Raw genomic sequence first — 127,187 nt, 5'->3', positions numbered from 1 at the left:
AGAATTTCCCCATTAATTTGAGCGAGGATGAAAGATTTGTGGATGAGGAAATTTAGAGTGAAGGGCTAGAAAAAAAAAGGCGATTGCAGTGGGAGTGATTCAGATGTTTTTAGACACATTTACTAGGATAATTCTGGGAAATCCCTTATCTGCCTATTGTGTTGCTAGTGTTTTAGTGAGTTAAATAGTACCTGAAAGTCGGAGGGGTGTGGCCACGGGTGTGTTGACGCCAGTGTCTCTGAGGGAGGTCACGGCAGCTGCAGCAGGACATAAGTTCCGCTGATCTCCGGTAAGAGCAGACTTATTACCACAATTTTCTCACCGAAAACTGCCGGTTGACATGTAGTCGGTATCCATGTTCGCTTGACCGCTCTGATCCATAGTAAAGCTTCACCTCCGGGAATTTTAAACAAGGAATCACCATGTGTTTGTGTGGCTAAAGGCTAAAGGCTAAATTCCCACCTCCATCTTTCTACTTTGACTATTAATTGGAACAAATTGCAAAAGATTCAGCAACACAGATGTCCAGAATACTGTTTAATTATGGGATTAAAGCAGACTACTTATAGCTTGGATCGGGCTGTAAAATAACGTCCGCTAAAACCCGAGATGTCAAACGCACGCGTCATCATACCGCGACGTTTTCAATAGGACACTTAGCGGGAAATTTAAAATTGCAATTTAGTAAACTAAAAAGGCCGTATTGGCATGTGTTGCAATGTTAATATTTCATCATTGATATATAAACTATCAGACTGCGTGGTCGCTAGTAGTGGCTTTCAGTAGGCCTTTAGTGTCTGTGTTGTGTAAAACTCAGGCAGCTGGTAGTTCAGGATGGTTTGTTGTGATCCCAGTGTGCAGACCACAGCGGGAGGCAGTGTGCAGGTAAAAAGGTATGTAATGCTTAAACCAAAAATGAACGATAGGACAAGGCAATGCAAAACAGAAGTAAAACTGAACTGGCTACAAAGTAAACAGAAACAGAATGCTGGACGACAGCAAAAACTTACGGCTTCTACAAAGTTTATTTTTTTCACGTTTTCTGCTGGTGGTGTGCCGCCGGGATTTTTTAATGAAAAAAATGTGCCTTGCCTCAAAAAAAGATTGCAAAACACTGCTATAATTGACCTGATCAAAACAGGGAATATAATCGCAGAGATGAGGTTATATATACATAATGATGAGGTTATATATACATGCGTATAGCCTACATAAACATTATATGAATATATTAGATATCTATATATCTTAGGGACCTATAGACTGAGAGTTTATTCTGTCTTGACACTTTGTATTGATATTATCTATTGAATTCTTCCCTTAAAAGCCTACTGAAAGCCACTACTACTGACCACGCAGTCTGATAGTTTATATATCAATGATAAAATATTAACATTGCAACAGAGGCCAATAAAGCCGGGTTAGTTTACTAAATTGCAATTTTAAATTTCGCGCAGAAATATCCGGCTGAAACGTCTCGGTTTGACGTCACGGATTGTCGAGGACATTTTGTTCCAGCATCCTTCCCAGCTAGTCTGTTTTCATTGCGAAATTCCACAGTATTCTGGACATCTGTGTTGCTGAATCGTTTGCAATGTTTTCAATGGACAATGGAGACATCAAAGAAGAAAGCCGTAGGTGGGAAGCGGTGTATTGCGGCCGGCTTTAGCAACACAAACACGACCGGTGTTTCCTTGTTTACATTCCCGAAAGATGACCGTCAAGCTTTACTATGGAACAGAGCAGTCAAGCGAACACGGCTGGATTGGACCACACACACAAAGTACAGTGTATTATGCAGCGATCATTTCGAAAGATTGTGTTTTGAAGAGGGTCCCTTTGCGAAGGGCAGAGATGGGCATCGCCACCACCCGTCGACTGGTGCTGAAGAAAGGTGCGGGTCCGACCTTCAGGCTGTACAGGTAGGACAGTATAATCTCGCTAAAACACTAGTGACACAATAAGCAGATAAGGGATTTTCCAGAATTATCCCACTGCCCTAGTCTTTTTTTTTCTAGTCACTTTCCTCATCCACGAATCTTTCATCCTCGCTCAAATTAATGGGGAAATGGTTGGTTTCTCGGTCCGAATCGCTCTCGCTGCTGGTGGCCATGATTGTAAACAATGTTCAGATGTGAGGAGCTCCACAACCTGTGATGTCACGCGCACATCGTCTGCTACTTCCGGTACAGGCATGGCTTTTTTATTAGCGACCAAAAGTTGCAAATTTTATCGTCTATGTTCTCTACTAAATCCTTTCAGCAAAAATATGGCAATATGGCGAAATGATCAAGTATGACACATAGAATGGACCTGCTATCCCCGTTTGAATAAGAAAATCTCATTTCAGTAGGCCTTTAAATGATCATGTTTACAGTCATTGCTTTCTATTTATCGTTTAAGTATGTCGCTTTGGATAAAAGTGTCTGCCAAATACTTCAACATAAACATACAGTGTTTCCCACAGGTCAGGCATCTATTTGTGGTGGTTAGGTCGAGCGGCGGCGGTGATGACCAAGAAGAACGCGGAGTTGGAATATAATTACAACACTTTATGTACATATTTATATAATATTTACATATTTATATAATATGTAACTACAAGCTCCATTCACAGACCCAGAGTCCCATTGCTTTTATGAGCGGTCGAGTGAGTCAAAAGACAAATATATATATAAATATATATATATATATTTTTTAATTATTATTATTATTTTTTTTATATTTGTGGCGGCCATAATTCTTTCGTGGCGGGCCGCCACAAAAAAAAGAATGTGTGGGAAACCCTGACATATATAAACACCAATCTGTTTCACTGGATTAAAAAAAAAAAAAACACTAATTCTGTTTTAGCCAACAATGTTAGTATTTGAATATTGTTACTTGAAGACGTATTCCTGGTTACAATTATATTGTTAAGGAATTATTGTCTTATACTTTGCCTAAAATGAGAATGCATCATATTTGGTGGTGGTTGGTGAATTTGGTTTTAGGTGGGGCTGAAAGTTTGTAAAGCAAACCCCTGTAGGGGAGTCATCCCCCCCAGAAGATTTCTTTGTGATTTTCACATACAAATGAAGCATTCTGACAAAAATCATGAAGACAAAATAGAATATTTCATAGTTTTGCAGAGAATTACAGTATATACAATATACACTTTTCTCAAAATATGAACAATAGTAAGATAATGTTGAATTTTACTTCTGAAAAGTAATCCACCGTTTCCTATTTTCAACAGTCCGCTTATTTGAGCAGGAAAACGCTGAACACCATCTTTGTTTTCTACCTGTCAACTGTAACTGTAGCATCTTTGTTTTCTACCTGTCAACTGTTAGTTTAGCATCTTTGTTTTCTACCTGTCAACTGTCATTTTAGCATCTTTGTTTTCTACCTGTCAACTGTAACTTTAGCATCTTTGTTTTCTACCTGTCAACTGTAACTTCAGCATCTTTGTTTCCTACCTGTCAACTGTCAGTTTAGCATCTTTGTTTTCTACCAGTCAACTGTCAGTTTTGCATCTTTGTTTTCTACCCGTCAACTGTAACTTTAGCATCTTTATTTTCTACCTGTCAACTGTAACTTTAGCATCTTTGTTTTCTACCTGTCAACTGTAACTCCAGCATCTTTGTTTTCTACCTGTCAACTGTCAGTTTAGCATCTTTGTTTTCTACCAGTCAACTGTCAGTTTTGCATCTTTGTTTTCTACCTGTCAACTGTAACTTCAGCATCTTTGTTTTCTACCTGTCAACTGTCAGTTTAGCATCTTTGTTTTCTACCCGTCAACTGTCAGTTTTGCATCTTTGTTTTCTACCCGTCAACTGTAACTTTAGCATCTTTATTTTCTACCTGTCAACTGTAACTTTAGCATCCTTGTTTTCTACCTGTCAACTGTAACTTTAGCATCTTTGTTTTCTACCTGTCAACTGTTAGTTTAGCATCTTTGTTTTCTACCTGTCAACTGTCGGTTTAGCATCTTTGTTTTCTACCTGTCAACTGTCAGTTTAGCATCTTTGTTTTCTACCTGTCAACTGTCAGTTTAGCATCTTTGTTTTCTACCTGTCAACTGTCAGTTTAGCATCTTTGTTTTCTACCTGTCAACTGTAACTTCGGCATCTTTGTTTTCTACCTGTCAACTGTAACTTCGGCATCTTTGTTTTCTACCTGTCAACTGTCAGTTTAGCATCTTTGTTTTCTACCTGTCAACTGTAACTTTAGCATCTTTTTTTTCTACCTGTCAACTGTAACTTTAGCATCTTTGTTTTCTACCTGTCAACTGTAACTTTAGCATCGTTGTTTTCTACCTGTCAACTGTCAGTTTAGCATCTTTGTTTTCTACCTGTCAACTGTAACTTTAGCATCTTTGTTTTCTACCTGTCAACTGTAACTTCAGCATCTTTGTTTTCTACCTGTCAACTTTCAGTTTAGCATCTTTGTTTTCTACCTGTCAACTGTCAGTTTAGCATCTTTGTTTTCTACCTGTCAACTGTCAGTTTAGCATCTTTGTTTTCTACCTGTCAACTTTCAGTTTAGCATCTTTGTTTTCTATCTGTCAACTGTAACTTTAGCATCGTTGTTTTCTACCTGTCAACTGTCAGTTTAGCATCTTTGTTTTCTACCTGTCAATTGTCAGTTTAGCATCTTTGTTTTCTACCTGTCTACTGTCAGTTTAGCATCTTTGTTTTCTACCTGTCAACTGTAACTTCAGCATCTTTGTTTTCTACCTGTCAATTGTCAGTTTAGCATCTTTGTTTTCTACCTGTCAACTTTCAATTTAGCATCTTTGTTTTCTACCTGCCAACTGTAACTTTAGCCTCTTTGTTTTCTACCTGTCAACTGTAACTTCAGCATCTTTGTTTTCTACCTGTCAAATTTCAGTTTAGCATCTTTGTTTTCTACCTGTCAACTGTCAGTTTAGCATCTTTGTTTTCTACCTGTCAACTGTCAGTTTAGCATCTTTGTTTTCTACCTGTCAACTTTCAGTTTATCATCTTTGTTTTCTACCTGTCAACTGTAACTTTAGCATCGTTGTTTTCTACCTGTCAACTGTCAGTTTAGCATCTTTTTTTTCTACCTGTCAATTGTCAGTTTAGCATCTTTGTTTTCTACCTGTCTACTGTCGGTTTAGCATCTTTGTTTTCTACCTGTCAACTGTAACTTCAGCATCTTTGTTTTCTACCTGTCAATTGTCAGTTTAGCATCTTTGGTTTCTACCTGTCAACTATCAGTTTAGCATCTTTGTTTTCTACCTGTCTACTGTCAGTTTAGCATCTTTGTTTTCTACCTGTCAATTGTCAGTTTAGCATCTTTGTTTTCTACCCGTCAACTGTCAGTTTTGCATCTTTGTTTTCTACCCGTCAACTGTAACTTTAGCATCTTTATTTTCTACCAGTCAACTGTAACTTTAGCATCCTTGTTTTCTACCTGTCAACTGTAACTTTAGCATCTTTGTTTTCTACCTGTCAACTGTTAGTTTAGCATCTTTGTTTTCTACCCGTCAACTGTCAGTTTTGCATCTTTGTTTTCTACCCGTCAACTGTAACTTTAGCATCTTTATTTTCTACCTGTCAACTGTAACTTTAGCATCCTTGTTTTCTACCTGTCAACTGTAACTTTAGCATCTTTGTTTTCTACCTGTCAACTGTTAGTTTAGCATCTTTGTTTTCTACCTGTCAACTGTCGGTTTAGCATCTTTGTTTTCTACCTGTCAACTGTCAGTTTAGCATCTTTGTTTTCTACCTGTCAACTGTCAGTTTAGCATCTTTGTTTTCTACCTGTCAACTGTAACTTTAGCATATTTGTTTTCTACCTGTCAACTGTAACTTCAGCATCTTTGTTTTCTACCTGTCAACTGTCAGTTTAGCATCTTTGTTTTCTACCTGTCAACTGTAACTTCAGCATCTTTGTTTTCTACCTGTCAATTGTCAGTTTAGCATCTTGTTTTCTACCTGTCAACTATCAGTTTAGCATCTTTGTTTTCTACCTGTCTACTGTCAGTTTAGCATCTTTGTTTTCTACCTTTCAACTGTAACTTCAGCATCTTTGTTTTCTACCTGTCAATTGTCAGTTTAGCATCTTTGTTTTCTACCTGTCAACTGTCAGTTTTGCATCTTTGTTTTCTACCCGTCAACTGTAACTTTAGCATTTTTATTTTCTACCAGTCAACTGTAACTTTAGCATCCTTGTTTTCTACCTGTCAACTGTAACTTTAGCATCTTTGTTTTGTACCTGTCAACTGTCGGTTTAGCATCTTTGTTTTCTACCTGTCAACTGTCAGTTTAGCATCTTTGTTTTCTACCTGTCAACTGTCGGTTTAGCATCTTTGTTTTCTACCTGTCAACTGTCAGTTTAGCATCTTTGTTTTCTACCTGTCAATTGTCAGTTTAGCATCTTTGTTTTCTACCTGTCTACTGTCAGTTTAGCATCTTTGTTTTCTACCTGTCAACTGTAACTTCAGCATCTTTGTTTTCTACCTGTCAATTGTCAGTTTAGCATCTTTGTTTTCTACCTGTCAACTATCAGTTTAGCATCTTTGTTTTCTACCTGTCTACTGTCAGTTTAGCATCTTTGTTTTCTACCTTTCAACTATCAGTTTAGCATCTTTGTTTTCTACCTGTCTACTGTCAGTTTAGCATCTTTGTTTTCTACCCGTCAACTGTCAGTTTTGCATCTTTGTTTTCTACCCGTCAACTGTAACTTTAGCATCTTTATTTTCTACCAGTCAACTGTAACTTTAGCATCCTTGTTTTCTACCTGTCAACTGTAACTTTAGCATCTTTGTTTTCTACCTGTCAACTGTCAGTTTAGCATCTTTGTTTTCTACCTGTCAACTGTAACTTTAGCATCTTTGTTTTCTACCTGTCAACTGTAACTTTAGCATCTTTGTTTTCTACCTGTCAACTGTAACTTCAGCATCTTTGTTTTCTACCTGTCAACTATTAGTTTAGCATCTTTGTTTTCTACCTGTCAACTGTCGGTTTAGCATCTTTGTTTTCTACCAGTCAACTGTCAGTTTAGCATCTTTGTTTTCTACCTGTCAACTGTAACTTTAGCATATTTGTTTTCTACCTGTCAACTGTAACTTCAGCATCTTTGTTTTCTACCTGTCAACTGTCAGTTTAGCATCTTTGTTTTCTACCTGTCAACTGTAACTTTAGCATCTTTGTTTTCTACCTGTCAACTGTAACTTTAGCATCGTTGTTTTCTACCTGTCAACTGTCAGTTTAGCATCTTTGTTTTCTACCTGTCAACTGTCAGTTTAGCATCTTTGTTTTCTACCTGTCAACTGTAACTTTAGCATCTTTTGTTTTCTACCTGTCAACTGTAACTTCAGCATCTTTGTTTTCTACCTGTCAACTTTCAGTTTAGCATCTTTGTTTTCTACCTGTCAACTGTCAGTTTAGCATCTTTGTTTTCTACCTGTCAACTTTCAGTTTAGCATCTTTGTTTTCTACCTGTCAACTGTAACTTTAGCATCGTTGTTTTCTACATGTCAATTGACAGGTAGAAAACAAAGATGCTAAACTGTCAATTTAGCATCTTTGTTTTCTACCTGTCTACTGTCAGTTTAGCATCTTTGTTTTCTACCTGTCAACTGTAACTTCAGCATCTTTGTTTTCTACCTGTCAATTGTCAGTTTAGCATCTTTGTTTTCTACCTGTCAACTTTCAGTTTAGCATCTTTGTTTTCTACCTGTCAACTGTAACTTCAGCATCTTTGTTTTCTACCTGTCGACTGTTAGTTTAGCATCTTTGTTTCCTACCTGTCAACTTTCAGTTTAGCATCTTTGTTTTCTAGCTGTCAACTGTCAGTTTAGCATATTTATTTTCTACCTGTCAACTGTAACTTTAGCATCATTGTTTTCTACCTTTCAACTGTCAGTTTAGCATCTGTTTTCTACCTGTCAACTGTAATTTCAGCATCCTTGTTTTCTGCCTGTCAACTGTCAGTTTAGCATCTTTGTTTTCTACCTGTCAAGTGTAACTTTAGCATCTTTATTTTCTACCTGTCAACTGTAACTTTAGCATCTTTATTTTCTACCTGTCAACTGTCGGTTTAGCATCTTTGTTTTCTACCAGTCAACTGTCAGTTTAGCATCTTTGTTTTCTACCTATCAACTGTCAGTTTAGCATCTTTGATTTCTACCTGTCAACTGTAGCTTTAGCATCTTTGTTTTCTACCTGTCAACTTTCAGTTTAGCATCTTTGTTTTCTACCTGTCAACTGTCAGTTTAGGCTGCTCCTCATCACCACTTCAAGATGGCGGCCCAATTCCTGGCGTAGCTGCAGCCAATGCTGCGTCTGCTTCTAAGATGTGTATGGGTGTCACAGCCATGTTGGGTGGGACATTGTGGGAGGAGTCAGGCATGAACGAGCATGGTTGATAAAGTAGTTTTACTCTGCGGTACAGAAATATTTGGTGACGTCAGAGGGCTTTGGTCCTTCTAAAGTCAACATCAAAGTGATAGAATTGAGGTCCAGGTAGTAGAAAAGAAGAATGATGTAGACACATCTTTGGACATGAGATGTTTGTTAGTAGCCAATTAGAAAAGTACATCATCATCTACATCACCACTGCGACCACCCAATGATTTTCTAGACAAAGCTAAAGATGGCAATTTCCTCCTTGAGGGTCTACTCGGCGGCGTCACCGTAGATGTCCTTCTTCCCGCGCTCCATCTCGGCAAAGTTAAAGTCTGAGCCCGTCATCCTGCGGTAGATGTCCTTGATGTCGTCACAGGTGGTCTCAAAGTGGGTGGTGGCGTCATAGGAACGGGAGATGAAGACCTACGCCAAGACAAAAACTAGCTTTCATAAATGCTCTTCAACATTCTCTATTTTAAACACCAACTTTAATCATCTCATCAATATACATCATTCAATGTTATATACACACATATACATACATATATATATATACATACATATATATACATACATATATATACATACATATATATATATATATATACATATATATATATATATACACACATACATATATATATACATATATATATATATATACACACATACATATATATATACATATATATATACACACACATAGATATATATATACATATATATATACACACACATAGATATATATATACATATATATATACACACACATATATATATATATATATATATACACACACATATATATATATATATATATATATACACACACATATATATATATATACACACACATATATATATATATACACACACACACACACACACACACACACACACACACACACACACACACACACACACACACACACACACACACACACACACACACACACACACACACACACACACACACACACACACACACACACACACACACACACACACACACACACACACACACACACACACACACACACACGTATATACTGGGGGTGTAACGGTACACAAAAATGTCGGTTCGGTACGTACCTTGGTTTAGAGGTCACGGTTCGGTTCCTTTTCGGTACAGTAAGAATACATCAAAATATAAATTTTTGGGTTATTTATCTACCAAATTTGTAAACAATGGCTTGATCCTTTTAACATTGGGAACACTATATTATTTCTGTCCACGTTAATCAGCATTAAACTGCCTGAAGTGGTTGCTCAGATTAAATAAAATGACAAAACTTTTCTTTCTTCTACATATAAAAAGTGCAACATTAAACAGTTTCAAGTCAACTCATCATGCTTAATTTATTACAGCATTTGGGAAGCCTGTAGTTGATTTTTATTATGTAAATGTTATATTTGTATCAACAGGTGATAGCAGGGACCCTGCCATTCAAAACTAATGATTAATGTAACTATAGCTGAAAAAATAGTACAATAGCAATAGGAGAGACTATTCATCCCTGAACACCATGACAGAAACTCATCATGTCCTTTTTTGCTGCTTCAACAGCTCAATCAACACAGAAAAAGGTAAAGTGAAATAACAGACGGACAGGGCTTTGCTGTCGTAACACACACACATAGGCGCTCTGAATACGCACTGCTGATTGGCTGTTACCGCTTTGCGTGCAACCAATCAGATGGTTGTGTGGGTGGGACAATGCAGGGTGCTGTGTAGGAGACACGGGGAGAACGGAGCGGAGCAGCTTGTTAAGACTTTAGGACTAGGCGGCTACTTCATATGTTCGTGTGGAAACTCGTTTGGTACACCACTGAACTGGACCGAAACCCCCGTACCGAAACAGTTCAATACAAATACATGTACCGTTACACCCTTAGTATGTAAATATATACACAAATATGTGAATATGTATATACATACATATAAATATGTATATACATATACAAATAAATATATATACACATATACAAATAAATATATATACACATAGATATAAATACATACATACAAATATATACACATATGATATATATATATACATACACAAAAGATATATTTTTACACGCGCACACGCACACGCACACGCACACGCACACGCACACGCACACACACACACACACACACACACACACACACACACACACACACACACACACACACAGATTGAAGTCCAAATTCCAATCAGGGATCACGATCATATAATGGCCCAGCCCTACAGCGTAGGCCTAGGTTTACTACAACGTCTTTATGATCCAGGACATGACAGAGAGCATTGTGCATCATGCTTTTATGACTGTACCTGGCTTTCCTCGCCCGTGTCCGAAGGGACAAACTGGTCGCTGACGCTGACAAACTTCTGATCGATGGGTTCCAGAAGGTCCAGGGCTGGCTTGATCTCTTTCTCGGGGTCGTTGGTCTCCACTGTGGTGCTGGCGATGGCGATGTATTTGCCCTCAGCTGCCACGTTGTGAGCGAAGGAGATCATACACACGTAGATGTCTGCAAAGAAGGAGGCGCATGTGCATCAATACAAGCGTCCATCACTGGAGCACATGCCCACATCAAGCACCCACCGTGCTTCCTGTTGACCTGGTTCTGGGGGATGATGATCTGGCAAGAGTTGACATCACTGGTGTTGCGGATGGGGTGACTCAGGATGCAAATGGCCCGGATCACCTTGCCAGCATTGATGACGCGATCCATGAAGTAGCTGGGGTCACAGATCAGTTGCTTACATCTGGCCATCTAAACACAAGTGAGTGAGGGTTATTTCAAAGACAAGCATGTTCATCACAAGACTGTAGCTCTCTTTCACCACTTGCTACTTCAACAACAAGTATTATTAGCTGCCTCTTGCAAGCACTGGCTACTATTCAATAGGCACAGAAAAGAAGGACATCCACTTCTTCTGAACAAGCTCATGTGGCTCTTCTGCCTCCTGGTTGTGGCTCACTTAGACATCCCTGACCCACTTCTACACCTCCATGCTTGTGCAACTTTTCATCTGTATGGTGGTGTGGAATGATGTCCGGTTATTACACCATTGTTTGAAAAGTCTGGGAAGGTGTAATACTTGATTTTAGGGGCTGGGCGATATATCGATACACGCAATATATCGCGGGTTTGTCTCTGTGCGATATAGAAAATGACTATATCGTAATATTCGAGTATACGTTCTCACGCAGTTGCTTTTAGCTGCGGGCATTACACTAAAGCAGGGGTAGGGAACCTATGGCTCGCGAGCCAGATGTGGCTCTTTTGATGACTGCATTCGGCTCTCGGATAAATCTGAGCTGACATTGCTTAACACGATAAGTACTGAATAATTCCACTTGTAATCACAGTGTTAAAAATAACTATCAAAATATAAAACATTCTCATGCATTTTTATGTTCAAGAAATTGCATTAATGGTAAGAAGTAATTTATTTATTATTGGTTAGTGTGGGTTTTGCCCTCCTGGGGGTTCTTAAGACCACCAAGCACCAACATGAGAGCCTGTTTCAGGGTTACAATATTGTTTTATTATTCAATAAGTCTCTCAGTTGCTTTCAAACAATTGTATTTTTCTCTTTCGTTCTCGCTCACGCTCTGGCTCCAGCCCCAATCCCGTCTCTCCTCCTGGCTGCTGCTTATAACATTGTGACAGATGATTAGATAACAAGGCCCAGGTGGGCCATCTATGCACCTGTCGCTGATTTCGAGGCCGGTCCTGGCAACAACCTGCTTCGCTGCAGGCCTACAGGCCACGCCTCCTCCACAGTTAACTTCAGAATAAAAATGTTATTAAAAAGAATAAGAGACTTATTATACTCTACAAATGTTGGTCTTACTTAAAAATGCACGAGTTTAGTTGTGTTTAGTGTTAAAAAAAATATTACATGGCTCTTACGGAAATACATTTTAAAATATTTGGCTTCTTGGCTCTCTCAGCCAAAATAGTTAGTTCCCGACCCCTGCACTAAAGGCTCGTTCTACTCTTTCCTGTCTCTCCTTCTCACAGACAAGCAGGCGCACCAACTTACACACGTCACATACGTATACGCCCTTGCCCAGCATAGAGGTAGCAGACTGGGTAACGTTAGCTGTGAGGCTAACGTAGCCGTACGAGTGTTAATACGAGAGAAAGAAGGTGCGAACCTGGTAACAAATGAAGGAAGACTTAATTCCAAATAAAAACAGCAGGGGGTCCATCGTCTGGCGGTGGTTCGGCTTCAAGTGGGATTATGTCGAACAGACAACCGTAATTTGTCAAGTGTGGGGCAAAAGCGTTGCTATAAAAAGTAGCATTACTGCTAATATGTAGCATCATTTGAAAAGTCACTCGCTGGAGAATGAAGAGAATTTCATAACCGCCACCAAATAGTGAAGGACGAATACTATTTGATGTCCTATTATGCAGCTCATTTTTATTTGACACTTAAAATGTCTCTGACAATCTTGCACTTTCTGTTTTGGAAATGACATGAATGTTTGTGCCACTGCTTAATAACTTTAATAAATACACTTTTGGTCAATTGACTTAGTTGTGGTTTCCCTCTCTGCATGAAAGTGTAAAAGTAGCATATATGAATGCAGTATGAAGAAGAATGTTTTAATGTAGACACTGAATCATCATACTGCTGTGATTATATGCATCAAGTGTTCATTCAAGGCCAAGGCAAAATATCGTAATATATATTGTATATCCCGATATGGCCTAAAAATATCGAGATATTAAAAAAATGCCATATCGCCCAGCCCTACTTAAATCACACCACAAATCTTGTTTTGATTGCATAGTTGGATGTGTTGCTCTTATCTGCTTGTAATGATAACATCCAGGCCCTTTGTGTACTCTCATAGTTTGCCATTTTCTTTGACCACTTTCTTTACCTTCTGTTCAAAAGTCACGTGACTGAATACAACTTATGTATTCATATATTGTAAATTTGAAAGAAAATATTACAGGTACAACAAGTGTTTAGTGTGAAATTGACCTGTTTTTTGAGAGCCAATCTACTTTTTATTATAAACCTCCTTTGCAGGTAACCTAAAGGGGAACTGAATTTTTTTTCAACATTTATTTTGTTTATCATGTACGATCCCCATGTAAGACAAGAACATGTTTTTCTTTTTTTATGCTTTCTACTTTGTAAGTAAACACTGGCAAAAGTCAGCTAACAATGCAGATCATGGGAGCACACTATTGGCCAACACCACTCCATTTACATGTCAGTGAAACTAATACACCCCCAAATGCTTTGAAATGAGCCAAACATTTAAACATGACATATTATTATGAAGGTGGGAGTCCTCGACAAGGCAGGGAGCTCGCCTGAAAAGGTGCAGCAGGTGCTCCATGGAGGTGAATGAAAAGTGGGGATTTGAAGGGAGCGATTTAGTGTTTGAGGAGGTAAACAAGATTTTAAAGGGGAACATTATCACCAAACCTATGCAAGCGTCAATATATACCTTGATGTTGCAGAAAAAAGACCATGTATTTTTTTTAACCGATTTCCGAACTCTAAATGGGTGAATTTTGGCAAATTAAACGCCTTTCTGTTTATCGGTTGTTTAGCGATGACGTCAGAACGTGACGTCACCGAGGTAACACACCCGCCATTTTCATTTTCACATTACAAACACCGGGTCTCAGCTCTGTTATTTTCGACTATTTTTTGGAACCTTGGAGACATCATGCTTCATCGGTGTGTTGTCGGAGGGTGTGACAACACTAACAGGGAGAGATTCAAGTTGCACCACTGGCAAGAAATCTACCGCCAGACCCCCATTGAATGTGCCAGAGTGTCTCCACATTTTACCGGCGATGCTAAGACAGACATGACACAGAGATGTATGGATAACCTGCAGATGCATTTGCAACAATTAAGTAAACTAAATCACAAAGGTGAGTTTTGTTGATGTTGTTGACTTATGTGCTAATCAGACATATTTGGTCACGGCATGACTGCCAGCTAATCGATGTTAACATGCTACGCTAATCGATGCTAACATGCTATTTACGCTAGCTGTATGTACATTTGAAACTAGATACCCACATTTAATGCGAAATAAACACTTACCAATCGACGGATTTAAGTTGCTCCAGTGTCACAAGATGCGAAAGTCCTGATCGTTTGGTCCGCACATTTTACCGGCGATGCTAACAAGGCAGCCATGCTATGGGCCACTTCATTAGGTACACCCATGCTATGTCCGAATAGCGTCAACATCTATTCGCTCAATAGCTTCAATTTCTTCTTCAATTTCGTTTTCGGTATCTGCCTCCATACTCTGACCATCTGTTTCAATACATGCGTAATCTGTTGAATCGCTTAAGCCGCTGAAATCCGAGTCTGAATCCGAGCTAATGTCGCTATATCTTGCTGTGGTAACCGCCATGTTGTTTGTATTGGCAGCCCTGTATGACGTCACAGGGAAATGGACGGTGGATTTACGGATAGCGAAAGTCAGGCACTTTAAAGCTTTTTTTAGGGATATTCCGGGAGGTGTAAAATTTTGAAAAAAACGTTGAAAAATAAAACAAGCCACTGGGAACTGATTTTTATTGTTTTTAACCATTTTGAAATTGTGACAATGTTCCCCTTTAAAGGAAAAACGTTCCTTCTCATCACGATGACAGCATTTTAGTCACATTACGTCAATTCCACACCAAACTAGTAGTGTTTAATATTAATTTGTGGTTTTATTGGGCAAGTCCATGCAATGAAAGGGTGCTCCACGACTTACCTCCCCTTGGGACTTGACTCCCACCACCTTGCCATTCTCCATCACTATCTCCTCTATGGGCTTGTTTAACATGTATGTCCCACCGTAGATGGCGCTCAGCCTGGAATACCAAAAAAACTGGTCATACACCAATGTACGTTACAGTCGGGCTTGGATGGGATAGATCAGATCATGGAATGTAATAGTTTATTAGATTTTCCGCATAACTCAAATACTACCACACTAAAATGTGTGCTACAGTATATAGGTATTAGGGCTGTGAATCTTTGGGTGTCCCACGATTCGATTCAATATCGATTCTTGGGGTCGGGATTCGATTATATATCGATTTTATTGATTCAACCTGATTCTCGATTCAAAAACAATATTTTTCCGAATCAAAACGATTCTGTATTCATTCAATGCATAGGATTTCAGCAGGATCTACCCCAGTCTGCTGACATGCTAGCAGAGTAGTATTTTTTTTCAAAAAGCTTTTATAATTGTAAAGGACAATGTTTTATCAATTGATTGCAATAATGTAAATATGTTTTAACTATTAAACAAACCAAAAATATGACTTATTATATCTTTGTGAAAACATTGGACACAGTGTGTTGTCAAGCTTATGTGATGCGATGCAAGTGTAAGCCACTGTGACACTATTGTTCTTTTTTTTTAATTTTTATAAATGTCTAATGATAATGTCAATGAGGGATTTTTAATCACTGCTGTGCTGAAATTATAACTAATATTCATAATGTTGTTGATAATATTCATTTTTGTTTCACTACTATTGATATGTTCTGTGAGGTGTTTGTGTCTCCTCTCAATTGCTCTGTTTATTGCAGTTCCGAGTATTGCTGGGTCAGGTTTGGTTTTGGAATTGGATTGCATTGTTATGGTATTGCTTTGTATTGGTTTGTTGGATTGATAAAAAAAAAAATATATAAAAAAAATCGATTTAAAAAAAAAAAAAAAGACAATCGATTCTGAATCGCACAACGTGAGAATCGCGATTCACATTCGAATCGATTTTTTCCGACACCCCTAATAGGTATGTTTCATCAGCAGATTTGGCCTCTGATTCAGATTTTGTGTCACGATTCCATTCTTTGACAATATTTCTACAGATTATGGAACTGAAAATGTTTTTTTTACAACTAAAGTAACCCAATAACCCCCCCACCCCTAGAATGGTTGCCCACTTCTGAGGTCCTCTCCAAGGTTTCTCATAGTCAGCATTGTCACTGGCGTCCCACTGGATGTGAATTCTCCCTGCCCGCTGGGTGTGAGTTTTCCTTGCCGTTTTGTGGGTTCTTCCGAGGATGTCGTAGTCGTAATGGTTTGTACAGTCCTTTGAGACATTTGTGATTTAGGGCTATATAAATAAACATTGATTGATTGATTGAATAAGAGTATATTCCTTAAATTTAGAATTTGCATGTATTGCTGGAAATAGGGCGTATTGAATGCATGTATGCATACACACATTATATATATATATATATATATATATACACATATACACATATATATATATACACACACACACACATATATATATATATATATATATATATATATAAATAAATCAAATGTTTTATCAAACACTTTTATTGATATCGATCATGTGTCTGTTGTGATATATATTGATATCGTAATGTGGACATAAAGAAATTTTTCCATCAAACATCACATTTAAGTTCATTATAATACTGTGGTCTATTACTTGTCACCAAGGATAATCAACCAAAATGTTTGGGGGCCACAGTTTCAGAAAACTAAGGACAATGTCTTATTTTGTATATTGTATAGAAGCAGCATGCTCTACAGTAAACTTCTTTTGTTGTTGTCTTTTTTGTCCATTTTTGAAAAGGAGAATTGTGTTCTTTTCATTTAGAATCCGGATGAATACGAATCGTGATACCGACGTTTCTGTGCACCCCTAGTCGATGATTGAGGTTGTAGAAACCTACCTGGCAAACCCTTGTGGAAGTTCTCCCAAGCCATACAGCGGGTAGAGGTATGGGCTCTTGCCATATCTGGCCAGCGACTCGCTGTAAAGCTTAATCCTCTGTATTGTTTGGATGCAGGACATGTCCAAGTAACTGAGCAGAGAGAGAGACTTGTACATTACCAGCACCAAGGAGGACTCATTCAAACAAGGACTACTGACTCATCTGTGCGGTAGAGAGCCAGGGAGTGGCCAATGAAGTCCACGACATCGTTGCTCAGGTTAAACTTTTTAAAGACTTCCCTCATCTTCGTCTGGCTATCAAAACCCTCCATGGTCTTGGGGTCGTTTTCGTCAAAGTTGGCAACGAAGACGAGGAAGTTTTTGAAGCGTCGTTTCTCGAACAGCCCCATCAGACCTCAAGAAAGTGAAGGAGAGTTTAGACACAAGCAAATAAACCGTGCTGCTATTTGCTTTCTCCTTTCTCCAGGTACTTACTGGACGCCAGAGCCTCCGTCTCTGTGGAGGGGACTTTGTAGATTTTGCCTGCCTTGTACACATAGCTGCCCTCAATGACTTTGAAATCCAGATAACGGGTCACCTGGGTGATCAGCAGCATTCGGACCAGTTGGCCTGAGAAAAGACGGCCAATTGATGGTAAATAAGCAGTGGGCAGCAGTTGTTCCCCTAGCAACCACAAAAGCGGTGATGTGAACATGAAAGACACAAACTCCTCCTGTCGCTGAACGCCATTTTTATAACTTGATGGGGCCCCTGGGATCCCATTTGGAAAATTTGTAGCACTTCAAGAAGGACAAGAAAATTCACATTTTTATTCCACTATGGCACAAACATGCATAGTGCACAGCCGCTGAGAGCGATGACACACATGAATGCATTTCAAGTATGCACATGGCAACTTCCTGTCTATTTATCGCCACATAAATTGACTTATAGGACTAATAGTGAGAAGTGCGGTTCCAGAGAAGCCAGGTCTTTAGTGGTGTCTCTTAAAAGTGGTCAGCATAGTGGCCAAACACTGGAGTGCTACTTGCAGTGTGCTTCCAAGGACGTGTCCTCTCAAGACGCAAAGTTAAATCATGAAATGCAACCTTACCCCAGCAAAAACAATGCATATTTATCCAGGAGAGCCCTGATAGCAATTTCCCTGACCCAGCCACACACAAAGAAGTTCTACACTAGGGCTGGGCGATATGACTAAAAAAATTATCACGATACAAGTGTTTCGTATCAGTCGATATCGATAATTATCGATAAAAAAAACAACAAAAAACTATTCTAAATAAAGACCAGGAGAAAAAAGGCTGAATTTAAATACTTTTGTTTTAAATATAACCTTTAGAACAAGGTCAGCATTAGGAGAAACAGTCAAATAAATGAAAATACTGGTCGATGTGCAAATATTGACATTAAATAAATGCTTACCCAGACTTCTCAACTATGCTGAGCGGTAGCATGTCCTTCGCTAATTGATACCCCACTGTATCCCTTATTTCTTTATAATGTTTTGAATTTTTGTCGTATGGCACTGCTGCCGAGTGCCTCTCGATGGTGGTCTGTTGTTGCCGCTTCGGTGCTGTTCCATTTGCACCGGCTGATGTTGTGGCTGTTTGCTGCTGTACTCCAGCGGGTGAGAGCGGCTCAGGTGGTAAAATAACTTTGTCGTGTTCCAAGACTTGGTCGGGACTACGACCTTGCAAAGTTTGCAGACAGTATTACTGTGATTCGTATCGGACTTAAACAATCCAAAATACTGCCAAACTGGTGACGTGACGTTTCCTTTTTTATTTATAATTTCCTCTTGTGCTGCCGCACTCATATTCCCGTTTCGTTGATTTACGTGGACCCCGACTTAAACAAGTTGAAAAACTTATTCGGGTGTTACCATTTAAATAAATGATAAATGGGTTGTACTTGTATAGCGCTTTTGGTTTTTAAGTGCGGCTTATAGCGCGGAAAATAAGGTACTCAAAGCGCTTTGACACTACTTCCACATTTACCCATTCACACACACATTCACACACTGATGGAAGGAGCTGCCATGCAAGGCGCCAACCAGCACCCATCAGGAGCAAGGGTGAAGTGTCTTGCTCAGGACACAACGGACGTGATGAGGTTGGTACTAGGTGGGAATTGAACCAGGGACGCTCGGGTTGCGCACGGCCACTCTCCCCACTGCGCCACGCCGTTCCCCGTTTAGTGGTCAATTGTACGGAATATGTACTGAACTGTGCAATCTACTTATAAAAGTATCAATTGATCGTTGCTTTTCACCCCTAACCCCTGTTAGCATTTCCCAGAATGCCTTGCGGTTCAGGCTCGGCCGTGATAGGTCGAGAGGCTAAAGCCCTTCCTTTGCCTACACCCCCCAGAATGCGGTGCGGTTCCGGCCGGCTCTGCGTTTCTTACTATTTTTTTCCAACAGAACTCAGTGAAATTATCGAACGTTCTATCGACCCCATTTTCTATTGATATTGATCACATGTCTATCGCGATATATATCGTTATTGTTTTATCGCCCAGCCCTATTCTACACCTGCAAGCGTTTCCAACTTTGCATCTGTTTTGTCAGGTAGAATGATGCCTGGAGCACACCATTGTTTGATAAGTCTGGGAACGCGACCGACAGATAATCCTTTATAGCACTCCACAAATCTTTTTTTGATATTAAGTTTAGAGATCTTTGACTTTTTTTTTTGCTCGTATCTGTTTTTAATGGAAATATTTAGGCGCCTTGCTGCAGGTCAGTCATGTCGTTTGGTTTCTTTAGCTTGCGTTGAAAAGTCACGTGACAGAATACAAGCTAAAGGACAATGGTCCACACTCCACATTGTCCAAATGCAATATCTGAAAACAAAGAGCTTGGCAAATGCTCTGATGTAAATGCAGTTTGCGTCAGGACCATAACATGTCATTATTACCACAAGGCAAATGAAACTTCTGTGATTGTCAATGCAGTGGAGGAAGGTATACCATTGGCCAATAGGAATTTTGGAACGAGGTCCACATTCCAGTCCCGACTTTTTCCCATGGACTCGGGGGGTTTGCCGGGTAGGTTAAAGCGTTTGAAGAGCTGTTAGGAGAAGGAATATGTTTAATTTGTACTGCTCTCCTAATCCTCTAATTCAATGCAAGCAACTTACATCTTCCAAAGGTGTGATGGAGGCGCTCTCACCGCCGTAATAGGAGTTGCGGTCCATGTGTAGAACCTTTTTGCCCTTCACGGACATGATTCCACATAAGATACATTCCTGTTGAAGAGGAGCACGGCAGGGTATGATTAAAGTACACATTAGTACTATACAAACACATGTGAGGTTATCCAGGGCAGTAATTTAGCAACTTTACCACAGACTTTTTGGACAGCTGAATACTTTTTTTTGGAGCAGCTAAACAAATATGGAACTGCTAACAATCAGGGGATGCTCCAAAGAAATTCATGCACATCCAAATTGTGATTTTTATTTATTGAGGTCTTAAATCAATTTAAAATATTCATGAATAGATTGAGTCCAACCCTCACTCCGCCAAGGCTGTCCTTTGTCACCAATTCTGTTCATAACTTTTATGGACAGAATTTCTAGGCGCAGTCAAGGCGTTGAGGGGTTCCGGTTTGGTGACCGCGGGATTAGGTCTCTGCTTTTTGCAGATGATGTGGTCCTGATGGCTCCATCTGACCGGGATCTTCAGCTCTCGCTGGATCGGTTCGCAGCCGAGTGTGAAGCGACCGGAATGAGAATCAGCACCTCCAAGTCCGAGTCCATGGTTCTCGCCCGGAAAAGGGTGGAATGCCATCTCCGGGTTGGGGAAGAGACCCTGCCCCAAGTGGAGGAGTTCAAATACCTAGGAGTCTTGTTCACGAGTGAGGGAAGAGTGGATCGTGAGATCGACAGGCGGATCGGTGCGGCGTCTTCAGTAATGCGGACGTTGTACCGATCCGTTGTGGTGAAGAAGGAGCTGAGCCGGAAGGCAAAGCTCTCAATTTACCGGTCGATCTACGTTCCCATCCTCACCTATGGTCATGAGCTTTGGGTCATGACCGAAAGGATAAGATCACGGGTACAAGCGGCCGAAATGAGTTTCCTCCGCCGTGTGGCGGGGCTCTCCCTTAGAGATAGGGTGAGAAGCTCTGCCATCCGGGAAGAACTCAAAGTAAAGCCGCTGCTCCTTCACATCGAGAGGAGCCAGATGAGGTGGTTCGGGCATTTGGTCAGGATGCCACCCGAACGCCTCCCTAGGGAGGTGTTTAGGGCACGTCCAACCGGTAGGAGGCCACGGGGAAGACCCAGGACACGTTGGGAAGACTGTGTCTCCCGGTTGGCCTGGGAACGCCTCGGGATCCCCCGGGAAGAGCTAGACGAAGTGGCTGGGGAGAGGGAAGTCTGGGCTTCCCTGCTTAGGTTGTTTCCCCCGCGACCCGACCTCAGATAAGCGGAAGAAGATGGATGGAAGATGGATGAATAGATTTAAAATGATATAAAAAAAAAAAGGTATATTTTTTTAACACGTTTATAATTTGTTTCAATCCAATTTTGGATTAAAAACAAAGAACTATGATTGCTATTATTATTGCTACTGTTGGTGTGTGCAGGGTTGAAAGGAGATGGGTGTGTCAAGGAAGCGTTTGAAAAGAGGAAATAATGCCCCGCTTACACCACATTATCCCTAATGCCCTATTACATGGGTGTCAAACTCTGGCCCGCGGGCCAAATTTGGCCCGCCGTGTAATTTAATTTGGCCCTTGAGGCAATATCAAATTAACATTAGAGCTGGCCCGCCGGTATTATACAGCAGTGGTGCCGCTGTAACACCGCATTCACCGCTAATACTCTTACTTGCCAACCCTCCCGATTTTCCCAGAAGACTCCCGAATTTCAGTGCCCCTCTCGAAAATACCCCGGGGGCAACCATTCTCCCGAATTTCTCCCGATTTCAACCCGGACAACAATATTGAGGACTCTGCCTTTACCGTACTCTACAACCTGTCGTCATGTCCTCTTTTCCTCCCTACAAACAGCGTACCCAGCCCAGTCACATAATATGTGCGGCTTTTACGGACAGAAATTAATGCAAGCATACCTGGTCAACACCCATACTGAAGGTGGCCGTGTAAACAACTTTAACACTGTTACAAATACGCGCCACACTGTGAACCCAAACCAAATAAGAATGACAAACACATTCGGGAGAACATTCGCAACATAAACACAACAGGACAAATACCCATAATCCCTTGCAGCACTAACTCTTCCGGGACGTTACACTATACACCCCCCCCCCCCCCCCCCTTGCTTGTTCAATATTCATTGTAAAACTTGTTTAGGTCCCATTAAAAGGTTAATTTGTTCAATTTTGGCTCGCGGCTTTGTTCAATTTTTAAATTTTGGCCCACTCTGTATTTGACACCCCTGCCCTATTAGATACAAAGCAGTGTTTGAGAAATAGTCTGAAACTCAGGATCCCTGTACAGCAAGAGCGTCTTATACGCTCCAAAAATGTATTTATAATACTTGTATTTATTTTAAGATATTGTTATTTGGTTATTTTTTAATAAACAATGTGGTGGCAGCGACAGGCCGAGTTACACTGTGCCGGGCGACGCCACCTGCCCCCCGGAGAGACACCACCTTAACTAAAAAAATTTCCAAATTTTCTGGGGGAAAACATCGAGGATGTTATGTTACTAAAGCAGCCTTCTTTCATCTGTGTAGTATCGTCAAAATACGTCTAGTCTCAAGTACCGTAACGTATTATTTTGGGGTCTCCCTATGTCTAGCATTAAAAGATTACAGTTGGTACAAAATGCGGCAGCTAGACTTTTGAGAAGAACAACAATGTTTGATCATGTTACGCCTATACTGGGATTGTGTGGAGCATGTCTGCGTTGTGCACGTACTTCAATACATCCCAGATGGAACAGTGGACGCCCACCTACGATATGTGCAAATATTTAGAGGACTGAGGCGGTTGCTGAGGAGAAAAAGGCAAAGCAAGCTCTTGCTGTACATCGCAGACATGGAGCGACTCAAGTAAAGTCTCTAAGCACCAGTACAATAACACTTGAAAAATATTTTACATTTGTTACTAGTAATTTTTGATAAAGACAAAGTCAATAAAAGAATTACAAGTCTCTAGAAACTAGAAAAAATCTCAACTAAGTACACTGTACATTAGGCAGCAACAGTTGGAAAACAGAGCAAAGATAAGTAGGAAAAAGTTCATTTTAATAGTAATTAACATGCATAATGTGTACATTGTAGGGGTGTAATGGTACACAAAAATTTCGGTTCGGTACGTACCTCGTTTTAGAGGTCACGGTTCGGTTCATTTTCGGTACAAAATATAAATTTTCTGGTTATTTGTAAACAATGGCTTTATCCTTTTAACATTGGGAACACTATAATAATTCTGCCCATGTTAATCCACATCAAACTGCCTCAAGTTGTTGCTTTGATTAAATAAAATGAAAAAAACCTTTCTTCTACATATAAAAAGTTTAACATTAAACAGTTTCCGTTGAAACTGTTTAATGTCAACTTATCATGCTTAATTTATTACAGCATTTGGGAAGCCTGTAGTTGATTTTCATTATGTAAATGTTGTATTTTTATCATTATGTGATAGCAGGGACCCTGCTATTCAAAACTAGGCTGCTACATTACTAATGATTCATGTAACTATAGCTGAAAAATAGTACAATTGCAATAGGAGAGACTATTCATCCCTAAACACAATGGAGTTCAATGAAATAACAGACAGACAGGGCTTTGCTGACCCTAAAACACGCACACGCACTCACACACACACACACACACACACACACATGAGCTAACGTTAAGCTAAAAGCTAATTAGTCTTCATCTCAAGTCTATACTGTGAGCGAGCTGAGCTGCAGTTTAAGTTTCAAGAACAGGGGTAGGGAACCTATGGCTCTAGAGCCAGATGTGGCTCTTTTGATGACTGCATCTGGCTCTCAGATAAATCTTAGCACGATAGGTAATGAATATTACTGCTGGTAATCACAGTGTTAAAATTAACCTTCAAAATATAAAACATTCTCATGCATTTTAATCCTTCCATCCTTTTCAAGAAGTTGCATTAAAGGAAAGACGTTTTTTATTTATTATTGGTTAGCTTCAGAATAACAATGGTATTATAAAGAATAAGAGACTTATTATACTCTGACAAATGTCGGTCCTACTTAAAAATGCACTTATTTAGTTGGATTCTGTGTTTACAAAATATTTTACGGCTCTCACGGAAATACATTTTTAAATATTTGGCTTTCATGGCTCTCTCCGCCAAAAAGGTTCCAGACCCCTGTTCTAGAAGGTCAACGGGCTCATAGTGATGTTTGTAATAGTTGTGACTGGGAAGTGTTTAGTATAATTTGGGTAGAGACCGCTCCTCCCCTGCTAGACGAATATCTGCTCAACGCTAAAGCATTGACTACATCGCTCTGAAGTCTGTATACGCACTGCTGATTGGCTTTGTATGTAACCAATCAGATGGCTGTGTGGGCGGGACAATGAGGCAGAGACAGAGGCAGAAAGCAGAGCAGCTTGTGAAGACTTCTGCTTCCAAACTTGATAGAATTATGCAAATTATATGATTATGTCCTGTTGACCACGCCCCGCCACAGGTATGTTGGCAATCTGGGGAACACCATGCAAACATGTCCTACTGGTTAGGCGACTCAGTGCATATTATTTCAAACTAGGGCTGGGCAATACTGATACTGCCCTATTTGTACTTTGAATGCCGCCATCTGATATTTATTGGAATATTAAAAACAAAGTTCAAAGTGCCTCACGGCTTTATGACTAGATCACCAGTGTTGAGAGCATCCACATTATTTGTGTTGTTTATTCTTTAACAAGTCTACACTTCAGTCACTACACTACAGTCCACAGGTGTAGTTCAATATTTGACAAGCTATCGTGACTTCTTGCTAACAGGTGACATTAGTGCAGTCATCCAAACCATTGATTCACTCCGTCATTTTAAGAGCAGGTTTGAACACGCCAGCAGCTCCTCTGTGCCTGTCAGGCCGATGTAACGTCAAAATATGTTTAATATCTCTCAAAATATACCTGTATTAACTATAAAAGCGGTACGTCGGCCAGCCTTACTTAAAGCCACAGCTTCAACATCATAGGTCAGGGTGACACGCAGTCATTCTACCAGTTCTTTTTATCTGGAATTAGGGCTGGGCGATATATCGCGGGTTTGTCTCTGTGCGATATAGAAAATGACTATATCGTAATATTCGAGTATACATTCTCACGCAGTTGCTTTTAGCTGCGGGCATTACACTTCAGGCTCTTCTCACTCTTTCCTGTCTATCCTTCTCACAGACAAGCAGGCGCACAAACTTACACACGTCACATCATACGTCACATACGTACACGCCCTTGCCCAGCAGAGAGGTAGCAGACTGGGCTATGTTAGCTGCTAAAGTAGCCGTACGAGTGTTAATACGAGAGAAAGAAGGTGCAGATCTGGTATAAAATGAAGGAAGACTTAATTCCAAATAAAAACAGCAGGGGGTCCATCGTCTGGCGGGGGTTCGGCTTCAGGTGGGATTATGTCGAACAGACAACCGTAATTTGTCAAGTGTGGGGCAAAAGTGTTGCTATAAAAAGTAGCAATACTGCTAATATGTAGCAGTAATGCTACATATTAGCTAGAGAATGAAGAGAATTTCATAACCGTAGTAACCTACCACATAGTGAAGGACGAATAGCATTTGATTTCCTATTATGCAGCTCATTTTTATTTGACACTTAAAATATCTCTGACAATCTTGCACTTTATGTTTTGGAAATGACTTGAATGTTTTTGCCATTGCTTAATAACTTTAATAAATACACTTTTGGTCAATTGACTTAGTTGTGATTTCCCTCTCTGCATGAAAGTTTAAAGGGGAACATTATCACCAGACCTATGTAAGCGTCAATATATACCTTGATGGTGCAGAAAAAAGACCATCTATTTTTTTAACCGATTTCCGAACTCTAAATGGGTGAATTTTGCCAAATTAAACGCCTTTCTGTTTATCGCGCTGGAAGCGATGACGTCAGAATGTGACGTCGCCGAGGTAACACACCCGCCCTTTTCATTTTCAACACATTACAAACACCGGGTCTCAGCTCTGTTATTTTCCGTTTTTTCGACTATTTTTTGGAACCTTGGAGACATCATGCCTCGACGGTGTGTTGTCGGAGGGTGTAACAACACTAACAGGGAGGGACTCAAGTTGCACCACCGGCCCGAAGATGCCAAAGTGTCTGCCGCCAGACCCCCATTGAATGCTGCCAGAGTGTCTCCACATTTTACCGGCGATGCTAAGGCAGACATGGCACAGACATGTATGGATAACCTGCAAATGCATTTGCAACGATAGTCAACGAAATCACAAAGGTGAATTTTGTTGATGTTGACTGCCAGCTAATCGATGCCAACATGCTACGCTAATCGATGCTAACATGCTATTTACCGGCGGTGCTAAAGCAGACATGGCACAGAGATGTATGGATAACCTGTAGATGCCTTTGCAACTATATTACGTTTCCTCCCACCCACATTTAATGCGAAAAAAACACTTACCAATCGACGGATTTAAGTTGCTCCAGTGTCAAAAGATGCGAAAGTCCTGATCGTTTGGTCCGCACATTTTACCGGCGATGCTAACGCAGCTATTCGGCCATTCTATGGCTATAAATAGCGTCAATAGCTATTCGCTCAATAGCTTCAGTTTCTTCTTCAATATTTTCATACTCCAACCATCTGTTTAAATACATGCATAATCTGTTGAATCGCTTAAGTCGCTGAAATCCGAGTTTGAATCCGAGCCAATGACACTATATCTTGTTGTGGTATTCCCATTGTTTGTTTACATTGGCAGCACTGTGTGACGTCACAGGGAAATGGATAGTGTCTTCGCAGAGAGCGAAAATAAGGCACTTTAAAGCTTTATTTAGGGATATTCCGAGAATGGTAAAATTTTGAAAAAAAATTCAAAAATACAACAAGCCACTGGGAACTGATTTTTATTGTTTTTAACCCTTTTGAAATTGTGATAATGTTCCCCTTTAAAAGTAGCATATATGAATGCAGTATGAAGAAGAATGTTTTAATGTATATACATATAATCATCATACTGCTGTGATTATATGCATCAAGTGTTCATTCAAGGCCAAAGCAAAATATCGTTATATATATCGTATATTGCGATATGGCCTGAAAATATTGAGGTATTAAAAAAAGGCCATATCGCCCAGCCCTAGTAGAAAGTCCACATTTTACAGCAGTGGGACAAGAGGACACATGTTTTTGTTCAAACTAAGCAAGACTGTTCTACTTTCTGAAACATGGAGATTCCCTCCCTAAGGCCATGTCAACAGGAAGCACATAAAGTCCGGAGTCACTTTTCAATTAGTAACACGTTAGGCCAATAAAGACATGTGAAATCACATGACACCACATATACCTTTGTTCAATGGCCACAAATGCTCATTCCACTTTTGTCACAGCTCCTTAACCTGAGTTGGTCACAAGGAATATGTGATGAGCCCATTTTCAAATGCTCATAAATCCTGGTTGGTAACTTATTTATTTTTGCTCCCTCCTCGGCTAATTAAAAAAGGTACAATGCCACCATTGGAAAACAACGGTAAGTTTGACTGTGTGGGTACTCCGGCTTTCTACCACCTCCAGACATGCACCAGGGGATAGCTCCCACCCCTCGCACCACCAAAAACTTGCACCTGAGGATAAGCCCCCCCCCACACTACCAAAGACATGCACCTAGGGATAGCCCTCCCACCAAGAATATGCACCTAGGGATGGACCAACCCCCCCACCAAAGACATGCACCTGGGGATAGGTTGATTCCATCCATCCATTTTCTAACGCTTATTCCCTTTTGGGGTTGCGGGGGTCGCTGGCGCCTATCTCAGCTACAATCGGGCGGAAGGCGGGGTACATCCTGTGTGAACGTTGTCTGTCTATCTGTGTTGGATAGGTTGATTGTCAACACTAAATGGTCCCTAGTGTGTGAATGTTGGCTATCTGTGTTGATGAGGTGGACACTTGTCCAGGGTGTACGCCGCCTTCCAACCAACTGCAGCTGGGATAGGCTCCAGCACCCCCCACGACCCCGAGAAGGACAAGCAGTAGAAAGCAGCAGATGCCTAGCGGGCAGCAATGTATATCCCGCCCTCTTACGTATGTAACACATGCACGCACATTAGCTTTAGATGTTGTTAACTAACAATAGCAATGTGGATAGCTAGCGTTGGCTGTCATTGAATCTATATTCTATAACAGGGGTCGGGAACCTTTTTGGCTGAGAGCCATGAAAGCCAAATATTTTAAAATGTATTTCCATGAGATCCACATAATATTTTGGTAACACTTTAGTATGGAGAACATAGTCACCGTTAATTAATTGCTTATTAACATATTGGCTCTGAATTAGTCATTATTAAGTACTTATTAAGGCCTTATTCTGCATGGCCTTATTATACAAGCAGTAAGTCATTAATTAAGAGTCTTCCCTCAATAACCTCTGAATTATTGCCTATTAGTAACCCTAACCTTTATATGTTCCAGGGGTAGGGAACCTATGGCTCTCGAGCCAGATGTGGCTTTTTTGATGACAGCATCTGGCTCTCGGATAAATCTTAGCTGACATTGCTTAACACGATAAGTAATGAGTAATCCCGCTGATAATCACAGTGTTAAAAAAAAAGTCCAACATATAAAACATTCTAATGTATTTTAATCCAGCCATCTGTTTTTCTACCGCACCTGTTCAAGATGTCGCGTTAATGCCCATCCATCCATCCATCCATTTTCTACCGCTTATTCCCTTTCGGGGTCGCGGGGGGCGCTGGCGCCTATCTCAGCTACAATCGGGCGGAAGGCAGGGTACACACTGGACAAGTCGCCACCTCATCGCAGGGCCAACACAGATAGACAGACAACATTCACATTCACACTCACACACTAGGGACCAATTTAGTGTTGCCAATCAACCTATCCCCAGGTGCATGTCTTTGGAAGTGGGAGGAAGCCGGAGTACCCGGAGGGAACCCACGCATTCACGGGGAGAACATGCAAACTCCACACAGAAAGATCCCGAGCCTGGATTTGAACCCAGGACTGTAGGAACTTTGTATTGTGAGGCAGACGCACTAACCCCTCTGCCACCGTGGTAAAAAGTATTTAGTTTATTATTGGTTAGCTTCAGAATAACAACGCTGTTTGAAAGAATAATAGACTTGTTATTAGAGATGTCCGATAAAGTAAAAAGTATTTTGTTTATTATTGGTTAGCTTCAGAATAACAACGTTGTTTGAAAGAATAATAGACTTGTTATTAGAGATGTCCGATAAAAGCTTTTTTGCCGTTATTCCGATATTGTCCAACTCTTAATTACCGATAGCGATATCAACCAATACCGATATATACAGTGGTGGAATTAACACATTATTATGCCTAATTTTGTTGTGATGCCCCGCTGGATGCATTAAACAATGTAACAAGGTTTTCCAAAATAAATCAACTCAAGTTATGGAAAAAAAAATGTCAGCATGGCACTGCCATATTTATTATTGAAGTCACAAAGTGCATTATTTTTTTTTAACATGCCTCAAAACAGCAAGTTGGAATTGTGTTACGGTGCGGATGTTCTCTAGAAATGTGTTTTTGTCATTCTTGTTTGGTGTGGGTTCACAGTGTGGCGTATATTTGTAACAATGTTAAAGTTGTGTATACGGCCACCCTCAGTGTGACCTGTATGGCTGTTGACCAAGTATGCATTGCATTCACTTGTGTGTGCATGAAAAGCCATAGATGATATGTGACCGGGCCAGCACGCAAAGGCAGTGCCTCTAAGGTTTATTGGCGCTCTGTACTTCCCTCTACGTCCGTGTAAAGTCATACATTTTACTTTTTGAAACAGATACTGATCATTTTGAAACCAATACCGATAATTTCCGATATTACATTTTAAAGCATTAATCGGCCGATAATATCGGCAGTCCAATATTATCGGACATCCCTAAATGGTTATACTCTAAAAATGTTGGTCTTACTTAAAAATGCACGCATTTAGTGGTATTCAGTGTTCAAAAAATTATGATATGGCTCTCACAGAAATTGATTTCAAAATATTTAGCTTTTTATGGCTCTCTAAACCAAAAAGGTTCCCGACCCCTGCCCTAGTGTCTAATTAAGTCTTAAGTCTTTGTTACTTAGAATGTGTTCACCATACTAAAGTGTTACCAATATTTTTTGACAATGAATACAACTAAATGTGTGCATTTTTAAGTAAGACTAACATTTTTAGAGTATAATAATGTTCTTATTCTTTTTAATAACATTGTTATTCTGAAGCTAACCAATAATAAATAAAAAAAACTTCTTACCATTAATGCGACTTCTTGGATGGATGGATTAATACGCATGAGAATGTTTTTAATTTTGAACGTTATTTTTAACATTGATTACCAGTGGAATTATTCATTACTTATCGAGTTAAGCAATGTCAGCAAAGATTTATCTGAGAGCCAGATGCAGTGATCAAAAGAGCCACGGCTGGCTCGAGAACCATAGGTTCCCTATCCCTGTTCTATAACAACAACACGACTACATAATATTCCTTGTTTGGACTCATTTTGGATGTGTGCAGGCACTCCCTGCACGTACGTATTGACGAGACCGGTTGAGTGAAAGGTAAAAAATGTTATTACATAAAAATATAGACAATTGTCAAACAAGTGTGTTCTGTTAAAGCACTAATGGTAACATAAGATATTGTTGCTTTGAAAAATGTTACTGTGAGCAAGTTGCAAACAGCACCTTTAATGCATCAAATTATTATTGTGATGTAGTAATTGTGTTATATGCTGGTATTTATTTTAGTTATACAGCCCTGCATTTTAGTTCCAACTAGGGACATAACAGTAAACGCTATAATGAAAAACTGTGGTAAAATTTCATACAGTAATACCGTTTGTATTTTTAATTACTGAAAACCCATCATTTATTCATGCATTTTAGGCAACACTGCTTACTTCCTGGAAACAGACTCTCAGCAGCACTAGCGTCGTTTGGCTTGTAACGTGGCAGAAAGCAACTACACAGACTTTGCTTTGTAAAGTTCCTCTCAGCGGAAACAAAGCCAAGCGCTTCATTTAACCTCGTTTTCCCTGGTTTCATTTCCGTGGAGTCTCAGCGTGCGTTCAAGAGCGCACTGTTCTTATTATGGTGACAGTTGTGGACAATATTGGAGACAAACGCATTTGTCCCAGGCGAATTGTTTACCGTGCAGGAGAAAAAGATAATGATGTTGCTTTTATTCTCTCAACACAACATCCTGCTGCTGTGACTGAGAGTTAACGAGGTGAGGAAACATGCAGCAGGCGTTGTGTCGTGAACATTATCACAACTTGTTTATAAAGTCTTCAGTTTGTTGACTGGGATGTTCAGTCTGCCTTTATTTAACTGCTAACTGTTTCAGTGTTCAAAAAACATCAGTACTAGCTAAAATGTTCTGTCATCTCATCCAACTGAACGCGGGCTGTGAAGATTGTGTATTAAATGTGAGAGGTATCACACCTGTTTGTTGTTAAAGAAGAATAAAGCTTGTTAATCAGACTTTATCTTCATTAGTCAAACTGCTTTGTGTTTTATATTGAGATCAAAAAGTAAACAATGTTACATTTTGTGGGTTTGTTCATTTCACATAGTTATTACTTTAAAAAACATCCATGTGACTTAGCATTTTGGTACTGATTTATTGTGCATAGTTAATTCTTATTAGGGTTGGGTGTCGTTTGAATTCGAACGATTCCGATTCTTTGTTTCGATTCTAATTCCCGACGATTCTCGATTCCGATTCTTTCTTTGAAAAAAACCAACAAACAAAAAAAAAGGCAGGGTCAAAAAAAAGTTTAGGATATCTTAAATGAGCTAGGTAACCTACAGTCTTTCTGAATGAAATAGTCTGACATTCTCCATCAATTTTAATTCTATTAACTTTTTATGAACTTTACTATACATTCCTCATAGTGCTGTTTTCAATTAGAATATAAATATCAAATCTATGAACTTGAATATAAATATTATAAATTATGAATACATTTTCACAGGGGTACACTTTCATAAAGAGAGCTTTATTTGGAAAACCTCATGAAAACACATTTACACACAAGTGTATGATGCTGCAGGTTCTTAAACATGTTGCTCCCACTGATGGGCTAACCAGGTGCAGAAAAGCAAATAAACAATAAGAAACAACTTGCAAAACCCAGTCCTGATTAGTAGCAGGTACAGTATAAAATCAGAGACAGTTCTTGTTTAGGAAAATGACCATATCCGCCTTCTCAGGCAGGATGCGTGAGCGTTCTGGACAGATAGTGTCTCCTGTCGAAGACTGGACACGCATTTATTTGTACTCCATGAACTCGGAGGTGCTTCATCATGTTCGACGTGCACCCTCCTAAGCACGAAACAGTCCTGTCGCACGTGTTACATTTCACCGATATTTAATTTTTTTTGTAAAATAAAGCCACACTTTCGACAGTCGACGCCCGCTATCCATGATCGACTGACTCGCTTGGCTACGTAGGCTCGGCTTTGCTAACACTTCCGGCGGTGGGCGCTTCTTCGTTGGTGTTCAGCGGCTTCTTCTTCTGGGTCGGTGGACTGGATATCGAAACTAAGAATCGAAATTTAAACTTTTAAACGATTCCCGGAGAATGGGAAAGTTAGTCCCGGTTCCAATCCATACTTGATACTCAATTCAATTCCTATACGACATATTTCTGCTCAAACTTTTAATGGATCTGTTCCGAAACAGCATCTACCTGTACATAACTTAATACCTCTCTATCAAAATGTTAAAATTGAGATCAGGGCACCATGCAATGAGAAAATGCTGACACGTTGATACTATTAACAAAAATACAAATATATGTCTTTAAATATATGAATAACTTTTATCTATAGCATTTTTATTATTCATTCATTCATTTTCTAATTCTTGTCCCTTTGGGGTCACAGGGGTTGCTGTAGCCTATCCCAGCTGCATTGGGGCGGAAGGCAGCGTACACCATGGACATGGCAGGGCCAACACAGATAGACAACATTCACACATTACAAATTAAATTATGGCGTCACGTTCACACCCCTAAACTCACTTACCGAAATTAACCAATTGAATAATGCTGATTAATAAAAAATAATCTTAAATATTATTGCAGCCGTAATCATGCAGCCCTGTGTATAAGACTAGATTTCATATAGGAACACAATTTTTATCTATATGGACAAAAAGTGCAATTACGTCTTATGGCCATCTGATGCCATTTTACCAAATGTTTACTTTTATTTTTACTTAACCCCAAAAGGGAATAAGCGGTAGAAAATGGATGGATGGATGGAAGGTTATTTGGTTTCTGCCATAATACTTTTTCTATAACCCTAGTGTTGTTTTCATATGCACATTCAATTTCCACTTGAGGTACAAGTACAGTGTTCTATCTACAATAATGTTTCTTCTTCAAAGAAAATCATTGTGGATGTGTTTTGGTTTTTTTGCAATAAAACTTAGTTAAAAGATTTCAGTACTTTTTTGAAAATGTTGAGCAAAATACTGAGATTATAACGATTACCGTGATAAATTTGGTCACAATAACCGGGGTAAGAAATTTCCATACAGTGACAACCGTAGTTCCTACCGGTTGTTTCCATACAGCCAACATTTAGCGAATGTTTAATGGAACGCATTTTATATTGATAACATGTTTGTCATGACACACTTTGTTATTGTTTTATTGGCGAATCTCTATATTAACGTCTTTCCCCATAAATATCAAAGATAAATATTCACATTGAACATAAACATTTAAGATACAGTATTCAAAGTAAACAAACTAAAATACAGTATTCAAAGTAAACAAACAACTAAGATAAGTATTCACAATTAATATTAAAATTTAAGATACAGTATTCAAAACAAACAATTGAGTATTCACATTGAACATTAACATTTAAGATACAGTATTGACATTAAAGACTAAGGCTGTGCTGTGTTTGCAAAGTGATGGATATAAAGTCCACAGTGTCAAGTTGAAACAGTCTTAAACAGGAAGTGAACTTGCATGATGTCACATAAACCGGAAGTTAAAGAAATGATCACCTAATGTTGTATTGGAAGACGTTTACAAATGAAAATGGAAGAAGATAATCATATTCAAAGTCACAAATAAAATAATATGGCTGTTATGAAGACAGAACAATATTTAATGTTTCCTCTACCAAGAAAGTGTCTTGTGTGTCTATTTTGGTTATTTGGAAAAGAAAATACAACTCTGTTCAAATATACATGTGTGTGCATTTTGAATAATACAGGGATGATGATAAATGTGATACATTTAGTCACAGAAACTTTATTACACATATTTATTGTTTTGGTTGTGTATATTTGAAGGTGTGTGTCCCTTAACAGAAGTAAAACCTATTTAATTCATTTTAGTTGTGATTTTTAATCAAGTGCTAAATTTTGCTAACACAGTATTTTCCATCCCATCCATTTTCTAACGCTTATTCCCTACTTGTATTAATTGTATTTAACTCAATGTCAAAGAAAGGGGAAATAAAAGTTTATAGTATTTCAAGAATGTACTTGCATTATTATTATGTATTAATATTTCATCAGTGTTCTTTTGGTCTCAACATAATAATAATATTGTTCATCTACAATAAGAATAGTTTATCTGCAATAATAATATAGTTTATCTACAATAATAATATAGTTTATCTGCAATAATAATATAGTTTATCTGCAATAATATACGTGATCTACAATAAAAATATAGCTTATCTGCAATATTAATATAGTTTATCTACAATAATATAGTTTATCTGCAATTATAATATTTTATCTGCAATAATATAGTTTATCTGCATTAATAATATCGTGTGTCTGCAATAATAATATAGTTTATCTGCAATAATAATATAGTTTATTGGCAATAATTTGTGGGTATCGTCAACACAATTTGTTGAGGCCTACTTGGAGCCTTTAAAGGTCCTTTTTGTGTTGGGGTGTGTGAATACTCATGTTCTAAACAGTGTGTTGGGGTGTGTGAATACTCATGTTCTAAACAGTGTGTTGGGGTGTGTGAATACTCCTGTTCTAAACAGTGTGTTGGGGTGTGTGAATACTCCTGTTCTAAACAGTGTGTTGGGGTGTGTAAATACTCATGTTCTAAAAAGTGTGTTGGGGTGTGTGAATATTCCTGTTCTAAACGGTGTGTTAGGGTGTGTGAATACTCCTGTTCTAAATAGTGTGCTGGGGGGGTGAATACTCATGTTCTAAACAGTGTGTTGGGGTGTGTGAATACTCATGTTCTAAAAAGTGTGTTGGGGTGTGTGAATACTCCTGTTCTAAACAGTGTGTTAGGGTGTGTGAATACTCCTGTTGTAAACAGTGTGCTGGGGGGGGGGGGTGAATACTCATGTTCTAAACAGTGTGTTGGGGTGTGTGAATATTCATGTTCTAAACAGTGCTGGGGTGTGTGAATACTCATGTTCTAAACAGTGTGTTGGGGTGTGTGAATACTCATGTTCTAAACAGTGTGTTGGGGTGTGTGAATACTCATGTTCTAAACAGTGTAAGGGGGTGTGAATACTCATGTTCTAAAAAGTGTGTTGGGGTGTGTGAATATTCCTGTTCTAAACGGTGTGTTAGGGTGTGTGAATACTCCTGTTCTAAACAGTGTGCTGGGGGGGTGAATACTCATGTTCTAAACAGTGTGTTGGGGTGTGTGAATACTCATGTTCTAAACAGTGTGTTGGGGTGTGTGAATACTCCTGTTCTAAACAGTGTGTTGGGGTGTGTGAATACTCCTGTTCTAAACAGTGTGTTAGGGTGTGTGAATACTGCTGTTCTAAACAGTGTGCTGGGGGGGTGAATACTAATGTTCTAAACAGTGTGTTAGGGTGTGTGAATATTCATGTTCTAAACAGTGTTGGGGTGTGTGAATACTCATGTTCTAAACAGTGTGTTGGGGTGTGTGAATACTCATGTTCTAAACAGTGTGTTGGGGTGTGTGAATACTCATGTTCTAAACAGTGTAAGGGGGTGTGAATACTCATGTTCTAAACAGTGTGTTGGGGGGTGTGAATACTCATGTTCTAAACAGTATATTGGTGTGTGTGAATACTCATGTTCTAAACAGTGTGTTGGGGTGTGTGAATACTCATGTTCTAAACAGTGTGTTGGGGGTGTGAATACTCATGTTCTAAACAGTGTGTTGGGGGGTGTGAATACTCATGTTCTAAACAATGTGTTGGGGGGTGCGAATAGTCATGTTCTAAACAATTTGTTGCGGTGTGTGAATACTCATGTTCTAAACAGTGTTGGGGTGTGTGAATACTCATGTTCTAAACAGGGTGTTGGGGTGTGTGAATACTCATGTTCTAAACAGTGTGCTGAGGTGTGTGAATACTCATGTTCTAAACAGCGTGTTGGGTTGTGTGAATACTCATGTTCTAAACAGTGTGTGAATACTCATGTTCTAAACAGTGTGTTGGGGGGTAAAAATATTCATGTTCTAAACAGTGTGTTGGGGTTAGAGCTGGGCGATATATCGCAGGTTTGTCTCTGTGCGATATAGAAAATGACTATATCGTAATATTGGAGTATACGTTCTCACGCAGTTGCTTTTAGCTGCGGGCATTACACTATAGCCTCTTCCCACTCCTTGTGTCTCCTTCTCACAGACAGCGAGCGCACATGCTTACATACGTCACATACATATACGGCCTCGCCCAGCAGAGAGGTAGCAGCGTGGCTAACGTTAGGTGTGATGCTAGCGGAGTGTTGCGAGGGATAATACGAGAGAAAGAAGGTGCGAATCTGGTAACAAATGAAGGAATAACTAATTCCCAAGAAAAACAGCAAGGGGTCCATCGTCTGGAGGTGGTTCGGCTTCAAGCGGGATGATATCAGATAGATAGTACTTTATTGATTCCTTCAGGAGAGTTCCTTCAGGAAAATTAAAATTCCAGCAGCAGTGTACAGAGTTGAGATCAATTAAAACAATAGACAACTTTAATTTGTCAAGTGTGGGGCACAAACGTTGCTACCAAATGTAGCATTACTGTTAATATGTAGCATCGTTTGAAAAGTCACCTGCTAATATAACTGTTTAATAAATACAGTTTTGGTAAATTTACTTAGTTGTGATTTCCTTCTCTGCATGAAAGTTTAAAATGAGCATATATTAATGCAGTATGAACAAGAATGTTTTAATGTAGACACATGGAATCATTATACTGCTGTGATTATATGCATCAAGTGTTCATTCAAGGCTAGGGCAAAATACCGAAATATATATTGTATATCGCGATATGGCCTAAAAATATCGCGATATTAAAAAAAGGCCATATCGCCCAGCCCTAATTGGGGTGTGTGAATACTCATGTTCCAAGCAGTGTGTTGGGGTGTGTGAATACTCATTTTCTAAACAGCCTTCCAACAGTGTGCAGTGAGAGAGGAAATGAGGCATGCAGTCACTTCCTGTCAGACCCACAATACATGATAAGTATATTCACTTTCCATTTGTTTCTTCTGTGAGCAGTTCCAAATCATCTTGACATGTTTATAGATACTATCTCCTGTGATCTCTCAATATGTTGCAATAAGGTAATTTGTTTTTCAGACCAATTGTCAATAACAGTCTTTGTCAAACTGAATATGTTTTCCTGTGTGAGCTTACTTTGTTCATAAAATCCAACACGTGTTCACAAACCATTTCCTGTATGCGGGTCAAGAGAATCTTAACACCATTTCCTGGTAGGATAAAATACTAATGTCAGCAGCTTCCTAAATATGGTCCATTCAAGCAAATATTGAGGAAATGTACATCCAGTGGCTGCAAACATGGTGTGCTCCTGCCCCACAGGCATCACGGGATTAGTTGTGTCATGCCTCAGCTATTACCAGTAAATCATGCTACTTAATGTTGAAACTTTGAAACAATCATTGTCTACACTTAACTGTATGATTCAAACCAAACCATCCACATTTAAGTCATTTCAGACCTGCTTTACCTAACTGTAAATTAGCTATGTGTGTACATTCAAACAAAAAAACTAATAATTTTACCAGACAGTTCACCTTTAGACAATTCCAGTGAGATAAGCATCATTTTTCCGTGATAACTATTAAAGTTGTACATTTTAAAACCGATGTATGGTCAATCTCAATAGAAAGTCAAGATTTTAGTGTGACTGCTTTTGTTTAATCCAACTTTCAATGTGTCGGAACTCTCTCAATAATCAGCCCCTTTTTTAAAAGGTTGGTGCTTGCTTATTAAAGAAGCTGCAAAAAAGTTTCATAAATAATTTGAATAAATTAATTTCTTCATGAAATTAGCCTAGAAATTTAATTAGGAAGTGAGTAAATATGACAACACATAACAGTGTGTCAATCTATCAATTTAAAACATATGTGTTAGATAAATGTATAACGTATATCTTATTCCTATCAACTTTTTATTGTTGTAGATTTTTTTTCAAGTGTAAACTTGGCAATTTTTGACATGGCTTTGTGGCTGAAGTACTTGTCCAGCCCGAAAATGTCAATATTGTGGCTACAGGAGGATGTGTGTTGTACGTCATGAGTCATCGTCATAGTGCTGACAAAAACAACACAAACCAACTCGGTAAATACTTTTATTCTCGCAAACGCTTTTAGAGGGAAACAAATTGTGACAGCAAGAGACTGATATTTTGAAGGTTATGTACAGAATAGCTGCCACAAGTCCAGGGTGTACCCCGCCTTCTGCCCGAGTGCAGCTGGGATAGGCTCCAGGACCCAAAATGAATGAAAAATGTTCTTGAAATCAACTGTAATAACATTTTGTCTGCAAATCAATTCCTTTATGTTAGAATGTCAGTTGAGTTTAGTTTTTTTAAATGAAGCAATAGCATGTTGATATTAGTACAATAATATTTCAAAAGCACTTCTTGAAGTCAGGAGGTTCAAAGTTTTTGCAACACATAACAGAATTGGAATATGTTCAAATATGTCAACTGTGATGAGGTGGTGACTTTTGCAGGGTGTACTCCGCCTTCCGCCCCAATGCAGCTGAGATAGGCTCCTGCACACCCGCAACCCCAATAGGAACAAGCGGTAGTAAATGGATGGATATCAACACATCTTTGAAGATTAAAAATAGTTCCCAAAACTATTTACATGTATGTGTCTTTATACTGTATATCAATATTTAACCATCACACTGTGCGTTATTCAACAATAAATAAATAATAAATGGGTTGTACTTGTATAGCGCTTTTCTACCTTCAAGGTAATCAAAGCGCTTTGACACTACTTCCACATTTACCCATTCACACACTGATGGAGGGAGCTGCCATGCAAGGCGCCCAATGAGTGTTTTACTGAAGCCTGGATTGAGTTACAATTACCACACTATTGGGTTTATTTTGTAAAAAAACTTCAGATATATCCCTGTTTATTTTTTCTAACAACAAAGCAATATTGCAACTCTTTTTTGTGTTGAAGCTTGTTGCACTTTTTATTTACAATTTTGCTGGGGGTTTTTTTTTGTTTCATTTGTATTTCTACGATGTCAATAAAATAAGGAGGCATGGTTGGCATTTTGGAGATGGCTAGTTTAGGCTTGGTTTGGGCCAGTGGAGCTTTCATCCTGTGTTCATCTGTGACATTATTGCTGTTGTAACTTCAACTTGACCCATACTTGCCAACCTTGAGACCTCCGATTATGAGTAGCGCACCGCACGTTGTGTAAACCATGCACACCGAGGCACCATGAATTAATTTACGTGGACCCCGACTTAAACTAGTTGAAAAACTTATTCGGGTGTTACCATTTAGTGGTCAATTGTACGGAATATGTACTGTACTGTGCAATCTACTAATAAAAGTTTCAATCAATCAAAAAAACAACACACGGCATGCTAGCAACGACTGGGCTATGATAGACTGACCACACCTTCTCTTTTCACGGGATATGTCCTCTTTGCGGAGCTGTCCAGGTGGAGTTTCTTAAATGCCTCGAATGTCCGGCATTTTAAGTTAGGGTTGTATGTATTTTCAATGTACGTTCAGGGTTAAGAAGGGGTTAAAAAAAAAAAAAGTGGTGCACACAGCGTTAACATTCGTGAGGGCGGGGCAGAGACAGAGAGAGCGAGAGAGTTATGATAAACGCGCATGCGTCGCCAGTCTCTGCTTTTTATCCTTTGATTAATCAGATTGAATTTTTTATTATCTATAGCAGGGGTTTCAAAAGTGTGCCCCGGAGGCCATTTGCGGCACAAAGCTAATGTTATAAAGGCCCACGGCACATTCAAAAAAAAACTATTAAAAATAAAAACATAAACAAAAGTGGAATCAAAATCTTAAAGGCTAAATGAAATTTAGAAAACTTGCAACGTTTACTAATAAAACAAAGCTGTTTATTTCTTTTTTTCAAACTGTCATTGTTTAAAACACAATATTGAATCAAAATCAATGTTATTATGAATTATTGACCTATCCAAGTTTCCGATTACTTCACATCAAATATTCCACTAAGAAAATGATTTTTGGTGGAAGATTGAGCACATTTGTAAATAAGTAATCAAAAAATGTATATTTAGTTTTTTTCTTACTGTACCGAAAATGAACCGAACCGTGACCTCTGAACCGATTTACATACCGAACCAAAATTTTTGTGTACCGTTACACCCCTAATATATATATATAGATATATACATATACATATAAAAATAAAAGAAATACTTGAATTTTAGTGTTCATTTATTTACACATTTACACACACGTAAATGATAAATTGGTTGTACTTGTATTGCGCTTTTCTTCCTTCAAGGTACTTAAAGCACTTTGACACTACTTCCAAAGGACGTGACGAGGTTGGTACTAGGTGGGGATTGAACCAGGGACCCTCGGGTTGCGCACGGCCACTCTGCCACTGCGTCACGCTGTCCTCAACAAAACAGTTATCTACTCATTGTTGAGTTAAGGGTTGAATTGTCCATCCTTGTTTTTCTAACCATATGCTTGTACAGTAGATGGCAGTATTGTCCTGTTTAAGAGTGTCATAGCATTGCAGTTTAAGGCAGACAAACTGGTTTACGGTAGACGAAAACGGACTGCTGTTGTTGTGTGTTGTTACCGCGCTGGGAAGACGTTAATGAAACTGCCTAACAATAAACCCACAGAAGAAACCAAGAACTCGCCTTCGATGATTCTACAGTTATAACGTCATTGGGCAGATATGCTGTTTATATTGTGGGAAAGCGGACGTGAAAACAGGCTGTCAACACGTCACTCAGGTCTGCATGGAGCTGGAGGGGGCGTGAACTCCAGCTACGACTGAATTTCGGGAGAGAATTTGTCCCGGGAGGTTTTCGGGAGAAGCGCTGAATTTCAGGAGTCTCCCGGAAAATCCGGGCGGGTTGGCAAGTATGACTGGACCTTTTACTCCAACAATACAAGTGAGCAGTTGTGTCGAATTAGAAGGTGTCCTTGTTTTACATGTTACAGCAGTTTTTGGGAAGCTGACATTTGGATTAAGTTAGGGACTATTGTAGACTTCTAATGTCATTCTTTATCTTCAAAATTAAGAGCAGTTACATTAGATTCTATTATGTAGAGAAAACAATAAATACCATTAACCAGTTTGAAAATTCCAAGAATAACCACATGGCACATCAGACGATAAAATAGTGACGTCATTGTTATTCTTTATTTTATTAATGATTAATCTACGGTTAGGATTTAATCTTGGATTAATCTTCCCCTAAGAAAGCTGCCAGTTCGCGCTTAACTCCCGCCGAGCCTAAGATTTAAGTAGCCCGAATGAGTTGAAAGGAATAAGTAAATCGCTTCTTTGAAGGAGAATGCAGAAGAAATAATAGTTATGATAGATGCTAGATACGTGCTAATGCTAACTAGGCCGCAAGCATTAGCATCAGGAGCTAACCGCGCGGGTAACAGCCTGTAAAACACTTCCACGAAGCGGAGCAGACACAATTGAAAAGGTTCTAACCGTGAGTCCGGTGCCCAGGACGATAACGTCGTATTCGTCATCCATTGTGACTCCTGTCGACTCTCCCGTCGACTCTCTGCTCCCTGACAGGAAAAGAAGAAAATGGAGATCCGCCGAGGCTGAAGTGAGAAAGGGGCGGGGCTCAGAATGGTCACATGACTCCGGGGGGCGTGGCTTGACAATCGTCAATCACTCCGGGACAGCGCTGGTACAGTGGATATTATTCTCTTTGTTTAGTTTGGTCTTTTAATTAATCACAATATTTTTACTTCAACCCTTTTTGTCATTTTAGTACATTTTGTTGTATTAAACCATGGTACTCAATATACATGTTTTCTTTTTTTTTTTTGCTGTGTTAAAGGCCTACTGAAAGCCACTACTACCGACCACGCAGTCTGATAGTTTATATATCAATGATGAAATAGTAACATTGCAACACATGCCAATACGGCCGGTTTAGTTTACTAAATTGCAATTTAAATTTTGCTGCGAAGTGTCCTGTTGAAAACGTCGCGGAATGATGACGCTTATGTTGAGGCGTGCTTGTGACGTTATTGGCTGGAGCGGACATTTTATCCCAGCACCACTCACGGCTAAAAGTCGTCCGCTTTAATCGCATAATTCCACTGTATTTTGGACATCTGTGTTGCTGAATCTTTTGCAAAATTGTTCAATTAATAATGGAGACGTCAAAGAAGAATGCTGTTGGTGGAAAGCGGTGGATTGCAGCTGCCTTTAGCAACCAAAACATAGCCTGTGTTTCTTTGTTTGTTGTGAAGCTTTAATATGGAACAGAGCGGTCAAGCGAACATGTTTCTCTACCACATGTCAACCGGCAGGTTTCGGTGAGAAAATTGTGGTAATAAGTCAGCTCTTACCGGAGACATGAGCGGAGCTTGCGTCCTCCTGCAGCTATCAAAGAGGCAGCTGCGACTTTCTTGGCTCCTCCATGGCTTCCATCAGAGACACTGGCAGTCACCACACCCCTCCGACTTTCAAGTATGACTTTATAATCTCACTAAAACAATAGTAACACAATAAGCAGATAAGGGATTTTCCAGAATTATCCTAGTAAATGTGTCTAATAACATCTGAATCGCTCCCACTACCGTCACCTTTTTAAAAAAAAAAAAAGTTTATTCTAGTACTTCACTTTAACTTTCCTCATCCACAAATCTTTCATCCTCGCTCAAATTAATGGGGAAATCGTCGCTTTCTCGGTCCGAATCGCTCTTGCTGCTGTTGGCTATGATTGTAAACAATGTGAGGATGCGAGGAGCCCTACAACCCGTGACATCACGCACACATCGCTACTACAGGCAAAGCTTTTTTATTAGCGACCAAAAATTGCGAACTTTCTCAATTCAATCCACTTTATTTATATAGCACAATTAAACAACAAGAACGTTTCCAAAGTGCTGCACAGCCATGTTAAAAACAATTTTATGCTCCACCAATGACTGAATAAAACAAAAAATAAATAAATATAAAACCAATATAAATTAAATATGATTAAAAACAATTTTAAAGGGTAAAAGCAATTAAAACAGTAAAATAGAAATCAAAATGTATAAAAAACACAGAGGACTTTATCGTCGACGTTCTCAACTAAATCCTTTCAGCAAAAATATGGCAATATGGCGAAATGATCACGTATGACACAAAGAATGGACCTGCTATCCCCGTTTAAATAAGAAAAGCTAATTTCAGTGGGCCTTTAAACCATGTTACTCCATGATATATGCCTTTCCTTTTTTCTGTATTAAACCCATCCATCCATCATCTTCCGCTTATCCGAGGTCGGGTCGCGGGGGCAGCAGCCTAAGCAGGGAAGCCCAGACTTCCCTATCTCCAGCCACTTCGTCTAGCTCTTCCCGGGGGATCCCGAGGCGTTCCCAGGCCAGCCGGGAGACATAGTCTTCCCAACGTGTCCTGGGTCTTCCCCGTGGCCTCCTACCAGCTGGACGTGCCCTAAACACATCCCTAGGGAGGCGTTCGGGTGGCATCCTGACCAGATGCCCGAACCACCTCATCTGGCTCCTCTCGATGTGGAGGAGCAGCGGCTTTACGTTGAGCTCCTCCCGGATGGCAGAGCTTCTCACCCTATCTCTAAGGGAGAGCCCCGCCACCCGGCGGAGGAAACTCATTTCGGCCGCTTGTACCCGTGATCTTATCCTTTCGGTCATGACCCAAAGCTCATGACCATAGGTGAGGATGGGAACGTAGATCGACCGGTAAATTGAGAGCTTTGCCTTCCAGCTCAGCTCCTTCTTCACCACAACGGATCGATACAACGTCCGCATTACTGAAGACCCCGCACCGATCCGCCTGTCGATCTCACGATCCACTCTTCCCCCACTCGTGAACAAGACTCCTAGGTACTTGAACTCCTCCACTTGGGGCAGGGTCTCCTCCCCAACCCGGAGATGGCACTCCACCCTTTTCCGGGCGAGAACCATGGACTCGGACTTGGAGGTGCTGATTCTCATTCCGGTCGCTTCATGTTTTTAATGTATTAAACCACTTTACTCCATTATACGTCTTTTTTTTGCTGTATTAAAGGCCTACTGAAATTAGATTTTCTTATTTAAACGGGGATAGCCGGTCCATTCTATGTGTCATACTTGATAATTTCGCGATATTGCCATATTTTTGCTGAAACGATAAAGTTTGCAATTTTTGGTCGCTAATAAAAAAGCCTTGCCTGTACCAGAAGTAGCAGACAATGTGCGAGGGACGTCACGGGTTGTAGGGCTCCTCACATCTGAACATTGTTTACAATAATGGCCAACAGCAGCTAGAGCGATTCGGACCGAGAAAGCGACGATTTCCCCATTAATTTGAGCGAGGATGAATGATTTGTGGATGAGGAAAGTGAGAGTGAAGATCTCGAAAAAAAAAGAAAAAAAAAAGACGAGGGCAGTGGGAGCGATTCAGATGTTATTAGACACATTTACTAGGATAATTCTGGAGAATCCCTTATCTTTTTATTGTGTTATTAGTGTTTTAGTGAAATTATATGGTCGTACCTGAAAGTCGGAGGTGTGTGGCCACGGGTGTGGTGACCGCCACGTTTCTCAACTGAGATTTCCCCCCCTCCCCTCCTCCACGGTGTAAGCATCCGACGGTCGGGGGCGGCAGTTGGGAGGAGGCAAGAGAGTCCACCAGCTGCAGGAGGCGAGGCATGACGCAAGCTTTCCACTCATAACTATGGTAAGAGCCGACTTAATACCACCATTTTCTCACCGAAACCTGCCGGTTGACATGTGGTAGAGAACCATGTTCGCTTGACCGCTCTGTTCCATAGTAAAGCTTCACCATCAGCTTTCGGAAACGTAAACAAGGAAACACCGGCTGTGTTTTGTGTTGCTAAAGGCGGCCGCAATACACCGCTTCCCACCTACGTCTTTCTTCTTTGACGTCTCCATTATTAATTGAACAAATTGCAAAAGATTAAGCAACACGGATGTCCAGAATACTGTGTAATTAATTATGCGATTAAAGCAGACAACTTATAGCTGGGATCGGTGCTGGATCAAAATGTCCGCTACAATCGGTGACGTCACGCGTCATCATACCGCGACAATTTCAACAGGATACTTTGCGCGAAATTTAAAATTGCAATTTAGTAAACTAAAAAGGCCGTGTTGGCATGTGTTGCAATGTTAATATTTCATCATTGATATATAAACTATCAGACTGGGTGGTCAGTAGTAGTGGCTTTCAGTAGGCCTTGAACAATTTTACTCCTTGATATATGCCTTTTTGTGCCGTATTAGACCACTTTACTCCATGATATATGTTTTTTATGTTGAATGGAGATATGTCAATGTCTATTTCTGTCACAGGTGTACCATACACTGCCAGTTATTCGACAAATCCCTAAAGGCATTCATGGTTTCAAGGCCAGAGAAACATGATTTTTATTGTGTTTTATCTGACCCTGAAGGCCTTTGGATCAAACAAAGTCATTTTTGAATAATTATTCAAACCTTCAATCATGGAGGTCAAACTCTGGCCCGCGGGCCAAATTTGGCCCGCCGTGTAATTTCACTTGGCCCTTGAGGCAATATCAAATTAACCTTAGAGCTGGCCCGCCGCTGTAACACCGCATTCACCGCTAACACTCTTACTTGCCAACCCTCTCGATTTCCCCGGGAGACTCCCGAAGTTCAGTGCCTCTCCCGAATTTCATCCCGGACAACAATATTTGGGGTGGGCTTTAAAGGCACTGCCTTTGGCGTTCTCTACAACCTGTCTTCATGTCCGCTTTTCCTCTATACAAACAGCGTGCTGGCTCAGTCACGTAATATATGCGGCTTATACACACACACAAGTGAATGCAATGCATACTTGGTCAACAGCCATACAGGTCACATTGAGGGTGGCCGTACAAATAACCTTAAGATTTGTACTGCTTGCCTGTGTATCGGCTGGGGACATCTCTACGCTGCTGATCCGCCTCCGCTTGGGATGGTTTCCTGCTGGCTCCGCTGTGAACGGGACTCTCGCAGCTGTGTTGGATCCGCTTTGGACTGGACTCTCGCGACTGTGCTGGATCCATTATGGATTGAACTTTCACAGTATCATGTTAGACCCGCTCGACATCCATTGCTTTCCTCCTCTCCAAGGTTCTCATAGTCATCATTGTCACCGACGTCCCACTGGGTGTGAGTTTTCCTTGCCCTTATGTGGGCCTACCGAGGATGTCGTAGTGGTTTGTGCAGCCCTTTGAGACACTAGTGATTCAGGGCTATATAAGTAAACATTGATTGATTGATAAACACAACAGAACAAATACCCAGAACGCCTTGCAGCACTAACTCTTCCGGGACGCTACAATATACACCCCCCGCTATCACCAAACCCCGTCCACCTCAACCCCACCGCCAAAAAGAGGCATTCAATTTTTATTTAAATTTTATTTGATATGCCATTGATATTTTCAAATCATTATTATTATTTGAAACTCGATTTTGCATGTCACTATAAAGTTATATAAGCCCTACTTGTTCAATATTCAATGCAAAACTTGTTTGGGTCCCTATTAAAAGGTTAATTTGTTCAACCTCGGCCCGCGGCTTTGTTCGGTTTGAAAATTTTGGCCCATTCTGTATTTGAGTTTGACATCGCTGCCTTAAATGACCAAAAGGTCTTCACAGGTGCTTTAAAAGTGCTGTAAGAATAAAGTTTGTTTTATTTAATGATTGAAAAGGCTGAATTAATGTAAAAAATGGAATACAAAAGGTATTTTTATTTTTTTAGGTTAGAAATTTTGGCAAAAAAAACTATATTAAAAAATTTCAATTTGTTTTTTACGCCTTTCAAACGATTTGAAAAATACGTATGGTGAACATCCACAATGCACCCAAACAGGCATCGTGCATTTAATTCTGAGCTGTGACAAACACTTGCTGACGCCTGAAATGATACAAAGTATTATTTGAATATAATCTGTATTTATAATATTATTGTAATATAATCTGTATTTGTTATTCAAACATAATCTGTATTTTTATTCAAACACAATCTGTATTTATAAAGTTATTCAAAAATAATGTGTATTTATAAAGTTATGTAAATATAATGTGTATTTATATCATTATTAAAATACAATGTGCATTTAAATTGCCAACACATTTGTTACCAGAAGCATCCATGTTGGTGTGTACATAAATTGATATTTATAGTCAACAACAAACATGATGATGTTCTACGTTACTTTTTTCCATCACCACAGTGTCAGTAAATATTTCAGTTTTGTAATACATCACAACTATATATGATCTTTGATACCTATAGCCATCCATCCATTCATCTTATTCCACTTGTCTGAGGTCTGGTCGTGGGGGCAGCAGCCTAAGCAGAAAAGCCCAGACTTTCCTCTCTCCAGCCACTTCGTCCAGCTCCTCCCAGAGGACCCCGAAGTGTTCCCAGGCCAGCCAGAAGACATAGTCTTTCCAACATGTCCTGGGTCTTCCCCATGGTCTCCTACGGGCCTGACGTGCCGGGAACACCTCCCGAGGGAGGAGTCCGGGGGATATTGAGACCAGATGCCCTAACCACCTCATCTGGATGAGCAGCTGCTTTAGTCTGATCTCTTCCTGAATGAAAGAGGTTCTCACCCTATGCCCCCCCTGACGGAGGAAACTAATTTTGGCCGCTCGTACTCGTGATCTTGTCCTTCCGGTCATAACTCAAAGATCATGACCATAGGTGAAGATGGGAATGTAGATCAACTGGTAAATGGAGAGCTTTGCCTTCCGGCTCAGCTCCTTCTCCCCCGCGACGGATCGATAGAAGGTCTACATCACTGCAGACGCCACACTGATCTGCCTGTTGATCACTCGTGAACGAGATTTCCTCCACTTGGAGAAGGATCTCCTCCCCAACCCTGAGATGGCACTCCAACCTTTTCCAGGTGAGAACCATGGACTCATGGACTTGGAGGTGCTGATTCTCATCCCAGTCGCTTCACAATCGGCTGCCAACCGAGAACATGAGAGCTGAAGATCCTGGCCAGATGAATCCATCAGGACCACATCATCTGCAAAAAGCAGAGACCTAATCCTGCAACCACCAAACCAGATTCCCTCAACACCCTGACTGCACCTAGAGATTCAGTCCATAAAAGTGAGGAACAGAATGGGTGACAAAGGCCAGCCTTGGTGGCGTCCAACCCTCACTGGAAACAGGTCCGACTTACTGCCGGCAATGCGGACCAAGCTCTGATCATGCAGGGAGCGGACCGCCACAATCAGGTGGACCGTTACCTTATACGTTCTCAGCAGTCTGCACGGGACTTCCTGAGGGACATGGTCGAATGCCTTCTCCAAATCCACAAAGCACATGTAGACTGGTTGGGGAAACTCCCATGCACCCTCAAGGATGCTGCTGAAAGCGTAGAGTTGGTCCACAGTTCCACGACCAAGACGAGAACCACACTGCTCCTCCTGAATCCAAGGTTTGACTATCCAGCATAGCCTCCTCTTCAGTACACCTGAATAAACCTCACAGATAAGGCTGAGGAGTGTGATCCCATGATAGTTAGAACACACCCTCCTGTTCCCCTTCTCAAAGAGAGAAACCACCACCCCAGTCTGCCACTCCGGAGTCACTGCCCCCGATGTCCACCCAATGCTGTAGAGTCTTGTCAACCAAGACAGCCCCACAGCACCCAAAGCCTTAATAATTCGGTGCAGATCTCAACTACCCCCGGGGCCCTGCCACCAAGGAGCTTCTTAACTAACTCGGTAACCTCAGCCCCAGAAATAGAAGACCCCACCACAGAGTCCCCAGGCACTGCTTCCTCATTGGAAGATGTGTAGATGGGATTGAGGAGATCTTTGAAGTATTTTTTCCATTGATCCACATCATCCCCAGTGGACATCAGCAGCACACCATCCTCACCATACACCATGTTGACAGTGCACTGCTTCCCCCTCCTGAGGCGTCGGTAGGTGGTCCAGAATTGCCTCGAAGCCGTTCTCAGAACTCCTCCAATGTCCGAGTTTTTGCCTCTGCAACCGCCAGGGCCGCACACCGCTTGGCCTGTCGGTACCTGTCCCCTGCTTCCGGACTCCCATGAGCCAAAAGGACACGATAGGACTCTTTCTTCAGCTTGGACTGCCTCGACAATACAGGCACAGAAAATGGTCCACTCAGACTCAGTATCCAGCGCCTCCTTTGTGACATGTTCAAAGTTGTCCCGGAGGTGGGAATTAAAACTCTCTCTGAAGGGAGACTCTGCCAGACGTTCCCAGCAAACCCTCACTATACATTTGGGCCTGCCAGGATTGTCCGCCATCCTCCCCCGCCATCGGAGCCGACTCACCACCAGGTTGAAAGAAAATATGAATATATCGGAATATTCAAATAAAAGGAGTAAATGCGTTTAATACATCCCAACTCTAAGCAGATCAAATCAGTCAAAAAGGAGCATTATGTGGGTTTTTTTGGCATGCTGTCGGGCTGTAATCCCAGATGCATCCTGGGAATCTTCCAGTCCGAGCTGCAGCAAAGTCCTGACAGCATCTGCATGCTGACCGATGGAAGCCATGTGGAGAGCTGGAGAGACAATATTGGGGAATGAACGCTTCATCATTTTCTTTGTGTGCCGTCATGCCTGACTCTTGGAATTAACATACACATTTTTTACAAAAGAAAATATTCAGTGCTGTCTCTAAATTATTCGGAGCTTTTATTTTCAGCTCTGGCTGAAGGCAACCTCCGGACTTAGTTTCTAGGAGGTCTAAAACAGAGGCAGTTGAAGTAAGGAGTGATTTATTTACCTCTAAATGTGCTACAAAATGTCGGTAGCACCACTCCCATTTTGAAGTGGTGTGCTGTTTACAATACAGCTGCTATTATTGCTGACCAAGCAGTTTGGAGCAATCACAACTTCGGTTCTGCTTAATGTCAAATACGCTCCTGAATAAATGTCACCATTCACTCCTGATGGTTCTGAGTGGATGTAATGGCAAAGATGCCAAGAGGGCGCTACCTTAGTATTTCAAGCATTATATCCCGCCCTCTTAAAACTTCTTCTATGTAATGACGTAACACGTGCACATTGGCTTTGGGTGTACATAAACTTAGTAATTGTGAAAAATATAGACAATTGTGTTCTGTCCTAGCACAAATAGCAACTCTACATAGCCAATGGTGTTCTGGGAGAACGTAACTGTGAGCCAGTTGCAAACAGCACCTCCAGGTTAAAGAAGATTGTTATACAAATGTTTTTACATTCAGAAATAAAAATAAAACATAATAAAAATCAATTGTAATGCGTATGCATCTCAGGATAGGCTCCTCCCACCTCCAAAGACATGCACCTGGGGATATGCCCCTCCCACCTCCAAAGACAACCTCCTGATAGGCTGATTGGCAACACTAAATATATACCGGTATAGCTCGGTTGGTAGAGCGGCCGTGCCAGCAACTTGAGGGTTGCAGGTTCGATTCCCGCTTCCGCCATCCTAGTCACTACCATTGTGTCCTTGGGCAAGACACTTTACCCACCTGCTCCCAGTGCCACCCACACTGGTTTAAATGTAACTTAGATATTGGGTTTCACTATGTAAAAGCGCTTTGAGTCACTAGAGAAAAGCGCTATATAAATATAATTCACTTCACTTCACTAAATGGTCCCTGGAGTGTGAATGTTGTCTGTCTGTGTTGGCTCTGCCATGAGGTGGACACTTGTCCAGGGTCTACTCCCGCCTTCCTTGTCCACGGTCTACCCCCGCCTTCCTTGTACAGGGTCTACCCCCGCCTTCCTTGTACAGGGTCTACCCCCGCCTTCCTTGTACAGGGTCTACCCCCGCCTTCCTTGTTCAAGGTCTACGCCGCCTTCCTTTCCCAGGGTCTACCCCTTTCCTTGTCCACGGTCTGCCTTGCCTTCGTCCTGAGTGCAGCTGGGATAGGCTCCAGGGCCCCCACCCTGCCCCACCCCCGACTGTAAAGGGTTAAGCGGTAGAAAATGAAGGGATGGTGATATTTGGCTTACCGGTTCTTCTCTTCTTGTCCTGAGCGTGAATATTGGCACCCAAATCCAGCAGGGTCTTTATGGTGGAAACATGGCCTTCCTGAAGTCACGTTTCCAAGTAAACACAGAGTAAACATGACAACAGAACAATAATCACATGTCAACATGTGTCAGAGTAGATATGACAACAGAACAACAATCAAAAATGCAGTACTAGTTAGTTTGCTACATGGAGATTATTGATGACTGGTGTGCTGAGTCTTACCTCCAGCTCAACTCATCAAAAACAAAAGACATGTTGGTGGACTTTATGAAGAGACCCCATGTGAACCAGCCCACCGGGATTAAAAGCCAGGCCATTGAATATGTGCACAAGTCTAAATACCTTGGCACACGAATTGATGAACAACATAAATGTGAAGCTAACTGTGATGGGGTCTGGTGTGTAAAAAGGCTCACCAACGTCTGAGAAAACTCTTTAATTTAAATCTTGATAAGACCATCATGGTCATGTTTTATAGAACCTGTCTTGTCCTTCTCCCTGGTCTAAATGTTCAGTCACTTGTCCTTCTCCCTGGTCTCATGGTTCAGTCAGTTGTCGTTCTCCCTGGTCTTATGGTTCAGTCACTTGTCTTTCTCCCTGGTCTTATGGTTCAGTCACTTGTCCTTCTCCCTGGTCTTATGGTTCAGTCACTTGTTCTTCTCCCTAGTCTCATGGTTCAGTCACGTATCCTTCTCCATGGTCTTATGGTTCAGTCACTTGTTCTTCTCCCTGGTCTCATGGTTCAGTCAACTGTCCTTCCACCTGCTCTCATGGTTCATTCAACTGTCCTGGTCCCTGGTCTCATGGTTTTGTCACATGTCTTTCTTCCTGGTCTTATGGTTCAGTCACTTGTCCTTCTCCCTGGTCTCATGGTTCAGTCACTTGTCCTTCTCCATGGTTTCATGGTTCAGTCACTTGTCCTGCTCCCTGGTCTCATGGTTCAGTCACCTGTCCTGCTCTCTGCTCTCATGGTTCAGTCACTTGTCCTTCTCCATGGTTTCATGGTTCAGTCACTTGTCCTGCTCCCTCGTCTCATGAGTCAGTCACCTGTCCTGCTCACTGGTCTCGTGGTTCTGTCACTTGCCTGGCCCCCTGTTCTCATGATTCAGTCACTTGTCCTTCTCCCAGGTCTCAAGGTTCAGTCACTTGTTCTTTTCCCTGGTCTAATGGTTCAGTCACTTGTCCTGCTCCCTGGTCTCATGATTCAGTCAACTGTCCTGCTCCCTGGTCTCATGATTCAGTCAACTGTCCTGCTCCCTGGTCTCATGGTTCAGTCACTTATCCTTCTCCCTGGTCTTATGGTTCGTCACTTGTTCTTCCCCCTGGTCTCATGGTTAAGTCAACTGTCCTGGTCCCTGGTCTCATGGTTTTGTCACTTGTCTTTCTTCCTGGTCTTATGGTTCAGTCACTTGTCCTTCTCCATGGTTTCATGGTTAAGTCACTTGTCCTGCTCCCTGGTCTCATGGTACAGTCACCTGTCCTGGTCCCTGGTCTCGTGGTTCTGTCACTTGCCTGGCTACCTGGTCTCATGATTCAGTCACTTGTCCTTCTCCCTGGTCTCAAGGTTCTGTCACCTGTCCTTCTTCCTGGTCTCATGGTTCAGTCACCTGTCCTGTTCCCTGGTCTCTTGGTTCAGTCACATGTCTTGCTCCCTGGTGTCATGGTTCAGTCACCTTTCCTGCTCCCTGGTCTCATGGTTCAGTCATTTGTCCTGCTCCCTGGTCTTATGGTTCAGTCACTTGTCCTGCTCCTTGGTCTCATGGTTCAAGTCACTTGTCCTACTCCCTGGTCTCGTGGTTCTGTCACTTGCCTGGCTCCCTGGTCTCAAGGTTCAGTCACCTGTCGTTCTCCCTGGTCCCAAGGTTCAGTCACTTGTCCTTCACCCTGGTCTCATGGTTCAGTCATGGATGACTAAACCATGAGACATAAGGACAATAATTCCCTAAGTCAAATTGTTAAAGTGTCAGATAAATTGGTGAGTCTCAGTTGTCTACAACCACCCTCTACAAGCAGCAGGTAGTGAGGATAGTAACTGATGTATCTCACTACCTACACAGTTGTCTACAAGCAGCAGGTAGTGAGAATAGTAACTACCTACACATCCATCTTCAGCTTCTCTTTCATCTGGGTGGAGGTTTTTCATCCCAAGAGACAAAACAAAAGGGTACAGATGTAGTTTTGTTCTAACTGCCATCACAGAACTAAATAAGCTGTAGTACCTAGTTTTGCCTATATTTATTTTAGTGCAATGCATTCTTCTATCGTGGTGTTTTATTCTGGCTTGTCCCAAATCTTATTTGTTTGGGATTGTATATGTGTTATCCTCTTTATGGGGAACCTTGAGTGCATGGACTATTTTGTGATGCTGGTTATGTGGCAGTCTTTGTATTGCATTTCTAAGACCTTATTTTCTCTCTTTGTTTAATGGATGTCCTGACCTTGCTGGCTGCAAAACAAGTTTACCTTAGTGTGCTAATAAAGTAACCTCACCTAACCTAAGCAGTGATGGTGGTGTTGTGGTCTTCGGTGGAGGATTTTGAGCGATCGTTTGTTCAAGCTTTCCAATGGGTGGTTTTGGGACCAACATGTTACACAATAATAAAAACGAGACATAATCATAGCATCAAAATAAATTTGAGCTGCAGACAATTCCTGATATATTTGAACATTTTATGTTGTACTGGAGACTGTGACACACCAGTTTGATACGTTTTTAAAACTGTTAAAGGATTTTGTTTAAAGCAGGGGTCTCAAACTCAATTTACCTGGGGGCCACTGGTGGCAGAAACTGGGGGAGGCTGGGCCGCAAGAAAATATTTAAAAAAAAAAAATCTAACATGCACTTTTTAATGAATTCACCTTCTTTGAATTACTTTCCCGCCCTAGCAACATTCTTGCCAACTCTCGCGATCTTTCCGGGAAACACCCGAATATCAGTGCCCCTCACGACAATCTTCCGGGTCAAACATTCTCCTGGTTTTCACCCGGACAACAATATTAAGGGCGTGCCGTGATGGCACTGCCTTTAGTGTCCTCTACTACCAGCCGTCTCGTCCGCCTTTCCACCATACAACTGGTGTGCCGCCCCAGTCACATAGTGTATGAGGCTTCTGCAGACCCACGGAAGTGACTGCAAGACATACTTGATCAACAGCCATACAGGTCACACTGAGGGTGGCCCTATAAACAACTTTATCACTGTTAGAAATATGCGACACACTGTGAACCCACACCAAACAAGATTGACAAACACATTTCGGGAGAACATCCGCACTGTAACACAACATAAACACAACAGAACAAATACCCAGAATCCAATGCAGCACAAACTCTTCCGGGCTAAAATAGGGGGCGGGGTTGGGGGGGTGTATTTAATAATAATAATAATGGATTAGATTTATATCGCGCTTTTCTATTGTTATATACTCAAAGCGCTCACAGAGAAGTGGGAACCCATCATTCATTCACACCTGGTGGTGGTAAGCTACATCAGCAGCCACAGCTGCCCTGGGGTAGACTGACGGAAGCGTGGCTGCCAGTTTGCGCCTACGGCCCCTCCGACCACCACCAATCATTCATTCATCATTCATTCACCAGTGTGAGCGGCACCGGGGGCAAAGGGTGAAGTGTCCTGCCCAAGGACACAACGGCAGCGACTTTGATGTCAATAGGTGGGAAGCGAACCTGCAACCCTCAGGTTTCTGGCACGGCCGCTCTACCCACTGCGCCATGCCGCCCCTAATTGTAGTGAAGTGAAGTGAATTATATTTATATAGCGCTTTTCTCAAGTGACTCAAAGCGCTTTACATAGTGAAACCCAATATCTAAATTACATTTAAACCAGTGTGGGTGGCACTGGGAGCAGGTGGATAAAGTGTCTTGTCCAAGGACACAACGGCAGTAACTAGGATGGCACAAGCGGGAATCGAACCTACAACCCTCAAGTTGTTGGCACGGCCACTCTACCAACCGAGCTATGCCGCCCGGACGAGTTAGGGCTGCATGGGATTCCGGGTGTTCGTTCTGTTGTGTTACGGTGCGGATGTTCTACCAAAATATATTTGTCATTTTTGTTTGGTGTTGGTTCACAGTGTGGCACATACTTGTAACAGTGTTAAAGTTGTTTATACGGGCACCCTCAGTGTGACCTGTGTGGCTGTTGATCAACTATGTCTTGCAGTCACTTACTGTGTCTACAGATGCCAAATACAACATGTGGCTGGGCTGTCCTGCTGTTTGTAGAGGCTGTAGAGGACGCTAAAGGCAGTGCCTCCACGGTACCCCCTTAATATTGTTGTTAGGGTGAAATTCTGGACAATGAATACCCATGGAGGGGTCACTGAAAATTGGAAGTCTCCAGGAAAAATCGAGGGTATACAAGTATGCCGCTGTAAAGCGCCATTCTTATAAAACTCGAGGGCCACACCAACATTAAAATTTCATATTAAGGTGCGGGCCGCAAAATAACGTGTCATAGGCTGCAATTGGCCCGTGTGTTTGAGACCCCTGGTTTAAAGGGACACCCAGGTCTAGTCTATAAAATCCGCTACACCTCCCTGATACCGCAGTACATGTCAAACTACTTCCATAACGTGAATGACCGCCATAAGCACAACACCAGGGGGAGCTCAACAAACCACGTTAAACCCAGATTCCCATCTAACAAAGGTCTTAACTCATTCTCTTTATATGCCACATCAATGTGGAATGCACTCCCAACTGGTGTAAAAGTAAGTGCATCTCTATCCTCCTTCAAAACCACTCTTAAAAAAACACCTCCAGGAAACTTCAACCCTTTACTAACACCCTCCCCCATTCACATCCCATCTCCCCGGATTGTAAATAACCAAATGTAAATAATCAAATGTATTTCTAATGTATATACTTGTTCTTATGCTATCTGAACTCACTATATTCTCTGCTGGCTGTACATATCCTACTAAGTCAAACCTACACTGTTTCAATGTCCATTTCTCTGGTGATGCGATTGTTGATGACTTAAGTACTCATATCAACCAAACCCTCCTCATCCCACCCCCCGGATTGTAAATAATGTAAATAATTCAATGTAAATACTCCAATGTTAACTTGTGAGAGGACTGTATTATGCTGATAGAATATATTTGTACCGTAAATTGAATTACGTGGACCCCGACTTAAACAAGTCGAAAAACTTATTGGGGTGTTACCATTTAATGGTCAATTGTACAGAATATGTACTGAACTGTGCAATCTACTATACAAGTTACAATCAATCAATCAATCAATCAATCAAAGGTAGCGGTATTCACTAACATTTGGTGCTATTACAAACCCCGTTTCCAAATGAGTTGGGAAATTGTGTTAGATGTAAATATAAACGGAATACAAGGATTTGTAAATCCTTTTCAACATATTTAATGTTCAAACTGATAAACATTTTTTTTTTTGCAAATAATCATCAACTTTAGAATTTGATGCCAGCAACACGTGACAAAGAAGTTAGGAAAGGTGGCAATAAATACTGATAAAGTTGAGGAATGCTCATCAAACACTTATTGGGAACATCCCACAGGTGTGCAGGCTAATTGGGAACAGGTGAGTGCCATGATTGGGTATAAAAACAGCTTCCCAAAAATGCTCAGTCTTTCTTAAGAAAGGATGGGGCGAGGTACACCCCTTTGTCCACAACTGCGTGAGCAAATAGTCAAACAGTTTAAGAACAACATTTCTCAAAGTGCAATTGTAAGAAATTTAGGGATTTCAACATCTACGGTCCATAATACCATTAAAATGTTCAGAAAATCTGGAGAAATCACTCCACGTAAGCGGCATGGCCGGAAACCAGCATTGAATGACCGTGACCTTCGATCCCTCAGACGGCACTGTATCAAAAACCGACATCTATCTCTAAAGGATATCACCACATGGGCTCAGGAACACTTCAAAAAACCACTGTCACCACATACAGTTGGTCGTTACATCGGTACATGCAAGTTAAAACTCTACTATGCAACGCGAAAGCCATTTATCAACAACATCCAGAGACGCCGCCGGCCTCTCTGGGCCTGAGATCATCTAGGATGGACTGATGCAAAGTGGAAAAGTGTTCTGTGGTCTGACGAATCCACATTTCAAATTGTTTTTGGAAATATTCGACATCGGACCAAAGGGGAAGCGAACCATCCAAACTGTTATTGACGCAAAGTTCAAAAGCCAGCATCTGTGATGGTATGGAGGTGCATTAGTGTCCAAGGCATGGGTAACTTACACATCTGTACCTTTCACCATTAATGCTGTAAGGTACAAACAAGTTTTGGAAGCACATATGCTGCCATCTAAGCGCCGTCTTTTTCATGGACGCCCCTGCTTATTTCAGCAAGATTCTGCCAAGCCACATTCAGCACGTGTTTCAACAGCGTGGCTTCATAAAAAAAGAGTGCAGATACTTTCCTGGACCACCTGCAGTCCAGACCTATCTCCCATCGAAAATGTGTGGCGCATTATGAAGCGTAAAATACGACAGGAGAGACCCCGGACTGTTGAACGACTGAAGCTCTACATAAAACAAGAATGGAAAAGAATTCCACTTTCAAAGCTTCAACAATTAGTTTCCTCAGTTCCCAAACGTTTATTGAGTGTTGTTAAAAGAAAAGGCGATGTAACACAGTGGTGAACATGACCTTTCCCAATTACTTTGGTACGTGTTGCAGCGAGGAAATTCTAAGTTAATTATTTGCAAAAAAAAAATACAGTTTATGAGTTTGAACATCAAATATCTTGACTTTGTAGTGCATTCAATTGAATATAGGTTGAAAAGGATTTGCAAATCATTAAATTCCGTTTATATTTACATCTAACACAATTTCCCAACTCATATGGAAACAGGGTTTGTACAACTATGTTTGGAAAGGATGAGGTTTTACAAGTAGATTGTCATCATCTTTATGAGACTAGAGTCATTAAGCCATCTGGCCACCTCCTCCATGGCTGCCGTGAGTTTATTGGTTTCAGCATCTTCCCCCCAAGTACAAATAGCTGTCATCTGCACACATGAACATCTCTCATGCAGTGGTTTACAGAAGAGTTTTGATATCAGGAGCAGCCATACGGACACCTTGGGTCTGACCAGATAGGACAGCCTTCATCCAGACCAAAGTATCCGTCAACATTTTAATTGTTGGTGACTTTGTAAGCAAGGTGTAGTGCCTGACATGAAAGCATCCAATGGCTTTCCGGCGATGGATGTATTGCTTTGGACTGCATGTGTCATGTAAAGATGTCCTTACGTGTGAGATCATTTTACCTTGGCGGCATAATGCAAGGCCGTCAGCTGCATTCCAGTCGCCCTCTGGTTCACGTCCACATTGAGCTCCTTTACCAGGAAGTGCAGCGCCTCCTCCTGGCCGGTGACAGCCACGTGGTGCACCGTCTGAGCTCCAAGCGTGTCAGCTGCTGTTGGAGACGCCTAACGCACAGGACAGGTTAGCAGTTGTTGGGAAGAAGCTAAATCGTGTCCATCGACCTGGTGTTTGGTCAGGAGAAGCCTGGCCACTGAGACGTGTCCGTTCCTCGCAGCGTCCATGAAAGGAGTGACTCCACAGCTGTCCTTGGCATCTGGGGTGTAGCCACATCTGGACACAACATGTTGGAATGATTGTGCCAGACAAGCCTGTTCCAAGTGCTCAGCAAATACAGTGGGGTAAAAAAGTATTTAGTCAGCCACCGATTGTGCAAGTTCTCCCACTTAAAATGACGACAGAGGTCTGTAATTTTCATCATAGTTACACTTCAACTGTGAGAGACAGAATCTGAAAAAAAAAATCCAGGAATTCACATTGTAGGAATTTTAAAGAATTTATTTGTAAATGATGGTGGAAAATAAGTATTTGGTCAACCATTCAAAGCTCTCACTGATAGAAGGAGGTTTTGGCTCAAAATCTCACGATACATGGCCCCATTCATTCTTTCCTTAACACGGATCAATCGTCCTGTCCCCTTTGCAGAAAAACAGCCCTAAAGCATGATGTTTCCACCCCCATGCTTCACGGTAGGTATGGTGTTCTTGGGATGCAACTCAGTATTCTTCTTCCTCCAAACATGACAAGTTGAGTTTATACCAAAAAGTAATATTTTGGTTTCATCTGACCAAATAACTTTCTCCCAATACTGTGAAGTGAAGTGAATTATATTTATATGGCGCTTTTCTCTAGTGACTCAAAGAGCTTTACATAGCGAAACCCAATATCTAAGTTACATTTAAACCAGTGTGGGTGGCACTGGGAGCAGGTGGGTAAAGTGTCTTGCCCAAGGACACAACGGCAGTGACTAGGATGGCGATGGTGGGAATCGAACCTGCAACCCCCAAGTTGCTGGCACGGCCACTCTACCAACCGAGCTATACCGCCCAACTCTGCTGTGTCATCCATGTATCCATTTTGGTATAAACTCAACTTGTCGTGTTTGGAGGAAGAAGAATACTGAGTTGCATCCCAAGAACACCACACCTACTGTAAAGCATGGGGGTGGAAACGCCATGCTTTAGGGCTGTTTTTCTGTTAAGGGGACAGGACGATTGATCCGTGTTAAGGAAATAATGAATGGGGCCATGTATCGTGAGATTTTGAGCCAAAACCTCCTTGCATCAGTGAGAGCTTTGAATGGTTGACCAAATACTTATTTTCCACCATAATTTACAAATACATTCTTTAAAATTCCTGGATTTTTTTCACATTCTGCCTCTCACAGTAGAAGTGTAACTATGATGAAAATTACAGACCTCAGTCATCATTTTAAGTGGGAGAACTTGCTGACTAAATGCCCCACTGTATGTTGGCCCACTTACCTCTCAAGTAAGATTTGAACAACTTCCTCACAGCCGTGCATGGCTGAGTGTGAAGAGAAACAAGATGTGTGTTAAACCAGGGGTCCTGCCTCGGATACGCCACTGAGCCTCACCGGCTGTGTGCAGCGGCGTCCTACGCGTCTTACTCTCCGTTCTCCACACATCTGGAGCGGCGGTAAGAAGATAGCTCACCACGCCGGGATCACCCTCCCTGCAGGCAATGTGGAAGGCATTCCAGCCATCTTTGTTCTTCAGGAGAGGGTCTGCTGAGTGCTGGATCAGCTCTTGGATCAAGTCGAGGTTCCTGCGAGTGCAAGCCATCATCAACGGTGTCCTTTGAAGGAACAAGGAAAGATGTCACCATTTGTCAATCTTCAACAGCATCAATGTGTGGAGAAGGCATATATTGTTGATATACTTTAACATGACATTGTATTGTGTGATCATGCTACTGGTACTTTTCAACTCTGGCCGGTATACTTCCGTCGTCTTATTATTTACAGTTGAATTCCATATTTGGTTCTGGAGCGTCCAGTGTCTACACTAACATGATGAACCACTCCTCAAAAAGCAGGTTTGATTCAGTTCCGTTCCGTGAAGAACACGGTCCCTCTTCTTATCAGCGGGTGCATTCCTCTCTGTGAGGGGTGGAGGGGGGGCTGCCTTCTCACTGTAAGAGTTGACTTCTTTTGTCTTACTTTTAGACCTCTCCTGCTGATGCTGTCATTGCGTTGTGAGAGCTGGTCTCCTAAAGCTTTAGGAAAACTTGGCTAAGTACTACTCTGTCTTACTCAACATACATGTCATCCAAAATAATTCTGTTGGGAGACGTTTTATATGTGCATGTGGTGTCTGCAATTACCTGCGCTCACCACTGCAGACTGCACCAGAGACCAAGAAAACTTAGCAGCATTCGGATTCACTTTTCTGCTTCATTGATGTTAAGTTGACACTGGATGCCAAGTAGTTTAAGAATTTGCACACCAGGTAGGGTAGTGCCAGTTTGATGAAGTCCTTGTACTTTTACTTATACTATGTACATTTACCATTCAAATCTTATGGGTGTATTTTTGCGGCATTGTTAAAATGCTTTTGTGCAACCAAGTTTTTTAGGTGAGGAAAATTCAAACTAGTGTTTATTTCACACAAATAGAGAAATATTAATGTTGATTCAAAGGATTTTGGTCCACATCTAAAAACTGCAACCAGTGATTGTTTTCTTGACGTAATCTTTTACGCAAAAGCAACTTTTCCTGTGTACAATCCATACCTGTGTTGTGTATTTGGGATCTGCATGAGTCCCAAAAAGAAAACCGTTAAAACTAAAATAATTACAATAATGAACCAGTCTTCCTTCAAAGAGCCAAAAACAATCCATCCATCCATTTACTACCACTTATTCCCTTTTGGCGTTGCGGGGGGCGCTGGCGCCCATCTCAGCTACGATCAGGCGGAAGGCGGGGTACACCCTGGACAAGTCGCCACCTCATCGCAGGGCTAACACAGATCTCCAGACAACATTCACACTCACATTCACACACTAGGGCCAATTTAGTGTTGCCAATCAACCTATCCCCAGGTGCATGTCTTTGGAAGTGGGAGGAAGCCGGAGTACCCGGAGGGAACCCACGCATTCACGGGGAGAACATGCAAACTCCACACAGAAAGATCCCGAGCCTGGGATTGAACCTAAGACTGTAGGACCTTCGTATTGTGAGGCAGACGCACTAACCCCTCTTCCACCGTGAAGCCCCCCCCCAAAAAAAATAATAATTAAAATAATAATAATAATAATAATTATAACATCCTATATGTTTCAGACTTTTTTTCTCCTCTGTAATTGGTCAATTATTGAAAAGCTGGCGCGCTGATTGGTCCTCCGTTCATCACTCATTAAACATTTTCTATCTAGTCCAAATGATTGAGATGTGAATGTAATGACAACGTATTGGCTTCTAACTCATTAAACATGTTACTAAATGATTGCGATGTGAATGTATTGAAAATTAATCTGCTCATCACTCATTAAACATGTTACTAAATGATTGCGATGTGACAACGTATTGGTTTCTCACTCATTAAACATGTTACTAAATGATTGGGGTGTGAATGGAATGAAAACATATCGGCTTCTCACTCATTAAACCATACTTGCCAACCCTCCCGGATTTTAAGGGAGACTCCCGAAATTCAGCGCCTCTCCCGAAAACCTCCCGAAATTCAGGCGGAGCTGGAGGCCATGCCCCCTCCAGCTCCATGCGGACCTGAGTGAGGACAGCCTGTTTTCACGTCCGCTTTCCCACAATATAAACAACATGTCTGCCCAATGACGGTATAACTGTAGAGTGATCGAGGCCGAGTTCTTGGTTTCTTATGTGGGTTTATTGTTAGGCAGTTTCATTAAAATTAAGTTAAAGTATCAATCAATGTCATTAATCAATGTTTATTTATATAGCCCTAAATCACAAATGTCTCAAAAGGACTGTACAAACCATTACGACTACGACAACCTCGGAAGAACCCGCAAAAGGGCAAGGAAAACTCACACCCAGAGGGCAGGGAGAATTCACATCCAGTGGGACGCCAGTGACAATGCTGACTATGAGAAACCTTGGAGAGGACCTCAGAAGTGGGCAACCCACCCCCCCTCCTCTAGGGGACCGAAAGCAATGGATGTCGAGCGGGTACCAATGATTGTCATACACACACTAGGTTCGGTGAAATTTTGTCCTCTGCATTTGACCCATCCCCATGATCACCCCCTGGGAAGTGAGGGGAGCAGTGGGCAGCAGCGGTGCCGCGCCCAGGAATCGTTTATGGTGACGTAACGTCCTCCCAGCGCGGTAACAACACAAAAAAACAGCAGTCACGTTTTAGTCTACCGTAAACCAGTTCGTCTGCTGTAAACAGCAATGTTGTGACACTCTTTAACAGGACAATACTGCCATCTACTGTACATGCACCACGACACCTGCAGGCAACTTCAACCCTTTACTAATACCCACCTCCATTCACATCCCATCTCCCCGGATTGTAAATAACCTAATGTAAATAATCGAATGTATTTCTAATGTATATACTTGTTCTTATGCTATCTGAACTCACTATGTTCTCTGCTCGCTGTACATATCCCACTAAGTAAGACCTACACTGATTCAATGTCAATTTCTCTGTTGATGCAATTGTTGATGACTGAAGTACTGATATCAACCAAACCCTCCTCACCCCACCCCCGGATTGTAAATAATTCAATGTACATACTATGATGATTAACTTGTGTGATGACTGTATTATGCTGATAGTATATATTTGTACCATGAATTGATTAACGTGGATCCCGACTTAAACAAGTTGAAAAACTAATTGGGGTGTTACCATTTAGTGGTCAATTGTACGGAATATGTACTGTACTGTGCAATCTACTAATAAAAGTTTCAATCAATCAGGATGAAAGATTCGTGTTTGAGGATATTGATAGCGACGTACTAGAAAAAAAAAATGATTGGGACGGATTCCGATGTTTTTAGAGACATTTACTAGGATAATTCTGGGAAATCCCTTATCTTTCTATTATGTTGTTAGTGTTTTAGTGAGTTAAATAGTACCTGATAGTCGGAAGGGTGTGTCCACGGGTGTCTTGACGCACAGTGTCTCAGGGGAGTCGACGGCAGCTTTATGGACGGCACAAGCTCAGCTTTTACGAGCTGAGCTTGTGCCGTGAGGGGGCGGTTTAGCTCGGTTGGTAGAGTGGCCGTGCCAGCAACTTGAGGGTTGCAGGTTCGATTCCCGCTTCACTCATCCCACTCACTGCCGTTGTGTCCTTGGGCAAGACACTTTACCCACCTGCTCCCAGTGCCACCCACACTGGTTTGAATGTTACTTAGATATTGGGTTTCAATCCAATCCACTTTATTTATATAGCACATTTACACAACAATAACATTTCCAAAGTGCTGCACAGCCATGTTAAAAACAATTGTAAAAAAATAAATAAAAATAAAAATAAATAAAATACAAATAAATATATATATATATATATATATATATATTATGCTCCACCAATGACTGAATAAAAACAAGAAATAAATAAATATAAAACCAATAAGAACAAAATAAAAACAAAAATGATTAAAAACTATTTTAAAGGGTAAAATAGTTTTGTAAAGCGCTTTGAGTCACTAGAGAAAAAGCGCTATATAAATATAATTCACTTTAGTTTTCTCCGGTAAGGACTCACTTTTTAACCACAATTTTCCCACCGAAACCTGCTGGTTGACATTTGGTAGGGATCCAAGTTTGCTTGACCGCGCTCTGATCCAAAGGAAAGTTTCACCTCCAGGAAGTTTAAACAAGGAATCAACGTGTGTTTGTGTGGCTAAAGGCTAAAGTAGGAGTCGGGAACCTTTTTGGCTGAGAGAGCCAAGAAAGCCAAATATTTTTAAATGTATTTCCGTAAGAGCCATATAATATTTTTTTTTACACTGAACACAACTAAACGCGTGCATTTTTAAGTAAGACCAACATTTCTAGTGTATAATAGGTCTCTTATTCTTTGGAATAACACAGTTATTCTGAAGTTAACTCTGGAAGGGGAGTGGCCTGCGGGCCTGCAGCGAACCAGGGTGTGCCAGGACCGGCCTCGAAATCAGCAACAGGTGCGTAGAAGGCCTACCTGGGCTTTGATATCTAATCACCTGTCGCAGCAACCAGGAGGAGAGACGGGGTTGGAACTGGAGCCAGAGTGCACTAATATACAACAAAAACGTTAACCTTAGTCCTAACATAAATAATACATATAAATCGTTTGAGGTTCTTACTATGAGGGCTGTCACACCGCTGCCTCTACAACTGGCTGTTATCTACCGGCCCCCAGGGCCCTATTCGGACTTTATCAATGAATTCTCAGAGTTCGTTGCTGATCTAGTGACGCATGCCGATAATATAATCATAATGGGGGACTTTAATATCCATATGAATACCCCATTGGACCCACCGTGCATAGCGCTCCAGACTATAATTGATAGCTGTGGTCTTACACAAATAATAAATGAACCCACGCATCGCAACGCTAATACGATAGACCTAGTGCTTGTCAGGGGTATCACTGTTTCCAAAGTTACGATACTCCCGTATACTAAAGTATTGTCCGATCATTACCTTATAAAATTCGAGGTTCAGACGCATGTTCGTCAAACTAAAAATAATAATAACAACTGCTATAGCAGCCGCAACATTAATACGGCCACAACGACAACTCTTGCTGACCTACTGCCCTTGGTAATGGCACCATTCCCAAAGTATGTGGGCTCTATTGATAACCTCACTAAATCGTTATGTGGGCCTACCGAGGATGTCGTAGTGGTTTGTGTTGTGGTTTGTGCAGCCCTTTGAGACACTAGTGATTCAGGGCTATATAAGTAAACATTGATTGATACTTATTGTGTCAAGCAATGTCAGTTCAGATTTATCCGGGAGCCAGATGCGGTCATCAAAAGAGCCACATTTGGCTCGCGAGCCATAGGTTCCCTACCCCTGGTCTAAAGCTTCCCAACTCCATCTTTCTACCGTAACTTCTCCAATATTAATTGAACAAATTGCAAAAGATTCACCAACACAGATGTCCAAAATACTGTGTAATTATGCCGTTTAAGCAGACGACTTTTAGCTGTGTGTGTGTGCAGCGCTCATATTCATAAGAGCCCGTGACGTCACACGTACACGTCATCATTACGCGACGTTTTCAAGAAAAAAGTCCCGGGAAATTTAAAATTGCAATTTAGTAAACTAAAAAGGCCGTATTGGCATGTGTTGCAATGTTAATATTTCATCATTGATATACAGGTGCTGGTCATATTATTAGAATATCATGAAAAAGTTGATTTATTTCAGTAATTATATTCAGAACGTGAAACTTACATATTATATCAATTCATTACACACATAGTGATATATTTGAAATGTTTATTTCTTAAAATTTTGATGATTAGTACTGACAATTACTGAAAATCCCAAATTCAGTATCTCAGAAAATTAGAATATTAGTTACGACTAGTACAGGGGTAGGGAACCTGTGGCTCTAGAGCCAGATGTGGCTCTTTTGATGACTGCTTCTGGCTCTCAGATAAATCTTAGCTGACATTGCTTAACGCGATAATAATGAATAATTTTGCTGGTAATCACAGTGCTAAAAATAACGTGCAAAATATAAAACATTCTCGTGCATTTAAATCCATCCATCCGTTTAGTACCGCACCTGTTCAAGAAGTCGCATTAATGGTAAGAAGTATTTCATGTCACGATGGGGGGTTCGCAGCTTGCTGCAGGGTCGTTCTCCCAGGAAGGCAGACGGACTACTCGGGACATGACATTTAGGTAAAAACATAATTTAATTTAAGCTAAAAAAAGATACAAACAAAAATCGCTCACAGTGGAGGCACAACTTGGGCTAAGGAACAAAGCTAACGCATAAACAGACTATGAACATAAATCAAAACTTACTTGGCATGGCATGAAGCACCAAACTATGGCAAGGCATGAAACAAGTCAGCACAGAGCAAGAAAAGATCACATTGACGCCAGGGCGACTGACTGGCAAAGACAAGCTTAAATACTGCCTCTGATTAGTGCTCGTGACGCAGGTGAGCGGGCATTTTGTCCACCAGAGACAGGTGGACAAAATGAGTAACCAAGGAAACCAGACAAGGGAGTGGAAAAAAAACAGGAACTTAAAGAGTCCAAAAGACAAACAGCACATGGCCAAACAAAAACATGATCAACAGGCATGACGTGTGATTTATTATTGGTTAGCTTCAGAATAACAATGTTATTAAAAATAATGAGACTTATTATACTCTAAATAGGTTAGTCTTACTTAAAAATGCACACATTTAGTTGTATTCAGTGTTAAAAAATATGATATGGCTCTCACGGAAATACATTTTTGAAATATTTGGCTTTCATGGCTCTCTCAGCCAAAAAGGTTCCGACCCCTGGACTAGTACGAAAAAATATTTTTTAGAAACTGAAAAGTATGAACATGGAAAGTTTCAGCATGTACGGCAATCAATACTTAGTTGCAGCTCCTTTTGCCTGAATTGCTGCAGCAATACGGCGTGGCATGGAGTCCACCAGTCTGTTGCACTCCTCAGGTGTTATGAGAGCCCAGGTTGCTTTAATAGTGGCCTTCAGCTCTTCAGCATTGTTGGCTCTGGCATCTCGCATCTTCCGCTTCACAATACTCCATAGCTTTTCTATGGGGTTAAGGTCAGGTGAGTTTGCAGGCCAATCAAGAACAGGGATACCATGGACCTTAAACCAGGTACTGGTAGATTTGGCACTGTGTGCAGGTGCCAAGTCATGTTGGAAAATGAAATCTTCACCTCCATAAAATTGGTCCACGGCCAGCGGCATAAAGTGTTCTAAAACTTCCTGGTAGACTGCTGCATTGACCCTAGACCTCAGGAAACACAGTGGACCAACACCAGCAGATGACATGGCACCCCAGACCGTTACCGATTGTGGAAATTTGACACTGGACTTCAGGCAACGTGGATTCTGTGCCTCTCCTGTCTTCCTCCAGACCAGGGGGCGGGAACCTTTTTGGATGAGAGAGCCAAAAAGCCAAATATTTTAAAACATATTTCCGTAAGAGCCATATAATTATTTTTTTTAACACTGAACACAACTAAACACGTGCATTTTTAAGTAAGACCAAAATTTCTAGAGTATAACAGGTCTCTTATTCTTTGTAATAACATTGTTATTCTGAAACTAACTGTGGAGAGGGTGTGGCCTGTGGGCCTGCAGCGACAGGTGCGTGGATGGCCCACCTGGGCCTTGTTATCTAATCACCTGTCGCTCTGTTATAAGCAGCAGCCAGGAGGAGGGACTGGGTTGGGGCTGGAAATACTATTGCTGGAAAGCAACTAAGAGACTTATTTAATAAAAATTAAAAAAATATTGTAACCCTGAAACAGGCTCTCATGTCGGTGCTTGGGGGTCTGAAGAACCCCCAGGAGGGCAAGCCCCACACTAACCAATAATAAATAAATAACTTCTTACCGGTAACGCAACTTCTTGAACAGGTGCGGTAGAAAACGGATGGATGGATTAAAAATGCATGAGAATGTTTCATAATTTTAACATTATTTTTAACACGGCATAGCTCGGTTGGTAGAGTGGCCGTGCCAGCAACTTGAGGGTTGCAGGTTCGATTCCCGCTTCCGCCATCCTAGTCACTGCCGTTGTGTCCTTGGGCAAGGCACTTTACCCACCTGCTCCCAGTGCCACCCACACTGGTTTAAATGTAACTTAGATATTGGGTTTCACTATGTAAAGCGCTTTGAGTCACTAGAGAAAAGCGCTATATAAATATAATTCACTTCACTTAACACTGTGATTACAAGTGGAATTATTCATTACTTATTGTGTTAAGCAACCTCAGGTCAGATTTATCAGAGAGCCAGATGCAGTCATCAAAAGAGCCAGATCTGGCTCTAGAGCCATAGGTTCCCTACTCCTGCTCCAGACTCTGGGACCTTGATTTCCAAAGGAGATACAACATTTACTTTCATCTGAAAACATAACTTTGGACCACTCAGCAGCAGTCCAGTCCTTTTTGTCTTGAGCCCAGGCGAGACGCTTTTGACGTTGTTTCTTATTCAAGAGTGGCTTTACACAAGGAATACGACAGCTGAAGCCCATATCTTGCATACGTCGGTGCGTGGTGGTTCTTGAAGCACTGACTCCAACTGCAGTCCACTCTTTGTGGATCTCCCCCACATTTTTGAATCGGTTTTGTTTGACAATCCTCTCCAGGGCACGGTTATCCCTCTTGCTTGTACACTTTTTTCTACCACATCTTGGTCTTCCCTTCGCCTCTCTATTAATGTGCTTGGACACAAAGCTCTGGGAACATCCAACCTCTTTGGCAATGACCTTTTGTGTCTTGCCCTCCATCTTTAAAGTATCAATGGTCATATTTTGGACAGTTGTCAAGTCAGCAGTCTTCCCCATGATTGTGTGTCATACAGAATCAAAAACGAGAGACCATTTAAAGGCTTTTCCAGGTGTTTTGAGTTAGTTAGCTAATTAGAGTGTGGCACCAGGTGTCTTCAATATCTGACCATTTCACCATATTCTAATTTTCTGAGATGTTGAATTTAGGGGTTTCATTGGTTGTCAGCTATAATCATCTCCTTTTTGGCGAAAAACACTTGAAATGTATCCGTCTGTTTTGGAATGAATGTATACATTCTACAACTTTGAGTTTCTAAAACTCAAATACAGAGTGGGCCAAAATTTTAAACGGAACAAAGGTTGAACAAATTAACCTTTTAATAGGGACTCAAACAAGTTTTGCATTAAATATTGAACAAGCAAGGCTTATATAACTTTATTGACATGCAAAATCCAGTTTCAAATAATAATAATAATAATTAAAAAAAATATCAATGACATATCAAATAAAATTTAAATAAAAATGTTATGCCTTTTTTTCTATTTGCAATCTTCTGAGGTAAATATCACATTTTCCCACAGGCTAATAATACATTTTAAAATAAAATAACAATAATGAATGAACCAAACATTCAAGCCTTGAAGTAGCAAGAGAAAATGCATGAATAAAACGTTAATTATTGGTCAGTTTGCTGGAAGTTTCCTGGAAGAGTTAGTGCTGCAAGGGGTTCTGGGTATTTGTTCTGTTGTGTTACGGTGCGGATGTTCACCCGAAATGTGTTTGTGATTCTTGTTTGGTGTGGGTTCACAGTGTGGCGCATATTTGTAACAGTGCTAAAGTTGTTTATACGGCCACCCTCAGTGTGACATGTATGGCTGTTGACCAAGTATGCCTTGCATTCACTTGTCCGTGTGTGTATAAAAGCCACAAATATTATGTGACACGCTGTTAGTATGGAGGAAAAGCTACGTAACCACATGTAACTCCCTCCACATAGCACTGACACAATGGCTTTCTTGAACTGATTTATTGAAGGCTTTCTTTCCCTTCAATTCACCGTGAAAACTGTTAATAAAATAAAGCACGTTACAAACGTAAAAATAACATGCACAGCATGTGGCTCAAACATTTTACCGAAGTAAAATACAAACACAAATGACAAATACCTCGTTGGTCTGCATGCTTCCTTTAGGAGGAAATTGTGATCTTCTGGCTGTTATAGTCCAAACGCTGAAAGTCCTTGTGACACTTTTTAGTCCTTGTAACCATCAGTCTCTCTCTTTATCCCTTCTCATTGCATCAAACAGATGTTCACTCATACCCGGAAGTAGCTTCCTTATATCCGTTCACAGACCAATCGAGACACTTCAAAACAAACGCACGCCCACAAACCCAACAAAAAGGCATGAAATTACATTTTTAACCATAGTAACTTAAATAAAGCCTTCTTATGAACTTTTATACATCCATCCATCTTCTTCCGCTTATCCGAGGTCGGGTCGCGGGGGCAACAGCCTAAGCAGGGAAACCCAGACTTCCCTCTCCCCAGCCACTTCGTCTAGCTCTTCCCGGGGGATCCCGAGGCGTTCCCAGGCCAGCCGGGAGACATAGTCTTCCCAACGTGTCCTGGGTCTTCCCCGTCGCCTCCTACCGGTTGGACGTGCCCTAAACACCTCCCTAGGGAGGCGTTCGGGTGGCATCCTGACCAGATGCCCGAACCACCTCATCTGGCTCCTCTCAATGTGAAGGAGCAGCGGCTTTACTTTGAGTCCCTCCCGGATGGCAGAGCTTCTCACCCTATCTCTAAGGGAGAGCCCCGCCACACGGCGGAGGAAACTCATTTCGGCCGCTTGTACCCGTGATCTTATCCTTTCGGTCATGACCCAAAGCTCATGACCATAGGTGAGGATGGGAACGTAGATCGACCGGTAAATTGAGAGCTTTGCCTTCCGGCTCAGCTCCTTCTTCACCACAACGGATCGGTACAATGTCCGCATTACTGAAGACGCCGCACCGATCCGCCTGTCGATCTCACGATCCACTCTTCCCTCACTCGTGAACAAGACTCCTAGGTATTTGAACTCCTCCGCTTGGGGCAGGGTCTCCTCCCCAACCCGGAGATGGCACTCCACCCTTTTCCGGGCGAGTACCATGGACTCGGACTTGGAGGTGCTGATTCTCATTCCGGTCGCTTCACACTCGGCTGCGAACTGATCCAGTGAGAGCTGAAGATCCCGGTCAGATGAAGCCATCAGGACCACATCATCTGCAGAAAGCAGAGTCCTAATCCTGCGGTCACCAAACCAGAACCCCTCAACGCCTTGACTGCGCCTAGAAATTCTGTCCATAAAAGTTATGAACAGAATCGGTGACAAAGGACAGCCTTGGCGGAGTCCAACTCTCACTGGAAATGTGTTCGACTTACTGCCGGCAATGCGGACCAAGTTCTGGCACTGATCGTACAGGGAGCGGACCGCCACAATAAGACAGTCCGATACCCCATACTCTCTGAGCACTCCCCACAGGACTTTCCGAGGGACACAGTCGAATGCCTTCTCCAAGTCCACAAAGCACATGTAGACTGGTTGGGCAAACTCCCATGCACCCTCAAGAACCCTGCGGAGAGCATAGAGCTGGTCCACAGTTCCACGACCAGGACGAAAACCACACTGTTCCTCCTGAATCCGGGGTTCGACTATCCGGCGTAGCCTCCTCTCCAGTACACCTGAATAAACCTTACCGGGAAGGCTGAGGAGTGTGATCCCACGATAGTTGGATATACATTTTGATTTAAATTCCCTTTTATGAACTTAACTTATTCTGCTTTTAGAGAAATAAAACAAATTATAATAATTACTAGTAGCAACAGTCACACCACAGGTTGTAGAGAACGCTAAAGGCAGTGCCTTAAATGCACGCCACCAATATAGTTGCCCAGGTGGAAATTGGTAGGAATTCGGGAGTTTACAGGGAAAAATTAGGAGGGTTGGCAAGTATGAGTATTAGCGGTGAATGCGGTGTTACAGCGGCACCGACGCTGTATAACACCGGCGGGCCAGCTCTAATGCTAAACTGATATTGCATCAAGGGCCAAATTAAATTACACGGCGGGCCAGAGTTTGACACCCATGTTCTAAATGGAATTAATGAAATAAATCAACTTTTTCATGACATTCTAATAATATGACCAGCACCTGTATAAACTATCATTGATATTGATTGATCGATACTTTTATTAGTAGATTGCACAGTTCAGTACATGTTCCGTACAATTGACCACTAAATGGTAACACCCCAATAAGTTTTTCAACTTGTTTAAGTCGGGGTCCACGTTAATCAATTCATGGTACAAATATATACTATCAACATAATACAGTCATGGCTTCACGGTGGCAGATGGGTTAGTGCGTCTGCCTCACAATACGAAGTTCCTGCAGTCCTGGGTTCAAATCCAGGCTCGGGATCTTTCTGTGTGGAGTTTGCATGTTCTCCCCGTGAATGCGTGGGTACTCCGGCTTCCTCCCACTTCCAAAGACATGCACCTGGGGATAGGTTGATTGGCAACACTAAATTGGCCCTGGTGTTTGAATGTGAGTGTGAATGTTGTCTGTCTATCTGTGTTGGCCCCTGCGATAAGGTGGCGACTTGTCCAGGGTGTACCCCGCCTTCCGCCCGATTGTAGCTGAGATTGGCCCCAGCGCCCCCCGCGACCCCGAAAGGGAATAAGCGGTAGAAAATGGATGGATGGATGGATGTACAGCCAGCAGAGAACATAGTGAGTTCAGATAGCATAAGAACAAGTATATACATTAGATGAGATGTGAATGGAGGAGGGTATTAGTAAAGTGTTGAAGTTGCCTGGAGGTGTTGTTTTAGAGCGGTTTTGAAGGAATATAGAGATGCACTTACTTTTACACCTGTTGGGAGTGCATTCCACATTGATGTGGCATAGAAAGAGAATGAGTTAAGACCTTTGTTAGATCGAAATCTGGGTTTAACGTGGTTTGTGGAGCTCCCCCTGGTGTTGTCGTTATGGCGGTCATTTAGGTTAAGGAAGTAATTTGACATGTACTTCGGTATCAAGGAGGTGTAGCGGATTTTATACACTGCGTGGTGGGTAGTAGTGGCTTTCAGTAGGCCTTTAAAGATGTTTCTAAATATTTGAGATGTGAATGTAATGACAACGTATCTGCCTGTCACTCATTAAACATCTTTATGAATGCTGACTGCTCACCAGTCGGCTTTCTTCAAGCAGTCGACGCGGGCTCCTCGGCTGAGCAAGTAGGAGACACAGGCGGTGTGGCCCATGGACGCAGCTTCGTGCAGAGGTCTCTTGTAGTCCAGGTTGCAGACTTCCAGGTCCATGCCGACGTCTCCGATGAGGAAGTCCAAGAAGTCCAGACGACCATGTCTGGCGGCGTGGTGCAGAAGAGAGTCCCCGGCCCGGCCCAGGTGGAGCAGCTGGCAGGCCGAGGGACCGCAGGACTGGAAGACTTCTAGCAGCCGACTAAAGTCTCCGTCCTGGGTGACTTTCACCAGCAGTCGAACGGCGTCTCCCTCCATGTTTGTATCAAGTCCAAATGTTGTCGTCCATGTTCGTATCAAGTCCAAATCTTGTCGTCCGTGTTCGTATCAAGATGAAAGTCGGCACATAAATGTTATTGGCTGATATTGTGCTATCTATTTAAGAGAAATAAATGTTTAGTTGCCATGACAACTGCTAAATACTTGCTTTCTGACAAGTCACCGGAAGTGACTTCTTCTTCTTTTTCTTCTTTTGTTTTTATGGCAGTTGGCAATCAACCTTCTGGTGCGCATTACCGCCACCTACTGTAATGGAGTGTGGACCGAGGTGGATCCCTATTCTATATTCTTTTATTTAACCCGGGGGTGCCCACACTTTTTCTGCAGGCGAGCTACTTTTCAATTGACCAACTCGAGGGGATCTACCTAATTTATATATATCATTTATATTTATTTAAATAAATGAAAAAATGGGTTGTACTTGTATAGCGCTTTTCTACCTTCAAAGTACTCAAAGCGCTTTGACACTACTTCCACATTTACCCATTCACACACACACATTCACACACTGATGGAGGGAGCTGCCATGCAAGTCGCCAACCAGCATCCATCAGGAGCCAGGGTGAAGTGTCTTGCTCAGGACACAACGGACGTGACGAGGTTGTCACTAGGTGGGATTTGAACCAGGGACGCTCGGGTTACGCACGGCCACTCTTCCACTGCGTCCCTATTTTTTCCGCCGTCCCTATTTATGAAAAGATACATTTTTGTAAACAAGTTAAATGTGTTTAATGATAATACATGTAACACATATAGATGTCTTTCTTTCACGAAGACAAGAATATAAGTTGGTGTATTACCTGATTCTGATGACTTGCATTGATTGGAATCAGACAGTAATGATGATAACGCCCACATTTTCAAATGGAGGAGAAAAAAAGTTGTCCTTTCTGTACAATACCGCATGAAAGTGGTTGGTTTTTGGCATCTAATTCATCCAGCTTCCATACACTTTACAAGAAAAACATTGGCGGCAAATTCCGTAGCTTGCTTGATTGACATTCACGGCACCCGAGGGTCTTGTGAGATGACGCTGGCTGCTGCCAGTTCATTATTATGAAAAAATGACAGAGAGGAAGGCGAGAAACACTTTTTTTATTTCAACAGACTTTCGCGCCGTCCCTTCCGTCAAAACTCTATGGGCCGACTGCACATTTCCTATCTTCACAATAAAAGCCCTGCTTCATGCTGCCTGCGCTAACAAAATAAGAGTCTCGGAAAGCTGGCGTGCACAAGTGATGTGCACGCCAGCTTTCTGAGGGATCGCTTGTGCACGCCAGTTTTCCGAGACTCTGTATTTAGTTAGCGCAGGCAGCATGAAGCAGGGCTTTTATTGTGAAGAGAGGAAACGTGCAGTCGGCCTTTAGAGTTTTGACGGAAGGTACGGCGCGAGAGTCTGTTGAAATAAAAAAGTGTTTCTCGCCTTCCTCTCGGTCATTTTTAATAATAATGATCTTGCAGCAGCCAGCGTCATCTCACAAGACCCTCCGGTACCGTGAATGTCATTTAAGTGACGTCTTAGTGAAGATTGATGATCACTCATTTTTAGGTCTATTTTTTTTAAAAGCCTGGCTGGAGATCGACTGACACACCCCCCGCGGTGGACTGGTAGCTCGCAATCGACGTAATGGGCATCCATCCATCCATTTTCTACCGCTTATTCCCTTTTGGGGTTGCGGGGGGCGCTGGCGCCTATCTCAGCTACAATCGGGCGGAAGGCGGGGTACACCCTGGACAAGTCGCCACCTCATCGCAGGGCCAACACAGATAGACAGAAAACATTCACACTCACATTCACACACTAGGGACCATTTAACCCAGTGTTTTTTTAAATATGTGTATATTGCTTTATATCCTATATTTTCTGAATGCATTCCTAATATACCTCCCACTTCTAACCTAATATTTTGTTTTGCTAACTTATTTTCCAGTATTTCTCTTTCTCTATTGTATTTCCTACACTGTATTAAGACATTCTCTATTTTATGGCAAAAATCACACAGCCCTGTAGTATGTTTTCCTATCAATTTTAGTGAACTATTTAGATATGTATGTCCTAATCTCATTCTAGTAATAATGTCTTCTTCTTTCCTATTTCTACCCCCTCCTCTCATGACACCCACTCTCCTCTGGACTTTGTAAAACTCTCTACCTTTTGTTTCCTTATTCCAATTATCCTGCCACTTTTTATTGTGTTTTATCTTAATTATGCTCTTCACTTCTTCTTTACTGTGCTTAGTCTCCATGTTTACTTCTGTTTTAGTGCTTGCAATGTTATTGGCTGATAGTGTGTTATCTATTTAAGATGAATAAATGTTTAGTTGCCATGACAACTGCTCAATAAGCGCTACTAAATACTTGCTTTCTGACAAGTCACCGGAAGTGACGACTTTTTCTTCTTATTCTTTGGTTAATGGCTGTTGGCAAGCAACCTTCTAGTGCGCATTAGCGCCACCTAAGGACATCAATCAATCAATCAATCAATGTTTATTTATATAGCCCCAAATCACAAATGTCTCAAAGGACTGCACAAATCATTACGACTACAACATCCTCGGAAGAACCCACAAAAGGGCAAGGAAAACTCACACCCAGTGGGCAGGGAGAATTCACATCCAGTGGGACGCCAGTGACAATGCTGACTATGAGAAACCTTGGAGAGGACCTCAGATGTGGGCAACCCCCCACCCCTCTAGGGGACCGAAAGCAATGGATGTCGAGCGGGTCCAACATGATACTGTGAAAGTTCAATCCATAGTGGATCTAACACAGCCGCGAGAGTTCAGTTCAAAGCGGATCCAAGACAGCAGCGAGAGTCCCGTCCACAGGAGACCATCTCAAGCGGAGGCGGGTCAGCAGCGTAGAGATGTCCCCAACCGATACACAGACGAGCGGTCCATCCTGGGTCCCGACGAGCGGTCCATCCTGGGTCTCGACTCTGGACAGCCAGTACTTCATGCATGGTTATCGGACCGGACCCCCTCCACAAGGGAGGGGGGGACATAGGAGAAAGAAAAGAAGCGGCAGATCAACTGGTCTAAAAAGGAGGTCTATTTAAAGGCTAGAGTATACAGATGAGTTTTAAGGTGAGACTTAAATGCTTCTACTGAGGTAGCATCTCGAACTGTTACCGGGAGGGCATTCCAGAGTACTGGAGCCCGAACGGAAAACGCTCTATAGCCCGCAGACTTTTTTTGGGCTCTAGGAATCACTAATACGCCGGAGTCTTTTGAACGCAGATTTCTTGCCGGGATATATGGTACAATATGGAGTGTGAACCGAGCTACAACCTACTCCAGTGGTCACCAACCTTTTTGAAACCAAGAGCTACTTCTTGGGTACTGATTCAATCAATCAATCATCCATCCATCCATTTACTACCGCTTATTTTCTTTTGGGGTTGCGGGGGGCGCTGGCGCCTATCTCAGCTACAATCGGGCGGAAGGCGGTGTACACCCTGGACAACTCGCCACCTCATCGCAGGGCCAACACAGATAGACGGACAACATTCACACTCACATTCACACACTAGGGCCAATTTAGTGTTGCCAATCAACCTATCCCCTAGGTCAGTGGTTCTCAAATGGGGGTACTTGAAGGTATGCCAAGGGATATGTGAGATATTTAAAAAAATATTCTAAAAAATAGCAACAATTCAAAAATCCTTTATAAATATATTTAATGAATAATACTTCAACAAAATATGAATGTAAGTTCATAAACTGTGAAAAAAAAATACAACAATGCAATATTCAGTGTTGACAGCTAGATTTTTTTGCGGACATGTTCCATAATTCTTTTTTTTTGTGAAGAAATGTTTTTAATTAAGTACATGAATCCAGATGGATCTCTATTACAATCCCCAAAGAGGGCACTTTAAGTTGATGATTACTTCTATGTGTAGAAATCTTTATTTATAATTGAACCACTTGTTTATTTTTCAACAAGTTTTCAGTTATTTTTATCCATCCATCCATCTTCTTCCGCTTATCCGAGGTCGGGTCGCGGGGGCAGCAGCCTAAGCAGGGAAGCCCAGACTTCCCTCTCCCCAGCCACTTCGTCTAGCTCTTCCCGGGGGATCCCGAGGCTTTCCCAGGCCAGCCGGGAGACATAGTCTTCCCAACGTGTCCTGGGTCTTCCCCATGGCCTCCTCCCTCAGGAGTTATTTTTATATCTTTTCCAAATAGTTCAAGAAAGACCACTACAAATGAGCAATATTTTGCACTGTTATGCAATTTAATAAATCAGAAACTGATGACGTATTGCTGTATTTTACTTCTTTATTTCAACCAAAAATGCTTTGCTCTGATTAGGGGGTACTTGAATTAAAGAAATATTCACAGGTGGTACACCACTGAAAATAGCTCTTAATTGTCTTCCATTTATGCGATTTCAAATTACCGGTATTGAAATCAGCCTCCTCCATTTTGAAAATGATGACAGGGGAAGTGTCACTTTTGACGTGATGAGTTTGACCAGGCGGTAATACTAAGCGTGCGCTAATTATTTTTGGAAGCGAGTTTGACCCGGCAGTAATTCAAGGACTATGTCTCTCGGCTGGCCTGGGAACGCCTCGGGATCCCCCGGGAAGAGCTAGACGAAGTGGCTGGGGAGAGGGAAGTCTGGGTTTCCCTGCTTAGGCTGTTGCCCCCGCGACCCGACCTCGGATAAGCGGAAGAAGATGGATGGATGGCTGGATAATTCAAGGAAGGCACATACTATATGCCCTGCGGCAATTCAAGGAAATACGGTATGTATAAAAAAATGGGTATTTCTGTCTGTCGTTCCGTCGTACGTTTATTTTCCTTTTACAGAAAGTTTTTTGTAGAGAGTAAATGATGAAAAAACACTTAATTGAACGGGTTAAAAAAGTAGAAAACAGGAAAAAAAATTAAAATAACATTTTGAAACATAGTTTATCTTCAAATTCCATCCATCCATTTTCTACCGCTTATTCCCTTTTGGGGTCGCGGGGGGAGCTGGCGCCTATCTCAGTTTATCTTCAAATTCGACTCTTTAAAATTCAAAAGGTTTGGGACCACTGGATTTACCGACCTGCATACTTTTTTCAAATTGTACACCTTTTTAAACTTTTAATAGTAAGCAATATTGCAACAAATATTACAGTATATCATAATACCTTCCAAACATTCTTTTTTTTTGTCTAAACAAAATCAAATACTGAGATGACCAGTAGATGGCAGTCACACATGAGAGATAGGTGTAGATTGCAAAATGACTTGTGTAAACAACACTAAAATTGTATATGTTCCATGTGTTTATTAGGGCGGCATAGCTCGGTTGGTAGAGTGGCCGTCTAGCAACTTGAAGATTCCAGGTTCGATTACCGCTTCCGCCATCCGAGTCACTGGCGTGGTGTCCTTGGGCAAGACACTCTACCCACCTGCTCCCAGTGCCACCCACTCTGGTTTAAATGTAACTTGGATATTGGGTTTCACTATGTAAAGCGCTTTGAGTCACTAGAGAAAAGCGCTATATAAATATAACCCACAAAATTCAACGGAAAAAAAGAAGAGAAAAAGTAGTTAATCCGAATATTTTTGAAAAAATAAAAAAAAGAATTTATGGAACATCATTAGTAATTTTTCCTGATTAGGATTAATTTTCGAATTTTGATGACATGTTTTAAATAGTTTAAAACCCAATCTGCACTTTGTTAGAATATACAACAACATATTTCTAACAAAGACAAATCATTATTTCTTCTGGATTTTCCAGAACAAAAATTTTGAAAGAAATTCAAAAAAACTTTGAAACAAGATTAAAATTTGATTCTAAAGATGTTCTAGATTTGCCAGAATAATGTTTTTGAATTTTAATCATAATAAGTTTGAAGAAATATTTCACAAATATTCTTCGCAAAAAAAATGTATTTACTATACTTTACATTATAAAAAATAAATTTACTTCAACATTGATTTAAATCGTCAGGAAAGAAGAGGAAGGAATTTAAAAGGTATATGTGTTTAAAAATCCTAAAATCATTTTTAAGGTTGTATTTTTTCTCTCAAATCTGAAAGTTATGAGAAGCAAAGTAAAAAAATAAATGAATTTATTCAAACAAGTGAAGAACAAGTCTTTAAAAACTTTTCTTGGATTTTCAAATTCTATTTGAGTTTTGCCTCTCTTAGAATGAAAAATGTCCAGCAAAGCGAGACCAGCTTGCTAGTAAATAAATAAAATTTTGAAAATAGATGCAGCTCACTGGTAAGTGCTGCTATTTGAGCTATTTTTAGAACAGGCCAGCGGGCGACTCATCTGGTCCTTACGGGCACCGCGTTGACATATGTATATAATGCTTTGTATCCGAAGTCTTCTGAGTGTGATCCTTTGTGTTTGATTGATTGATTGATTGATTGATTGATTGATTGCACAGTGCATGAAATGATTAACGTGGACCCCGACTTAAACAAGTTGAAAAACTTATTGGGTTGTTACCATTTAGTGGTCAATTGTACGGAATATGTGCAATTGACTAAGAACAAGTACATACATTTGATTATTTACAACCCGGGGAGGTGGGATTGTAAATACAAAGCAATACAAAGCAATTAGCTAGTGGCTGCCACCTACTGCTATGGAAGAGTATTACAGGGCTACTCAACAACAACACATCATTTGCAGACTTTAATTACTGCTTTGCAAAAAATATTTTTAACCCAAATAGGAAAATGAGGGAATCTTCAAGACATTCTGTTTGGAGGTCCTCTTTTTTGGCGAAACCAAACCTTCAATAGTACCTTGCATGGAAGGACTTGACCAGACCAAACTACTATGCGGTATTTAGTCACCAACTCTCGACACTGTGCATGAGACGATGAGAAGTACAGTGGGTACGGAAAGTATTCCGACATCTTTAAGTGTTTCACTCTTTGTTTCATTACAGCCATTTGCTAAAAGTTCATTATTGCACACTCAGCACCCAAAATGGACAGAAAACAACTGAAATCAATCAAATTATTCAAAATAAAAAAATGAAAAAATCACATTGAGACAGTCTCTTGCTGTCGTTGTGCGGGTTCAATGGACCACCCAGGAAGGACATGCTTTTGAGCGCAGGTTTGAGTCCACTAAAGACGCCGAGATCATTATCCATGCGTTTGTTACGTCTCGTCTCGATTACTGTAACGTATTATTTTCGGGTCTCCCCATGTCTAGCATTAAAAGATTACAGTTGGTACAAAATGCGGCTGCTAGACTTTTGACAAGAACAAGAAAGTTTGATCATATTAAGCCTGTACTGGCTCACCTGCACTGGCTTCCTGTGCACTTAAGATGTGACTTTAAGGTTTTACTAATTACGTATAAAATACTACACGGTCTAGCTCCAGCCTATCTTGCCGAGTGTATTGTACCATATGTCCCGGCAAGAAATCTGCATTCAAAAGACTCCGGCTTATTAGTGATTCCTAGAGCCCAAAAAAAGTCTGCGGGCTATAGAGCGTTTTCCGTTCGGGCTCCAGTACTCTGGAATGCCCTCCCGGTAACAGTTCGAGATGCTACCTCAGTAGAAGCATTTAAGTCTCACCTTAAAACTCATCTGTATACTCTAGCCTTTAAATAGACCTCCTTTTTAGACCAGTTGATCTGCCGCTTCTTTTCTTTCTCCTAGTGGAGGGGGTCCGGTCCGATAACCATGGATGAAGTACTGGCTGTCCAGAGTCGAGACCCATGATGGACCGCTCGTCGGGACCCAGGATGGACCGCTCGCCTGTATCGGTTGGGGACATCTCTACGCTGCTGACCCGCCTCCGCTTGAGATGGTCTCCTGTGGACGGGACTCTCGTTGCTGTCTTGGATCCGCTTGAACTGAACTCTCGCGGCTGTGTTGGAGCCACTATGGATTGAACTTTCATAGTATCATGTTGGACCCGCTCGACATCCATTGCTTTCGGTCCCCTAGAGGGGGGGTTGCCCACATCTGAGGTCCTCTCCAAGGTTTCTCATAGTCAGCATTGTCACTGGCGTCCCACTGGATGTGAATTCTCCCTGCCCACTGGGTGTGAGTTTTCCTTGCCCTTTTGTGGGTTCTTCCGAGGATGTTGTAGTCGTAATGATTTGTGCAGTCCTTAGAGACATTTGTGATTTGGGGCTATATAAATAAACATTGATTGATTGATTGATTTATTTTGCAATAAAGCTTTTCTGCAGTTTGGATCGCTTTTCAGCTCCTATTCCGCTGCTTGCTCCTCGGTCGCTTTCCAGGCGGCTGCGTCCTCGTATCTCGTGTGCGGTTCTCTGTTGCTCTCGCTTCTCATGCGCCGCATCTGCTGCGGACCCTCCACCCCCTTCCTTGATCTTTCCTCCTTCTCCCCTTTTATACTCTGCAAGGAGATAAGTCAATCGTGTGCCGGTGCGCGATCCACGCAACTGAATCAGGTTGCGGCGGCGTCGCTCCCGGCACGCCCCCACCTCGCCGCTCCACCGCATTCTCTGCCTTCTTGCCGCCATCTTGGGCAGGGTTTCAGCATTCCCTGCCCCGCCGTCGGCTCCGCCTCTCCACACACACGTAGATAAGTATTCACAGCCTCTGATCAATACGTAGTGTGATGCACCTTTGGCAGCAATTACAGCCTCAAGTCTTGTTGAATACCATGCCACCAGCTTGGCACACCTATCTTTGGGCACTTTCTCTCTTTCCTCTTTGCAGCACCTCTCAAACTCTATCAGGTAGGATGGGAAGTGTTGCATTTCCTCTAGGATGTCTCCGTGCATTGCTGCATTAATCTTTCCCTCTATCCTGGCAAGTCTTTCAGTTCTTTCTGCGGAAAACCATCCCCACAGCATGATGCTGCTTCCACCATGTTGACTGTAGGGATGGTATTGTCCTGGTGATGATTCCTGGTGACCACCATGTTGACTGTAGGGATGGTATTGTCCTGGTTATGATTCCTGGTGACCAACATGTTGACTTTAGGAATTGTATTGTCCTGGTGATGATTCCTGGTGACCAATATGTTGACTTTAGGGATGGTATTGTCCTGGTGATGATTCCTGGTGACCAACATGTTGACTTTAGGGATGGTATTGTCCTGGTGATGATTCCTGGTGACCACCATGTTGACTGTAGGGATGGTATTGTCCTGGTTATGATTCCTGGTGACCAACATGTTGACTTTAGGAATTGTATTGTCCTGGTGATGATTCCTGGTGACCAACATGTTGACTTTAGGGATGGTATTGTCCTGGTGATGATTCCTGGTAAACACTATGTTGACTGTAGGGATGATATTGTCCTGGTGATGATTCCTGGTGACCACCATGTTGACTGTAGGGATAGTATTGTCCTGGTGATGATTCCTGGTGACCACCATGTTGACTGTAGGGATGGTATTGTCCCGGTGATGATTCCTGGTGACTACCATGTTGACTGTAGGGATGGTATTGTCCTGGTGATGATTCCTGCTGACCACCATGTTGACTGAAGGGTTGGTATTGTCCTGGTGATGATTCCTGGTGACCACTATGTTGACTGTAGGGTTGGTATTGTCCTGGTGATGATTCCTGGTGACCACCATGTTGACTGTAGGGATAGTATTATCCTGGTGATGATTCCTGGTGACCACCATGTTGACTGTAGGGATGGTATTGTTCTGGTGATGATTCCTGGTGACCACCATGTTGACTGTAGGGATGGTATTGTCCTGGTGATGATTCCTGGTGACCAACATGTTGACTGTAGGGATGGTATTGTCCTGGTGATGATTCCTGCTGACCACCATGTTGACTGAAGGGTTGGTATTGTCCTGGTGATGATTCCTGGTGACCACTATGTTGACTGTAGGGTTGGTATTGTCCTGGTGATGATTCCTGGTGACCACCATGTTGACTGTAGGGATAGTATTATCCTGGTGATGATTCCTGGTGACCACCATGTTGACTGTAGGGATGGTATTGTTCTGGTGATGATTCCTGGTGACCACCATGTTGACTGTAGGGATGGTATTGTCCTAGTGATGATTCCTGGTGACCACCATGTTGACTGTAGGGATGGTATTGTCCTGGTGATGATTCCTGGTGACCAACATGTTGACTGTAGGGATGGTATTGTCCTGGTGATGATTCCTGGTGACCACCATGTTGACTGTAGGGTTGGTATTGTCCTGGTGATGATTCCTGGTGACCAACATGTTGACTTTAGGGATGGTATTGTCCTGGTGATGATTCCTGGTGACCAACATGTTGACTTTAGGGATGGTATTGTCCTGGTGATGATTCCTGGAGACCACCATGTTGACTGTAGGGATGGTATTGTCCTGGTTATGATTCCTGGTGACCAACATGTTGACTTTAGGAATTGTATTGTCCTGGTGATGATTCCTGGTGACCAACATGTTGACTTTAGGGATGGTATTGTCCTGGTGATGATTCCTGGTAAACACTATGTTGACTGTAGGGATGATATTGTCCTGGTGATGATTCCTGGTGACCACCATGTTGACTGTAGGGATAGTATTGTCCTGGTGATGATTCCTGGTGACCACCATGTTGACTGTAGGGATGGTATTGTCCCGGTGATGATTCCTGGTGACTACCATGTTGACTGTAGGGATGGTATTGTCCTGGTGATGATTCCTGCTGACCACCATGTTGACTGAAGGGTTGGTATTGTCCTGGTGATGATTCCTGGTGACCACTATGTTGACTGTAGGGTTGGTATTGTCCTGGTGATGATTCCTGGTGACCACCATGTTGACTGTAGGGATAGTATTATCCTGGTGATGATTCCTGGTGACCACCATGTTGACTGTAGGGATGGTATTGTTCTGGTGATGATTCCTGGTGACCACCATGTTGACTGTAGGGATGGTATTGTCCTAGTGATGATTCCTGGTGACCACCATGTTGACTGTAGGGATGGTATTGTCCTGGTGATGATTCCTGGTGACCAACATGTTGACTGTAGGGATGGTATTGTCCTGGTGATGATTCCTGGTGACCACCATGTTGACTGTAGGGTTGGTATTGTCCTGGTGATGATTCCTGGTGACCACCATGTTGACTGTAGGGATAGTATTGTCCTGGTGATGATTCCTGGTGACCACCATGTTGACTGTAGGGATGGTATTGTCCTGGTGATGATTCCTGGTGACCACCATGTTGACTGTAGGGATGGTATTGTCCTGGTGATGATTCCTGGAGACCACCATGTTGACTGTAGGGTTGGTATTGTCCTGGTGATGATTCCTGGTGACCACTATGTTGACTGTAGGGATGGTATTGTCCTGGTGATGATTCCTGGTGAACACCATGTTGACTGTAGTGATGGTATTGTCCTGGTGATGATTCCTGGTGACCAACATGTTTACTGTAGGGATGGTATTGTCCTGGTGATGATTCCTGGTGACCACCATGTTGACTATAGGGATGGTATGGTCCTGGTGATGATTCCTGGAGACCACCATGTTGACTGTAGGGTTGGTATTGTCCTGGTGATGATTCCTGGTGACCACCTTGTTGACTGTAGGGATGGTATTGTCCTGGTGATGATTTCTGGTGACCACCATGTTGACTGTAGGGATGGCATTGTCCTGGTGATGATTCCTGTGGACAACCATGTCGACTGTAGGGATGGTATTTTCCTGGTGATGATTCCTGGTGACCACCATGTTGACTGTAGGTATGGTATTGTCCTGGTGATGATTCCTGGTGACCACCATGTTGACTGTAGGATTGGTATTATCCTGGTGATGATTCCTGGTGACCACCATGTTGACTGTAGGGATGGTATTGTCCTGGTGATGATTCCTGGTGACCAACATGTTGACTGTAGGGATGGTATTGTCCTGGTGATGATTCCTGGTGACCACCATGTTGACTGTAGGGTTGGTATTGTCCTGGTGATGATTCCTGGTGACTACCATGTTGACTGTAGGGTTGGTACTGTCCTGGTGATGATTCCTGGTGACTACCATGTTGACTGTAGGGATGGTATTGTCCTGGTGATGATTCCTGGTGACCACCTTGTTGACTGTAGGGGTGGTATTGTCCTGATGATGATTCCTGGTGACCACCATGTTGACTGTAGGGATGGTATTGTCCTGGTGATGATTCCTGGTGACCACCATGTTGACTGTAGGGATGGTATTGTCCTGGTGATGATTCCTGGTGACCACTATGTTGACTGTAGGGATGGTATTGTCCTGGTGATGATTCCTGGTGACCACCATGTTGACTGTAGGGATGGTATTGTCCTGGTGATGATTCCTGGTGACCACCATGTTGACTCTAGGGATGGTATTGTTCTGGTGATGATTCCTGGTGACCACCATGTTGACTGTAGGGATGGTATTGTCCTAGTGATGATTCCTGGTGACCACCATGTTGACTGTAGGGATGGTATTGTCCTGGTGATGATTCCTGGTGACCAACATGTTGACTGTAGGGATGGTATTGTCCTGGTGATGATTCCTGGTGACCACCATGTTGACTGTAGGGATGGTATTGTCCTGGTGATGATTCCTGGTGACCGCATTGTTGACTGTAGGGATGGTATTGTCCTGGTGATGATTTCTGGTGACCACCATGTTGACTGTAGGGATGGTATTGTCCTGGTGATGATTCCTGGTAAGCACTACATTGACAGTAGGGATGATATTTTCCTGGTGATGATTCCTGGTGACCACCATGTTGACTGTAGGGATGGTATTGTCCTAGTGATGATTCCTGGTGACCACCATGTTGACTGTAGGGATGGTATTGTCCTGCTGATGATTCCTGGTGACCAACATGTTGACTGTAGGGATGGTATTGTCCTGGTGATGATTCCTGGTGACCACCATGTTGACTGTAGGGATGGTATTGTCCTGGTGATGATTCCTGGTGACCGCCATGTTGACTGTAGGGATGGTATTGTCCTGGTGATGATTTCTGGTGACCACCATGTTGACTGTAGGGATGGTATTGTCCTGGTGATGATTCCTGGTATGCACTATATTGACAGTAGGGATGATATTTTCCTGGTGATGATTCCTGGTGACCACCATGTTGACTGTAGGAATGGTATTGTCCTGGTGATGATTCCTGGTGACCACCATGTTGACTGTAGGGATGGTATTGTCCTGGTGATGATTCCTGGTGACCACCATGTTGACTGTAGGGATGGTATTGTCCTGGTGATGATTCCTGGGGACAACCATGTTGACTGTAGGGATGGTATTGTCCTGGTGATGATTCCTGGTGACCACCATGTTGACTGTAGGGTTGGTATTATCCTGGTGAGGATTCCTGGTGACCACCATGTTGATTGTAGGGATGGTATTGTCCTGGTGATGATTCCTGGTGACCACCATGTTGACTGAAGGGTTGGTGTTGTCCTGGTGATGATTTCTGGTGACTAACATGTTGACTGCAGGGATGGTATTGTCCTGGTGATGATTCCTGGTGACCACCATGTTGACTGTAGGGTTGGTATTGTCCTGGTGATGATTCCTGGTGACCACCATGTTGATTGTAGGGATGGTATTGTTCTGGTGATGATTCCTGGTGACCACCATGTTGACTGTAGGGATGGTATTGTCCTGGTGATGACTCCTGGTGACCAATATGTTGACTGTAGGGATGGTATTGTCCTGGTGATGATTCCTGGTGACCACCATGTTGACTGTAGGGATGGTATTGTCCTGGTGATGATTCCTGGTGACCACCATGTTGACTGTAGGAATGGTATTGTCCTGGTGATGATTCCTGGTGACCACCATGTTGACTGTAGGGATGGTATTGTCCTGGTGATGATTCCTGGGGACAACCATGTTGACTGTAGGGTTGGTATTATCCTGGTGAGGATTCCTGGTGACCACCATGTTGATTGTAGGGATGGTATTGTCCTGGTGATGATTCCTGGTGACCACCATGTTGACTGAAGGGTTGGTGTTGTCCTGGTGATGATTTCTGGTGACTAACATGTTGACTGCAGGGATGGTATTGTCCTGGTGATGATTCCTGGTGACCACCATGTTGACTGTAGGGTTGGTATTGTCCTGGTGATGATTCCTGGTGACCACCATGTTGATTGTAGGGATGGTATTGTTCTGGTGATGATTCCTGGTGACCACCATGTTGACTGTAGGGATGGTATTGTCCTGGTGATGACTCCTGGTGACCAATATGTTGACTGTAGGGATGGTATTGTCCTGGTGATGATTCCTGGTGACCACCATGTTGACTGTAGGGATGGTATTGTCCTGGTGATGATTCCTGGTGACCACCATGTTGACTGTAGGGATGGTATTGTCCTGGTGATGATTCCTGGTGACCACCATGTTGACTGTAGGAATGGTATTGTCCTGGTGATGATTCCTGGTGACCACCATGTTGACTGTAGGGATGGTATTGTCCTGGTGATGAGTGGTGCCTGGTTTCCTCCAAACATGACAGCTAGCATTCACACCAAATACTTCAATCACTGTCTCATCAGACCAGATCAGTAGTTCTTCCTGGTCTGGGAGTCTTTTAGGGGTATTTTCACAAATAAATGGTTTCCATCTGGCCACAGGCCTGATTGGTTAATTGTCCTTCTGGAAGGTTCTCCTCTCACCACAGAGGAATGCTTTCACAGAGTGACCCTGGTCTTGGTCATCTCCCTGACTAGACTAGGATGAATGCAGCAATGACAGCAGACAGCAGCAGCTTTATTTTGTCCATTCTTAAGATGGACAAAGAACATAAGAACTAAAATTCCATTTTCGGCACAGTCCCACTAATAGCAGACATACGTTACAGGGGGGACAAGACGGGACCGCCATCGGATCAGCCACTTATGGCGCTCTTTAAAAAAGGTGAGAAAAAGGTGACATTGGGAAAGGGGGAAGGGTAAAAAAAAATATCAGTCTAAGGCTGGACCCTCAGGAGGGGTCAGGACTGAGTCCGAGGAAAAAACGTCACATAGCATGGCACACATAAACATGGTACATTTAATCACACCAACTCGCAACAGAGGGGGGGCCGGTTGACGCTATAAAACGCTACTCAGCCATCCACAACCCCGGAGGAATTTAATCAGTGGTGAAGACGTTGATTTGGGGAGGGGGAGTGTGCATGCATGTACAGTATCTCCAATTAACTTGGGTGAGATGTTGAAATGTTTTTGTGGCCGATCTCAAAGTTCGACACCAGGTGTTGTTGTCCAGAGTCGAGACCCAGGATGGACCGCTCGTCGGGACCCAGGATGGACCGCTCGCCTGTGTATCGGTTGGGGACATCTCTACGCTGCTGCTCCGCCTCCGCTTGGGATGGTTTCCTGTGGACGGGACTCTCGCTGCTGTCTTGGATCTGCTTTGAACTGAACTCTCGCGGTTTGGTTGGAGCCACTATGGATTGAACTTTCACAGTATCATGTTAGACCCGCTCGACATCCATTGCTTTCGGTCCCCTAGAGGAGGGGGGGGGGGGGTTGCCCACATTTAAGGTCCTCTCCAAGGTTTCTCATAGTCAGCATTGTCACTGGCGTCCCACTGGGTGTGAGTTCTTCCGAGGATGTTGTAGTCGTAATGGTTTGTACAGTCCTTTGAGACATTCGTGATTTCGGGCTATATAAATAAACATTGATTGATTGATTGATGTTGTTGAAGAAAAGGGAGGTCAAAAGCGTCCATCTCTGAGGAGTCCTCGGGGGAGTTCTTCAGAACAGCCTGTTCCTGATTGCATCAAGGCCATTCGAGGGAGTCAAATAGTAGATTAAGATGTTGTTTTTTCTTCGAGAAGACTAAACAATGACTTGCCTGCTCTGTTGTCCGTGCTGGATCTCTCAAATCCAATGTAATTATTCCTTATCAGGAAACTTCTCCGAGATGAGATCCATTTTGTGATTCTAATCAGAAATCGCTCCAGTCTGTGTTCCCAAAGCCCGACCCAATCCTTCCATTGCGTTGACGATACACCAGAGCAATGCCCAGCCCAATCAGCAGGTGCCCCCAATCACAGTTCCAAATAGGTAGATGTCTTCCACGTCCTCGATGGAAAGAGCTGAGAGGCACACGGGTCTCCATTTATCCCAGGAATCTCTCACATACCCCATCAGGGCAGCCAGGCTCCCCCGAAACTCTTTTCCTAGTCGAAAAGACCGTGTCAATTGCGTCAAGAGTCCAGCTGATCATATTAATATTTGATGTTTGGATTAGAGGACGGCGCAAAGAAAGAGGCTTTAAAAAAGTTCGGACAAAGACAAGGACACAGAAAGCAAGCAGGGAAGGAAGGAGCGGAGAAAAATGCGACCGCTCTCACCAAGAGGCAAGACGGGAAAAAAAGGGAGAAAGAAAGCAATGCGCAACCTGATGGAGTTTGGGAAATTAGTGAAAGTGTCCAAAAGTAGGTGTGGCATGGTACTCCAAAAATAATGATGTGTAAATGCTGCCAAAGGTGCATCAACTAAGTATTGAGAAAAGGCTCTGAATTCCATCTAAATCAGGGGTGTCAAACTCAAATACAGAGTGGGCCAAAATTTTAAACGGAACATAGCCGCGGGCCGAGGTTGAACAAATTAACCTTTTAATAGGGACCCAAACAAGTTTTGCATTAAATATTGAACAAGCAAGGATTATAAAACTTTAGTGACATGTTAAATCTAGTTTCAAATAATAATAATAATTAAAACAATCATCAATGGCATATCAAATAAAATTTTAATAAAAATGTTATGCCTTTTTTTCCTATTTGCAATCTTCTGAGGTAAATATCCATTTTTTCCACGGGCTAATAATACATTTGAAAATAAAATAACAATAATGAATGAACCAAACATTCAAGCCGTGAAGTAGCAAGAGAAAATGCATGAATAAAACGTTAATTATTGGTCAGTTTTGCTGGAAGTTTCCCGGAAGAGTCGGTGCTGCAAGGGGTTCTGGGTATTTGTTCTGTTGTGTTACGGTGCGGATGTTCACCCGAAATGTGTTTGTCATCCTTGTTTGGTGTGGGTTCACAGTGTGGCGCATATTTTTAAAAGTGCTAAAGTTATTTATACGGCCACCCTCAGTGTGACCTGTATGACTGTTGACCAAGTATGCGTTGCATTCACTTGTGTGTGTGTGTGTGCGTGTGTGTGTGTAAAAGCCACAAATATTATGTGACACGCTGTTAGTATGGAGGAAAAGCGGACGTGACGACAGGTTGTAGAGAATGCTAAAGGCAGTGCCTTAAATGCACGCCCCCAATATAGTTGTCCAGGTGGAAATCGGTAGAAATTCGTGAGAATGGTTGCCCGAGAGATTTTCGGTAGGGGCACTGAACTTCGGTAGTCTACCGGGAAAATTAGGAGGGTTGGCAAGTATGAGTATTAGAGGTGAATGCGGTGTTACAGCGGCACCGACGCTGTGTAACACCGGCGGGCCAGCTCTAATGCTAAATTGATATTGCATCAAGGGCCAAATTAAATTACACGGCGGGCCAGCTTTGGCCCGCGGGCCAGAGTTTGACACCCATGATCTAAAGGGTTATTTCATTTAATTTGAGGGGTGGTACAGGTGATAGGGTGATTGTCAACACTAAATGTTCCCTCGTGTGTGAATGTTGTCTACCTGAGGTGGCAACTTGTCGAGGGTGTACCCAGCCTTCTGCCTGAATGCAGCTGTGATAGGCTACAAACAGTGTACGGGGTCACAAACAAACAACAGTGTGTGTGTGTGTGTGTGTGTGTGTGTATGTGTGTGTGTGTGTGTGTGTGTGTGTGATGTGTGCCTACTGCCAGCAGCTGTACTGGGAGAGGAGATCAGTGACCTGCCATGTTTGCAGCTGACTAGCAGACATCTGATCCAAAGATGTCAGCAGTTGTGGCTGCACAAACTACAAACCCCGTTTCCATAAAAGTTGGGAATACAATGATTTGTAAATCCTTTTCAACCCATATTCAGTTGAATGCACTGCAAAGACAACATATTTGGTGGTCAAACAAAAAAAATAATAATTAACTTAGAATTTCAAGGCTGCAACACATGCCAAAGTAGTTGGGAAAGGGCATGTTCACCACTGTGTTACATCACCTCACCTTTACTTTTAACAACACTCAATAAACGTTTGGGAACTGAGGAAACTAATTGTTGAAGCTTTGAAAGAGGAATTCTTTCCCATTCTTGTTTTATGTAGAGCTTTAGTCGTTCAACAGTCCGGGGTCTCCGCTGTCGTATTTTGCGCTTCATAATGCGCCACACATTTTCCATGGGACACAGGTCTGGACTGCAGGCGGGCCAGGAAAGTACCCGCACTCTTTTACTACGAAGCCACGCTGTTGTAACACGTGACTTGGCATTGTCTTGCTGAAATAAGCAGGGGCGTCCATGATAACGTTGCTTGGATGACAACATATGTTGCTCCAAAACCTGTGTTGACCATTCAGAATAATGGTGCCTTCTCAGATGTGTAAGTTAGCCATGCCTCGGGCACTAATACACGCCCATACCATCTCAGATGCTGGCTTTTGAACTTTGCGCCTATAAAAATCCGGATGGATATTTTCTTCTTTGTTCCGGAGGACATGCACCTGGGGATAGGCCCCTCCCACCTCCAAAGACTTACATCTTGGGATAGGCCCCTCCCACCTCCAAAGACATGTACCTGGGAATACGCCTCTCCCACCTCCAAAGACATGCACCTGGGGATACGCCCCTCTCACCCCCAAAATATGAACCTGGGGATAGGCCCCTCCCACTTCCACCAACATGCACCTGGGAATAGGCCCCTCCCACCCCAAAGACATGCACCTGGGGATTGCCCCCTCCCACCCCCAAAGACATGCACCTGGGGATACGCCCCTCTAACCCCCAAAATATGAACCTGGGGATAGGCCCCTCCCACCTCCAACGACATGCACCTGGGGATAGGCCCCTCCCACCTCCAAAGACATGCACCTGGGGATAGGCGCCTCCCACCTCCAAAGACATGCACCTGGGGATAGGTCACTCCCACCTCCAAAGACATGCACCTGGGGATAGGCCCCTCCCACCTCCAAACACATGCACCTGGGGGAAGGCCCCTTCACCCCCAAAGACATGCACCTGGGGATAGGCCCCTCCCACCCCCAAAGACATGCACCTGGGGATAGGCTCCTCCCACCCCCAAAGACATGCACCTGGGGATAGGCCCCTCCCACCTCCAACGACGTGCTCCTGGGAATAGGCCCCTCCCACCTCAAAGACACGCACCTGGGGTTAGGTTGATTGGCAACACTAAATGGTCCCTAGTGAGTGAATGTTTTCAATCTGTGTTGGCCCTGTGATGAGGTGGCAACTTGTCCAGGGTGTACTCCGGCTTCCGCCCAATGCAGCACCCCTGCGACCCCAAATGGGACAAGCAGTAGAAAATGGATGGATGGATGGATGGATGGGCACTTTAAAGGGAAAAAAAACCTGCTTTGTCTAAGAGTCAAAGTTCATTCTTTTATTCCACTTTTTTGTCCTCTTTTGTAGTAGTATTTTCAGAACGTGGCGTCCAAAACGAGCAGAATACGCCGCCGGCGCCACACTTTGGACAAGCCCTGGTATTGCCTCAGGGTGAGAGTGTGTGATAGGACGTATGAACCGCGAGGAGGGCCACCGGGCCATTGTTAGGACGGATCAATGGGACAGGAAGACTTTGATCGGGGCGTGCGGCCGGCGAGGAAACAGCTCCCGCCTGGTAAGTCAGCTTCACGCTGCTGCTGTTTGATGTCCACACAGCCCCAGGATGTTTGCTCTTCCTGCCTGGGCTGGACCTTAACCAGGTATGGCTTGGTTCTCTTTCATCAACATGATCATGAGTGGTTACTGATTGCAGGTGAGAGTTGGTCGCTGATAAGGTAGCACAAAGTCCTGCCAGGGACAATAAGCGCTGCGGCTTCTTGTCCACATCCCACTCAGGACCACCGCTCCTTTGCAGGTAAACCCTTTTTCTCGGGCTTTCTTACTTCTTCCATCTCCTTTAAAGCATGCATTTGCCGCATGTCACACACAACTCCAAAAAGATGACTTCTTCCAGCCGCCTCGGCGCCAAATAAGTGCAATTGGTGTATTTTCCACGAAAGAAAAGATGTTTTTGTTTTTTTTATGGCAGGTTGGCAATCAGTGGAGCATCATGAGGGTAGAGTCCAGTCGGCAACGAGGGCCCTGCTGCTCCAAGCTGAAGGTCAGTGCAAACACACATCACAAAGTCTGCGTTACGCAAATGTGGAGGCGCTAAGTGTCCCGCAGGGACAAAAGGAAGAAATGTCAGCCACCCAAAGGATGAAAGAAACATCCTTTCTTAATAAGTTGCTACATTTTTTCTCACAACTTCTTTTGCATAAAAATTACTATAATCTAATTCTAGTTTGTGCTCTTACGTTTTTCTAAAGATGTCTTTTCTGAGGTCAAAATCTCCACAGACGTACACACAAATCCCGTTTCCATATGAGTTGGGAATTTGTCTTAGATGTAAATATAAACGGAATACAAATCCTTTTCAACCCATATTCAGTTGAATACGCTACAGCATGTTTGATGTCCAAACTTTTTTGCAAATAATCATTAACTTTAGAATTGGATGCCAGCGACACGTGACAAAGAAGTTGGGAAAGGTGGCGAAAAATACTGATAAAGTTGAGAAATGCTCATCCGACACTTATTTGGAACATCCCACAGGTGTGCAGGCTAATTGGGAACAGGTGGATGCCATGATTGGGTGTAAAAGCAGCTTCCATGAAATGCTAAGTACTTCACAAACAAGGATGGAGTGAGGGTCACGTCTTTGTAAGCAAATTGTCGAACAGTTTTAGAACAACATTTCTGAACGAGCTATTGCAAGGAATTTAGGGATTTCACCATCTACGGTCCGTAAAATAATCAAAAGGTTCAGACAATCCTGAGAAATCACTGCACTTAAGCGATGATATTACGGACCTTTGATCCCTCAAGCGGTACTGCATCAAGAAACAACATCAGTGTGTAAAGGATATCACCACATGGGCTCAGGAACACTTCGTAAAACCACTGTCAGTAACTACAGTTGGTTGCTACAAGTTAAAACTCTGCTATACAAAGCAAAACCCCTTTATCAACAACACCCAGGAACGCCGCCGGCTTCGCTGGGCCCGAGCTCATCTAAGATGTACTGATGCAAAGTGGAAAAGTGTTCTGTGCTCTGACAAGTCCACATTTCAAACTATATGTGGAAACTTGGTGTCCTCCGGAACAAAGAGAAAAATAACCATCCGGATTGTAATCGACGCAAAGTTCAAAAGCCAGCATCTGTGATGGTATGGGGGTGTATTAGTGCCCAAAGCATGGGTAACTTACACATCTGTGAAGGCACCATTAATGCTGAAAGGTCCATACAGGTTTTGGAGCAACATATGTTGTCATCCAAGCAACGTTATCATGGACGCCCCTGCTTATTTCAGCAGAACAATGCCAAGCCACGTGTTACAACAGCGTGGCTTCGTAGTAAAAGAGTGTGGGTACTTTCCTGGCCCGCCTGCAGTCCAGACTTGTCTCCTATGGAAAATGTGTGGCGCATTATGAAACGTAAAATACGACAGGACTGTTGAACGACTAAATCTACATAAAACAAGAATGGGAAAGAATTCCACTTTAAAAGCTTTAACAATTATTATTCTCAGTTCCCAAACGTTTATTGAGTAATGTTAAAAGAAAAGGTGATGTAACACAGTGGTGAACATGCCCTTTCCCAACTACTTTGGCACGTGTTGCAGCCATGAAATTCTAAGTTAATTATTATTTGCAAAAAAAAAACAAAGTTTATGAGTTTGAAAAAGATTGGCAAATCATTGTATTCTGTTTATATTTACATCTAACACAATTTCCCAACTCATATGGAAACGTGGTTTGTACGCTGCAAACATTAACTACTACACTTTTTATCTTATTAACCTTTTTTATAGTTTTTTTGTTATGAATGTTTCTTTATTCATCATCTGCCTCCCCTACCTTGTTAAACTTACAACAAAGTATTGTAGTTTTCATGTTACGAACATTTTATAATTGTTGACCACCTTGCCAGACTCCCCCCAAACCTGTCCCAAGTCTTTGTGCTGTAAACATTTCGTGTCTGTTTTTGGTAGTTTTTCTCCCCAGCAGCCACAAGACATGAAGACAAGCTTGACAGCTTGTTGAATGAGGTCTTGACCTTGAGCAACTCGCACACGACCTTGAAACAACACGCTTATTGCCAACGTTTAATCAATGTCGGGATGTTGATTTGACATTGAAATGTGGTCACCTCCCAACCAACAGTGTGGATCCAACAATAGACATCAACCTTGTCTCAATTTACAAATACAACTACAAACCCCGTTTCCATATGAGTTGGGAAATTGTGTTAGATGTAAATATAAACAGAATACAATGATTTGCAAATCCTTTTCAACCCACATTCAGTTGAATATGCTACAAAGACAACATATTTGATGTTCAAACTCATAAACTTTATTTTTTTTGCAAATAATAATCAACTTAGAATTTCATGGCTGCAACACGTGCCAAAGTAGTTGGGAAAGGGCATGTTCACCACTGTGTTACATCACCTTTTCTTTTAACAACACTCAATAAACGTTTGGGAACTGAGGAAACTAATTGTTGAAGCTTTGAAAGTGGAATTCTTTCCCATTCTTGTTTTATGTAGAGCTTCAGTCCTTCAACAGTCCGGGGTCTCTGCTGTCCGATTTTGCGCTTCATAATGTGCCACACATTTTCCATGGGAGACAGGTCTGGACTGCAGGCGGGCCAGGAAAGAACCCGCACTCTTTTACTAAGAAACCACGCTGTTATAACACGTGGCTTGGCATTATCTTGCTGAAATAAGCAGGGGCGTCCATGATAACGTTGCTTGGATGACAACATATGTTGCTCCAAAACCTGTATGGACCTTTCAGCATTAATGGTGCCTTCACAGATGTGTAAGTTACCCATGCCTTGGGCACTAATACACCCCCATACCATCACACATGCTGGCTTTTGAACTTTGCGCCTATAACAATCCGGATGGTTATTTTCCTCCTTGTTCCAGAGGACACCATGTTTCCAAATATAGTTTGAAATGTGGACTTGTCAGACCACAGAACACTTTTCCACTTTGCATCAGTCCATCTTAGGTGAGTTCGGGCCAGGCCAAGTCGGCGGCGTTTCAGGGTGTTGTTGATAAATGGGTTTGGCTTTGCATAGTAGAGTTTTAACTTGCACTTACAGATGTAGCGACCAACTGTAGTTACTGACAGTGGTTTTACGAAGTGTTCCTGAGCCCATGTGGTGATATCCTTTACACACTGATGTTGGTTTTTGATGCAGTACCGCCTGAGGGATCAAAAGTCCGTAATATCATGGCTTACGTGCAGTGATTTCTCCAGATTCTCTGAACTTTTGGATGATTTTACGCACTGTAGATGGTAAAATCCCTAAATTCCTTGGAATAGCTTTTCGAGAAATGTTGTTCTAAAACTGTTTGACAATTTGCTAACAAAGTGGTGACCCTCGCCCCATCTTTGCTTGTGAATTAGTTAGCATTTTGTGGAAGCTGCTTTTATACCCAATCATGGGACCCACCTGTTCCCAATTAGCCTGCACACCTTTGGGATGTTCCAAATAAGTGTTGGATGAGCATTCCTCAACTTTATCATTATTTATAGCCATATTTCCCAACTACTTTGGCACATGTTGCAGCCATGAAATTCTAAGTTAATTATTATTTGCAAAAAAAATCAACAACTTAGAGTTCTTTGTGCGCCAATGTGGTATACACATGTTTTATTTGCACACTGTTAAAACAACATAACACTAGATGGCTAAAATGGCACTTGCACTTCCAGTTGAAAGCACTAAAAGGAAGGTAACCTGCAGTGAGCGAACTCATCCAAAAGGTGGAGCTATGGCACAAACAATAACACAACTTTTTAGTCTTTAAACTATTTGTATCATGGCCGTCAGCTAAAACAAACACCACAAATTAACCACACTATTTTATAAGCCGTAGGGTTCAAAGTGTAGGAAAATGTAGCGGAATAAAGTCCAGATTTTACGGTCAGTCATGCCACCTTAAAATTGTGGGAAGGGCCACGATAAAATGACATGGCGAACCACATTAGAATTATGTGGCGTGCCACCTTACAATTGTGGGAAGGGCCTCTATAAAATTACATGGTAAACCGAAATTAGAATTATGTGGCAGCAACATTAAAATTGTGGGGAGGGCCACCATAAAATTACATGCCAAACCAAATTAGAATTATGTGGCGTGCCACATTACAATTGTGGGAAGGGCCACCATGAAATGACATGGCGAACCACTAAAGAATTATGTAGCGTGCCACGTTAAAATTGTTGAATGGGCCACATTAAAAAGACATGGCGGACCACATTAGAATTATGTGGCGTACCACCTTACACTTGTGGGAAGGGCCATTATAAAATTACATGGCAAACCGAAATTAGAATTATGTGGTGGGACACTATAACATTGTGGGAAGGGCCACTTTAAAATTATATGGCAGACCACATTAGGATTATGTGGTGTGCCACCTAAAAATTGTGGGGAGGGTAACCACAAAATTACATGGCAAATCGAAATCAGTATTATGTGGCGTGCCACTATAAAAATTGTGGAAAGGGCCACTATTAAATTACATGCCAAACCACATTGGAATTATGTGGTGTGCCACCTTACAATTGTGGGGAGGGCCACCATAAAATTACATTGTGAACCACATTAGAATTATGTAGCGTGCCACCTTAAAATTATGGAAAGGGCTATCTTAAAAGGATATGGCGGACCACATTAGAATTATGTGGCGTGCCACATTAAAATTGTGGGGAGGGCAACCACAAAATTACATGGTGAACCACATTGGAATTATGTAGCGTGCCAGATTAAAATTGTGGAAAGGGCCAACCTTAAAAGGATATGGCGGACCACATTGGAATTATGTGGCGTGCCACCTTACAATTGTGGGAAGGGCCACAATAAAATTACATTGTGAACCACATTAGAATTATGTAGCGTGCCACATTAAATTGTGGAAAGGGCCACCTTAAAAGGACATGGCGGACCACATTGGAAATATGTGGCGTGCCACCTTACAATTGTGGGGAGGGCCACCATAAAATTACATGGTGAACCACATTAGAATTATGTAGCGTGCCACCTTAAAATTGTGGGAAGGGCCACGTTAAAATTATATGGCGGACCACATTAGAATTATGTGGCGTGCCACATTAAAAATGTGGGAAGGGCCATTATAAAATTACATGGCAAACCACATTAGAATTATGTGGCGTACCACATTAAAATTGTGGGAAGGTCTACCATAAAATTACATGGGGAACCACATTATAATTATGTAGCCTGCCACTTTAAAATTGTGGGAAGGGCCAACATAGAATTACATGGCAAACCACGTTAGAAATATGCGGCGTGCCACATTAAGATTGTGGGAAGGGCCAATATAAAATTACATGGTGAACCACATTATAATTATGTAGCGTACCACATTAAAATTGTGGGAAGGGCCACCATAAAATTACATTGGGAACCACATTATAATTATGTAGCGTGCCACTTTAAAATTGTGGGGAGGGCCAACATAAAATTACATGGCAAACAACATTAGAAATATGTGGCGTGCCACCTTACAATTGTGGGGAGGGCCACCATAAAATTACATGGTGAACCACGTTAGAATTATGTAGCGTGCCACCTTAAAATTGTGGAAAGAGCCACCTTAAAAGGATATGGCGGACCACATTAGAAATATGTAGCGTGCCACCTTAAAATTATGGAAAGGGCTATCTTAAAAGGATATGGCGGACCACATTAGAATTATGTGGCGTGCCACCTTACAATTGTGGAAAGGGCCACCATAAAATGACATCCTCCAATAAGATGATTTGGCCCCTGGGTTATGACATGACACCTGTACCAAAGGTAGACAACTCCACAAGTAACCTTGTCTGCAGCTCTTCTTGGCGGCCATGTCCTTCGTGTACTTCTCCAAGGCCTTTGGAGGCGCCTACATGAAGAGTTCCATCACTCAGATCGAGCGACGCTTCGACATCCCCAGCTCCCTCATCGGGGTCATCGACGGCAGCTTTGAAATGGGTGAGTGCCATTTTACTGTTTGAAATGGGTTAATGCCATTTTACTGTTTTAAATGGGTTAGTGGCTTTCTACTGTTTGAAATGGGTTAGTGGCATGTTACTGTTTGAAATGGGTTAGTGGCATTTTACTTTTTGAAATGGGTTAGTAGCATTCTACTGTTTGAAATGGGTTACTAGCATTTTACTGTTTGAAATGGGTTAGTGGCATTCTCATCTTTGAAATGGGTTAGTGGCATTTCACTGTTTGACATGGGTTAATGCCATTTTAATGTTTGAAATGGGTTAGTGTCATTCTCATCTTTGAAATGGTTTAGTGGCATTTTAATGTTTGAAATGGATTAGTGTCATTTCAATATTTGAAATGGGTTAGTGGCATTTTCATCCTTGAAATGGGTTAGTGGCATTTTAAGGTTTGAAATGGGGTAGTCGCATTCTACTGTTTGAAATGGGTAAGTGCCATTTTACTGTTTGAAAGGGGTTCTCGTAATTTTCATCTTTGAAATGGGTTAGTGTCATTTTTAATGTTTGAAATGGGTTAGTGTTATTTTTAATGTTTGAGATGGGTTAGTGTCATTTTAATGTTTGAAATGGTTTAGTGTCATTCTCATCTTTGAAATGGGTTAGTGGCATTTTACTGTTTGAAATGGGTTAGTGGCATTCTACTGTTTGAAATGGGTAAGTGCCATTTTAATGTTTGAAATGGGTTAGTGGCATTTTCATCTTTGAAATGGGTTAGTGTCATTTTTAATGTATAAATGGGTTAGTGTAATTTTAATGTTTGAAATGGGTTAGTGTCATTCTCATCTTTGAAATTGGTTAGTGGCATTCCACTGTTTGAAATGGGTTAGTGGCATTCTACTGTTTGAAATGGATAAGTGCCATTTTAATGTTTGAAATGGGTTCTCGTAATTTTCATCTTTGAAATGGGTTAGTGGCATTTTTAATGTTTGAAATGGGTTAGTGTTATTTTTAATGTTTGAGATGGGTTAGTGTCAATTTAATGTTTGAAATGGCTTAGTGTCATTCTCATCTTTGAAATGGGTTAGTGGCATTTTACAGTTTGAAATGGGTTAGTGGCATTCCACTGTTTGAAATGGGTAAGTGCTATTTTAATGTTTGAAATGGGTTAGTGGCATTTTCATCTTTGAAATGGGTTAGTGTCATTTTTAATGTATAAATGGGTTAGTGTAATTTTAATGTTTGAAATGGGTTAGTGTCATTCTCATCTTTGAAATTGGTTAGTGGCATTCTACTGTTTGAAATGGGTTAGTGGCATTCTACTGTTTGAAATGGGTAAAGGCCATTTTAATGTTTGAAATGGGTTAGTGTCATTATTTTAATGTTTGAAATGAGTTAGTGCCATTTTCATCTTTGAAATGGGTTAGTGCCTTTTTTAATGTTTGAAATGGGTTAGTGTCATTTTACTGTTTGAAATGGGTTAGTGTCATTTTAATGTTTGAATTGGGTTAGTGTCATTCTCATCTTTGAAATGGGTTAGTGGCATTTTACAGTTTGAAATGGGTTAGTGGCATTTTACTGTTTGAAATGGGTAAGAGCCATTCTAATGTTTGAAATTGGTTAGTGTCATTATTTTAATGTTTGAAATGGGTTAGTGGCATTTTCATCCTTGAAATGGGTTAGTGTCATTTTATGGTTTGAAATGGGTTATTGTCATTTTATGGTTTGAAATGGGTTAGTGGCATTCTACTGTTTGAAATGGGTCAGTGCCATTCTACTGTTTAAAATGGGTAAGTGCCATTTGAATCTTTGAAACAGGTTATTGCCATTTTAATGTTTGAAATGAGTTAGTGGCATTTTACTGTTTGAAATGGGATAGTGTCGTTTTAATGTTTGAAATGGGTTAGTGTCATCATTTGTAATGTTTGAAATGGGTTAGTGTCATTTTACTGTTTGAAATGGGCTAGTGTCATTTTAATGTTTGAAATGGGTTAGTGTCATCATTTGTAATGTTTGAAATGGGTTAGTGTCGTCATTTTAATGTTTGAAATGGGTTTGTGTCATTATTTGTTTTGTTTGAAATGGGTTAGTGTCATTTTAGTCTTTGAAATGGGTTAGTGTCGTCATTTTAATGTTTGAAATGGGTTAGTGTCATCATTTGTAATGTTTGAAATGGGGTAGTGTCATCTTTTGTAATGTTTGAAATGGGTTAATGTCATTTTAATGTTTGAAATGGGTTGGTGTCATCATTTGTAATGTTTGAAATGGGTTAGTGTCATCATTTGTAATGTTTAAAATGGGTTAGTATCATCTTTTGTAATGTTTGAGATGGGTTAGTGTCATCATTTGTAATGTTTAAAATGGGTTAGTGTCATCTTTTGTAATGTTTGAAATTGGTTAATGTCATTTTAATGTTTGAAATGGGTTAGTGTCGTCATTTGTAATGTTTGAAATGGGTTATTGTCGATTTTTGTAAAGTTTGAAATGGGTTAGTGTCATCATTTGTATTGTTTGAAATGGGTTAGTGTCGTCATCTGTAATGTTTGAAATGGGCTAGTGTCATTTCAACGTTTGAAATGGGTTAGTGTCATCATTTTAATGATTCAAATGGGTTTGTGTCATCATTTGTAATGTTTGAAATGGGTTAGTTTCATCATTTTAATGTTTGAAATGGGTTTGTGTCATCATTTCTATTGTTTGAAATGGTTAAGTGTCATTTTAATCTTTGAAATGGGTCAGTGTCATCATTTTAATGTTTGAAATGGGTTAGTGTCGTCATTCCTAATGTTTGAAATGGGTCAGTGTCATCATTTTTAATGTTTGAAATGGGTTAGTGTGATCATTTGTAATGTTTAAAATGGGTTACTGTCATCTTTTCTAATGTTTGAAATGGGTTAATGTCATTTTAATGTTTGAAATGGGTTAGTGTCATCATTTGTAATATTTAAAATGGGTTAGTGTCGTCATTTGTAATGTTTGAAATGGGTTAGTATCGTCTTTTGTAATGTTTGAAATGGGTTAATGTCATTTTAATGTTTGAAATGAGTTAGTGTCATCATTTTAATGTTTGAAATGGGTTAGTATCATCATTTTAATGTTTGAAATGGGTTAGTGTCGTCATTTGTAATGTTTGAAATGGGTTAGTATCGTCTTTTGTAATGTTTGAAATGGGTTAGTGTCATCATTTGTAATGTTTGAAATGGGTAAGTGTCATCATTTTAATGTTTGAAATGGGTTAATGTCATTTTTAATGCGCCGACTGACTTATCGATGATAAACACATCTCCTTCCGCAGGCAACCTTCTGGTCATAGCCTTTGTCAGCTACTTCGGTGCCAAGCTCCATCGGCCCAGACTGATCGCTGTGGGCTGTTTGGTGATGTCTGCTGGATGTCTCCTCATCACGCTGCCTCACTTCCTGCAGGGCCTGTGGGTCGACTTCCATCATCATCATCATCTCAGCAAACATGAGGGGGTGTGTTTCAGCTGTGATGGGTGTGTTCCAGGTACAAATACGAGAGCAGTGTGACGCACGGCGGCAACGTGAACAGCACCCACAGCATCCTGCCCTGCTTGTCCAACCACACGGTGCAGGATGAGGAGGATCTAGCAGCCGTTGCAGGTACACCTAGACTGGAGGAGGATCTAGCGGCCATTGCAGGTACACCTAGCCTGGGGGAGGATCTAGCAGCCATTGAGGGTATACCTAGACTGGAGGAGACGTTAAAAGAAATTCCGCCCACTCAGATTGTGAAAAAGCAGCGGGTTCGTCCATGTGGGTCTATGTGTTCCTGGGAAACATGCTCCGTGGGATTGGAGAGACCCCCATTATGCCTCTGGGGGTTTCCTACCTGGATGACTTCTCCAAAGAAGAGAACACTGCTTTCTATTTGGGTATGTTGTCATCCACTATCTTTATATCTTTATTTCAACTGGTTTGTGACTTTTACTAGTGGCTATCCACACATATGTCTACTTACCGTATTTCCTTGAATTGCCGCCGGGGCGCTAATTCATTTAAAACCTCTTCTCACTCCGGCACTTACCAAAGGCATGCAGTACAAATTTGAGTGTGATGTAAGGATACCATCACGAAAAGCACATTTAATCAAAAGAAAAACGTTATCATGGCCTTACCTTTACTTATAAATGAAATCCATGCCAGCTCCTTCTGTGACATAAACTAAACAGGAATAGCGTGGAAGCTAACAAGTAACAAAAGTAGTCTTTACCACAATGCAGGACGCGAGCGACGTCAACTCTGGCGTGGGAGCAAACAAGAGTCCGAGAACGAATAATCAAGGGCAGGTGCGCGTGATCAAAGGAGAGACAGGTGACACAAAATGGGTAACTATGACAACGGAACCAAAACAGGAAGTGCCACCAGGAACCAAAGACATCAAATACAACACAGGGTGATAACGAAACAGAACAAAACCCAGAATATGACATGGTCCAAGACGTGGACCATGACACCTTCTGATCAAAAGCATCGATAACTTGTTTATAGAAGTCTTCCTTATCTTTCTTCAGTTTTTAAAGTCTCTCTGTCTCGATGGAGATCTTCCTTTATTACCTCCTGCTTCGATTGAAAGTCCAGTTTAGAAAACTGCTATCAGACCGCTGCTATCAGTTAGCTCGGCTCCTCAAGTGCGGGGGCGACGACAGAATTATCCCCGGACAACTCCCCCTCCCGTTATGCTCCGTGGGTGATCTCTTTATCCCAACGCTGCCACCAGGAAGTGTTATTGTATGATAATAATAATAATAGATTTTATTGGTAAAAAAAAGCACTTTACGTTGAGCAAACAACCTCAAAGTGCCACAGTGTAAAAAATAGTAATAATAATAATAGTAAAAAGATAATAACAATAAATAAAATATAAAACTAGAAACAGCCCAATAGCTAGCACCAGCATGCATGTCTATAAAAAGGCTTTTTTTTTAGAAAAGATGGGTTTTTAAGCCTTTTTTAAAAGCATCCACAGTCTGTGGTGCCCTCAGGTGGTCAGGGAGAGCGTTCCACAGACTGGGAGCAGCGGAGCAGAAAGCCCGGTCTCCCAGTGTTCGAAGCTTTGTCCGTGGAGGTTGGAGGAGGTCAGTGGAGGTGTCGTGTGGAGGATTTGGGGGTGAGCAGTTCCTTGAGGTAGAGGGGGGCATTTCCATGGAGGCACTGATGAGTTAGTAGGGAGATTTTGAAATCAATCCTGAATGGAACAGGAAGCCAGTGAATGGATTTGAGAGTTCAGCACAATTCACGTCACTCATTGTCACTTTTTCTGCAGCCGAGTAGTCGCAAGAAGGATCACTAGCGCCCTCTACCACCAGGAGGCGGGAGTCATTTAATGACTCATATTTGACACACGCAGCTATGGTATATTAATAAAACATAGCTGCTTACTGTTTTTTTTAGCTTGGACCTTAAAGGCCTACTGAAACCCGATACTACCGACCACGCAGTCTGATAGTTTATATATTAATGATGAAATCTTAACATTGAGATACATGCCAATACGGCCTTTTTAGTTTACTAAATTACAATTTTAAATTTCGTGCGGAAGTATCATGCTAAAACGTCGCGGTATGATGATGCGTGCACGTGACATCACGGATTGTAGCGGACATGTTCTTCCAGCACCGTTCACAGCTATAAGTCGTCTGCTTTAATCGCATAATTACACAGTATTCTGGACATCTGTGTAGCTGAATCTTTTTGCAATTTGTTCAATTAATAATGGAGACGTCAAAGAAGAAAGACGTAGGTGGGAAGCGGTGTATTGCGGCTGCCTTTAGCAACACAAACACAGCCGGTGTTACCTTGTTTACATTCCCGAAGGTGAAGCTTTACTACGGAACAGAGCTTGGTTCCCGACCACATGTCAACCGGCAGGTTTCGGTGAGAAAATTGTGGTGATAAGTCGTCTCTTACCGTAGACATGAGCGGAACTTGCGTCGTTCCTCGTGCAGCTGTCAAAGTGGCAGCTGCGGACTCTCTTGCCTCCTCCGACCGGCCGCCCCCGAACGTGCGATGCTTCCACCGTGGAGGAGGAAACATAGTTCGTCAACCGGCAGGTTTTGGTGAGAAAATGGTGGTAATAAGTCGGCTCTTACCGTAGACATTAGCGGCGAGCTTGCGTCGTTTCTTCCTGCACCTGTCAAAGAGGCAGCTGCGACTCTCTTGCCTCCTCCCACCGGCCGCCCCCGAACGTGCGATGCTTCCATCGTGGAGGAGGAAACATGGTTCGTCAACCGGCAGGTTTTGGTGAGAAAATGGTGGTAATAAGTCGGCTCTTACCGTAGACATTAGCGGCGAGCTTGCGTCGTTCCTCCTGCACCTGTCAAAGAGGCAGCTGCGACTCTCTTGCCTCCTCCCACCGGCCGCCCCCGAACGTGCGATGCTTCCACCGTGGAGGAGGAAACATGGTTCGTCAACCGGCAGGTTTCGGTGATAAAATGGTGGTAATAAGTCGGCTCTTACCGTAGACATGAGCGGCGAGCTTGCGTCGTTCCTCCTGCACCTGTCAAAGAGGCAGCTGCGACTATCTTGCCTCCTCCCACCGGCCGCCCCCGACCGTCGGATGCTTCCACCATTGTTGGAGGGAAAAAAAAAAAATCTCAGCCTTTGCCTCGTTGAGAAACGTGGCTTCCCTCAGAGACACTGGCGGTCACCACACCCGTGGCCACAACCCTCCGACTTTCAGGTACGACTATATAATCTCATTAAAACACTAGCAACACAATAGGCAGATAAGGGATTTTCCAGAATTATCCTAGTAAATGTGTCTAATAACATCTGAATCGCTCCCACTGCCCTGTCTTTTTTTTTCTTCTTTCTAGTCCTTCACTCTCACTTTCCTCATCCACAAATATTTCATCCTCGCTCAAATTAATGGGGAAATCATCGCTTTTTTGGTCCGAATCGCTCTAGCTGCTTGTGGCCATGATTGTAAACAATGTTCAGGTGTGAGGAGCTCCACAACCCGTGACGTCACGCGCACATCCTCTGCTACTTATGGTACAGGCAAGGCTTTTTTTATTAGCCACCAAAAGGTGTAAACTTTATCGTCGATGTTCTCTATTAAATCATTTCAGCAAAAATATGGCAATGATGACAGGGGAAGTGTCACTCGTGATGTGACGAGTTTGACCAGGCGGTAATTCAAAGAAATACGGTATTCGATTTTTTTCCCCTGGTTTCACTGTGGTTGAAAATACGACAATATGACTAAGGACAGTGAAACCTGGAGAAGCGTGACTGGGAAGAATGGCCATCGGGATCTGAACCCGAGTGGTGTTTTGTTATTGGACTTTAGTGCCGGTCCCAGGTTGTCCATAACAAACAGCATGTTCAAACATAAGAGTGTCCATATGTGCACTTGGCACCAGTTCCATGATCCACTTTGGACTTATGTCATCAGATTTGCGGTCTCAAGTTTTGGACACTTGGTTGCAGGTGTGTGAGTGGCAGGAAAAAAAGCTCTGACGAGCATGCGGAGTATATTTTTCAAGACCTAACTAAACTCTCTAGACCAGGGGTTACCGAACTTTTTGAAACCAAGAGCTACTTCTTGGGTACTGATTAAAGCGAAGGGCTACCAGTTTGATACACACTTAAATAAATTACCAGAAATAGCCAATTAGCTCAATTTACCTTTAATAAATAAATCTATATATATAAAAAAAAAATTCTTTCTCTCTGTCATCCCGTCGTACATTTTTTTTCCTTTTACAGAAAATTTTTAATAGGGAATAAATAATGAAAAAAACACTTAATTGAATGGTTTAAAAGAGGAGAAAAAAGGAAAAAAATGAAAATTTAATTTTGAATCATAGTTTTTCTTCAATTTCCATCCGTCCGTCCATTTTCTACCGCTTAGTCCCTTTAGGGTGGCGGGGGGTGCTGGTGCCCATCTCAGCCACAATCGGGCGGAAGGAGGGATACACCCTGGACAAGTCGCCACCTCATTGCAACATTCACACTCACATTTCAACTTTTTAAAATTCAACCGGAAAAAAGAGAAAACTAGTTAATTCTAATATTTTTGAAAAAATTTAAAAAATATTTTATGGAACATCATTAGTATTTTTTCCCGATTAAGATCGCCAGCGCCCCCCGCGACCCTGAAAGGGAATAAGTGGTAGAAAATGGATGGATGGATGGATAAGATTAATTTAACAATTTTGATGACATGTTTTAAATAGGTTAAAACCCAATCTGCACTTTGTTAGAATATAAAACAAATTGGACCAAGCTATATTATATTATAAAGACAAATCATTATCTCTTCTAGATTTTCCAGAACAAAAATTTTAAAATAAATTCAAAAGACTTTGAAATAAGATTTCAATTAGATTTTACAGATTTTCTAGATTTGCCATAATAATTTTTTTTTTTTAATTTGAATCATAAATTTGAAGAAATATTTCACAAATATTCTCCGTCGAAAAAACAGAAGCTAAAATGAAGAATTAAATTAAAATGTATTTATTATTCTTTACAATTAAAAAAAAAATACTTGAAAATTGATTTAAATTGACAGGAAAGAAGAGGAAGGAATTTAAAAGGTAAAAATGTATATGTGTTTAAAAATCCTAAAATAATTTCTAAGGTTGTATTTTTTCTCTAAAATTGTCTTTCTGAAAGTTATAAAAAGCAAAGTAAAAAAATTAATGAATTTATTTAAACAAGTGAAGACCAAGTCTTTAAAATATTTTCTTGGATTTTCAAATTCTATTTGAGTTTTGTCCCTCTTAGAATTAAAAATGTCGAGCAAAGCGAGACCAGCTTGCTAGTAAATAAATACTATTTAAAAAAAATAGAGGCAGCTCACTGGTAAGTGCTGCTATTTGAGCTATTTTTAGAACAGGCCAGCGGGCGACTCATCTGGTCCTTACGGGCGATTGAGACTTATTTTTCTGGTAAGAAAGGTACTGAATACATATTGGAATATAAGACGACTGCTGTGGCCACACCATGTGGCAACTGGAGCCCTCCAGCTCAGAAATGCACATGTGAGTGGCAGTAAGAAAAGCTTTGACTTTGTTGAGGGGTACCACTCTCGAGACCTAAACTCTCTAGAACAGGGGTCGGCAACCCGCGGCTCTTGGATCACTCTGATGTGGTTCAGCTGCATACTTGCCGAACCCCCCATTTTTGCGGGAGGTTTTCCGGATTCCAGAGCCTCTCCCAGAAATCTCCCCAGGAAAACATTCTCAGATTTTCACCCGGACAACAATATTGAGGGCGGGACCGTGATGGCAATGCCTTCAACGTCCTTTCGACCGTGTCTATGCTATCTATGCTAGCTAGGGGCGGCGTGGCGCAGTGGGAGAGTGGCCGTGTGCAACCCGAGGGGCCCTGGTTCAAATCCCACCTAGAACCAACCTCGTCACGTCCGTTGTGTCCTGAGCAAGACACTTCACCCTTGCTCCTGATGGGTGCTGGTTGGCGCCTTGCATGGCAGCTTCCGCCATCAGTGTGTGAATGTGTGTGTGAATGGGTAAATGTGGAAGTAGTGTCAAAGCGCTTTGAGTACCTTGAAGGTAGAAAAGCGCTATACAAGTACAACCCATTTATCATTTATCATTTATCTGAGTGCCGGCCGGCCACATCTAGTGTGCGGCCGCTGACTCAACGTGTAAGCGACTGCAAGGCATACTTGTTCAACAGCCATACAGGTTACACTGAAGGTTGTGATATAAACAACTTTAACACTCTTACTAATATGCGCCACACTGTGAACCCACACCAAACAAGAATGACAAACACATTTCGGGAGAACATCCGCACTGTAACAAAACATCAATCAATCAATCAATCATTGTTTATTTATATAGCCCTAAATCACAAATGTCTGAAAGGGCTGTACAAACCATTACGACTACGACATCCTCGGAAGAACCCACATAAGGGCAAGGAAAACTCACACCCAGTGGGCAGGGAGAATTCACACCCAGTGGGACGCCAGTGCTGACTATGAGAAACCTTGGAGAGGACCCCCCCCCCTCCCCCCGCTCCCCCTCTAGGGGACCGAAAGCAATGGATGTCGAGCGGGTCTAACATGATACTGTGAACGTTCAATCCATAGTGTCTCCAACACAGCCGCGAGAGTTCAGTTCAAAGCGGATCCAAGACAGCAGCATGAGTCCCATCCACAGGAAACCATCCCAAGCGGAGGCGGATCAGCAGCGTCGAGATGTCCCCAACCGGTACACAGCATAAGTGAAGTGAAGTGAATTATATTTATATAGCGCTTTTCTGTAGTGACTCAAAGCGCTTTACATAGTGAAACCCAATATCTAAGTTACATTTAAACCAGTGTGGGTGGCACTGGGAGCGGGTGGGTAAAGTGTCTTGCCCAAGGACACAACGGCAGTGACTAGGATGACGGAAGCGGGAATCGAACCTGCAACCCTCAAGTTGCTGGCACGGCCGCTCTACCAACCGAGCTATGCCGGTAACAACACAAATACCCAATATCCCATACATCGCTAACTCTTCCAGGCTACATTATACACCCCCACTGCCACCCCTGCCCCTCCGTACGTCGGTTGAGGTGGGCGGGGTTTGGTGGTAGCGGGGGTGTATAATGTAGCCTGGAAGAGTTCGGGATACATGGGATTCTGGGTATTTGTTCTGTTGTGTTTATGTTGTGTTACAGTGCGGATGTTCTGCCGAAATGTGTTTGTCATTCGTGGTTTCAAGGTGTGGCGCAAATTAGTAAGAGTGCTATAGTTGTTTATATCACAACCTTCAGTGTAACCTGTATGGCTGTCGCTTGCGTGTGTCTGCAGTGGGACGCCAGTGACAATGCTGACTATGAGAAACCTTGGAGAGGACCTCAAATGTAGGCAACCCCCCCCTCTAGGGGACCGAAAGCAATGGATGTCGAGCGGGTCTAGCATGACACTGTGAAAGTTCAATCCATAGTGGCTCCAACACAGCCGCGAGAGTTCAGTTCAAAGCGGATCCAAGACAGCAGCGAGAGTCCCGTCCACAGGAAACCATCCCAAGCGGAGGCGGATCAGCAGCGTAGAGATGTCCCCAACCAGTACACAGCATAACAACACAAATACCCAATATCCCATACGTCGCTAACTCTTATGGGCTACATTATACATCCCCGCTACCGCCCCTGCCCCTCCGTGCGTCAGTTGAGGTGGGCGGGGTTTGGTGGTAGCGGGGGTGTATAATGTAGCCTGGAAGAGTTCGGGATACATGGGATTCTGGGTATTTGTTCTGTTGTGTTTATGTTGTGTTACAGTGCGGATGTTCTGCCGAAATGTGTTTGTCATTCGTGGTTTTCAAGGTGTGGCGCAAATTAGTAAGAGTGCTAAAGTTGTTTATATCACAACCTTCAGTGTAACCTGTATGGCTGTCGCTTGTGTGTGTCTGCAGAAGCCTCATACAATATCATACAATATGTGAATGGGCCGGTAAGCTGTTTGTTACGGTTTTAGAGGGCGCCAAACGCATTGTCATCATAGCACAAACGTATTATTGTTGTTTGGGTGAAAACCAGCAGACAGTTGAGATAATGCAAGTCTAAGTATAATAGTCCCATCCATCTCTTTTGTCTCCTTTGCATCCAGCCTGCATCCACACGGTTGGGATCCTGGGGCCCATGTTTGGCTACATGATGGGATCCTATCTGGCCAAGATCTATGTGGACGTTGGCTTTGTGGATTTAGGTGCGTAAGCCACGCACCATCAATGCCCTAATCCTAACTGTTCTGTCCTTTTTCGTGTGGCCAAAAAAAAACAATGAGTTAATGACGATCGCCTTGCAAGAAGAATTCATAAACCAGTTTTTCTTCTTCATCTTAGACCGTGTGACCATCAACTACAAGGACTCCCGCTGGGTGGGGGCCTGGTGGCTGGGCTTCATTGTGACCGCCACTATTATCTTGCTCTCCAGCATCCCCTTCTGGTTCCTGCCCAAGTCTCTCCCCAAGCAGGGGAAGGGGAAGAGGGACAGAGGCCCCGAGTCGGATCCAGGGACAGAGCAGGGTCATTTCCTCCCGGAGATCAGCCAGGATCCCGAAGAGAAGGAGACTCCAGTTACCTTCCAGGAGCTGGCAAAAGGTGACGGAATTCTTGCCCTTTATATTTTGAACCTTAGTCTAGCCTTGAGATTGACTATACACATGTAGTCCCGGGACCCAAAAGGTCTCCGCTCATAAAAGTCTCACAGTCATATAGATTTTCACTTTCAAAGACTGAAATCTTTTAAAAACTTCAGCTCGATCTGTTGAAATAAAGCGGTGTTTACTTCCGTCCATACATATATATCTATATCTATATCTATAAATATATATATATATATATATATATATATATATATATATATATATATATATATATATATATATATATATATATATATATATATATACACACATATATATACACATATATATATATATATATATATATATATATATATATATATATACATATATATATATATATATATATATATATATATACATATATATACACATATATACATATATATACATATATATATATATATATATATATATATATATATATATATATATATATATATACATATATATATACATATATATACACACACACATATATATATATATATATAAAATCTCCTGATGATTGAGGGAACCCCTCATGACACAGATCTGTAGAGATGAAGTAGTCTTGTGATTTTTTTCCCCACACCTACATATTGCGCTCTACCACGGTATCGAGCACTATTCTCTGGATAATCCAATCAAGACATATATATATATATATATATATATATATATATATATATATATATATATATACATATATATATATATATATATATACAACTCATATGGAAACGGGGTTTGTATGTAAATATATATATATATATATATATATATATATATATATATTTACATGCAAACCCCGTTTGCGTAAATATAAACAGAGTACAAGGATTTGCAAATCATTTTCAGCCCATATTCAGTTGAATATGCTACAAAGACAACATATTTGATGTTCATACTGATAAACATTTATTTTTTTTGTGCAAATAATCATTAACTTTAGAATTTGATGCCAGCAACATGTGACAAAGAAGTTGGGAAAGGTGGCAATAAATACTGATAAAGTTGAGGAATGCTCATCAAACCCTTATTTGGAACACCCCACAGGTGTGCAGGCTAGTTGGGAACAGGTGGGTGCCATGATTGGGTATAAAAGCAGCTTCCATGAAATGCTAAGTAATTCACAAACAGGGATGGGGCGAGGGTCACCACTTTGTAAGCAAATTGTCGAACAGTTTTAGAACAACATTTCTCAACGAGCTAATGCAAGGAATTTAGGGTTTTTACCATCTACGGTCCGTAAAATCATCCAAAAGGTCAGAGAATCTGGAGAAATCACTGCACGTAAGCGATGATATTACGGACCTTTGACCCCTCAGGCGGTACTGCGTCAAAAACTGACATCAGTGTGTAAAGGATATCGCCACTTGGGCTCAGGAACACTTCATAAAACCGCTGTCGGTAACTACAGTTAGTCGCTACATTTGTAAGTGCAAGTTAAAGCTCTACTATGCAAAGCCAACGCCATTTATCAACAACACCGAGGAACACCGCCGGGTTGGCTGGGCCCGAGCTCATCTAAGATGGACTGATGCAAAGTGGAAAAGTGTTCTGTGGTCTGACGAGTCCAAATTTCAAATTATATTTAGAAACTGTGGATGTAGTGTCCTCCAGAACGAAGAGGAAAATAACCATCCGGATTGTTATAGGCGCAAAGTTCAAAAGGCACCATATGTGATGGTATGGGGGTGTATTAGTGCCCAAGGCATGGGTAATTTACACATCTGTGAAGGCACCATTAATGCTGAAAGGTCCATACAGGTTTTGGAGCAACATATGTTTTCTTCCAAGTAACGTTATCATGGACGCCCCTGCTTATTTCAGCAAAACAATGCCAGGCCATGTGTTATAACAGCGTGGCTTCGTAGTAAAAGAGTACAGGTACTTTACCGGTTCCACCTGCAGTCGAGAAATGTCTCCCATCGAACATGTGTGGCGCATAATGAAGCGTAAAATACGACAACAAGACCCCGGACTGTTGAACAACTTAAGCTGTACATCAAGCAAGAATGGTAAAGAGTTCCACTTTCAAAGCTTCAACAATTAGTTTCCTCACTTCCCAAACGTTTATTGAGTGTTTTTTAAAAGAAAAGGTGATGTAACACAGTGCTGAATATGCCCTTTCCCAACTACTTTGTCACTTGTTGCACCCATGAAATTCCAAGTTAATTATTATTTGCAAAAAAAATAAATAAAGTTTATGAGTTTGAACATCAAATAATCCTTGTCCTTAACACAACATTTGACAAGGTTGTAACCTGTACTTAGGTTGGATATAGTCGAAGATCACTCATTCAGTCTTAGGGCTGAAGTGGGTCCCGGGCCCCTATGTAGTGGAAAAGTGAGTTTAACAAGGTTGAGAACCCCTGCCCTTGGAACACATTGCAACTTTCCGACTGCCAACCTTCAAACTGAACAATCTCATCCCAAAAAGGAATACGTCATGTGTCAGGCCCGAGGGTGCACAAGGGTGAAGCCATTCGGAGGACCAAGTCTGACTTTGGGGGATTCGGGGTTTAATGATTAATCGGTTAATCCGTGGACCTGAGCAATCAGACAACCTGGACCAAAGTTGAATGACCCACAAACATGACTTCCACTCTGGGAGGCAGTTATGTAAAAGCAGTTCTCCAAAACCAATTGATGATTGACTCCGCCGTCTTGGACCACATCTTCCTGATACCCAGCGTCCTCTGCAATGGACATTTATGTTCGTGCTTACACAAACAACATTTGCTGGCATGTCCACTACAGACATACTTGCCAACCCTCCCGGATTTTCCGGGAAACTCCCGAAATTCAGCGCCTCTCCCGAAAACCTCCCGGAAGAAATTTTCTCCGTGGACGCCACGCCCCCTCCAGCTCCACGCGGACCTGAGGGGGGACAGCCTGTTTTCACGTCCACTTTCCCGCTATATAAACAGCTTGCCTGCCCAATCACGTTACAACATCCACGGATTTTAATAAAAAACTGCACACACAAGGAGACGAAGCAGAAGAACGAGGAAGTCACAGCCATGGCGACGCCATCTGTAATAGAGTGATTCTATGTTGTCTGTTGCCATCTCCTGGTGAATGTTGCCTATAGCGTTATGGGGTTGGTTTTTGATTGGCCAACGATTTACGTAGTGTTGCGCACCTTAGGCGGCATAGCTCGGTTGGTAGAGCGGTCGTGCCAACAACTTGAGGGTTGCAGGTTCGATTCCCGCTTGTGCCATCCTAGTCACTGCTGTTGTGTCCTTGCGCAAGACACTTTACCCACCTGCTCCCAGTGCCACCCACACTGGTTTAAATGTAACTTAGATATTGGGTGTCGCTATGTAAAGCGCTTTGAGTCACTTGAGAAAAGCGCTATATAAATATAATTCACTTCACACTTCACCTGACGGCAAGTGACTCTCGCCAGTACGCAAACGGCAGAACAAAGGTTACTCAAATAGTGAAAGGTAAGTGTTGTTGTTTTTTTAGTAACCAGCAAGCACGGTACAGTTAGTGGAACAACTGTGTTTTTATTACTGTGTATTTGATAGGTGCCGTCTGAAATTCAACTATTTCTTTTGATTATATATGTATATATAATAAAATAAATATATATAGCTAGAATTCACTGAAAGTCAAGTATTTCATATATATATATATATATATATATATATATATATATATATATGAAATACTTGAGTTGGTGAATTGTAGATGTAAATATACTTCCCCCCTTTTAACCACGCCCCCAACCATGCCTTCGCCCCAACCCCCCACCTCCCGAAATCGGAGGTCTCAAGGTTGGCAAGTATGACTACAGAGGACACAGGCTCTCAGGAGGTAGCATTCGACAAGGAAGTATCCCGTATGTGATGTCATAATCTTATATCAGGTTGTGTTTTGACCCCTGCAGACTTTCTGCCGTCTCTGAAGAGACTGTTCAGGAACAGCATCTACACCCTGATGATCCTCACCTACCTGGTGTCCGTCAACGGCTTCATGGGCATGATCACCTTCAAGCCAAAGTTCTTGGAGCAGATCTACGGCCAGGCCGCCTCCAGGGCCATTTTCCTCATAGGTACCACACCGACACACGGATGTTGTTGGAAGGAAGTGTGCCTGTGGGAGATAACGTATGTGTGTCGGCTTTACATGTGCCTGTGGGAGATAACATGAAAAGCATACCTTTACATGTGCCTGTGGGAGATAACATGGAGAACATACCTTTATACAGTATGTGGCTGTGGGAGAGAACATGGAGAACATACCTTTATATGTGCCTGTGGGAGATAACATGGAGAACATACCTTTATACAGTATGTGGCTGTGGGAGAGAACATGGAGAACATACCTTTATATGTGCCTTTGGGAGATAACATGGAGAACATACCTTTATATGTGCCTGTGGGAGATAACCTAGAGAACATACCTTTATATGTGCCTGTGGGAGATAACGTGGAGAACATCCCTTTATATGTGCCTGTGGGAGATAACGTGGAGAACATACCTTTATATGTGCCTGTGGGAGATAACGTGGAGAACATACCTTTATATGTGCCTGTGGGAGATAATGTGGAGAACATACCTTTATATGTGCCTGTGGGAGATAACATGGAGAACATACCTTTATATGTGCCTGTGGGAGATAATGTGGAGAACATAACTTTATATGTGCCTGTGGGAGATAACGTGGAGAACATACCTCTATATGTGCCTGTGGGAGATAACCTAGAGAACATACCTTTATATGTACCTGTGGGAGATAACGTGGAGAACATACCTTTATATGTGCCTGTGGGAGATAACGTGGAGAACATACCTTTATATGTGCCTGTGGGAGATAAGGTGGAGAACATACCTTTATATGTGCCTGTGGGAGATAACGTGGAGAACATACCTTTATACAGTATGTGGCTGTGGGAGAGAACATGGAGAACATACCTTTACATGTGCCTTTGGGAGATAACATGGAGAACATACCTTTATATGTGCCTGTAGGAGATAACCTAGAGAACATACCTTTATATGTGCCTGTGGGAGATAACGTGGAGAACATCCCTTTATATGTGCCTGTGGGAGATAACGTGGAGAACATACCTTTATATGTGCCTGTGGGAGATAACGTGGAGAACATACCTTTATATGTGCCTGTGGGAGATAATGTGGAGAACATACCTTTATATGTGCCTGTGGGAGATAACATGGAGAACATACCTTTATATGTGCCTGTGGGAGATAATGTGGAGAACATAACTTTATATGTGCCTGTGGGAGATAACGTGGAGAAAATACCTCTATATGTGCCTGTGGGAGATAACCTAGAGAACATACCTTTATATGTACCTGTGGGAGATAACGTGGAGAACATACCTTTATATGTGCCTGTGGGAGATAACGTGGAGAACATACCTTTATATGTGCCTGTGGGAGATAAGGTGGAGAACATACCTTTATATGTGCCTGTGGGAGATAACGTGGAGAACATACCTTTATACAGTATGTGGCTGTGGGAGAGAACATGGAGAACGTACCTTTATATGTGCCTGTGGGAGATAATGCAGAATAACATACCTTTCTTTACATGTGCTTGTGGGAGATAACGTGGAGAACATACCTTTATATGTGCCTGTGGGAGATAACGTGGAGAACATACGTACCTGTGGGAGATAATGCGGAGAACATACCTTTATATGTGCCTGTGGGAGATAACGTGGAGAACATACCTTTACATATGCCTGTGGGAGATAACGTGGAGAACATACCTTTATATGTGCCTGAGGGAGATAACGTGGAGAACATACGTGCCTGTGGGAGATAATGCGGAGAACATACCTTCATATGTGCCTGTGGGAGATAACGTGGAGGACATACCTTTACATGTGCCTGTGGGAAATAACGTGGACAACATACCTTTATATGTACCTGTGGGAGATATCGTGGAGAACATACCTTTATATGTGCCTGTGGGAGATAACATGGAGAACATACCTTTATATGTGCCTGTGGGAGATAATGCGGAGAACATACCTTTACATGTGCCTGTGGGAGATAACGTGGAGAACATACCTTTATATGTGCCTGTGGGAGATAATGTGGAGAACATAACTTTATATGTGCCTGTGGGAGATAACGTGGAGAAAATACCTCTATATGTGCCTGTGGGAGATAACCTAGAGAACATACCTTTATATGTACCTGTGGGAGATAACGTGGAGAACATACCTTTATATATGCCTGTGGGAGATAACGTGGAGAACATACCTTTATATGTGCCTGTGGGAGATAAGGTGGAGAACATACCTTTATGTGTGCCTGTGGGAGATAACGTGGAAAACATACCTTTATACAGTATGTGGCTGTGGGAGAGAACATGGAGAACGTACCTTTATATGTGCCTGTGGGAGATAATGCAGAATAACATACCTTTCTTTACATGTGCTTGTGGGAGATAACGTGGAGAACATACCTTTATATGTGCCTGTGGGAGATAACGTGGAGAACATACGTACCTGTGGGAGATAATGCGGAGAACATACCTTTATATGTGCCTGTGGGAGATAACGTGGAGAACATACCTTTACATATGCCTGTGGGAGATAACGTGGAGAACATACCTTTATATGTGCCTGAGGGAGATAACGTGGAGAACATACATGCCTGTGGGAGATAATGCGGAGAACATACCTTCATATGTGCCTGTGGGAGATAACGTGGAGGACATACCTTTACATGTGCCTGTGGGAAATAACGTGGACAACATACCTTTATATGTACCTGTGGGAGATATCGTGGAGAACATACCTTTATATGTGCCTGTGGGAGATAACATGGAGAACATACCTTTATATGTGCCTGTGGGAGATAATGCGGAGAACATACCTTTACATGTGCCTGTGGGAGATAACGTGGAGAACATACCTTTATATGTGCCTGTGGGAGATAAAGTGGAGAACATACCTTTATATGTGCCTGTGGGAGATAACATGAAAAACATACCTTTATATGTGGCTGTGGGAGATAACGTGGAGAACATACCTTTATATGTGCCTGTGGGAGAGAACATGGAGAACATACCTTTATAAGCGCCTGTGGGAGATAACATGGAGAGCATACCTTTATATGTGCCTGTGGGAGATAATGTGGAGAACATACCTTTATATGTGCCTGTGGGAGATAATGTGGAGAACATACCTTTATATGTACCTGTGGGAGACAACGTGAAGAACATACCTTTATATGTGCCTTTGGGAGATAACATGAAAAACATACCTTTATATGTGGCTGCGGGAGAGAACATGGAGAACATACCTTTATATGTGCCTGTGGGAGAGAACATGGAGAACATACCTTTATATGTGCCTGTGGGAGATAACGTGGAGAACATACCTTTATATGTGCCTGTGGGAGATAATGTGGAGAACATACCTTTATATGTGCCTGTGGGAGATAATGTGGAGAACATCCCTTTATATGTGCCTGTGGGAGATAACGTGGAGAACATACCTTTATATGTGCCTGTGGGAGAAAATGTGGAGAACATACCTTTATATGTACCTGTGGGAGATAATGCGGAGAACATACCTTTATACAGTATGTGGCTGTGGGAGAGAACATGGAGAACGTACCTTTATATGTGCCTGTGGGAGATAATGCGAAGAACATACCTTTCTTTACATGTGCTTGTGGGAGATAACGTGGAGAACATACCTTTATATGTGCCTGTGGGAGATAACGTGGAGAACATACCTTTATATGTGCCTGTGGGAGATAAGGTGGAGAACAAACCTTTATATGTGCCTGTGGGAGATAACGTGGAGAACATACCTTTATACAGTATGTGGCTGTGGGAGAGAACATGGAGAACGTACCTTTATATGTGCCTGTGGGAGATAATGCAGAATAACATACCTTTCTTTACATGTGCTTGTGGGAGATAACGTGGAGAACATACCTTTATATGTGCCTGTGGGAGATAACGTGGAGAACATACGTACCTGTGGGAGATAATGCGGAGAACATACCTTTATATGTGCCTGTGGGAGATAACGTGGAGAACATATGTGCCTTTGGGAGATAATGCGGAGAACATTCCATCATATGTGCCTGTGGGAGATAACGTGGAGAACATACCTTTACATGTGCCTGTGGGAAATAACGTGGACAACATACCTTTATATGTACCTGTGGGAGATATCGTGGAGAACATACCTTTATATGTGCCTGTGGGAGATAACATGGAGAACATACCTTTATATGTGCCTGTGGGAGATAATGCGGAGAACATACCTTTACATGTGCCTGTGGGAGATAACATGGAGAACATACCTTTATATGTGCCTGTGGGAGATAAAGTGGAGAACATACCTTTATATGTGCCTGTGGGAGAGAACATGGAGAACATACCTTTATAAGCGCCTGTGGGAGATAACATGGAGAGCATACCTTTATATGTGCCTGTGGGAGATAACCTAGAGAACACACCTTTATATGTGCCTGTGGGAGATAATGTGGAGAACATACCTTTATATGTGCCTGTGGGAGATAACGTGGAGAACATACCTCTATATGTGCCTGTGGGAGACAACGTGAAGAACATACCTTTATATGTGCCTGTGGGAGATAACATGAAAAACATACCTTTATATGTGGCTGCGGGAGAGAACATGGAGAACATACCTTTATATGTGCCTGTGGGAGAGAACATGGCGAACATACCTTTATATGTGCCTGTGGGAGATAACATGGAGAACATACCTCTATATGTGCCTGTGGGAGACAACGTGAAGAACATACCTTTATATGTGCCTGTGGGAGATAACATGAAAAACATACCTTTATATGTGCCTGTGGGAGAGAACATGGAGAACATACCTTTATATGTGCCTGTGGGAGATAACCTAGAGAACATACCTTTATATGTACCTGTGGGAGATAACCTAGAGAACATACCTTTATATGTGCCTGTGGGAGATAACGTGGAGAACATACCTTTATATGTGCCTGTGGGAGATAATGCGGAGAACATACCTTTACATGTGCCTGTGGGAGATAACGTGGAGAACATACCTTTATACAGTATGTGGCTGTGGTAGAGAACATGGAGAACGTACCTTTATATGTGCCTGTGGGAGAGAACATGGAGAACATACCTTTATATGTGCCTTTGGGAGATAACCTAGAGAACATACCTTTATATGTACCTGTGGGAGATAACCTAGAGAACATACCTTTATATGTGCCTGTGGGAGATAACGTGGAGAACATACCTTTATATGTGCCTGTGGGAGATAATGTGGAGAACATACCTTTATATGTACCTGTGGGAGATAATGCGGAGCACATACCTTTACATGTGCCTGTGGGAGATAATGTGGAGAACATACCTTTATACAGTATGTGGCTGTGGGAGAGAACATGGAGAACGTACCTTTACATGTGCCTGTGGGAGATAATGCGGAGAAAATACCTTTCTTTACATGTGCTTGTGGGAGATAACGTGGAGAACAAACCTTTATATGTGCCTGTGGGAGATAACTTGGAGAACATACCTTTATATGTGCCTGTGGGAGATAAGGTGGAGAACATACCTTTATATGTGCCTGTGGGAGATAACATGGAGAACATACCTTTATACAGTATGTGGCTGTGGGAGAGAACATGGAGAACGTACCTTTATATGTGCCTGTGGGAGATAATGCAGAATAACATACCTTTCTTTACATGTGCTTGTGGGAGATAACGTGGAGAACATACCTTTATATGTGCCTGTGGGAGATAACATGGAGAACATACGTACCTGTGGGAGATAATGCGGAGAATATACCTTTATATGTGCCTGTGGGAGATAACGTGGAGAACATACCTTTACATGTGCCTGTGGGAGATAACGTCGAGAACATACCTTTATATGTGCCTGAGGGAGATAACGTGGAGAACATACGTGCCTGTGGGAGATCATGCGGAGAACATACCTTCATATGTGCCTGTGGGAGATAACGTGGAGAACATACCTTTACATGTGCCTGTGGGAAATAACGTGGACAACATACCTTTATATGTACCTGTGGGAGATAATGCGGAGAACATACCTTTACATGTGCCTTTGGGAGATAACGTGGAGAACATACCTTTATATGTGCCTGTGGGAGATAAAGTGGAGAACATACCTTTATATGTGCCTGTGGGAGATAACATGAAAAACATACCTTTATATGTGGCTGTGGGAGAGAACATGGAGAACATACCTTTATATGTGCCTGTGGGAGAGAACATGGAGAACATACCTTTATAAGCGCCTGTGGGAGATAACATGGAGAGCATACCTTTATATGTGCCTGTGGGAGATAACCTAGAGAACACACCTTTATAAGTGCCTGTGGGAGATAATGTGGAGAACATACCTTTATATGTGCCTGTGGGAGATAACGTGGAGAACATACCTCTATATGTGCCTGTGGGAGACAACGTGAAGAACATACCTTTATATGTGGCTGCGGGAGAGAATATGGAGAACATACCTTTATATGTGCCTGTGGGAGAGAACATGGAGAACATACCTTTATATGTGCCTGTGGGAGATAACCTAGAGAACATACCTTTATATGTACCTGTGGGAGATAACCTAGAGAACATATCTTTATATGTACCTGTGGGAGATAATGCGGAGAACATACCTTTACATGTGCCTGTGGGAGATAATGCGGAGAACATACCTTTCTTTACATGTGCTTGTGGGAGATAACGTGGAGAACATACCTTTATATGTGCCTGTGGGAGATAACGTGGAGAACATACGTGCCTGTGGGAGATAATGCGGAGAACATACCTTTATATGTGCCTGTGGGAGATAACGTGGAGAACATACCTTTACATGTGCCTGTGGGAGATAACGTGGAGAACATACCTTTATATGTGCCTGAGGGAGATAACGTGGAGAACATACGTGCCTGTGGGAGATAATGCGGAGAACATACCTTTATATGTGCCTGTGGGAGAAAACATGGAGAACATACCTTTATATGTGCCTGTGGGAGATAACCTAGAGAACATACCTTTATATGTACCTGTGGGAGATAACCTAGAGAACATACCTTTATATGTGCCTGTGGGAGATAACATGGAGAACATACCTCTATATGTGCCTGTGGGAGACAACGTGAAGAACATACCTTTATATGTGCCTGTGGGAGATAACATGAAAAACATACCTTTATAAGTGCCTGTGGGAGAGAACATGGAGAACATACCTTTATATGTGCCTGTGGGAGACAACCTAGAGAACATACCTTTATATGTACCTGTGGGAGATAACCTAGAGAACATACCTTTATATGTGCCTGTGGGAGATAACGTGGAGAACATACCTTTATATGTGCCTGTGGGAGATAACGTGGAGAACATACCTTTATATGTGCCTATGGGAGATAATGTGGAGAACATCCCTTTATATGTGCCTGTGGGAGATAACTTGGAGAACATACCTTTATATGTGCCTGTGGGAGATAATGTGGAGAACATATCTTTATATGTACCTGTGGGAGATAATGCGGAGAACATACCTTTACATGTGCCTGTGGGAGATAACGTGGAGAACATACCTTTATACAGTATGTGGCTGTGGTAGAGAACATGGAGAACGTACCTTTATATGTGCCTGTGGGAGATAATGCGGAGAACATACCTTTCTTTACATGTGCTTGTGGGAGATAACGTGGAGAACATACCTTTATATGTGCCTGTGGGAGATAACGTGGAGAACATATGTGCCTGTGGGAGATAATGCGGATAACATACCTTTATATGTGCCTGTGGGAGATAACGTGGAGAACATACCTTTACATGTGCCTGTGGGAGATAACGTGGAGAACATACCTTTATATGTGCCTGAGGGAGATAACGTGGAGAACATACGTGACTGTGGGAGATAATGCGGAGAACATACCTTTATATGTGCCTGTGGGAGATAACGTGGAGAACATACCTTTACATGTGCCTGTGGGAGATAACGTGGAGAACATACCTTTATACAGTATGTGGCTGTGGGAGAGAACGTGGAGAACATACCTTCATATGTGCCTGTGGGAGATAATATGGAGAACATACCTTTATATGTGCCTGTGGGAGATAATGCGGAGAACATACCTTTACATGTGCCTGTGGGAGATAACGTGGAGAACATACCTTTACATGTGCCTGTGGGAGACAATGTGGAGAACATACCTTTACATGTGCCTGTGGGAGATAACCCAGAGAACATACCTTTATATGTACCTGTGGGAGATAACGTGGAGAACATACCTTTATATGTGCCTGTGGGAGATAACGTGGAGAACATACCTTTATATGTGCCTGTGGGAGAAAACGTGGAGAACATACCTTTATATGTACCTGTGGGAGATAACGTGGAGAACATACCTTTATATGTGCCTGTGGGAGATAACATGGAGAACATACCTTTATATGTGCCTGTGGGAGATAACGTGGAGAACATACATTTATATGTACCTGTGGGAGAGAACGTGGAGAACATACCTTCATATGTGCCTATGGGAGAGAACGTGGAGAACATACCTTTATATGTGCCTGTGGGAGATAACATGGAGAACATACCTTTATATGTGCCTGTGGGAGATAACATGGAGAACATACCTCTATATGTGCCTGTGGGAGATAACGTGGAGAACATACCTTTATACAGTATGTGGCTGTGGGAGAGAACATGGAGAACGTACCTTTATATGTACCTGTGGGAGATAATGCGGATAACATACCTTTACATGTGCTTGTGGGAGATAATGTGGAGAACATACCTTTATATGTGCCGGTGGGAGATAACGTGGAGAACATACGTGCCTGTGGGAGATAATGCGGAGAACATACCTTTATATGTGCCTGTGGGAGATAAAGTGGAGAACATACCTTTATATGTGCCTGTGGGAGAGAACATGGAGAACATACCTTTATAAGCGCCTGTGGGAGATAACATGGAGAGTATACCTTTATATGTGCCTGTGGGAGATAACCTAGAGAACACACCTTTATATGTGCCTGTGGGAGATAATGTGGAGAACATACCTTTATATGTGCCTGTGGGAGATAACGTGGAGAACATACCTCTATATGTGCCTGTGGGAGACAACGTGAAGAACATACCTTTATATGTGCCTGTGGGAGATAACATGAAAAACATACCTTTATATGTGGCTGCGGGAGAGAACATGGAGAACATACCTTTATATGTGCCTGTGGGAGAGAACATGGAGAACATACCTTTATATGTGCCTGTGGGAGATAACCTAGAGAACATACCTTTATATGTACCTGTGGGAGATAACCTAGAGAACATACCTTTATATGTGCCTGTGGGAGATAACATGGAGAACATACCTCTATATGTGCCTGCGGGAGACAACGTGAAGAACATACCTTTATATGTTTCTGTGGAAGATAACATGAAAAACATACCTTTATATGTGCCAGTGGGAGAGAACATGGAGAACATACCTTTATATGTGCCTGTGGGAGATAACCTAGAGAACATACCTTTATATGTACCTGTGGGAGATAACCTAGAGAACATACCTTTATATGTGCCTGTGGGAGATAACGTGGAGAACATACCTTTATATGTGCCTGTGGGAGATAATGCGGAGAACATACCTTTACATGTGCCTGTGGGAGATAACGTGGAGAACATACCTTTATACAGTATGTGGCTGTGGTAGAGAACATGGAGAACGTACCTTTATATTGGCCTGTGGGAGAGAACATGGAGAACATACCTTTATATGTGCCTTTGGGAGATAACCTAGAGAACATACCTTTATATGTACCTGTGGGAGATAACCTAGAGAACATACCTTTATATGTGCCTGTGGGAGATAACTTGGAGAACATACCTTTATATGTGTCTGTGGGAGATAACGTGGAGAACATACCTTTATATGTGCCTGTGGGAGATAATGTGGAGAACATCCCTTTATATGTGCCTGTGGGAGATAACGTGGAGAACATACCTTTATATGTGCCTGTGGGAGATAATGTGGAGAACATACCTTTATATGTACCTGTGGGAGATAATGCGGAGAACATACCTTTACATGTGCCTGTGGGAGATAATGTGGAGAACATACCTTTATACAGTATGTGGCTGTGGGAGAGAACATGGAGAACGTACCTTTACATGTGCCTGTGGGAGATAATGCGGAGAAAATACCTTTCTTTACATGTGCTTGTGGGAGATAACGTGGAGAACATACCTTTATATGTGCCTGTGGGAGATAACGTGGAGAACATACCTTTATATGTGCCTGTGGGAGATAAGGTGGAGAACATGCCTTTATATGTGCCTGTGGGAGATAACGTGGAGAACATACCTTTATACAGTATGTGGCTGTGGGAGAGAACATGGAGAACGTACCTTCATATGTGCCTGTGGGAGATAATGCAGAATAACATACCTTTCTTTACATGTGCTTGTGGGAGATAACGTGGAGAACATACCTTTATATGTGCCTGTGGGAGATAACATGGAGAACATACGTACCTGTGGGAGATAATGCGGAGAACATGCCTTTATATGTGCCTGTGGGAGATAACGTGGAGAACATACCTTTACATGTGCCTGTGGGAGATAACGTGGAGAACATACCTTTATATGTGCCTGAGGGAGATAACGTGGAGAACATACGTGCCTGTGGGAGATAATGCGGAGAACATACCTTCATATGTGCCTGTGGGAGATAACGTGGAGAACATACCTTTATATGTACCTGTGGGAGATATCGTGGAGAACATACCTTTATATGTGCCTGTGGGAGATAACATGGAGAACATACCTTTATATGTGCCTGTGGGAGATAATGCGGAGAACATACCTTTACATGTGCCTGTGGGAGATAACGTGGAGAACATACCTTTATATGTGGCTGTGGGAGAGAACATGGAGAACATACCTTTATATGTGCCTGTGGGAGAGAACATGGAG

The 127,187-nt window shown here is 42.1% G+C and overlaps 3 protein-coding genes across 4 annotated transcripts in view; 1 reads left to right on the top strand and 2 right to left on the bottom strand.

Annotated features, from left to right (window-relative positions):
* Positions 1 to 8,375: 8,375 nt before the first annotated feature.
* Positions 8,376 to 42,340, bottom strand: LOC133560993 (rab GDP dissociation inhibitor beta-like). Its single transcript, XM_061914103.1, has 10 exons — positions 42,183 to 42,340; positions 20,211 to 20,318; positions 20,041 to 20,140; positions 17,545 to 17,679; positions 17,269 to 17,464; positions 17,069 to 17,200; positions 15,111 to 15,210; positions 10,953 to 11,124; positions 10,679 to 10,878; positions 8,376 to 8,783 (listed from the first exon to the last, which is right to left on the bottom strand). The coding sequence occupies exons 1-10, from the start codon at positions 42,225 to 42,227 to the stop codon at positions 8,631 to 8,633; spliced, it is 1,341 nt and encodes a 446-aa protein (XP_061770087.1). The 5' UTR covers positions 42,228 to 42,340; the 3' UTR covers positions 8,376 to 8,630.
* A 7,712-nt stretch (positions 42,341 to 50,052) lies between these two features.
* Positions 50,053 to 74,270, bottom strand: ankrd16 (ankyrin repeat domain 16). The gene is made up of 7 exons (XM_061914102.1): positions 73,730 to 74,270; positions 60,650 to 60,870; positions 60,537 to 60,579; positions 59,217 to 59,325; positions 58,998 to 59,159; positions 51,691 to 51,769; positions 50,053 to 50,249 (listed from the first exon to the last, which is right to left on the bottom strand). Exons 1-7 carry the CDS (start codon positions 74,056 to 74,058, stop codon positions 50,107 to 50,109), a joined length of 1,086 nt encoding a protein of 361 aa, XP_061770086.1. The 5' UTR covers positions 74,059 to 74,270; the 3' UTR covers positions 50,053 to 50,106.
* Positions 74,271 to 93,595: 19,325 nt separating this feature from the next.
* The window catches only part of LOC133559926 (solute carrier organic anion transporter family member 1C1-like), a 63,049-nt gene continuing 29,457 nt past the window's right edge, over positions 93,596 to 127,187 (top strand). Inside the window, exons 1-10 of one of the 2 annotated variants that reach the window (XM_061911921.1) lie at positions 93,596 to 93,702; positions 93,841 to 93,942; positions 94,117 to 94,188; positions 100,005 to 100,146; positions 103,399 to 103,531; positions 103,609 to 103,763; positions 103,850 to 103,996; positions 111,695 to 111,793; positions 111,930 to 112,187; positions 116,115 to 116,279. In XM_061911921.1, the coding sequence (XP_061767905.1) occupies positions 94,138 to 94,188; positions 100,005 to 100,146; positions 103,399 to 103,531; positions 103,609 to 103,763; positions 103,850 to 103,996; positions 111,695 to 111,793; positions 111,930 to 112,187; positions 116,115 to 116,279 (1,150 nt within the window). In that variant the 5' untranslated portion in view covers positions 93,596 to 93,702; positions 93,841 to 93,942; positions 94,117 to 94,137. Of the gene's footprint in view, positions 93,788 to 93,840; positions 93,943 to 94,116; positions 94,189 to 100,004; positions 100,147 to 103,398; positions 103,532 to 103,608; positions 103,764 to 103,849; positions 103,997 to 111,694; positions 111,794 to 111,929; positions 112,188 to 116,114; positions 116,280 to 127,187 lie in introns of both variants that reach the window. The other variant, XM_061911920.1, reaches the window with a different exon arrangement.

Source organism: Nerophis ophidion, linkage group LG10, assembly GCF_033978795.1.
Source record: "Nerophis ophidion isolate RoL-2023_Sa linkage group LG10, RoL_Noph_v1.0, whole genome shotgun sequence".
Lineage (NCBI taxonomy): Eukaryota > Metazoa > Chordata > Actinopteri > Syngnathiformes > Syngnathidae > Nerophis > Nerophis ophidion.
Note: the sequence above shows the minus strand (reverse complement) of the source record. Positions and strands in the feature narration are given on the sequence as shown.

Bases quoted from the DNA above. Each gene is read 5' to 3' on its own strand.
- ankrd16 (XM_061914102.1), bottom strand. From the start codon at position 74,058: ATGGAGGGAGACGCCGTTCGACTGCTGGTGAAAGTCACCCAGGACGGA. The intron at 60,580-60,649 runs GTGAGGCTCAGT...CTTCACACTCAG, and splicing joins GACGCCGCTGCACACAGCCG to CCATGCACGGCTGTGAGGAA. The intron at 59,326-60,536 runs GTAAGTGGGCCA...TGTTGTGTCCAG, and splicing joins GTTCAAATCTTACTTGAGAG to ATGTGGCTACACCCCAGATG.
- LOC133560993 (XM_061914103.1), bottom strand. From the start codon at position 42,227: ATGGATGACGAATACGACGTTATCGTCCTGGGCACCGGACTCACG. The intron at 17,201-17,268 runs GTCAGTAGTCCT...CTCTCTGCTCAG, and splicing joins GCTCTCTACCGCACAGATGA to TTACTTGGACATGTCCTGCA. The intron at 10,879-10,952 runs GTGGGTGCTTGA...CCTTCTTTGCAG, and splicing joins CCAGGTCAACAGGAAGCACG to ACATCTACGTGTGTATGATC.